At 41.8% G+C, this 121,103-nt stretch overlaps 2 protein-coding genes across 6 annotated transcripts; both read right to left on the minus strand.

The window, feature by feature from the left end:
• Positions 1–16,987: 16,987 nt before the first annotated feature.
• On the minus strand, positions 16,988–58,631 carry LOC147897848 (pre-mRNA-splicing factor of RES complex protein). Of its 3 annotated transcripts, none has more exons than XM_087380470.1 (12): positions 58,342–58,631; positions 57,644–57,848; positions 57,401–57,538; positions 56,710–56,802; positions 56,430–56,570; positions 55,859–56,312; positions 55,272–55,336; positions 35,625–35,686; positions 28,844–28,947; positions 17,978–18,050; positions 17,640–17,820; positions 16,988–17,522 (listed from the first exon to the last, which is right to left on the minus strand). In XM_087380470.1, exons 2-12 carry the CDS (start codon positions 57,828–57,830, stop codon positions 17,437–17,439), a joined length of 1,584 nt encoding a protein of 527 aa, XP_087236596.1. In that variant the 5' UTR covers positions 57,831–57,848; positions 58,342–58,631; the 3' UTR covers positions 16,988–17,436. The 3 variants fall into 3 exon arrangements, with proteins under 3 accessions (XP_087236596.1, XP_087236595.1, XP_087236597.1); XM_087380469.1 differs by lacking the exon at positions 58,342–58,631 and adding an exon at positions 57,993–58,075; XM_087380471.1 differs by lacking the exon at positions 58,342–58,631 and having other exon boundaries at positions 57,378–57,538; positions 57,644–57,783.
• A 21,460-nt stretch (positions 58,632–80,091) lies between these two features.
• LOC147897849 (ammonium transporter 3 member 2-like) lies at positions 80,092–83,135 on the minus strand. 3 transcript variants are annotated; one of them, XM_087380195.1, is made up of 5 exons: positions 82,881–83,135; positions 82,629–82,661; positions 81,656–82,439; positions 81,243–81,528; positions 80,092–81,031 (listed from the first exon to the last, which is right to left on the minus strand). In XM_087380195.1, exons 3-5 carry the CDS (start codon positions 82,316–82,318, stop codon positions 80,496–80,498), a joined length of 1,485 nt encoding a protein of 494 aa, XP_087236321.1. In that variant the 5' UTR covers positions 82,319–82,439; positions 82,629–82,661; positions 82,881–83,135; the 3' UTR covers positions 80,092–80,495. The 3 variants fall into 3 exon arrangements, with proteins under 3 accessions (XP_087236321.1, XP_087236324.1, XP_087236323.1); XM_087380198.1 differs by lacking the exon at positions 82,629–82,661 and having other exon boundaries at positions 81,656–82,408; XM_087380197.1 differs by lacking the exon at positions 82,629–82,661 and having other exon boundaries at positions 81,656–82,420.
• Between the last annotated feature and the right edge of the window lie 37,968 nt (positions 83,136–121,103).

The following is a 121,103-nucleotide window of genomic DNA, read 5'->3' on the forward strand; positions in this document are numbered from 1 at the left end:
CAAAGATGAGATTGATTTTGATCAACCATGTATTTCTTGGATTTAGTATTCCCAATGATGCAAGCCTCGTAAAGACCCTCATGAAAATATCATGATAACAATAGATGATGTAGATTCAGAGATAGCTTGTGTTGCTCACAAGTGTGCTTTCTCCAAATATGGATGTGGTGGTCATCCATACAGAGGTGGCAATTCTTATCATCTCAAATATCTTGAGAAACATTGTTGTTATTGACAAAATATGAAGAGGGGAAGGGTTAGGGCATCTAACCCTTTCCTTTATAGCACTCTATTGGGTTAGTGCTATGCACATATGATCACATGATGTTGAGCATGAACTCTCAACACCTTCCCTCCAGATCAACATCATGAAGTAGGCCTTCTCTCAAGATGATGATTCTGGGGAATTGAAGAAGGAATGAACATTACATTCCCTCACACCCCTTTAATGGAAATGTCCTTCCTTTGTGTCAAACCAAGAGCTAGCCAGTGTTTTTCAAAAATCTCTTTACTGAGTGGTTTGGTAAAGATGTCTGCAACATTCTCTTTGCTATCACAATGCTGCAGTGTGATGTCACCAAGTAACACTCTTTCTTTGATGAAGTGCTCTCTGATATCAATGTCCTTTGTCCTAGAGTGGTATATTGGATTCTTGGACAATGCTTGAGCTGATTGATTATCACAGTATATTGTTGTTGGCTTTGACTCATCAAAGGAATCTATTTCTGACAATAGTCTGCTAAGCCATATAGCCTCACATGCACTTGTAGTGAGTGCTCTATATTCTACTTCAATCAAATACAAAGAAACAATTGGTTGTTTGTTTAACAACCATGATATAGCACCTTGACCAAGGAAGAATGCATATTCCTATGTGGATCTCCTGGTCTCATGATCTCTAGCATAGTCACTATCACAGTATAAATGCAACCGTGGATGACTTCCTCTATATTCTATCCCAATCTATCTTGTACCTCTGATGTATCTCAAGACTCTTTTGGCTACATTCCAATGAGACTTTTTTGGATTTTCCATAAACTGTGCAAGTGAACTTACTACATAACAAATATCTAGTTGTGTGATAGTCAAATATATAAGAGATTCGAGGAGCTGCCTATAGTATCTTTCATTGACTGCAAGCGTTTCTAAATCTTTAGTAAGTTTCAAACTCGGTTCCATGGGAGTGGCTGCAATCTTACAATCTGCCATATGAAACTTCTTCACGAGACTGTCAACATATTTGAGCTAACTCATAAAAGTGCTATCTGCAAAACTCAATACCAAGACAATAGTGCTTAAGTCCACGATCTTTCATGTCAAACTCTGCCAGATAAGTCTTGTTTTAGCTTTCTGATGAAGCTATCCTTGCTTCCTGTCACAATCAAATCATCTACATACAAAAGTGCAATAGTAATGTCTGCCCCTTGAACTTTGTAGTAGAGAGTATGATCTGCATTGGACTTCATGTATCCCAGATCAGCAAAATACTTGTCGATTCTGCTGTACCAACTTTTGGGTACTTGCTTTAAGCTATAGAGACTCTTCTTGAGATGGCAAACCTTATTCTCTTTTGTTGGTTCAACATAACCTATTGGTTGTTGCATGTAGACTTCCTCGTCTAGATAAGCATTGAGAAATGCATTCTTGACATCGAGCTGGTACACATTCCATCTCTACTGAGTGTCGCTAGTGATATCAAGAACCATATGGAATCCATCTTTGCTACCGAAGCACAAGTCTCATCATAGTCTTGACCATATTGCTATGCAAATCCTTTTGCAACTAGTCTGGCTTTGTATCTTTGAATACTTCCATCTGGATTGTTCATTCACTTTGTATACCCATTTGTTTGCTATGGCCTTCTTTCTTGGTGGAAGGTTGCATAATTCCCAAGTATTATTATTATACAAAGCATCCATTTCTTCATTCATAGCAGTTTGCCATTCTGGCTTGTCTACTGCATCTTCGAAGTACATTGGCTCTTCTATAGCCATGATGGTAGTCATAAGAGCATAGTTGGTGGTTTCAATGTGAATTTCTTTGCCTTTCTGAGCATATGTCAATTTGGTTGGAGATCTCTTTCCCTAGTAGACCATTTGAGTTGATGTGGCTCTGCTTGGGGTGTTTCTAGCAATTCTTGCTCTCCTTCATCAACCTTTTCTATAGATGACTTTGAAATCAATGCGTCTATCTCCTCTGTGTTTGAGGTTTTCCATTCAGATTCCTCATCAAAGATTACATCTCTAGAGATAATGAACTTGCAGTTGATGGGATCTTACAACATGTATGCTTTGCTTTCTTCACTGTAGCCAACCATGATGCATTTGCACTGTCAACCTGAGATCCACGTTCTCACTCTCACTTTCCACTCAGGTGCCCTAATGCCTACATTGTTTAATGGTGAGCTTTCCTCTCAGTCGCATAATGGCGCAATCTAGTCTAAGGACGTATATAAGACTACCGGTTTCTAAGCTCAACTGATAGAGGACCTCACTCCAGAGCAGGATGAGGACCCTTTGATAGGACTAAAGGACCCTAAGTCCCAACCTCACATGCCTCCACAATCCATTGAACTTGGACATGAGGACCCTCATCTAGCCCCTCAAACTACTGAGCCTGGACCTAAGGATCGTGAGTCCCTTCCCCATCCATTTATTGAGCTTGGACCTGAGAATCCTTTAACTACATTAGAGCCTCCTAGTTGAGTTGAGGCACATTGTACTCTTGGAAGTTTGTAATGCATAATGACGTTTAATGAAATTCATCTATATACAAGACTCTAGTTTGTAATCCATAGAGCAAGAGAGAAAGAGATATATATATATATATATATACTTGACTCATGAATATAGATGTATCTATTACAAACTTTTAATGACAAACTGTTACAATACCAAAGAAACTGATTCTCCATTGTTGTTTGTAAATGATAAAAAATATAGTTACAATGCTAGTTATGGCTATAATTTTAGAGCCAAAACTATTGTAGAACTTCTCTGATTCCAACGATATGAGCCTAGAAAGGTTCAACTACTAGAGCAAAGGTGAAATCAAAACATGGAAGAGAAGGTGGTGGACAAGGAAAAGGCATAATAGAAGCTCCTTGGTCAACCTTCTTCATAGGATCATCCTAGGCATTGGATGCCAACTCTTCATAGCATCCACCATCCCCTGAGTGGCACTAATTGTCTAATAATCATCAGTTTGTTTGACATTATAATGTATAATTTTTATCTGTTGCCTCACAATTGTATACTATGTAAATAATCATTTCGTACCTATCATCATGAACTTTGAATTATTTCAATAATTCCATTTGGGATATCTCTACATAGAATTCTCCTTTCCATTCGCTGCAATACTTATCAACATGTAGTGTTAATCAATGATTTATTCAAGAATAAATAAAAAACATTGAGTCATATTCAACTCTTTGTTTACCTTCTTGTTATTCATAATGAATGAGAATCTTTTTGCAGCACTACCCTCTGTCTCCACTTGAATGTCTTGGCATAATTAAGCAAGTGTGCAGCATTGTCTGAGTAATATAATTCCCAATAAATTTTCATTCTCGTTCATGGTGATATCCACTGCTTCATTCTCAGGACCAAAAGAGTTCAAAAATCTTGATCCATTGGAACCAATTGGTTCCCAATCATTCTACTACATTTAGAGTAAAATGCTAATATGAAATTTTGAGTGGCAATCATGTACTTAAGTTTAATGGAGTTGTGCACAACCTCACAGTATACTTGGTTGTATGTTATCATGCCCCAACCATAATCCAAGAAGTCAAGAATTCTTTCAGCACCATTTGCATTATAAGTGAGCATTGTCTTGCAAATCTTGATAGAAATTTTATTGAATAGATCTACAAAGATTGTTATTGGCATGCAAATAGTTATTTTGTTGATTCTACTAGCAATCCCTAGCCATAAGGATTATTGTACTTCTAAAAATAGCCTAGCTCTATATGATTCTATTACAACACCATGAGGAATTGGCCAATCAATGGTATTTCATGCTGGGAGAGCTAGTTTCTTCAGCACACCATGTGTGTTGGCTTTATCCAATAGTTGGTAAAAATGATCATAGAAAAAGACTCCTGATTGAGCTAATTGTGTTGTTGATCTACCTTGATATTGCAACTCTCCTATGGACCCATGTCACACATCCATGAATCCTAAAATGCATTTGGTAGGCTGCCACTGCTCATAAGATGAAGGATAGATGATCATATCTCAAGCTCTATAAGGCAGAATCTTGAGCTTCATGTACCAAAATGGAGAGAACAATGAGCTCTACAAAGAAGAGCCAAAGAGCTAAATAAGTTGCTTTAAAAGGAGAGCTTATGCCTTGATGGAACAAGGGCTTACACTCTCTCACAAAAACTCTCCCATACCAAGAATGGATCTTGCAGATCTCTCGCTTAGAGATGGAGGGTGCCTCGCACAAGGAGAGCTTAGTGCCTTGGCAAGAAGCAAGGGGGAGAGAGAGACAAACAGACAGACAGACAAACAGGCAGAGAGGAGTGCACACCATATAATGACCTATACACTACGTTGTCATGAACATAATCCTGAATATATACATGAGAACCCTTAGGGCGAGCATTATGGTTTGCCCATAATGCCCTTAAGGTGAGCTTAAGGTATGGTGCAATTTACACCATCCTCAAGACGAGTGAGATTCCTGCAAGAATATAGCATGTTCATGTGATAGAGCCCATTGATGTAGAACACCATCAGATACACACTAACCATAGAGATGCCCACTAATCAGAGTGAATTTCCAAGCTTTCAAGGCTAATTGCTCGTGTTTGTCTCTTGGCATATAGTTCGACAATGTTCCTTGGGACAAAGAGTCCATCAAGTCAGCATACTCACTTTCATAGTAATCAACTGCAAAGAGATTGGCATCTAGAAGCTTAGCGACAACCCCTTGAGTTTCTTCTGGTATAGGCAGCCTCAATAAGCAATCGGCTCCCACATGCATTTTACCAGGCTTATGAATGATTTTAAAATTGAACTCCTGAGTTGTCCTTGAATAACAGTCTTATTGATCAAATAAAGCAAAGCTTGATGATGATCCACATAGAAAATAAATGGATTTCCAAGCAAACAATGACGCAATTTCTTAACACACTAAAGAGCATTCCAAGAACTTCATGTTGAGTAGTGCTATTATTAGATTTTGTTGGTATTAACAACCGACTAGCATAATTGGATAATCCAATCCTCCATCTAGTTGTGCCAATATAATCCCTAGTGCATACCAAGAGGCATCAACATGCACATGAAAAATGACATCCAAGTAAGGTTGCCTCAAAATGGGTCTAGTTGTAGCCCGACTTTTCAAGTCATGAAATACAATAGACAATTGGGTAGTCCATTCAAACTTGCCATCCTTCTTAGTTAATTCATGTAGTGGAGCTACAATCTTGGAATTTCTTTTATAAAAATTAATGAAGCCCACAAAAGGACGTAATTGAGTCAAATTTCCCAAGTTCTGGCATTTGTTGAATGGCATAAATTTTACCTAGCTATGCAAGCAAGCAGTGTGCTCTCTAGCAACTGTGCCCTCTCTCCTCATCTCCACTCTTCTCCTCTTCCCTCTTCATATTTTGTTAGTGGCTTGGAGTCTGTACTGTGGACTCCTGGGGGGTGTTTTGAGTACTCATCATGTATGTGTATAACTCCTGAGGATTGGGAGGGTGCCCCAAAATGTTATATAATTGCTATAATATGGCATCTCGAAGATCAGGCGAGGCTCCTGAAGAGCTTTCTGGCCACATGATGAACTACAGAAAAGAAGAGAAGAAGATTTCCATCATGCATTCCCTCTTTCCATCATGCATTCCCTCTTTCCATCATGTATGCATTCCCTCTTTCCATCATGCATGCCCTCTTTCCATCATGCATGCAATCCCGTGATTTCCTTCATGCATGCCCTCTTTCCATCATGCATGCAATCCCATGATTTCCATCATGCATTCCCTCTTTCTTTATCCTGCCCTCATGCTGCGGTCCAATTTCCCTCATGCAATCACTTATTTCCATCATTCATGCAATCCCTTATTTCCTCACAAATGCTTAGGCATTGAAAATTTGACTTAAACATGCATGCAAGGGAAAGGAGAAAGGAAAGATAAGGGAGGATTGGAGAATGAAAGGAGGAGGGAGAACAGAAGGAGAAAGGGAAATGGATTAAGGAAAAGGGAGAACGGAAAGGGAAAGGGAAGGAGAAGGGGAAGGGGATTTCCATCATGCATGCCCTCTTTCTTTATCCCACCCTCATGCTACAGTCCAATTTCCCACATGCAATTACTTATTTCCATGATTCATGCAATCCCTTATTTCCTCTCACGAATGCTTATGGCATTGAAAATGTGCAAAGCCCAAGCAGAGATGCTAGCACATTTAGGAATTAGCACCATTGTTGCCATATATAACTCTATCTGGCATCTTCAAAGGAAGAATGAGGATCTTCATGATAAAGACAAAGCATTGGACTTGGAGTGACATAAATTAGAAGAGTCACTCTGTAAGCTAGCTAAAACTAAAAAAGGCTTGGAAAGATCTATATACAATCAAGCTCAATGAGCCATAGAGAAGGAACGAGAGAAGCCAGAAGAACAAGTGCAAAATATGAAATAAACACGTTGGGATCGAAGGATAGGAAAAGAAGGTACTTACATAACATGGATGAATGGTGGTGCTAGAAAGAGGAGAGTTTGGCAGGCTACAAGGTTGGCTATCAAATGTTCCAATGAAATTACACTCTTTTGTGCTAGATTGTTTGTGACTAATTTTTTCTTGTGTTCTTCTTTAGGAACTTACATGGAAGATGTGATGTGAAGAACGGAAGAGGATGATATTGACTATTCATATGCTCTAGCTAGTTTATTGAAGTGAAGCAATGTCATTGGGATACTAAGGGACCCAAGACACAAGTGCCTACGTGTGCAAGTTGTTGAAGAGGTGTTGAAGGACTTCAAGCATATTGTGGATGCAAAGTTGTACTTGCAGCTTGTGATATTACTAGTGTAAGTCGTGAAGCTTATGCATCTATTTTCAAAATTTTCAAGTCTTCTATTTTGGGAAAGTATAAGAAGTCTACAGTGCCCCTACCCACACCTTGGTCTATGAGACGTGCATGGCGAGAAACAAACCAACATGCAAGAGAAATGCTTGGAGGGTACCATTGTGTAAGGGGCACAATGACTTGGAAGAGTCAAAAGAAAACTAGCTTACAAACCTTTGAGATGAATGCTTTCAACAATGTCTACTTAGATGTTGAGAAACTGCAACAAGCAATGGTCAAATTCTATGGCATGAGAGAAGATAGTAAGAGAAAATCCATTATAGCATTGCACTTTACTTAGTTCATCTCCTATATCATGTTTATCCTAATGATTTCTCTCTTTTGTTGTATGGATTGCAATGGAAAGCTCACATTTGTCATCAAAATGGATGAAGCTAAATTGGTGAAAGAACACAAGTTCAAGAGAGTGAGCATCTGCATTATAAATAAAGCCTTAGCTTTTGTTCAAGGGAACAAGGAAGTAGACCAAGATTTATCAGTGCAATTAGAGAAAGATATATGGTGGCTTGCAGCATTTGAGACTCCGAAAGAGTGCCATGAGACATTGAAGTGGGTCGAGATAGAATAGGAATTCCATCGACGATCCAAAGACAAGAGGAAGGGCAAACACTGACAGTTGATGGCCATGGAACATTTTGAGTTGAATGGTATCTTGCTGGTGATTTGAAAACCCTCAAATGCTTGCATGGTTGTGATACAGGGGCAAATGCAATGAACATCTGCCTTTATTGCATGTGTTCGCAATGTAAGCAAAAGGCTGGCTTACAATGGGATAATGGCATTCTATCTTGCAGCCAAATGCAAGCTCCCAATCGCGATAAGAAGGATCCAAAGTGGGATCCCATCTTGCCCATCCCACTAGAGAGAGTACACATATGTACTTTACATGTAGAACTACACGTACTTGATAAGTTGTTGTATTTGCATCTTGTTTTTGCTTGGAATTTATTTTCGCAAGAAGTATCTGCATGGTGCATTGCAAAAGCTGAGAAGTTGCTATCAGAGATGGGATTCCATGGAGTACTTGTCAAACTTAAGGAGGATAAGAAATTGTCTAGGGCAACACAGAATCTTCCTGCAAAAGTGTCCATGGGTGGAGGGAAGGCAAGCAGATTTCTATCGAACCACAACCTCGACAAAGGCAAACATACATTGCCTTAAAGCAGTTTGGGTTGGGAATACTGGAAAGCATTGTGTGAATGCACGACCAATAAGGCTTCTCATCCTCAAGTAGCAACTTTGAGAGCTAAAGTATGGACAAAGGTAGATGCATTGATAAAATTGCTTCGCTAGGTTCAAACCGATGAGATATATTATGAAAGGTTCAGGATGGCTGTGAAAGCATTTATGCAATTAATGGTGGTGAAAGCATGGGGAGAGTGGCACATTATGCATTACATGGTAATCTTGGCACCATCATAATATTTGGCACTTACTTTATACAAAAATTTTGTTGCTAAAATGATGCTCATCATGTTTGTAGCATATACTTTATTAGGACCATGGTTTGTACAAAATTGGGGCCCTTTGTCCATTTGGAATACACAAGGCATGGATAAGTCGCACTATAGAGCCAAGGCAGCCTACTTCAAGAACTCAAGGCATGGTTGTGGTGTCACTCATAGCAATGCATTGCATGAGATGTTCGACTGGGTTTTTAGATGTTTGCTAGGTAGGACTTTGAAGTCTGAAAAGGCAAAGGCATCAGAACTTGCAAAAGCAGTTCAAATTGTATCAAAGAATAGAAGGCATAGTGCTTGGAGAGCATCCATAGGGAGTCGAGGAGTCACACATTGGTTGCAAGCTAGAGTGAGAGAAGGGAGTAGATGGGTCCAACTAGCAACAGAAGCTATGGTATAATTGTATACATTTATGAAATGAATATATTTCTTATTTTTACCACAATTTGTATACTCACTTTTGAAGATCTTGCTTATTTTGACCACAATTTGTGTACTCACTCTTGGAGTCCAAGGTCTGTGTGAGGTAACGAGGTTGGGGAAGTTGTGGACAAGGTGAGGAGGGGGAAGAGAAGGGAGGGGCACCAGGTGGGGCGGGGCAAGGGGGGGGGAGTGGTAGCAAGGGCGGGGGGAGGGGTGCGATGGTGGGATGGGGGGTATGGGGGAGGGCGACGAGTGTGGGCAAGGCAAGTAGGGGGGAGGGCAATGGGAGGGAGGGCGATGAGGGTGGGGGGGTTTTGGAGATATAGGGCGGGGGGGCAGGGGGCACGATGAAACCCTAAACGTAATTAAAAGGGGTGTAAAAAGATGATGGGCCTATATAAAACGTTTTTAAAAACCCTAACTCTCATTATTCAATGGGACAAGTGAAGAACACAGCTAGATTCATAGGACATTGCCTCCACTCTTCCTCCTCGAGCTCCACGACCTTCATGGCATCTGTGCACATGAACCTATTCGGGTCTGGTGGTGCCTCATTAAACTCTCGTGAGCCCTCCCCCAACTCTCGTGAGCCCTCCCCCAACTTTCATGATCCCTCCCCCGACTCTCATGAGCCCTCCCTTGACTCTCGTGAGCCTTCTCCTCTGCAGTCTTATGAGCCCTCCCCCAAGCCCTGTGAGCCCACTCCCCAATCTCATGAGCCTTCTCCTCCTCCCAAGTCCCATGAGCCCACTCCCCAGCATCGTGAGCCCACTCCCAAGTCCCCCAAGGGCATGATCCTTCCCCTCAACATGAGCATGAGCCTTCTCCCAAGTCCCAAGAGCATGAGCCTTCCCCTCAGGCTTCCCCTTCACCTTCCCCTCAACCTTCCCCTTAGCCTTCCCCTCAACCTTCCCCTCCCCATGAGAGGACTCCCCTGATTGAGCAAAATGTGTTTGAGAACCTCCCTAATATCGAGAGGCTTCCAAATAGGGGTCAACACACTACAAGAAAGAGCACGATCTTCCCTCTCACGATGATAGAGCCCATTATGGACATGGTACATGTGCCCGTAAATAGGATAAAGCACATGTCGAGGAAGCCCCATCCCAAAAAAGGATAAAGCTCAAGACATCCGCAAGAGGGGGATTCAGAGGAGGATCAGCACAGAGAAGAGCAACACAAGAAGTTCAAGGCAAATAAGAGGTCGTGGAACCATGTTTGGGTACCTGTACAACCTCCACCACAAGAGTCAGGAAGCCATACAGAGCAAAGCCCCCTTTATATATATCAAAACCCAAAAAATTAAAACTAATCATAAAATCCCCAAATTTTTTGAAAAACATTTACCATGAACTGAAAGGAGAAAACATCAAAAGAAAAAACATTTGAATTTAATTGTCCATCATCTTTTGAAACAAGAACTAGGATTTGACAAAAAATTAAATGTTGCACTAGTCAAACACATTGTTAACAATCTTCAAAGTTGTAGGAGGAATGAAATTGGCACTATGCATGCACTTCTCCACACGGCAGCTGATCTTACCACCATTTAAGGTAAAGTAGAAGGACTCTGGCATGCTATCCTCCATGACCAATAGATGTTCTCGCACATCCCTTAGATTCCATTGCGATGTGATATTCACATTCTTGACATCTCCCTCTTCAACATCAATAGACAAACTTACCCCCGTATTGTCTTCATCTCATTAGAGTCTAGGGGAAGCCACCGGCCATTTGTTTTCTTCTAGCGCCTGTACTGAAAAGCTAAATACAACATTTGGCATGACAAATGGTATCCAATAACCACATTGTCTTTACATGCATGACATTGAAACACATCACCCGTTTGGTCATCTAACCTGGTTCCCCAATTCATCCCAAGTAAATCTTCAAGAGCATGTTCATCTACACACTTGCAGGACCACATAGTTTTTGTCTTATGCATATGTATATTCTGAAACAAAGAAGCAAAAATGTGTAGAGGCATAAACCAAGATAACCTTGCCCATTTGGATCCAAATGTAAACTTCATGGCCATGCCCACATCCTTTGCAATCTTGTCCTTGTACGATTGCAATGTCCTCGAATCCACATTGTTGCAATCCATGTCTTGAAGTTGTGGTGGTGCAATGGTTTGCAAATGGCCATAGCTTGATGTTACAGTATACCAATACACATTGTTCATTTGCAAGGATTCCAACTTCTCCCCTACATCATTTGCTTACCTAAATCCTCATGAATCGCAATGACCTTGCCTATCAAACATGGGTTAAGGGGGGGGGATGGTTTGGGTGGTCCCTAATGTAAGGAAGAAACCAATAGGGGCTCTCTGCATGCCTTCCCACCCTCCACCCAACATACTATTGCCCCACACCTTCTAGCACACTCATTGGTACACCTCAAATCCCTCTCTAATCCCTTGAAGTTAGGAAACATTAATGGAGGTCCTTTTGAGACCCCGTTTCTCCCCTTATGTGAATGGCTATGAACTCAGTCAGATAATCCCAGAAAGTTTCTACCATAAAGTTTTGAAATGTTGATGGTCATTTCTCAATCCAAAAGCCATAACCCGAGTTGCATAAGCACCCCACTTGATGATGAATGCAATCTTACATTGATCTTTTGGCACTGCAACAATGATTTGATTATAGCCAGCGTAACCATCCATGAATGAATACATTTCATGTCCTCCAACCTGATCTAAGATCCCATCTATCAATGGTATTGGAAATGGGTCAAGAATAGCTTGAGCATTCAACTTTTGATAATCCACACATACTCAGAGTTTATCATTCTTATTTGGCATTCCCACAATGGGAAGCCAATCACGGCAATCAATAGCATAAATGAACCCTCCTCAAAGAAGTTGATCCAATTTAGCTTTTACCTACTTGGCATAATTCTATATCCTTGTTGCCGGATTGGTTTGCCATTTGGTACCAAAGGAATTCTATGTTGACATAACTCAAGCGGGATTTCCCAAAGATCATTGTAATTCCAAGCAAAAACATATTTATACCTAGTGAAAAGTTCTTTAACCACCTGAAGTTGCTTGGAAGAAAGATTAGCACTTACTACAACAATTGTAGGCTTGTCATCCGTGCTAAGATTGAGTTCTTATGCCGGCTCTAGAACTTCTTGTGCCTGCGTCCGTCAGGGTCTTGGTATATTCTCCACTCTCTAAGTTTCCATTTGATATGGAGGGTCCACACTTGAGGTGGTAGCGAATAAATTTGGGAGGAAAGAGTTCTCCATGAGATGTCTGGTGGGTGTAAGCACCTCACCCAGCAAAGCCAACTCTCAAAACAAAGCAAAAATAAGTTCCAAGTCGTGTCATAGTGGTTGGTGTCTCTGCGAGTTCTCTTTCCCCTTCAATATCTTCAGTAAAGTTGCATGGTAATAGACCTTTCTATTTTACAATTTGCTTGGTCTTCATTTTTTGCTTGATATCAGCTCCTACTTGAAAGATAAAGGCTCATTGCCGATAGGACGGATTTGCAACTCCATCAAGCGTGATTCCACATATTCAAAAAACGGGTCTACAACTTCTAAATCCTTAGGTCGGTAACAGCTCGGTATCCTTAAGGGATTAGTGGAAATGCACACTTCCTTACCTTCAATTTCGATCATCATTTCCTCTGATCCCCAATCATGCAGCACCTTAGCAATCTTGATCCAAGGCCGTCCCAACAAAATAGGATAGGCATTTGCTCATGGCAATCACAATGAGACTAACAGTGTAGTGAATGCCTCCTACAAAGATAACGTTGATATGCCATTTGCACTCGCAAAGGAGATGGCTTGAAAGTATTAAACTTCGATCGTTTTGCAATGTCTTCAGAAATGATACACTCCTAAACCACCATCCACCATCACACCTATGTTCCTTAACTTTGACAGTTAATGACTGGTACTTCTTCATCCACTACAAGTTTATCAATGACAGGAATGGTAACCAAGGAATCTTCATCCACTAGAGGTGTATCAATGAAAGGAATGATAACCAAGGAATCTACATCCTTCGGTTGTTCTTCAGGCTCCTTCATTCATTGTGCGAAAAATTCATGGCAATATGAAGCTATTCACATCAGTTCAGCAAAGTAAGACTTATCTTCATGCTCTTGAATATTTCCCATGCTTAGGCTAGCTCTGCACTAGAGATTAATGGAGTACTCGATTTCTGGTCCAAATTTTGCTCTTTGGACTTGAAGACTCACTCGATTCAGTTATCGAAAGGGGTTAGAGCTACTCAGATGGCATCTCACCTGTCGATGCATTGCTCTTCAATTCTCTAGCAATTTTAGAAAGTATCTCCTTTTGTGCCTTCCAATTCATATCTTTGGCTGAAAAATCACTATCTGTAGAGGTTGCAACCCAACTCTTTGACCTACTGATCACTTGGGCCTCCACCATGTCTAGTATTTCAACCACGACTGCTCGGCAATCTAGACCCACTTCCTTCCGTTCCATATTAGTTTTGAGGAATTTCAGATGTTCATCCCAAATTGGACATTGAGAACGCAGATGATACTCTCCACAATAGAAACATCGAACTTTTGAAGAATATGTATTCTTCTCCTTGCCTTTGTCTTTATTTAGCTCGGTGTCAGTTGTCACCTAGTTGGCAAATACTTGACGATTTTCTTCATTGAACCAACAATCACATTCACCATGTTCAAGTGTTGCAATATTTGTTTTTGCAATCATCCTTAATGAGTCCACTCCTAGAACACTTGTGCCATTTCTCATTGCTTTGCCTGGCTTTCCACCTCCACGAATGTCCAATTCATTCAAAGTTCAATGCCTTCTTCAGCTCGGTTATCCTTCTTTGCGGGTACTTCTTCAGTGTCACTGTTTGCATATTTCTTGTTTGTCTTTCCCTTAAGGCCTTTACCCTTTTCCAAAGCTACAGCTTAGTCAAGAAATTCATCATATGTCATAGCCGGATTTACTATTTCTAGCTTGCACAAGTCCACTTGGGTGCACCGCATAATCAGTCAGGCTCTCATGGACTTGTCATCTGGCATTGTAGTCAACTTATTGATAAGAGCCCGCATCCGAAAAACAAAGTCTTGGACAGACTCGCCCTTCTTTTGTTTGAGTTTGCTAAGCTTGGTGCAAACATCTTCCTCATTGTTCCTTTCTGAACGAATGCAAGAATGCCTCACACACAACATACCAATTGAGAGAATACCTAGTTGAAAATTGGTTAAACCATATCTGTGCACTTTTAGCCATTGTACATGGGAAATAGTATTCTTCATCTATTGTGGCACCATTTATGACAAACCCACAAGAAACTTTGTAGATGACTATACGGATCTTCATCATCGATGCCTTTAAAATTTTAGGATTTCACCTCAATATTCTGCATAGCCTTGGATTTTCATGTTCGCTCCACGGGATCTTCCACTTGGTCAGCTCCATAAACTGGGTAGGCATGACATCCACTCGGAAGAGCAGAATCTCCAGATCTCCATCTATCAACATGGATATTGCTCTGAGAGGTAACCTCTCATGACCACCTTCATGTGTATGAGGTCATCAATGGCGGCTGATTCTGAGTTAATCCATAGGAAGAACTTGAGCCCTTAGATGTGTTGAAGGTCGAATAAGTGGTATGCCTTTCGACCAAGTAGGCCTTCTACCCATAGGAAGAGGAACTCAGGAGAGCTACCTTAGATGCTCTATGTTCCCTCCTTCCGGTGCTCGATGGCATCTATCTCCATCAGAAGCACGCCTTTCTTCAGTTATGTTGGTTCTCAACAATGTGCAGTAGGCTGGTTTTCCTCGATCATGTCTTTCTCGACGGCATCCTTCCGGAGGAGCAACCAAGTATCAAAGAAGCCTTTCTCTTCTTTCATTTTATCATAATCCTCATGCTCATGTTGATGAGCAATAAAGGAAATGGCTAACCAATCAATGTGCAGTAGGCTGGTTTTCCTTGATCATGTCTTTCTCGACGGCATCCTTCCGGAGGAGCAACCAAGTATCAAAGAAGCCTTTCTCTTCTTTCATTTTATCATAATCCTCATGCTCATGTTGACGATCAATAAAGGAAATGGCTAACCAGTAAAGGTCCAAATTCTCTGTAGAGAAGAGTGCTTGTACTTGCCATGATGGACCCTCACCTACCGATCTTCTGGAATGCCATAGCCCATTATCAATGGCTCATCCTTCTGACTCTGCATAACAATCAACTTCCACCCCTGGGGGGTAGCGAGACTGAGTCTCTCCTTGTGCTCTGCACTCTTGTTCGACAATTGCTGCTTCTACCTGCCTCCTTCAGGATCCCAATTCTAGCTCTGAGATTGCACTAGCTCTCATGGTTGGATGTAGCCAAATTCCTTTCACTCTAGAATCCCTCGCGCCTGACCACATATTTGTTTTCTTTCTGAGCATGTATCAAACATTGACTAAGTCCTGAATTAGCCAACTGGCTAATTGGATGCTCTCTGTAGTCCACTCTGGTCTTCAAGCATGTCACCAAACGATGACACTCATCTGTGGTCACTTGGAGGTATTTCTTGTAGTAGCCCACTACACCCAACAACTACTTCAATTTGTCGCTGGTCAACATGAATCTCTCTCAATGACTATGCACTCAATCCTAATCTTGATAAACTCATTCCACTCAATTCCTGTAACGAATAGCACGTCAATACACAAATTCAATTGACCCTTCCCCAATACGATCGCCAAATGTTGACGGTCTGATTTGCTCACTTCCCGTTGGTTAGCTTATGGGTGCTTGGTGCCAAGAGTTCCTGAACACTTAACCCAATCCGTGCGTTGCTCAAATGAAAATGCTCACTCTTGCAATCCTTAGTGCGCTATGCATGCGAAAGTGCTCGGGTGTAATGAAAACGAATGTCAATAGAAATAACTTAGAAGTCGAGGTTGCTAATGAAAGAAAAATCGTATGATGATGGGGAAGTGAGCGTGTAACAAGTAAACAGACAACAAAGAACAAAATAGACAAGTTGGAAGCAAACCACACTTGAATTAAAAGAACAATTTCTTTATAATAATGAAGCTGCCTCGGCTTGAATTGAGCACTCAGTTATGCAAACTCCTATCCTATCTAGCTAAGCCACAGAGAGGTCATGAACATAAATGTCACTCGCATGTCTTCTTTGTTACTCGCACCTTTTCTCTGTCACTCGCACTCAATTATGCAAGCTAAGCCAAAGAGATGTCATGAACTAATAAATGTGACTCGCACCTCTTCTCTGCTATGTAGACTAACTGTAAACCCGACTTTTATTACACACGCTCGTGGTTCGTTGGATGGCTGCTCCCCATTGGTCTACTGCCCTTATCTTCAAGATGAATACTCCTCGGACTCATGGTCACCACCTTAGTTGCTATTGTCGCTCCCCGCTCAGGAAGTTGGCCAATGATGTACTCGACTGTTCACCAATCATGGGCACCACTTGCTCTCGTGCTTGTGTTAGTACGTTCACACATTAGTACGTTCACCTGTGTTTGCCTGACCCAAGAGCCAACAAAGCAAAGCAAATTATACAAACTACTTCACGAATGTACTTAGCCACCAATGTCCTTATGAGCAGCAAATTCTTAAGGAAAAGATGCATGTCCTCACAAAAGAAGACCCAAGGTGTGTGGACACACCTTGAGAAAAAGTTGGGGGTAATCTATGCGAACTACCTGAATGAAGAGACATCACAAGCCCAGAATGAACAAAACGAAGGCCAAGTAGCAAACAACAAGAAGCAAAGGACAAAGAACCAAGTTAGGCCAAGTGTAGAGCAAAGCCAAAAGCAACTCTTTTGCCCACATGAACATAGTCTTCCCCTTCCGAATCCAAGGTAGTCATTGCTACAACATGCCAAGGCAAGTCAACAAGGATCGTCAGTGCCAAAGATTTGCCACCACATCAAGAGTGTTAGAAGATTTCAATGCTTGCTTGATGACGCCTACCCTTGTAATAGGTAGGTGCAAATGCAAGTAAGTTGTATCCACCATATATATGAAGTGAATGGGTTTTTAAACTTCAAGAAAAACTGCTGCTGTCAGGTTCTTGTCAGTCACAAGTCAGTTCATCATTTCCCACCCCAAATCCCACTTTCAGCTAATCAAATGAGATTTTTATCTATTTTTAATTCTCATTCAGTATCGTTATAAACAGGGCTTCTCATTCCTCCATGACAGTCAACATCCTTATCCTCGCCCCACATTTACAGGAGAGATCATCCCGCATGATCCCAATGGCACCATAAACCTCCTCAGATGCATATCCAAAACATAGCAGGACTAGGTTAGGATGAAGAGTACATTTTTTATGGTGCATTGGATATAATCCAAACTCAGACAATGGTCAGGCAATTCATCATGTTGCCATGTCAGGAATTTGAAACAGATGCAGGTTAGCTAACCTTATCTCAACTTCAAGAAAAGAAGCAGCTCAGTATCTTTTGCATTTGCTCTACATATCTGCCACAGACCAGAGATAAGCCTCTAGCTCACTAGCCTTTTTCTCATTCTGCCTCTTGTAAATGTCCCTCTCAAAACCTGGAATAAAAATGACCCCAATCAATCAAACATTCTCCTAGGATGGGGACTCACATCATTCAAAAAACTTGCGAGGCGAGTGTTAGAATCTTAAGAAGAAAAGTAAGAAACAAGTACCAGTGCTGCGATCCACACCATCCCAATGACGACCAGGTTTGATGCCATAGCGGTTTGGAGGGGGGGTAATGCCACGCTTTAGCCAGCTATGCTTAGGAATGTCCTGAGGGACAATAAATCCTGAATCCTTCATCTCTGTTCTCAGCCCCAGATCTTCCAAAACAAGCTCACTAGTTTTCTTCTGTATGAACACCACATGAAGACGCTGTCAAAGAGCAAAATTCTACTTCCCAAACTTGCCCCTTACAGATCTACTGGATTAATTCATATCCAAGTCTGTACATAATTTTGAAAAGCTCATGCACTGGATGCTCCATAAAAAAACTTCACAAACTCACCTTTACCAGGTGAGGCATAGGATCGCCCCATCTCAGCCTTTCTTTGAGATGTTTGTCTAGATCTGGATCATCCCTGCACATCCAAGGCTGTGTCAGTTAGGGACCATGGCAAGAAAAACCAAAAAAGCTTTGAGAGGGTGGGGGGGGGTCGTGGGGGTAGCATTGTTTAGGATCTGACTTCAAAGAGTTTGCATGAAGCATGGAGCTAGGCAATGCTTCACACCTTCATGCAGTCCACAATATATATAAATGCAAAGAGGAAGCGAGCAGTACTCATTGATACGGCAAAGAGCATGGCACTTGAGAGTATCCCTTTCTAGGACATTAAAGAGAAAATAAAGCTTGTTGATAAAGCTACAGATAGTCTTTTTTGTTACTATTAACAGCAACACACTATTTGACTTGGAGAAGAGAGAAAACAATTATTACCGAAGGTGTTATGGAAAGAAAATCTTGTATCACTGAGTTGAGAAAACCCTGCACTGTTATATCTCTAGGGATTTCTTCAAGAGCTTGAGTAGCAGCAAAAGTTGAGTGATTTTCTTCAGCTTAGATAGTAAACTAAACACTAGAGTGCACTGTGGAGGAGGAAAAAGCTAGTGCATGCAAGCTAGACCCCCAGGGTTAGAAATGTATCACTGCCCTCTTAGGTAAAGGAAGGGCAAGGCGACTGGTTTTAGGGAGGAATCAGTGATTGGGACATTGTCCTATGAACTTATCTGGAGAAGAGTTGGATAGGGAAGGAAAATATGCAATGAGTGTGGACGCATGAGGAAGAACCTGTGGTTCTTCATATGCTGGCACAGTCAAGCATCGATACACCTCTAACATCTCCGAGCCATCAAATGAGGAGACATGTTTTTTCCCCACAGAGAAAAAAATACTTTTTATTAATGCTTGCAAAACCAACCATACAAATGAGTAATCTGTGAAGAACCAGCCTTCTCAAGAATCCAAATGTGTGCAATGCATGCAGAATTTGAATGCCAATTGGCCCTCCAATGGGGAAGAGCGCCCTCGTGAGAGTACTTGTTTCTATTTTCGACCTACATGCAAGGTATGTGTAGGATGGCAGATGAATGCAATGTGAATGAAGAATGCAATTGGGGGGACCCCGTTAGGACACCCCGTTCCCTGTCCAAAGACCCCAAAAATCAGAGAAAGCCCTTGCCCTCAGAGGCTCTATGTTTTAGAGATTGCGTTCCTGAAAGATTAGCCCTTCCTCCTACGATGTAGAAACATGATGTCGGACAGACTTGCGCCGCAGATTGCTCCCCCAATGTAGAAACAGGATGACGGCCAGACTTGTGTTGCAGATTGCCACTTTATTTCAAATCTTCAACTCCGCCTAGAGTATTATTATCAACAAAGGGTATGCCAAGCTAATCGCATAGAGATGCTACTTTGTGCACTTAAAAGGCATTTAGAAAAAGACTGTTAAAGACCTAGGATATTGCCAAAGTAGCAATGTTGTATCAAATGCATCTTAAAGGCAACTCCATGTGAGTATTTACACTCATTTTTGTATGGATGTGTGGGATAACCCCACCACTTAAGTTCATATGCAATGCACTTCAGTGTGAAATTAATAATTAGGACTGGGTACATTAATGAGACATGTGCTCTAATAGTACTTGTCTTCTAGTTGTAAGGAACAAATCATGCATAGTGTAAAGTACTTATTTGGCTTCTTTTATTAGAAGACTATCCCTTCCTCCACAAGTTTCAAATTTTCATGAATGGATAGATGTCAATGTGAGTAAAGAGTGAGTGAGAGAGAGCAAGAGAGAGTGAGAGCTGGAAGCTTGGAAGCTGAAAGCTTAGTTGCAATAGAAGAATGTAAGAGTACTTCACACTGAAGGAAAAGATAAGGTTTTGTCCTAGTGACAAAACCTTAGTAGTCACTAACCATAGTTAGTGAACTAACTGCGGTTAGGGGGAAAAAACTCTTAAAGAGGGAAAAGTGCCCCTAACTAGCTTATTATATTACATTGGTCACTGCTGAATTATATCTATAATTCTAACACCTCCCTGCAGTGCCAATGTCATGTACAAGGCTGATCAATCACCAAACGGATATAAGTTCAGGGCACTGCGAAATGCCTCAAACTTTTCACGTGGTAGTGCTTTGGTGAAAATATCTGCAACGTTGTCATGTGTGGACACAAAGATCATACTGATCTCTCCTGCATGCAACTTCTCTCTGACGTAGTGATAGTGAACCTCGATGTGTTTCGTGCGAGCATGAAACACTGGATTCTTTGCCACTGCAATGGCACTCTGACTATCAGTAAGAATTGGAGAGGGACCCTCCAAAGACAGATGAAGATCAGCAAATAGACGTCGCAGCCAGACACATTCAACTGTTGCTGTGAAAGCTGCCCTGTACTCAGCTTCACATGATGAGGTAGCCACTCTAGATTGTTTCTTGCTCAGCCATGAAATACAAGATTTACCCAAAAAGAAACAATTGCCACTAGTGGACTGCCTAGTGTCATAATCACCAGCCCAATCTGAATCACTGTAGGCATGCATCTGCAAGTCACCTCCCCTGGGAAATAGTAAGCCAAAAGACTTTGTGCCCTGCAAATAACGGAAGATGCGCTTAACTGCCTGCCAATGCATAGTTTTTGGGCTGTGCATGTACCTTCTCACCTGAGATACTGCAAACTGAATATCAAGTCTAGTCTTGCAGAGATATACGAGGCATCCAACAGCCTGACTGTAAAGTGTGGCATCAACTGATTCTCCTGCATCATGCATTGTGAGTTTCAGCCCCGGCTCCATAGGAGTGGCTATGGGCTTACACTCTTGCATGTTAAATCTGTCCAAGAGTTTCTGAACATACTTGGACTGAGACATAACAGTGCCACGTCTCTCATGAGAGAACTGGATCCCCAAGTAAAAGTGAAGCAGCCCCAGATCTGACATGTCAAAGTTGGTCTGCAAATCAGCTTTGAAATCTGCAATTTTTGCTTCATTGGACCCTGTGAGCAGTAAGTCATCGACATAAAGAAGGATGACTAATATTTCCCCCCCATCCATCTTGATGTAGAGGGTGCTCTCAGTAGGACTATTGTGCAACCCCTTGCTGGTCAAAAAGGCATGTATCTTGGCATACCATGCACGAGGGGCCTGTTTCAGCTCATATAAAGCTTTGTTGAGCTTGCATACTTGAAGTGCATTTGCTGTAATTTCAAAGCCCGGAGGTGGTTTGACATACACCTCTTCCAGCAAGTCCCCATTTAAGAAGGCTGTTTTGATGTCCAACTGATGAACATTCCACTCAAAATGTGCAGCCATTGCAATTACTGATCTGGCTTCCGTTTGACTTTGAATACCCATCGTGTGCCAATGGCATGTTTACCCTGTGGCAAGTCCACAACATCCCAAGTCTGATTTTTTGCAATGGACTGCAACTCATCGTGCATGGCATTCATCCAATGCACATTATCCTTTGCCTCTTCAAATGTGGCAGGCTCCTCCTCATCAAGGAGAGTACCTGCATATGCTGATTCCACTGAATTAGCACCTTCCATGTGCCTTGCTGCACTGCGAGTCCTGCCAGATAACGGAGCATCAAGTTTACTCTCCCTGAGAGTCTGTAACTTAGGACTGTTTTTGCTGCATGTATGTCTGCAATTTCTTGCTGCACCACCTGTTCCACTGCCTGTGGAGGGGGCAAGACATCCTGTGGCGGAACTGAAGCATCTGGAGGTTGCTGTAAATTCTGATTTGGATCAGAAAAATCAGCAGGGGAACCCAAAGCAATGGGTAGCAACCCCTCAAAGACATCCTCTGAAGACGAAGGCATTTGAAATTCAGCCCGAGTGTGAGCTGAATTTTCAGAAAATATCACATCTCTAGTTACTATGATTTTGCGTGTAGCAGGATTGTAGAGACGGTACCCCTTGCTTTCTGCACTGTATCCAACAAATATGCATTTGATGGCTTTATCTGACAATTTGTGCCTTAATTCAACTGGCACATGTGCATAAGCAAGGCATCCAAAGACTCGGAAGTGATCCACTGAAGGCTTCTTGTCATTCCAGACCTCAAAATGAGTTTTTGTTTTTAAAGCCTTAGTGGGAGCCCTGTTCAAAATGTAGTTGGCACACATCAAACCCTCTAGCCAGAATTTATGAGGCATGTGTTTGCTTTTCAGCATACATCTATCCATCTCCATGAGGGTTCTATTTTTCCTCTCAGCTTTGCCATTTTGCTGAGGGGTCAGCCTGACTGTGAGCTGATGCACAATACCCTTGCCTTTGAGAAAAGCATCAAATTCTGCAAACAGGTATTCCCCACCTCTATCCGTGCGCAATGTCTGTATCTTGAGTCCGGTTTCATTTTCAACCATGGCTGAGAAGTGTTTAAACACCGTGAACACTTCAAATTTCTTTTTCAGCCCATAAACCCAAGTAAAATTGGAGTAGTCATCAATAAATGTAACGAAGTAGAGATGACCACCCAACAATGGAGTCCTCATGGGACCACAGACATCACTGTGTATAAGCTGCAATTTGCGGACAGCTTTAACTGAACCATCCTTCTTGAAGGGGAATCTATGCATCTTACCTAAAATGCACCCTTCACAGGCATGTGGAGGAGGTATCTCAAGAGGTGGCAATGCATCAACCATTGAAAACTTCTGAAGTGTCATCAAGCTGTTGTAATGCATGTGGCCATATCTGGCATGCCATAATTCTGCATTTTGCATGGCAGCTGTAGAGGTAGAAACTGCAAGAGCATGTGCTGCTCTTTTCTCAAAAATATCAAGCTGAAAAAGCCCACGCAGCAAAGTACCAGATAACCTTAAGGCATAGTCAGCTTCCTGTCTCGGACAGCACATTTGTCATCCTCAAAGATGACCTGAAATCCCCCTCTGTTAAGAGTGGACACTGAAAGGAGATTTTTGGTTATGCCAGGCACATATAAGACATCTGAAAGTCTGAAAATTGAGCCATCAATGGCAGTGAGCTCAACCTCTCCTGTGCCACGTACTGAATATGATGAGTTGTTGGCACAAGTGACTTTCTTACCAACGGGAGGTGGATGCAAGGAAGTAAAAAGACACTTCCTAGAAGTGATGTGCTTGGATGCACCGCTGTCAAAATACCATGTGTTCAATGTTTCATTAACACTGAAAGCAGATGCATCTGTAGAAGAGTCATAGCTGCAACTGCTCTGGAGTAGTGACTGTAGCTGCACCAACAACTTGTCCCGCAGCTGCACCCTGTGCACGACCTCTTCCACCTCCTTACTGAGGAGGGGTAGCAGGTGCAATATTTGCTGGTCGGATCTCATCCCCATTGACATAATCCCATAAATTTCGAGAAATCAGAATATTACGTACCATGAAACTCAAGAGGGAGTAGTTGGTACCATCCAACTTATCTTCTTGTGAAAGACCACCGAACTGGAACTCATTCTGATTTTGATGGGCCATATCTGAGAAAAAGATTGAAGCAGATACAAAGCTGAATTCCCTTACTGGGAATGAAATGCATAACTCCCAAAAAACACAGCCAAGCACGGGCTATAAATGCAACTTAGATTTCTGTACTTGCACTGTCAGAAATCTGTCCAAGCATCAAAAACTCTCCAAAATCTGCCAAAAGTGCTTCAAACACTCCAAGAAAGGCAGTATGAACTGAATACTCCAAAAAATGCTCTCCCAACACAAAAGCCCCAATTTGTGGCTTGAAATTGCAACCAGAAAGGGGCAAAATTACTAAAAGCCCCAAATCTGCAATTTTTGAACAAAAGCCCCAAATTTCAGACTAGATCTGCAGATCTGTCTGTAAAAGCCCCAAATTTTAGACAAAATCTGCAATTTTTGCTCCAGATGTAGCTCCGAAACTACACAATGATTGTAATGTCTGCAAGATACAAAATGCCCCAAATGTACTCCCAGAATATTGAGCCAAACAATGGCTATCTGCAAAATTTTCCTGCCATAGAGCACCTGCTAGTTCTCTTGTACGAAACCAAGGAGCTACCTGCTGTACGGAAGCAGATTGAGTACGGAATCGCTGTACTGAAAACAGTACAAAAGTGCCGTACAGTTGGTACGGCACTGTACGGATTGTACGGCAAGCAGGTACGACGGCAGGTGTACGTGCAGGTACGGAAGTGACGACGCTGTATGGCGAATCTGTACGGGGCTGTACGGCGAATCTGTACGGCGCTGTACGGGAGCTGTACGGCGAATCTGTACGGGCTGTACGGCGACTGTACGCGAGTTGTACGAAGGCTGTACGGATGCAGTACGTCGGGATTCCGTACAGTCGTACGGACTGTACGGACGAGTTGAAGCAGGTGGTAGCTTGAGGCAAAGGGCTGGAACTGAAGGGAGCAGGGAGCTCGAAGCTCTTGAACCTGCTCTGATACCAAATGTGAGTAAAGAGTGAGTGAGAGAGAGCAAGAGAGAGTGAGAGCTGGAAGCTTGGAAGATGGAAGCTTGGAAGCTGAAAGCTTAGTTGCAATAGAAGAATGTAAGAGTACTTCACACTGAAGGAAAAGAAAAGGTTTTGTCCTAGTGACAAAACCTTAGTAGTCACTAACCATAGTTAGTGAACTAACTACGGTTAGGGGGAAAAAACTCTTAAAGAGGGAAAAGTGCCCCTAACTAGCTTATTATATTACATTGGTCACTGCTGAATTATATCTATAATTCTTAGAAAACTCTCAATAGCTGATTTAATTTCTTGCAATTTGGAACAACTCATAGGAGCCAATTGTATGGGACAAGGAATAAGCTTGATGGTGTTGAAAGAACCTTTAAAATGAAGTTATTAAACATAAAAAATTAGATAGTTCAAGTAGGGTGGCCTTATCAAACATGATATGGATTTTTAATACTCTACATGATCACTTTGCTCATGTGTCTACTATATTCAAAGCAACAGTGGGCATACGATCTTTGTGCTATTTTGGATTGTCGAAAAAACCACCAAAATAAGAAGTGCTTTGATTTGAATAGTTTGAGGTTTTCTTTTAGTTCTATAAGATAACAATTGCTCTTGAGGGATGTGCAGATCAAGAGCTATCTCCAGTAATTTTGGAACTATGTGAGGTCAAGTGTTTGGGAAGGATTTGTCTTGACAAACATGTAGGATGGTTGGAGGACCCCATAAAATAACTTGTAGAGAATGGCCATATGATAACTTAAAGTAGCTTATAGAGAATAGACATAAGATAACTTGGAGGACCCCGCCAACAGTGCCTTGTCGTCTTTGTCGTGGTTGTAGAGCTTCTCCCTAGCTTCTTCCTATAGCAGTATGGACCCAACTCCTCAAAATTCAGAGGTTTGGTCCTCTATTCTGCTGCCACAGCCATAACAAAGCTTTTGAAACTCTGAGGTAGCCTCCTCCGTACCATCAAGGCCAAATGGCACGAGTCCACCTTCTGACCAACTGATGCCAATTGATCCCTCACCACCTTGACCTTCGTCAAGTGGCCATGTACCAAATCTCCTTCATCCATATCAAGGTTGTAGAGCTGATGCTGAAGAAGCAAGATCCAAGATGCGTTATCTGTCTCGTACAAATTCTTTAGAGTGGTCCACGCCTCTACTGACGTGTCGGCCATCTGGATGTGAGGAAGCACAGAGTCTACCATAGTCCCTATGATCAATGCCAGGGCATAGGCATCTTTGTCTTCCAACGCTTCGAGCTCCTCTCCGTCTACTGCCGTGAGTATCTTACCCTATCTGTCCACCATATCCTTTGGCTTCGCCTCCACTCCCGTTGTCAATTTCCACAGCTTTCGAGCCACTAAATGACTCCGGATCTTCACCTTCCAGATCGAGTAATTTGACCCATCCAATTTCCCAGACTCTCCAAAGTTAGGGATAGTGAAAGAAAGAAATCTAGAGGAGGGGGAGGAAGGGAGAGCACAGGCTGAAGAGGATGAAGAGATCGACATCTCTGTTGCTAAACCACACAGCAAAGTCGAACAAACTCAATCTTCAGTAGACCCAAACTCTGAACGCACCTGATTGAACCTAAGTCACCCTCCTCGCAAGGGCATTGTCCTCCAGCCGTGGAAGTCAATTCCCAAGAGCTTCTGAATCAAGGTCGTCCTTATTGCAAGGTCCCTCCATTCAGGCTCCCACAACTGTAAGCCTCCTACTTGGGCTCTGATACCATGTTAGAAATCGACCAACAGAGGGTACGCACAACGGAAGACTAATAGAATAGCCCAGGAGCTCACACACTATGGTGTTGGATGTGGAATCACGAGCTTCTTTAACTTATGTGCATAACATAGATGTGCAGACTTATCAATAGACAATGTACCAACCAGATATAGAAGACACCAAAATAATATATTTCCGTCCAAAGCTATGGACACAATACAAAAGAGAGAGATCCAGATTCCCACCAATGGTGCGGTCCACTGATCTTACCACAAGGTACTTCTCCTATCTACCGGCTATCTCTAGACTCGAGCCCGCGTGCTCCACCTCGAGCCAGATTTTGGTGGCGTTCCATTCGTGTTCCAAAAAGCCCCAGATTGGTTAACTGCTGTGAGTCACATGCAAAAATGAAGAACTGTGCCTGTGAAGGGATAGTGCATGTGTGTGAGGTGGCACCTGTGTGCACATGCAAGGTGTGCCTGCAAAGTGATATTTGTGCTTGCAGGGGGTCAGTGTGCCACATGGCACTGATGAGGTGGCAGCTGACTGGATTTGGTGAGGTGGTAAGCTGGTGATGTGTCACTGGTGATGTGGCATGTGCCACATGGATGCTGACATGCTAGATCAGATGATGTGGCAATCGATTGCCACATGACTAACCTATGGTCCAGTTGACCTAACCACAGTCAGAACTTATCTGCCATGTGGCAAAAGCAACTCCTAGTCTCATCTGCCTCCTGGATGTAGACTTGAGGGTGTGAGTATAGCTGCTCCTGCTGCTCCTCTGATGGCTGATCTGTTGGATGAGTAATGAGGCCCAGAGCCTCTCGTTTTATAGGCCCAATGCCTGCTGCAAAAACCGACCAGGGGAGGGGCAAAATAGCCGACTCAGTCAGCCCCTCCCTGGCCGGCTTGTCTGCCACAAAATGCCCCTTTTGGGACTCTCTTTTCCAGGGTAGCCCTCTTTTCAAGGCAGGATCCCAGCCCCTTCTGTCTGCCTATATAAGGCTTGGTTGGCTGGCTCCAACCAGCCCAACCTGCCCCTCCAAGATGGCCGACACTTCTGCTGGTACACTCGCCATTAATGCACCTCCTTGCAGGACCCATTGCAGGTCATGAACCTGCCCACATTCTCTGCCATGTGTGTTGCCATCAATACGCCTATGATCCTGCTGGATCTGCCCTCTGCCAGGCTCTCCTTAGCCACGTGTGCAGCTTCGTACTGGTCCCTACTGCTGCTGAGGTCAGCCGCCCTGTCCACACAGCCCTTCTTGCTGGTTTCCTTGTACAGGCATGTCCTCTCCATCTATGGACAGCCACATGGCATTGCTGTACCATTTCTCCCCACCATGGTGGCCCTGATCTGCCAAGTACTTCCTCTCTCTGTGGGCATACCTTGCCCTAGGTCTCGCTCCCCCATGCTCTCCTCATTTGGGGGCTTACAGATGGGGAGGTGACCTTTCCAACAATCTCCTCAACCAATTTCACATTATCAGATCACAATTCTACAATGCATCAAAATCGTACTTGCAAGTCTTCACCTCTTGCTTTCCTTGCCAGCCTACTGACTAAACGAATCACGGCCAAACAATTATTTGCCTCCCCTACTCTGCAATGCATCACCCAATCTCACCTTAGTCAGCGTTAATTAAACGCAAATATTCAGTAACAAAATTGCCCAACAAAAACTTGAGCTCTGATGGGTTCCTCTAGTAGAAGGTATTCTATTCAGCCGATGCTAACGTGCTTCCACTGTCTCACCTATGGCTCTAATACCAAATGATAAAGACTCAAACGATTTCTACAAAAAAATAGGAGAATCATGGGTGATTTGCAGTATTTTTGCTCACAGCCATTCTCTGCAGCACACATGCGATTCTTGATTTTCCATACGTTTCGATTCCAGTGTTATTTCTGCATAGTCCCCAATTCCCCTCAGTACATTGTATGTTCTGACCTTCACATAATTTTAGTAGGTGGGTATACTTTCTGAAGAGGAAGTCTGAGGCATTTGGCAAATTCAAAGAATGGCTAGCAATGGTGGAAAAATGAAACTAGAAAGAAGCTAATACAGGGGACAAAAATTTTGTCAAAGCATTCAATCAGTTCTGCATCTGAAAGGGGGATCAAGCGTCAGCTTACTACAGCTCTTACTGCATCCCAGAATGGGCTAGTATATTGCAGTGTATCTACGACATTCCATCCTGACAGAGATCAGGATGACACACAACAAAGGAAAACTCCAAAAAGGCCAAGAAAGCTCAACTTATCCAGACAATAACAATCAGAGAGATGTTGGTGGTCAGGCATTTCTGTAGATGGATAACATGTGCAATCTCATTACCTAGAAAAGTTTCTAATTAAATCAATGATTTTTGTGGGTCATTTGCTACTGGAGGGACAACGCAGCACAATTCGCAGTTTGGTTTTGGGTGTTTCTACTAGTCATTTTAAGTCCGGGTGCAACAACATTAAAGAAATACCCCGCCATTCACACCTGACTTTCTCAATGATGAAAGGAAAAAAGGATTCACATCGTCACACCGATCAACTTCACATAACAATAACAAAATATTCATACAATGTCAATGACTGAGTGCAGGTTCAACATCAAATCAATCTGACAAAGAAGAGCAGAACACATACATACAACTTTAGATGCCAAAATAACTATACGTGCTCGCCCAAACAGTAGAGAGAGAAAATACTAGCATACATTGTACCTGGTTCTTGCAAAGGGTTTCAACTTCTCCAATTCTAGTTCAGCCTGCTTGTCCTCAGCTTGTTTCTTTTGAGCTAGTCCTTTGCCCCATTCCAAAGGTTTCTCCTGTAAAAGACAGTGAAATGCAGTCCAAAGACCTTCAAGAGATTGGATTCTATCAGACCTTAGTATAATCATGTCAAGCAAGTCTCTGTGCAACCTATTTTTAAAGCAATGATCTAGAGCCCTGTCAGTCTATCTACCAATATTCAAGTTAAATATCAAAAAAACCCCAAAAGAATGTATCATAACAGCAATTGCATGTGCACCTTTCCATCAATGACAAGATTATATGTAAACACTCCTGTCAATAATAGAGTCTGTATAATAAAAGAATTATCATGAAGCATGTTTCCTTAAACTGAAAGCGACTCATGCATGTTTGAAGCCTTTTATTACCTTCACACCCATAAAACTGGCTGACTATACACCTTTGGCAGCAGCATCCAAGGGTTCAGCTGATGATAGCTGAAAATTCTTTCCTTGCTTGAAATGGCTGCAAAGGGAAATTCGCTCTCTCATTGGGTTTGTATGCTAAAGGCTACTATTTTGCTTCCTAGATGTCATCAATAATTAAGGAGCAAAACTGGTTTTAATTGTGTCCAATAGAATTATTGTCCTCTCTTCTAACTATTTCAAAGATCCTACGAGGCTATAAATGTAGGTAATTGTCAAAAATAGGAACGTGTTGGAGGTGATACCCCAGAATGGAACGTTCTCGAAAACAAGGGAGTAAAGGAAAACAGCATTGACACGGTCATGTACATGCAAGTATTAGACTCAAAAATCATACAGAGACAAAACCTCATGTACATGTATGGAACTGGATGATATATTCAAATGAACTTAGGACATGGTCTGTTGAGACATTAAATAGTTTATGTAGCGGATCTAGAATGAAAATCCAGCTGTTCGTATTCATGGACCATGTAGCAAAGGCAATGACTATACAAAAATTATCCTTTCTTATGGTAAGTAATACGCTTCAAATCATAGATGTGAAGTGAAAGTGGAAGGTTGCACCTGTAAATGCTGAAGTTGTGACCAGGAAACAAGCCATGTGGCTGTTTTTTATGTGCCAGATTTTTGGCATATTGCCGTGTTTTGTGAGCTTGCCTAAACATTTCTTTGTGTTCTGCTTGAAGGAAACATGTTTTATCCTTGAAGATGTTCCCAGTAGTCTGCAAATCTGTTAGATGATAGAGTCAAAAAGTACTGGAGAGCACCTACAAGAAGTGGCAAGACGAGCCTTATTATCCAGCAAGTTGCAATGCTCTAACTTAGAGATGTTGGATCCTATTCGAACATGATCTCAAATCTGGCTAGCAATATACTATTGCTCTTTCTTCGCAGCAAATGCAACAATATGTGAAGCATTCACAGGTGACTTCCTGATCTTGGCATAGCAAAGGAGTATGCAGACCCCTCTTGGTTGTGACCCGCAATCATGCATTGCATTGGCCAAGCATCAAAGTATAAATTTTTCCATCCAATGGAGGCATTTCTTCGGTATACAAAGATAACTTGTTTCTTCAGAGGGAGATTGATGATGCAAGCTCAAATAATCAGATCATACTTTACAACCATTTGCATTATAGGAGAGATGTTGGGTTATGCCACCATGGATTGGATAATGCCCTCATACCTTGAAATTGTTAGAAATATTATTCATATTCTAAAGCACTAACCAATGCTATGTAAGGCACTTTTTTCCTTTATTAAGGTTTTTCCTCCTAACCTCAGTTAGAGGTTGAGTTTGTGGGTGAGTTACTCATCACACGTGTCTTGACCTTGGTTAGGGTCCATCCTAGCTTGTATGTCATTTTTGTTATTGCAATGTCAGTTCAGCTCCATTCTCTTGTAGGTCATCCCATGGGTACCCCATTGGTGTCTTCTATTCCTTGGTATGCGCCTTGTAGGCCTAGATATAGGCGATTAGGACATATGGTACACTTAGTACATGTACCAATTAGTATACTTAGTACTACTAGGACACCCTATCCTAGGGTTTTGTTATATTGGGTGTACTTTATACTTTTCATTCATTCTTGCAATACATTACAGCAGTACAGTTTGCTTCTTTGCTTCCACCTCCATTGCTTCATTGCTTGCCCTAGTCTATCATGGTATCAGAGCAAGTGAGGGTCACACCCCTCAACCATTTCCAGCCACCCTGAGCTCTCGAAGAGATCCTGCAACTAGAACAGACTGCATACCACACAAAGAAGAAAAGCACCCAGAGGCAAGTTTATCTGCAAGGAACTATTAGGCAATTGATGACAAGAGAGGAGGTATCCTCAAGTTTTGTAGCTGTATCAAGAAGATTTTCAGTTGAGGACAACCGATTAGAAGACAAGGGGATGTCACCAATTGGTATTTCTTGCAAGAAATAAGAGGATTCTTTATCAGATTGACTACGGTCAAAGAAAGTTGACTTTGGTTCACTAGAATAAGTGTTACACTTTTTACTTTTGCTTTGCAAAAGTAAAAGAGAACTGTGGGGATGCCCACAAGAGACTAGGATTAGTCCAAGAAATAGGAATGCATGCATTTCGCTAACCTCTAATGGGTTAAGGTGTTGGAACTTGTTTGTGCAATGTATAGGACCTAAGAGAGTGCAAAAAGGACCTAAGAGTGGGGAGAAAAGCACAAAAAAGCACGTCCCACAAGGCCTAAAAGCATGGACAAGGGGCCGCCTCTTTAAAAGGAGGGCCCACGAGATTAAAAAGGCGCCAAAAGCACCAGATTTTAAAAACAAGCCTAAAAATCTTGGCTTTATGTAAAAGTAGCTTTTAGAAAGCAGGCCCTAGATTTTTGCGAGGCCTAGTCTATAAAAGAAAGGCCCCATGCCTCCCGGAATCATTCAAGAGTTGTACTCAGCTTCATGCTCCAATTATACAATGCATTTTCTATTGCAATAAAGACCTTCGGGAGGGGGTCCTAGCCCTTATTTTTGGGCCCTAGTGTGTGTTCTCTGTTTTTTCTCCCGCCCTCTCTTAATTTATTTTGTTTCCCGTAACAAATCTGCTGCTACTCATCGTCAGACGAAGCTATCAGATGTTTTTCCCTTATATCTTTGAAATTCGAAATCTATATTAGTGATTATCTTATGTGAATTGAGGATCCACGCTGCGTTTCTACCAGTTTTCTTCGATTTTAGGGTTTCAAGGATGATTACCATTTCATTTTAGGGTTTCTCGTCCAGTTTCACATCAAGCTATCAAAGATATCTGATACATCAACTGTGGGCTGTTTTTTGCAATCCAGCAAAGGCATGGATGATGACTCATCAAAAACAACATCTCTACTAACCAAAACTTTTCTTGTGCAGCGCTGGTAGCACCTGTAGCCCCTGCTTTCTGAGCTGTACCCAATAAAAATGCATTTAATAGCTTTGTCATCCAACTCTGTCCATGTCTGTGAAGGCACATGTGCATATGCCAAGCAACCAAAAGTCCTCATGTGAGAAATCTTGGGCTTATGGCATATCCAAGCCTCATAAGGTGTGATGGTTTTCAATGCCTCAATTGGGCATCTATTCAAAATATGATTTGCACACATTACCGCATCCAACCACAATTTGTTAGGCAAGTGCTTCCCTTTGAGCATACACCTGGCCATCTCCATGACTGATCTATTTTTCCTTTCAACCACGGGATTCTACCAAGGAGTGTAAGGCACAATGCATTGATGATGTATGCCTATACCCAGATGAATCCAGAAACATTCCTAAACTCATCCTCTACAGGGACTAGCTACTATGACATCCCCACTGGCGTCATCAATGCCCAACAATGAGTATAAGACCATAGTATAAAAATATGCTCTCACACATACAATCCACACACCAACACATACTTGAGCATCCATTTATACAAAGTCTTCGTACTATGTTTCTGTCGGCACTCTGGAGGTGAAGGGCAGACTCAGCCATGCTGAAGGCTAGTACTAAATGATGATGTATGCCACATGAGGCCAAATAATCAGCAAATTTTTTTAACATGTATTCACACCTCCTGTCTGTATTTATGTTGGTAATTTTCAGTCCACTTTCATTCTCTACCAAGGCAAAGAAATGTCGGAAACATGCGAAAACTTCAGATTTGGATTTCAAAGCAAAAATCCAAGTGTATCTGGTAAAGTCATCAATGAAAGTAACAAAATAGTAGCATCCTAGCTACAACCCGCATGGGACCACAAACATCACTGTGAATCAAATACAACTTGCGAGATGCACCAACTCTCCCATCCTTGGGAAATGCAAAACGGTGCATGTAAACATGCTTCACAGACATGCTTTGAAGGCATACTCATCTTACGAAGATCAACAACCATATCTTCTTTATGCAACTTTACCAAAGATCCGAAGTTGACGTGTCCAAACCTCTCATGCTATTTGCCATGGTAGAAGCATCAACAACATAAGTATCTACATCTACAAGCCCAGCATCATCCAAGCATTTGTCATATGCATCAAGTCTGTAAAGCCCTCTAAGCAATGTGCCAGTCAACACCATGGTAAAGACACGTGTAACATCATAGACTTCACACCTAACACCATCAAAAAGAACCTGCCATCCAAAAGTAGCTATGGCTAAAATGGATGAGGTTTTTGCGGATGCCTGGTACATATAGTACACTGTCTAGAGTGACTAGACCACCAGATACTGAAGTAATGGCAACTTGCCCAATGCCTTTTACTGAATAGGATGCATTATTTGCACATGTAATAGTTCCCCCCTTTTGGTACATCTGCAAGTGAGCTCAATAACTTCTGGCAGAAAGTGATGTGCTTACTAGCACCACTGAAGAAGCATCAGAAACTGTCATGCAAGCATCATGAATAGAAGGATTGTCCTAACAAGCAAAAGAAAATCCCAATGCTGATCATGTGCAAAATTGGTTACGTCTTGCCTTGTCATCTGCTTCTCAGTAGCTGCCACATAGCACTCTTGGGTTAATCCCACATACACAGTTGTAAATTTACCACAGCTGGCCCAAATACAAAGACATAGCTGCTCATTTGTACTCACACATTCATCATTGATCATTGACAATCATTTATATGATTGAACAGCTGAGTGCTTGCTCACGCTGAATACAAAATGGAATCCTATCCTTGTGCAGCCCCTCAAGATCTGTGGTAGGTCCAAACATGACCTTACACTCTTCTTCAACCCTTTAAGGTACTTCTGTATCCTGCGTTGCTTCCCTAGCCTAGTCTTCCATTGCTCTTGCACATTTCCCTACTCAGTTTCTGGTCATTTACTGTTCTTAAGTTAGGGACTTCTTAAGTTAGGGAGGTCAGGGCATCTTGAAAATGGACAGATTAGATACAGAGCCAGAACTAGGGCTAGTTCTGGGAATATTCCGTGGTTCATAGCTTTTGAAGGATATTCCTTGAACCAAGCATATACACCCAGACCAGCTCCAACTCAAGGAAATTAGCAACGATCACTTGGGGTTCTGATGGAGGAGGTAATCCCGATCATAATGATGCAAAAACATTTCAAATCTGATAGCATCCAATTTTTTACCTGTTTCCTAGCTGACATGTGGCAGCTAAAGATTGGGACAAATTTCCATGACACAAATTTGCACAGAGGTGGGTCATATAAGCTTATAAACACAGGCTCCAAACTCCAAATGAAATAGAGATGTATTCCCCACAATTTCCCATGACATTAATGCTCTAATACCAATGAAACAGAACTTGCTCTAACTTTGGCCAACTTTGATTTAGACGAGATAGGCATTCTTGGACTAGACCATCTCAATCCCAAGAGCTGAAATGAGTAACTCAGACAGGGAGTACTTGCCTTGGCTAGAGCATTTCCATTTATTAGCAGAGAGTACATTGCTGAACTGAACAGGGAGTACTTTTGAGAGTTGGGGGAGAGTAAAGGAAATTGCCACGTGGCATCTCCTAAAAAGCCTAGAGTACACAGTACTAGCTACAAAGCCATTGAACAGCCACTAAAACTAACCCCTTTGTTCTAAGCTAAATGTACTCTTACTTGTAAAAAGGTGAGACATCCTATAAAACTGAGCTACTCCCTCCATATTTACCCATGTAGAAAAGGTTGCCACTAAGAGTTATTATTTGCAAAGAGCTAACTTTGCCTTGGCTCACATGTTCAACCAAACCCAGACATCTGCAACAAACACAAACAAAAAGGAGCAAAACTTTCTATAATCTCAAGTCAATTTAAAGGGCTGACATCCACTCCAACCTCATACAATAATTCCATCACATACAAATTTGGATACATTGCATTGTGGTATGTTGCACGAGCATGCCACAAGAATACAATGATTTCTTTACGTCTGCAGAGTGCAGAAAATAGCATTGTGCTTCTTGATTGTAAGAAGGGCCTCACCCTTCTTACTATAGATGATGAGGGAAGCATTTCTTAACATGAAAAATAGTCAAGCCATTTGACCTGCCATACAAGTGGCTGAGAGTACCATCTCAATCAGCATGCCTTAAAAAAATAGCATTCTTTTGATGATATGCTTTCGCAGGTTACCTTGTATATTTAAGTGTAGAACTTGCTTCAGCATTCTACCATTATACATAATGTACTCATAAAAAAGCTCCTTCAGGATACGCAAGTCAAATGTATTGATGCTGAAATGTCAAGTGGGACACCTCTAAGTGCTAGAACAAACGAAGACTCAAAAACAGCCTTCTGTTGCATCCATCAGAAAAAACATAATTCAACACAAATATCTTGACCCACCTTTGGAAGCTTATCACCTTGCTGCAGCTTCAACAGCTCACCCAAGTTTTCCAGCCGTTTTCCTGAACAATAGAAAGGGTATTAGGAAACAAAAACTGGGGAACACATTTTTCGCACTTATCACCCCAAGCACGACGACGCAACTATCAAAGGCAAAAAATTCTGGTAATCTCAACTAGGTGACTTGCTTAAACTTAGATTACAAACATACCAAATGAATACAACCAGCCCCCCACCCCCCCACCCCTTCTCTCTCTCTCTCTCTCTCTCTCTCTCTCTCTCTATGGCCCAACAACAGCAGGAACTAAGCAACCTTGCTCTCCAGTGCCAAGAGCTTGAATACAAGAATGCAAACATTGAACAAAAGAATGCAAATCTTGAACAGACTGTGACTATGCAGCAAGCTAAAATAGATCAGCTACAACAGACACTAGAAGAATTCCAAGGGACACAATGCATGCAAGGATCTATCAAACAGCCCACTAGTTGGGCAGATGCAGTGAAAACTGGGAATACCACTGCCAGTGAAACTGTAATAGAGGTTTCTAAGAAGCATAGGCAAGCTGAGGGAGATCTGGACGAAAAAGAAATTCTTGACAGAGAAAGAAGGGCACAGAACATTGTACTAAAGGGTATACCCGAGCAAGAAGACGAGTCACCACTGTCCTTGGCAAGGAAAGTAACAGATTTTTTTACTGAACATTTTGCGATGCAACAGTTTTTGGGGCACACAGAGTTGGAAAAAAAAAGGAAGACAAAGATTACCATCGGTTTATCATTTGCACGATGTTGGATGCTAGGAAAAGAGCAATCATCCTAGACAGCAGTAGGATATACCTAAGAGGGACCTCTTTTTTTGTCACTGAGGATAGGACACCTAAACAACAGGTAGAGAGACGCAAATTTTATGAAGCACGTACAAAGGAGCAAGAGGTAGAGGAAGCTAAGACTCTCTAGGGACACGCAGCCCATGGGACCCAAACAATGCTTAAAATAATGTTCTGGAACTGTAGGGGTTTCCCATGGCATAAAGGCTCTGGTCTCAATGATGTGTTAGATGATGCAGAGATAGTTTTTTTTGCAGAAACATGGGAAAGAGACGTGCAAAGATTACCAGCAGTTCAAGGATACATGGTACATTCACTATGGCAAACACGAGCAGGCACTCGTGGGCAAGGAGGGATTGCATGCATGTACAAGGAATGTTTACAAGACATTGTTAGTTTATGCAAGGATGATCCTTATAAAAGATACATGTGGATAAAGATAGAGATGAAGCCAATGCCATTATACATTGTGGGATGCTACATCCCACATCGGGAATCCCCATACTATCCACAATATGGTAAAGATGCCTCAGACCCATTTGGAGATCTATGCTCAGATGTGGCCCACTTCAGCTCCAAGGGACGAGTAATAATAATGGGAGACATAAATGCACGAATTGGAAATGCCCAAATTCAGTCATTGACAGGACATGAATACAATAAAGAGGAAGAGATTGAAATAGACACTAGTTGGCATCGATGCTCTCAAGATAAGGAGACTAATGCACATGGGGAAGCACTTATGAGTCTGATCAATGGCCTTCAAATGATTGTGTTAAATGGAACATCCTTATTTCCACGTACAAAGGTCCCAACCTGTTTCCCAGCTAGTGGAGGACAAAGTGTGGTGGACTATGTTCTAGTTTCCACAGATGCAATACATCTAGTAGCATGTTACAAGATAGGCTCAAAAATGCCTGAATCGGATCATACCCCTCTCTACATCGAGATGCACATACCCCATTTGGCAGAAGTTAAACAGCCACAGCAGAAAACTGGTCCCTCCGCATGGACACAGACAAAAGGGAATATTATGAAGAGGCTGTAGATACATTGCTCAAGAACACATGCATGCTAGATTGGAATAGAATGAGGGAAGCATTATTCCCTACTGCACAAACAGTTTTGGGGCAGAGAAAAAATAACAGAACATGTACAAAAGGGCTACCATGTAATCGGTGGTTCGATAAAGAATGTAAGAGCACCAGACTGAAGATAAAACATATGCCAAATGGGAGTGAACGTAGAGAAGCTGAAAGGCTCTTTCATGCCCTTAACCGGAGGAAGAGAAGGAAATACTTGGTGGATAAAGAATGGGAAGATGCCATAGAGTTTGCAAAGAACCCGAAAGGCACTTGGAGGAAAACAAAGGGAAGAAAAAAGGATGTTCTGGGAGATTTTACAGCAGAGGAAATGCTTCAATATGTGAAGCAATTATACATGCACCCAAATGCCCCACCTATGGTTGTTGAGAGGTTCTTCTACAACGGTCCAGACATTTTCACTATAGATGCTGTAAATGAAGGTCTTTAAAAAATGGCCAATGGGAAAGCACCAGACACTCTACATTTTCATACTGAGATGATCAAGTGGACAAAGGATTATACAAGAGGGTGCTTAGCCCACTTGCTTAATGATGCAATTAAACATGGTTTCCCACCAGACTGGCAAGATAATTGGATAAAACCCATCTTTAAAGGGGGAGATTGCAGTCAGCTCACCAATTACAGGACTATCATGGTAGGATCCATTATGGCAAAGCTCTTCAGCACAATTATCGAAAATGAGCTGAGTCTATGGGCCAAGCTGAATAGAAAAAGAGCCATTGGACAGGCAGGCTTCAGGAAGAACCACAGTACAGCTGATCATTTGATTACTTTGAGGGTACTAATGGAAGAAAGCAGGCTAAGAGGACAGCCCCTTTTTTGCTGCTTTCTTGATTTTACAAAAGCATTTGACACTGTCCCCAGGAACCATTTGTGGGAAAGATTGGTGCATTTAGAAGTGCCTGATCATCTGAGAATGGCAATCTTCAAAATGTATGAGAAAGTAGCATGCCAACTAAAAGGGAATAATGGGCTGTCAGCCACATTTTATAGTAACATGGGAGTCAAACAAGGCTGCCCATTATCCCCAACATTGTTTGGTCTATGCATAGACAAGCTGGAAGAGTTAATTTATATGATGCTACAGGGAGAGCAGCCAACGAGTCCCCAAATATGTGGATATACCATTCTACTATTGCTTTATGCAAATGATGTGGTCTTCTTCTCTTACACAGCAGAGAATATGCAGCGGATGATGCACACCCTCCATAAATTTTGCATGGAGAGTGGTCTAACAGTTAATGTCAATAAGACCAAAATGATGGTAATAAAGACAATACAGCCAGCCAACATCCCAAGCATTATGTATGATAAGAAGGAAATCGAGAGGGTGCAAACTTTCAAATACTTGGGGATAGATGTACCATCTAACCATAGATGGGGAGATTGTGTTCAGAGGAGGATTGATGCAGGATGGGGTAAGTACTACCGCTTTGAAAATGACTGCAGAAACAATGACACCACGAGATGGGATATTAGGCGTGTGCTATTTGATGCGTATGTCATTCAAACAGTGCTTTACGGTGTGGAGGGATGGGGAGGCAGCATTTCAGCATCAAAATGGAATGACATTGAGAAATTGCAGAAGTCATTTCTCAAAAGGCATTTAGGAATTAAGTCCACCACACCATACTCAATCATGCTTCTTGAAACTGGTTGCAGACCCATTGAGCTGAGAGCACTGGAAAGAGTCTTCAAATATATAAAGAGGATTCAAGATATGCAAGCACATAGGCTACCAAAGAGAGCATGGGAGGCAAGCAAGAGACCTCAAAAAACAAACAAGAGCAAGATGCTATCATCTGGATGGGGGTATGACATTAAAGGCTGGTTCCAAAGATGGGAAGTTGCTTCTTACCTAGATGCAATGCCAAGGGAAGAGGAGAAAAGGACATTTTCTACAGCCCTTTCAGAAGCACTACACAGTAAATGGCAATCAACGAAGAAAAGGACCAAATATGAATATTATTGTAAGAATATCAACCCCAACTATTGGACCACATACTCTCAGAAAGAGAACAAAGCACACAAATATATATGCACACCTATCTCTCTCAGGGCAAGAAGAAGCATCGCAATCATCCGAACTCGATCACACTCCCTAGAAGTGGAGAAAAAAGCATGGGAAGGAGTATCAAGGGAACAAACTATGCAACTTAGATGAAGTGGAAAATGAGGCACATGTTCTTTTGACATGTCCGCGATATGAGCATCTAAGAGAAGATTTCAGCAATGTCACGCAGCATCACAATAGTTTGGAGAGCTTGCTTTCCCATCCTCACCTCGCAGCCTTGGGCAATTATATTACCAAGGTCCTTGCATACCGTGACCAATGTATTACACAGGTAGAAACATGCTAGCTGTCCACTCCACCCTTCTTCAAAGAAGGAGACTTTTTGTAACATTCCATTGGGTCCCATGGGTCGATTTCAGGCCCCCAGAGGACGATAATAATAGTTTCTTTCTTTCTTTCTTTCTCTCTCTCTCTCTCTCTCTCTCTCTCTCTCTCTCTCTCTCTCTCTCTGGCTCAAGTTTCTTTCAGTCTCATCGACCCATCGGTCTTCCGAAGACTTTTGATAATCTCTCTCTCTCTCTCTCTCTCTCTCTCTCTCTCTCTCAAAGGAGATGGCTGGCATGCATGTTGGAGATATCATAGCCAAAGAGTGTGTTGGTGTGAAGTGTTGGTGTGTAGTACTAGGTGATCTAGTACGACTCTATGTGTGTGAGTGCCACGTGTCATCATGGGACTTATCCCATATGCCCTAGGTGCTAGTGTGTGAGTGAGTAGCCTATATAAGGCTTGTACTTCACTTGTCTTGATATACTTGATGAATGAATGAAAGCCTACTACATGTCTTCATTTGAGCATTATTTCCTCACACCCTAACTCTCTCTCTCTCTCTCTCTCTCTCTCCACACCATGTTTCTAACATGGTATCAGAACCACCTTCCATAGCTGCCGCGTCACCCTTGCTCTAACCCTAATTCGTCACTCTTGCCCTAACCCTAGTTCTGCTCAGCCGCCTCTCCTATGCAGCCTGCTCATTTCCGTCTCTATCTGCCTCCTTCTCCATAGCTTGCTGCCTCCATAACTGCCTCCAATAGTGTCATTCCCGGCTATTTCGAGTGCCTTTTATCTATTGTCGGTACCCTGGTCTACAAGCGCCTGCAGGTGTGGTTCCCTGAAGCCGTTTTGAAGCTATTCATTGGGTTCCTAGGCTGCTGCAGCAGAGCCGACCACCTGCGAGCATTTTTGGCAGCACTTCAAGGCCTTTGAAGGCAATTTTGACCCGCTTCTGCACTGCTGCTGCATAGCTGCCTTCAACAGAGCTGTTTCGGAGGTTTTCGACGCCAAGAACAGCTCTCTAGGGCTGCTGCTGTGTAATCGTCCACTTGACAGCTTTCTCTGAAGCATTTCAAGTCATCTGAAGGCATTTTCGAGCAGTTTCTTGGCACATTTTCGAGCAGTTTCTTGGCTTCCAGATCACCTACAACAGCCGTTTCTTATTGTGGTGGCCTGCTACAGCATTTGGAGCTGTTCTAGAGAGCTGACTAATACATTTTGGACCTGCTGTTGCGCTTTGGTACACCTACACACCTGCTGCAGCATCTCGGTGTACTTTGGAGTGCCTTGCTGAGCCGCTTTGCAGATTTCGAGACCCGCCTTTGTATTTGGAGCACCTACAGCCACCTATATCTGCCCACTTGCACACGTGGAGTCTACTATTGCATTTTGGGAGTTCTAGACCAGCCACCATACTTGCTCATTCTTCATCTGGTGCTGCAAATTTGTTACCTCAGTTTGCTACTCTGGAGCCTTGTCCTCGTGGTGAAAATTCATCAGCACCACTTGCATCTAGGGATGAGCAGTATGACAAAGCATTGGCATACCTTGGTGTGAGGTTGGTCAACAAATTGCTTCATCATCTTGACCTCACTACTTCAGCCAAGGAGAACCTGGACAAGCTCAAGAATATATACGCCACATCTAATGGACCTGAGGAGCAAGCTTTATCTACTATGTTACATGATCTATACCTCTATGAGGTGGTAGATGATGCTTAGTTCTATGTGTGTTTGTGTTGAGTGAAATAAAGGTTCTCAACCTTGAGTTGTCCCTCTAAATTGAATGTATTTGGAGTCAATAAGAGGTACTCTGCCCTAGGTTGTCCCCCAAAAATAAATGTATTGTCTTCTACTTTGGTTGATGCTATTGACCACCCAATTCAGAGTAAGGGGGGACGACGAGTGATGGTTTGCCCTTGCCGGTCGCAAGCTGACTGAGAAGTCACTATCACACGGGAGGTGTTGGATAGTTGGACTTGCTCTTTGCAGTATTGTGGTGGAGGGGGGATCGGTCTACTCTTTGCGTGTTGGGTCTCACTCTCTTTGCTATGAAGAAGGGTGTTGGAGGTATCATAGCCAAAGAGTGTGTTGGTGTGAAGTATTGATGTGTAGTACTAGGTGATCTAGTACGAGTCTATGTGTGTGAGTCATGTGTGAGTGCCACGTGTCATCATGGGACTTTATCCCATATGCCCTAGGTGCTAGTGTGTGAGTGAGTAGCCTATATAAGGCATATACTTCACTTGTTATGATATACTTGATGAATGAATGAAAGCCTTCTTCATGTCTTCATTTGAGCATTATATTTCCTCACACCCTAACTCTCTCTCTCTCCCTCTCTCTCCCTTCACCATGTTTCTAAACCCCATGCAAGGGAAGCATGCTGGATTTTCACAACAGATCACTAAAGGAAGCTTTGATCACCAACATGGGTGTCAACCTCTCCTTTGAGGCAGCTTGGAGATTGATAACATTGATGCACCGACAAAGCCAATAGTAGTGATATTCCAGACAACAGCAAATAGGTCCACCTTCATGAGCATGAGGGCCATACTAAGGGCACCGTGACATATTTAGATGATGATCTCACGCTCCTGACACAAGAGCATTGGAGGAAAGAGATGGTCCGCAACAAGAGAAAAAGGGAAGTAGACTGCCTATAGAGGTGGCATAGTAATTATTCCAGAGAAAGTAGAAAGGGGAGAGAGATATTGACAGCACACGACCGTGTCGGGCCTAGAACGAGGGTGGCGGTGTGGAGCTGCAATGGTACCCTTTGATTGGGGACCCAAGGTGTTTCTCAAAAACTTCACTAATCGAGATGCGGTCTTCTATGCTGAGACACATGAGAGTCCAAAGAGAGGGCTACCCATAGTGGGAGTTCGCACACAATAAGGAGATGAGCAGAGACACTAGTGTTGGAATCGGAGTCCTAGTGTGTGTGGTCCTAGAGTCCTAGAGTCTTGAGGTCACTTGTGCCACCTCATGTGGTAGATGTGATTCCTCACCTAGATTATAGGATCTAGATTCTCGTGTGTGACCTCATCTATGAGGTGTCTGTAAGGCTTGCCCAGCCTATAAAAGAGGCTATGTACTTGCTGTGATTATCGATCTATCAACATCAGCTTATGCCTCAACTCTTGTCTTCAATCATGTGATCAAGTCTCTCACCCTCTCCTCATTTCCATCAAATGGTATCAGAGCGGGTCTTCCCTGACTGAGCCTTACCTCTCGCAATGAAGCGTCCTGCTCATCCTTCACCACTCTTCCGCTTGCCCATCCGTCGTCGTCACTCTACTGCGACAAACTGAACTCCTTCATCTGCGCCACTCTGCTCGTCGTCTGCGCCACTCTGCTTGTCGTCTATGCCACTCTGCTCGTCATCTACTGCACCTCTCTACCCACGCAGTTGCTCCTGCTGCACATGCTTCTCCTGTTGCCCACGCAGCTCGCCATTCTGCCCGAACACCTGCTGCTCCGTGGTGAACCCGACGTGAACACCTGCTGCTCTGACTTCTGCCCGAACCTGCTACTCCCACGCAACTGGTTGCCCACGTAGCTAGACCTGCGACGGCGCCAGCCATGGAGCTGACTTGACGACTGACGATCTGAGGGCTGTGGCCATCAACTCGCACAACAGATCTGAGTTGTTGCTCTACGCTGTTGATCTTCTTCGTTCGCCTCTCCACATGAGCTCCATTGACCAGCAAACAGTCCGTCTGAGATATTTTGTTTTTGAAGATTTTTGCCTCATTTTTGGGTGAATTTGTTGGGGCTTTTATGGTCTGAAGCTCCCCTAGTGTTGCTAGAACACTATGCTCTAGGAAATTTTGAAAAGCCCCAATTTTTTGCAAACCCTAATTTTTGCAGTAACCCTAACCCTAAAATTTAGGGCTTTTCTGTTCTGTGTCTTCCTTTGGCATATTTGAAGCTTCTACCATGTAAAATTTGGGCCCTTTTTGAAATCTGAGTAACATTGTAAGGGATTTAGACACTGGCTGTAATAACAGCTAAGACCTTCCCACCAATGGATAGCATAAAAAACTCCTTGCTCATCGAGAAATTCTCAGGGAGCAATTTCCCAACTTGGCAGACAAAACTCCGGCTTCTTCTTATGCGAGAAGGGATATGGAATATCACCAATGGCAAGGAGCCAAAACCCCAAAGTGATGATGCTAGAATCAGTTGGTGGCAAAACCAAAATGATAAAGCAATGGCTATCATTGGCCTAGCTTTAGCTGACAACCTTATCCACCATGTGGATTTTGATAAGACAGCAAACGACGTTTGGGAAAAGTTAGAGAATTTGTTTGGAAATAAGATCAATAATTCCAAAGTATTTCTCAAACAAAAACTCTTCAAGCTCAAGATGAAGGAAACCGAAACCCTCAATGAACACTTGAGCAATCTTGGGTCAATTCTCCAACAATTATCTGCCATCCAAGCCATTGTTGAAGATGATGACCAAGTTGCTGTACTTCTCTCCAGTATTGAAGACATTTCCAAATACAATGAGATCCTTGCTGTCCTAAGAGTCAGCCGCAATATGAGCTTTAAGGATATGGTAGCTCATCTCATTGATGAGGACCGTAGGCTTACAGAGAAAGGAGAATCTTCCTTCGAATCTGGCAAAGCATTCTTTCTCAAGAATAAGCCCAAGAAGAATGGAAAACCTCTTAAATGTAATTACTGTCAGAAACTTGGCCATCCAGAGGATCGTTGCTTCAAGAAAATGGCAAAGGTACAAGCCAAAGAACATGCCAATCTGGTTGCGGAGCAGAGCGAGGATGAAGACGATGAAGCTACACCTTCTGGACCTGAGGAACAAGCTTGCACTGCTGCTATTTCTCGTCTATCCCTCCATGAGGTGATAGATGAAGAGTAGGCTTTCTAGAGTCATGTGTGTTAGGTACTCTGCCTTGGGTAGTCCCCCTAAAATGATGTAATAATTTGTCATTTTGCGTGCCTTGTCCTATAAAAGGCCATTTCGGTTCGACGTCATCGGATTGAGTCCTGTTCGTTGGATGTGGTACCACACCTTCCTTTTACAGCTGTACATGCCTCTGTGGATACTTCTTGGGAGATTCTAGCGACCATAGCAGCCTGGCATATCTGGAGAGCCAGATGCACAGAGGCTATGGAGGGTACTCAGGTTCATCCCTCGCACACATTGGCTAGTATCTGGACAGACATCGTACATACTTTGATGGCCGTATGGACGGGTATGCAGGGGGGCTCCCGTGCAGCCTCAGCTAGGAGGGCTTCTTTCTTCAGGGAATGGAAGGATTCTCCTTTCTTCTCTGAAACTACTACAGGATTGAGATGGCACTTTCAGCCTCAGCCTTGGTTGTTTTCCACCTCACTCTGAGGGATTTTTTATTTATCCTCATGATTTCATGATGTATTCCGCTTTGAGCTTGCTCTCGTGGGTTTTTTTCTTACTTAATAGAAGTCTTTTTCTTGGGAAAAAAAAAAGGCTCCACTTACTTCCATGTACCCAGTTAGGAGACAAGGGGGGTTGTTATTGTTGGGGTAAAGGCATTATGGCCACCCCAGTACAGTTAGTACACTTAAGTACAGTTAGTACTTTTATTGCTTAGTACTTTTATTGCTAAGTACACTAAGTACGGTGTACTTAGTGTTGTAACCTTATCCATTGATATAAAAGGTTGACTGTGTGCTTGGGGAGGTACACACATACTTCATTATCCCCACACTCTCGTGTCTACTGTGTGTGTCAGTGTGCTCTCTCTTTCTCTCTCACTCCCACGTCTCAACTGGTATCAGAGCTTGAGCTTGCACATCTCCCTCCCACTCGTCCTCTCAGCTGCAGCACGTTTTCTATTTGCAACACTTGCCCAAACGTGGGTCTCAGCATTTGTCCAGCAGCAGCAGCGATTTGAGGACTAGCAGCAGCAGCATTGTGTTGTGGAGCTCGCCAGCAGCAGCGTCTTCAAGCAGTAGCCTAAGCTACTGCATTTCGCCGCCAGCAGCAGCGAGCTGCTGCTTCAGCAGGGCCGGCAGCAGCCAACGTTGCCAGCGCCAGCAGCCAACGTTGCCAGCGCCAGCAGGCAGCGAAGCCAGCCAGCGCCACCAGCGTCACCCACAAGCGACGCCAGCAGCGACGGTGCCAACAAATGCCGCCAGCGTCGCCCAACCAGGCGACGCCAGCTAGCAGCGCCGCCAGGTCGCCAGCCAGGCGACGCCTGCAGTAGCCCGCCATCAGCTCGCCACGCAGGCGAGCAACCCGCCAGCAGCCCGCTAGGCCTACGAGCTCCCGCCAGGAGCTCGCCAATTGCTCCGGCAGCGATACAGGCACAGGTGCCCGTTGGGGGGTACCAGATCTGGTTTCAGTTGCTATTGCAGCAAAATCAGTCGCCCCCCCTCCCTCAGATTTCTTACGGTACACTCCGTCTTCCTATAGCACTCATGTACTTGCAGGTACAGGTGCAATCTTCGAGCTCATTGTGAGCATTACTGGTCAAATGCAAGTACAGTAAGCGGATATACAGTCTATGCCTACTGTGTGAGGAAATCCTCAACATTGGATTGCAGAATCAAGGGGCTTTTGTAGCCAGTGCCAAGTATTGGCTTGTATACGCACGCATTGCGTTTATCCTCCTGTTTGGAGTTGCAGGATTCGTATGCATTTGTTGACCTACGGGACAGTGGAAGATGCATTGAGCACTACATTGTAGACTTGAGCACTGAATGTGCCAGTCAAATTGGGGGTTTTGCAATTGGATGCATATCAGTGCTGGGGGAAGCAATTAAATGCCTTACAGTGGTCAGTGAAGCGGTAAATGCACTCAAATTCCGAGAATTTTGCCTCCAGTCAAGGGGCTTTTGCCTAAATCCTACTCTAAACTGTGTTATACAGTTTTAGTGGTATCTGGAAGCTTGAAGTTGACAGGTTTGAACAGTCAAACAGTCATTTACTGATTCTGTACTTTCTGGTACAGTCAGGTACTGTTCTGTGTCAACTGTGGGGCTGATTACAGTCACTGTACAGAAGTACAGAGTGCAAAATACACTGCTGTTTTTCACTGTAATTGCAGGGCAGATGCTGTTTTAATATCAGAGTACTGCTGATTGTACAACAGTGCATTTGATTATGCAAACAGAGTTGCTGTTCGGAAACTGCAGCAAGCAGTAAACAGTTATAATTCTCTGTTTAAGTGGGAGAAACAGTTGCAGGTGCAGTTCCTGTTGTTCCGCTGCAGGAATTAAATTTTTGAGCACAGTTCAAGTGCCTGTGTGCACTTGGTTTGCAGGGAGTCAGGCACCCAAGTGTGGGTTATATTTCTTGCTGATTGTAATGGCTTCATCCTCGGAGTCCTCTCTTCTTAATATTAAGAAGTTGCAGGGTGCTGCTAACTACCCCATGTGGAAAAAGATGGTCCTGAATGTGCTAATCCTCAGGCAGTTTCATGCTCCTATTGTACACAAAGGTGTGAAGCCCACTGGCATATCTGATGATGCTTGGGCACTGGCCGATCTGTCGGCAAAGTCCATAATTGAATTGTCACTCATTGAAAGTGTTGTTTGGAATGTGGTCGGTGAAACTACAGCCTGGGGTGTGTGGAAAAAGCTACATGACACATATGAGCAGCAAAGTGCAGCCACAAAGATATATTGGTTGCGCAAGTTCTTCAATCTGAAGATGAAGGAAGGGACCTCCATGGATGCACATCTCAATGAGTTTAATTCAATTGTTACTCAGCTTGCGAATCAGAAGTACGTGGTGGATGAGGAAACCAAGGGTATGGCACTCTTGATCTCTCTTCCTGAGAGTTGGGATACGTTCACCACAGCTGTGACAAATGCAAACACTTTCATAAGTTTTGCAAATATCACAGGGCTGATTTTGCAAGAAGAGCAGAAGCTGAAAGCTCAAGATGCAGTAAAGCCTAACAATGCCTTGAATGCAAGGGGGAGAAGTCAGCAAAGAGGCAAATCCCAGGAAAGGAAAGGGGAAAAGGCAGGAGCAAGTCCCGCTCCAACAAAGATGTTGAGTGCTACTACTGTGGCAAAAAGGGACATACCAAAAAGCAGTGCTTTAAACTGAAAAATGATAAGAGAGACAAGGCCAAGGACACTGATGCGTCAGATGCAAAGGCAATTGTACCAGTAAGCAAGGGCAAGAGCAGTGTGAAGATTGAAGAGCTTCATTCTACACACGGTTAAGACAATGAGGGAGAGGTTCTATTTCTCTCTACTTTGGATGCTCATGCTCTCCATGCAGGCGGTTTTGCAGACATGCACTCTTGGATCATTGACTCAGGTGCCTCATTCCATGTTACACCTTACAGAGAGTTGTTTGTCAGGTATGCAGGAGGCAGTAATGGAGTCGTGTTTCTAGGGGATAATCATGCATGCAGTATTGTCGGTGTTGGAGATGTCAGGCTTGTATTTGCTGATGGTACTCAGCTTATGCTTCACAATGTCAGGCATGTACCCGAAGTCAAGAAAAATTTGATTTCTACTGGCATGTTGGATGACGAAGGTTTTGTGACCAGCTTTGGTCATGGTTTCTGGAAGGTCACCAAAGGTGCCCTGGTTGTTGCCAGAGGTCCTAAGGTTGACACGATGTATACCCTTCATGCTAAAGTATGTAATCATACTGATATTCATGCCACCGAGCTGCCGAATATTTCTATGTGGCATAGCCGGTTGGGACATATGAGCATAAGTGGAATGGGGCAATTGGCTCGCCTTGGCTACTTACCGTCTTTGAAATTTTCTGATTTAAAGTTTTGTGAGCACTGCATATATGGTAGACAATTACAGTGTCCTCATAAGAGGAGATTAGGACATAAAGATGCTCAACTTGAGCTTGTGCATACAGATGTGTGTGAGATGCCTAGTCCTTCACTTGGAGGTGCACGGTACTTTGTCACATTTATAGATGATTCCACACGGAAGGTGTGGGTGTATCCTCTTCGATTGAAGAGTGATGTCTTTCCAGTGTTCCAGAAATGGCTTGCTTTGGTTGAGAACCAAACAGGCAGAACACTGAAGGCTTTGCGGTCAGATAACGGTGGGGAGTATATATCTAATGCATTCAATGCATTTTGTGATGCTAGAGGTATTAAAAGGGAACTCCCTGCTCCTTACAGTCCACCGCAGAATGGCACTGTAGAGCGTATGAACAGAACCATACAGGAAAAGGTCTGCTCTATGATGTCACATGCTGCTTTATCTTATGGATTTTGGGCTGAGGCTGTAAAAACAGCAGTACACCTCATCAATAGGTCACCAAATAAGAGACTGGATGGCAGAGTGCCAGAGGAGCTTTGGACAGGAAAACCTCCTTCCTATAAGCACTTGAGGGTCTTTGGCTGCACTGCGTACGTGCACATACGCAGAGAAGATCGCAGCAAGCTTGATCCTAAGTCTCTGAAATGCATTTTTCTTGGATATGGTGACAGTGGTGAGATGGGTTACCGCCTATGGGATCCTGTGAATAAGAAGCTTATACGCAGCAATGATGTCTTATTTGATGAGTCATGTATGTTTAAGGCAGTAGATAAGCCTTCTGATGCTTCACAGGTTGACATTGATGACTCGGGACATCCTATACAATTCAGGCAGGCTGCAAATCAGCCACAACAGCAGCGTAATCAGCCAATGCATGATGCTGCAGCAGGTCCAAATGGACAGCCCACAGTGGCAGAAGATGTCCTACAGGATATACCACCTTTGGAAGATCTCCCAGACATAATTCTGCAGCCTGATCTACTGGAACAGCCACCGTTTTAGGTGAACAGCAGGCTGGACAGCAAGACCAATGGGTCCGAAGGTCCACTCGACAAACGAGGCAGCCAGACAGATTTGTTCCAGGGGCAGATTTTATTATGCTTACAGACTGTGGAGAACCTTCCTGTTACAAGGAAGCCGTGCAAATGCATGATAAAAGGCTATGGGAACTAGCCATGAAGTCCGAAATGGACAGTCTCCATAAAAATGGTACTTGGGAATTGGTGCAGTTGCCTAAGGGCATGAAAGTACTGCCATGCAAGTGGGTGTATAGATTGAAAGTCACACTTGGAGCTAAGCCAAGGTATAAAGCCAGGTTGGTTGCCAAGGGCTTTAAGCAGGAGTATGGTGTCGACTTTGATGAGATCTTTTCTCCAGTGGTTAAGATGACCACACTCAGGACTGTACTTGCTTTGGTTGCATGTGAGGATTTGGAATTATGCCAACTGGATGTGAAGACAGCTTTTCTTCACGGTGATCTTCATGAGGAGATCTACATGCAGCAGCCAGAGGGATATGCAGTCAAGGGCAAGGAGTCACTTGTATGCAAGCTTAAGAAGAGCCTTTATGGGCTGAAACAGGCACTTGTTTAACATGCCACTTGTCTAAAATCTAGACTAAATCCTATTACATGCCACTAAGGGCCATTCTGGAGTCTTCAAAGCTCTCGGTCACACGAACCGCCTCCTGGATGCTTGTCAGGCTCCCATTACGCTTAGGAAAAATAATCCTTCCTAGTACCTGCAACAATTAATTAAAGCGCACCACCATGGTACCCATTAATTGTTAGCGCTTTGCATGCAAATAACACACTGTGGACTAATCCTAGTCACGGTGGGCATCCCCACTGAACACATGTGCACATCTAACAAATATATATATATATATATATATATATATATATTCTCTGGTTGACCGGAGTCAACACTCTTGATTATAATTAAAGAGCTTTGACCAAGGGTCAAGGCGCCTTAATTATAGCCAAGTCTCTCCAACCGAAGTTGGCACATCTTGGTTAACCGGGGTTAACCCTCTTGGCGCATGCCAAGTCTTGTTGACCGAAGTCAACACTCTCTGACCGTAGTCAGCTCTGTAGTTCTCTGGTTAACGGCAATTAACCCTCTTGGTAATAAACCAAGTCTCCTTGACCGAAGTCAGGTTTACTTGACTAGAGTCAAGTATCTTTGACCGTAGTCAATCCTTTGACCATTAAAATAACTCTTTGACCATAATTAACACATATAAAACTCTTTAATTATGATCAAATAAATGGTCAACTGTACTTTGACTTAGGATATTTACATTGTGGTGACATCCCCTCGGCTTCTATTCAGTTGACCTCAACTGAAAAGCTTCCTTGTAAACATCCAAAAGCTATGGATGATCGGATAACATGTCTTCGTCCATCCACTTGGCATCTAATGCCGTATAATTTTTGAATTTTACAAGATATCTGTAAAACTCCTTACCCTGAGGGCCTTTACGTACAGTATGGTACACAATTTGCTATGGCTGAAGGACTTCCTCCAGCTCATCCACTTCTGGTGGATCTTCTGTTACTGGTTCTGTAGGCTCTGGTCCTTGGAATTTCTTTAGAAGACTCACATGGAATGCATTGTGAATCCTCCAATGCTCTGGCAATGCTAATCTGTATGCAACCTTATTTATTCTTTCTGTAACCCTGAAAGGGCCATAGTATCTGGGAGATAACTTTGCATACACTTTCTGTTTGCCTTTAAAATTGCGGAGCCTAGCTTTTTCAAACTTCAAAAGTACCCAATCCCCTTCCTTGAGATCTAACTGTCTCCTATGCTTATCTGCATCTCTTTTATGTTTCTCTTGAGACCTTTCAATTGCTGTCCGGACTTGGCTGTAAGCTGTCTGGAGGTCTCTCACAAACTGATCAGCTGCAAATATTTCATCTTTGGTCCTCAATATAGGTGGCAAAATCACCTTCCCATATATGACCTCAAAAGGAGCTTTCCCTGTAGAGCTATGTACTGTATTATTGTAAGCAAACTCTACTAACGGTAGGTACTTTTCCCAGTCTGAACTTTGGTCACCCACGTAGCATTTCAGCATATCCAAAATTGTAGAATTTGCTACTTCACTTTGACCATCTGTCTGGGGATGGAAAGAAGAAGAAAAATTCAGATTCGTCCCCATGTTATCAAATAAAGCTCTCCAGAATAGACTGGTCATTCTGGGATCTCGATCACTAACAATGGACTTAGGCATACCATGATGTTTAAAAATTTGTACCATGTAAAGCTTATCCATATGATCTGCCTTTATGGTTTTGCGAACCGGAATGAAATGAGCTTGCTTGCTGAATCTATCTATGATAGTCCAAATCCCATCATTCCCTGACTTTGATCTCGGCAAATCAAAAATAAAGTCCATTGTAATACTTTCCCATGGTGCCTGAGGCACGGGGAGAGGCATAAGTAGGCCAAGTGCCTTCCGTCTATCATACTTCATTTTCTGACACGTAAGGCATTCAGTAACAAACTGATGTATATCTTTCCGCATTCCTGGCCAAAAGAAATACCTCTCTAGTGCTAGAGTTGTTGCTGTAATTCCTCTATGTCCAGCATAGGGAGGTGCATGGCATTCCCCCAAAATCTTTTTCCTCATCTCCTGGGTGATGCATAGGCAATCATCTTTCATTAAATACCCATCTTTCAGGGAATAGTGATTGGTGGATTGCCCCTCTTGTATTTGCTGTAAAATTTCACCAAAATCTGAATCATGAGCATATTGCTCCCTCATGTCTTCCAAGTCCTGATGATAAGCAATAGTCACATTATTGACCTGGGGTCTTCGGGACAAGGCATCTGCCACTCTTTTCCGAATTCCTGGAGTATGGACAATCTGAAAATGATACATTGACAGCATGTTTGCCCATTTCATATGCTTCTCGGAAAGCTTGGTCTGAGTCAAAAAGTATCTCAGACTTTGGTGATCTGTTTTGACAGTAAAATCTGCACCCAAAAGATAGTGTTTCCATGTATGGATGGCATGAATTACAGCCAATAACTCTTTCTCATAGATTCCTAAATATCTTTCCGCATCCCGAAGTCGCCTGCTTTCATAGGCTACTACATGACCATTCTGATGCAATGCAGCCCCAACACATTCTCCACAAGCATCGCAATCCACATCAAAAGACTGATAAAGATCCGGAACTACCAAAATAGGCTCTGTAGTCAACTTCTCCTTGAGTATATTGAATGCTTTCTTCTGTAATAATCCCCATGTGAAGGCTGCATTTTTCTTAGTAAGGTCATGTAATGGAGCTGCGATATCAGCAAAATGTCTGATAAACCTTCTGTAGTAAGAACACAGGCCTAAGAAGCTTCGAACTTCATGCACAGTTTTCAGCTCTGGCCATTCCTGAATGGCACGGATCTTCGCTGGATCCATTTGTATCCCATTCTTGGATATTATATGCCCCAGATAGTGGATTTCTTCCAAGAAGAACTCACTTTTCTTGCTGTTTGCATAGAGCTGATGATTTCTCAGCTCTTGAAACACTATAGCAAGATGTTCTCTGTGCTCTTCCTCTGTCTTAGAAAAAACTAAGATATCATCAAAGAAAGTACCCGTAAAATGCATGTACTTCCGGAAGATGCGATCCATCATTCTATTGAATGTGGCTGGAGCATTTGTCAACCCAAAAGGCATCACTAAGTATTCATACAACCCGAATGTAGTGCGAAATGCTATCTTGTGCACATCTTGAGGCTGTATCCTCACTTGGTGATAGCCACTCTTTAAATCTATCCTGCTGAAAACTGAAGCTCCATTCAACTGATCCAGCACATCATCAATGCGCGGAATAGGGAATCTATTCTTGATGGTCATTTTGTTCAATGCACGATAATCGACGCACATACGGAATGAACCATCTTTCTTCTGTACTAACAGTACAGGGGAACAAAAAGGAGATGAGTTGGGCTGAATTAACCCTTTGGACAGCAAATCCTGTACTTGAGCCATAATCTCCTCTCTCTGAGTCGCACTGACTCTATAAGGTGGTCTGTTTGATGGCTCACTACCAGGCATTAACTCTATCTGATGATCTTCTGGTCTCTCTGGGGGTAACTCCCCTGGCAAAGCATCAGAAAAGCAATCTTTAAAGTTTACAAGAAACTGAAACTTATCTTTGTCTGCATCATTCATTTCAGCATGCATATCATTCTCTTTTTCTTTTACAAAAACCATGTACGCAGAAATTGCAGACTTTATTGCTTTACCACATGAAACATCAGATACAATGGGGATAGTATCTCCTTTATTCCTGGCAATTAAACGCTGATTTTTCCCCCTATGCACAAACTCCAGCACTCTTTCAGGAAGAGTCAACTTCACTGCCTTGCGGTGAAACCAAGGCATCCCCAAAACTACATCATAATGTTTCAGTGGAGAAATGAAGAAGTCTTCCTGATCCACATAACTCTGAACATGAAGACGGAGCTTCCCTATCAAGGGAGTAACTGGCACAGGATTCCCACAAAACATTTGATCTGCATCCAAAGCCCTGCCTAACTCCTCCGTCTTTATTCCCAGCCTCAGGGCTAGATCCTCTGATATGAAATTATCAGTAGCCCCTGGATCAAATAAAATTAGCGCTTGATGGTCTCTAACTTTGCCCCATGATAGCAGCAATTCTCGTTCTTCTGGGTTCAAAGCATGACCCAATATATCAGGAATTCCCCCCGCCATTGGCTTTTGCGGTCCTCGTGGCTTCTCTACCTCTTTTCCCTTCGAAGTTGAAGGCTTTTCTGGGCACTGGGCAGCCACATGCCCCTCTTTACCGCACCTGAAGCATTTCCCATCTCTACGGAATTCCGCTATCTGTTCAGGGGTGAATAGAGATTTGCCCTTATAAGTTCTTGAAAACTGAGTACCCCTCAAGTTGAAGGGATTGAAGATGCACTTGGTGGCATGACTGGAAAAATGGCCATAGGGGTTTGAAAAGGCTAGGATTTGCTGTGGCTCCTCTTTCTAGGTTTACACACCACTAACTGAGCTATCACTCCGGTCTCACCTTATGAGCTTGTGTATGCACTAAAGCCATAGCCTTGGCTGAGTTTAAGGAATTTTTGTTAAAGTTTGAACGCAGCCTTGCATGGAACCTCTTGAGCAAATGGAGCTCTAGGTACTATAACTACGTCAACAATTGGAGGAAACCAAAATGACTGCCAGTTGACCAATGGAGACGGCACAAGAAAAGAGGAAGGAAAATTTTGACTTAAAGATGAAAAGCTAATGAGGATGCCTGGGGAACACAAGAAAGTTTATTTAGCCTTGCACTCGGATGCTTAGAAAGACAAGGACCTTGACAAAAGTTTCTACCTTGGTGAAAATGACCATCTGAGGTTTGAAAAACTCTAGACCAAGGAGAGCTGTAGCTTTATGCCAGCTTGATGGGAAGAAGATGAGCTGGCTCTATAATGTGTGTACATATTCTAGATTTTGTTTTACTGTCATTGGCCATCGTAGAATTTTGCATACGATGGCCCATTTATACTTGTTTCTTTATCATTGCATGGGTGGAATCCATATATGCGTTTATGTCACAGAAACAGAAGAAGCAATGCTACCATGCTTATCTCGATAGACCGTAGCTGCACCACGTCCACTAATGGATACGTCCAGCTCAGAATACCTTCAAAATGCCAACAGGACGATTAGTAATGCACACATTCGAGAACAATGAAAATGAGATATATATATATATATATATAGAGAGAGAGAGAGAGAGAGAGAGGACCTAAACATGGTAAATGTGACTGTTTCAAGCTGATAATGTTCCAGAATATCTGTCTATTATAAAAATTTACGCTTCTTCATCTCATGAAATGGCATTGACATTTTCATATCTAGTATATCTTAAAGCAGTGCATTTGACCCTGCAACGAAAGCCTACAGATGAATGTAATACCATTCAATTTGTAAATAGAATGATACTATAGAAAAACAGTAGCGAATTTGATGTCTTTGTAGCTTTGAGTATGTATCACAATTACCCTTTTCTAAAACAATCGGTTAAGCACTTGTCGCCAATATGCATAGTACCTCAACAGAATAGATTCATCATGTGGTACTATTAGAAACCTTTCACTACGGTTCAAAAGGTTGATCACTCATTCAAATAGGCATTTAGCACTCTGTAAGATAGGAAGCGTACCTTGCACCATCTTCTTGTTTCTTCTTCCCAATCTCTTCAACAAGCTGCCTCCTAGACTGTAGCCCTGTAGTCGTTCCATCTGCCATTTTCTCACCCTTTCTTGGAACATTTTGAGGAGACACATCTGCGATTGCATGGCGCTTCTTCTGCCGTGGAGGAAGGGAGTCAGGAGTCTTCTGCCTACCTCTCCTTGGGGGAGAAAGATCGGGACTCTTCTGTCTACCTTTCCTTAAAGGAGACAGGTCCTGTCTGCCTTTCCTTGGAGGAGACATGTCACGAGTCTTTGGCCTACCTTTCCTTGGGGGAGAAAGGTCCGGACTCTCCTGTCTAGCTTTTCTTGCAGGAGATACGTCAGGACTCTGCCGTCTACGTTTCCTTGGTGGAGACAGGTCACTGATTGCCTGCCTGCCTTTCCTTGGAGGAGACAAATCTGCATCGTCATGCTGGCTCATTCCTGAATATGCAAGTAAGTATCATCACGCTAAATCTTGTGGGAGACATATCTGCAGGCTTATGATGATTGTGTTCTTCCATAGAAGCCTATCATAGAAAGCAACGTAAGATAACGTACCATGGTGATTCTTTCTGAGTGGTGACAAGTCTGGACTGTCATGCTGAAGCTTTCTCACAGGGAATGAATCGGGTGTGTTGTAGCCACTCTTGCTTGCAAGAGTCCGTCCATTGGGTGAATTTGTTTTTCTTGCTGGCGATCCTAATATCAAATCCATAAGATTGTTACAATGCATCCCAGAAAATAGCATATCCAAAGAAAACAACTCTTTTCAATCGCATGAATGTCTGAATGCACAGCAATATTTTGCAAACAGAAAATAACTGCCGCTCAGTCATACTTTCAGAAGGTGAGTGAGGTGAATCATGCCGATTATTCCTAGGAGAAGGGGTCCCTGACCCAGTCCCATCCATAATCTCAGGAGAGCCTAAACCTGTCAAAAAAATGAATATGACATTATATTCAGCCGAAAGTAGGAAAATTTTGTTTTAAAGCGACAACACAGAGCTTTTACATACAAATACTTGTTAAGTTAAAGCTGCACCCACAGAATGTATTTCCCCTACTTTGTCTAGACAATAGGAGTTTTGTGCTCAGTCCAAGACTAAGGATCGAGCTTAAATGGCTAAGCTTGGAGAGGAGAATCTTAAAAGGGCTGACGTCCAACTACATCACTGGGAAAAAGATCTTTAAAAAGTGGCAGATCTTTTAAAAGAAGAGCAAGAAAGTGTCAGGCCTTAGGAAAAGATGAGGCCAGGCCTTGAAGTAGGTGACTACAAAAAGGGGAAACCTCATCTCTCTGTTTGTACAAATTTGACGGAGCTCACTACTAGAATTAATACGTATTCTCTTTTTCCATGAAACATTAAAGCATCAGTAATGCAGGCAAACGGCCAGGCGGCATAACTAACTCTTCTGAAACATGCAGCTAATCGAAACCAAGGAACACTAAAAACTCCAAGTAAAACCTAGCGTTCCAAAAGCTACCAACACAAACACGGCGCTGACCAGTAAAGGAATTCAAAAAGTACGTTGCTTCGACGAGTCGCTTATTGTAACCCATCCACTGCCGTCACCGGCCACCGAGAGGTAAGGACGATGCATTTTCAGATTTTCCATCCTTTGCATCCTTTTGACTTCAACGTCCTTGATGACGAGGGGAGCCTCATCTTCATTGTGAAATACAGCAAAGAGTCAAAACCATGATACTGCTACATCCAAACCCAAATGCTGAGAAAGACACACCATAAGATGGGCGAGAAAGAAACGATCACCTAAATCCTCTTCATCAGTTAATTCATTCTTAATTGGTTTTTGCCAGGAGGGATCATCATCCACAATGGTGACAGCAGCACCGAAACCGGGATTCTTGGAACCAGAAGCCTTGTTCTTTTTCTTCTTCTTTGGCTTATCAGAACCGCTGGTGTATCGCTTCAGATACTCTTGACGAGAAGAAGCCATGACTTGTATGCTTCAGGTCTGAGGATAGAGAAGCAACCGGAGAGAGTAAAAGAGAAACCCAAATCTCATATACTTCTTAAATTCATAATCTTCGTGACACTAATGCTCTCACAATGATTCATACACCCAATTCCTACATAGAAAAGCCCAAATCTCACATACCTCAACCCGAGAGTAAAAGAGAAACCCCAATCTCACATACTTCTTAACTTCATAACCTTCGTGACACTAATGCTCTCACAATCATTCATACGCCCAATTTCCTACATAGAAATTTCGGAAGCCCAAATCTCACATACTTAAATTCATAACCTTCGTGACACTAATGCTCTCAATAGGGGCCCCTAAGATTCCTCGAATTTAAAATTGGTTGATTAGTGTGGGTGGGAGAGTTAGAGCCACTCGGAGTGGCCGAATTAATCTAAGGTACCAAAGATATCACTCGAAGCTTCTGGATGTGGGAAGCCTCTCAAAGCCTCTATCACCAAGTGTGGTCTCGACGGTGACTCACATGTCGTGGGGATCTTGAAGGAATCTCGATGGAGCCTCCAATCCAAGCTACTCCTTGTGAGAGCAATGTAAGGCACGAGCCGTTCGCATATGTCACTTAAGCGGCTCCCGGATTGTTGCAATGTGTTTCCACGAGAGAAAGAGGAAAGGGGGAAAAGGGAGAAGAGAGGGGAGAAGGGGAAGGTAAGAGAAGAGTGAAGGGGGATGGAGTGGCAAACACAAAGGCACTACAAACGAAACAAGAGAACACCCAAAGACACTCTTGGAAGAGAAGAGGGAGCTTGTATTCCAAACTTGTGCATACAATAATGAAGACCAAAGTCAACCGTTTGGCCTTTTATACAAGTCACCTTTTGAAGGGAGGGCCAACCCTAATCTCTTTATACCACTCTCTCTTCTCATTATTTTACCATCCTCTTGGGCCCATCTAGCTCCAAGACACAATCCTGGCTCTACGGACTTGCCACTGTCCATTAAATCACATCACTTAACCAACGGTGGCATATTGTTAACCAATCTATTAACATGTCCCCCTTCCTGATCTCGATCTAGTCCTTTGGATCGTGCAACATGGATGGTTGTTGGAGTGTTGTCCATGAAGATAATGCAAAGTAGTCTTTCATGTGCACTGGGCTGAATCTTCTTTTGGTCCATTGCAGCAGAGGGATGTAGTGGCTCCTTGTTATGGAATGCTTGCTGGAAGTAATATGGATGAGTGATTCTTTTGGAACTAGCACCTCAAGGTTTGTGTGAGCTGAGTTGAGTACTTGTGACCATTCAAAGAAGGAATGAGAAAAAGGAAAAGAAAAATCTAAGGGGTAAGTTATTAGGAAGAAGGTGTTAGTAGGGATTGATGTAAGATCTTAGTGGTGTTAGTGTTACCAGAGTAAGTAAAGTGCATTCTCATGCTCCTCTTAAGTCCCATATTTTATTTAAGTGGGACTTCTAATGGATTCTCATTAGACTATATCTTTGTCATGCCATGTTTGAACATCCAAAGTTGTGCATGACATTTTGTCTTGCTTCTCTGCATTGAAGTTCCTTTAAAAGCCATTTCATTGAGGGCTTTGCTTGGAAGTATTTGAGCCAATAAGGTTGTGGCACGATCTGGAGCTTTATTTGACTGAGTCATCAAATCGAGAGGAGTCTGATAATACACCATACAAACCCCAAAAATGAAAACTATGGTTGAAGAGGTTTATAGAAGGGGGATTCTAGGAAAGACTTCTAAGCTAGAACTGAAAGAAAAGAAAAATAAAGAAAAGAGGATGAGTAGAAGTTAGATAGTTAATGGTGATGTTAGTAAAAGAATGTGAAAAAAGCTTTGAGGGTCACAAGAAACTCATCCAAACCCATATTGGTGTAATCACCTTCACCCTGGAGTTGAATGCATCCTCGAGAGCTGCTTGTGTAGAACTACTTGTCATTCCATGTGTGAACTCAAATTCAAGACCCTGATGACTTAGACATAAGTCAGTGCCATGTTCTGGCTCTACTGAAGGGGTATGTTGTTGATGCTGATTGGTCTATCGACTTTCCGTAGTGTTTGTATCTTATCTTCTTGACCAAGGGGCCATTAGGCAGATGTACTTGTGATTTGCCGAGTGTGCCTGCTGAAAACCTAAAGAGGACTGATCGCCTATTTTCACCTAGGACTTCCACATGTGACATATTGACCAATTGTGACCCAGACCTAGCAAGAACATCGTTTGATAGACCAACAGAGGAATATGAATTGTATAGCTATTTGGGACCTCATGTAAGTATGATAATCACTTGAAAGGAGAGTCACTAAGGCATCACTGGAGATATTTCTTAGTGAGCAGTTGTCATCCTATTGACAACAACGTTGCTTGAAGTCCTTTGAGATCCTTGATTGCAGCATTAGGTTCTTGTGGAGCTACTCCATTTTTAGGAGCAGGTTCTTGTGGATCTACTATTGGCATGTTTCTTATTGTTGGTGTTGCATCATTGAGCATTGCGATCTCTGATACTCATCGTAATAAATTGATATATGTCTATGTATCAAATGTGAGTAGGATTGCAATATCTCAGAGACCTTTTGCTTTTGTTTAGCCCAAGTTTCAGTTGAGAAAGTTGCCAGGAATGAAGATAATTCATTGTTCACATTGGAAGGTTCTTGTGGGACTTCCGTTGTGATGGGCATTACTTGTGTGGCTGATTCTTGCGTAGCTTCCCTGATGATAGATGCCAAATTTCTCAGTAAGGAAGGTTCTTGTGTGGCTCCCAATGTGGATTTAGCTTTTGTCTTGGCAGGTTCTTGTGTTATTGTCTCTTTTTTCAAGACAGGTTCTTGTGTTGCTACCAATTGCCTTGAAGATGATGCAATAAATTGACATGCCTTTTGATAGACTTGTGGTTAAGCAGGTTCTTGTGTTACTGTCTCCCTTTTTGAGACAGATTCTTGTGTAACTACTCGAGAGAAGGTAGATGAATTCCTTTGCGTATGATCCTCCTACATTGGTGCTTTTCCCTTGTCCTTGCAAGTAGGTTCTCAATGTTCTTGGCATCTTTGTAGAGTAGGTGTTTGTGTGACTACTATTGGTACATCTGCACTTATTGATGCTTTTGTATTGATAGATTTGGGGCTCCGCTCCTGCTTTTGCGATGGTGCTGGTGTACACTTAGGCCTAGGGCAAGTATGAATGGGCTGTTGATTGCTCTGGCAAGGCTTGGGTACCCATATATAAGAGTTGCCAAGGTAATATCCCTGGGCCTCGAGTAGTCTTGTGGGAAACCATTGGTAAAGTACCTTCCTTGTTGGATGGCATCCTCTTATTCTTTTATGTTGAGGTTTGTTGTTTACATGAGAGGGTGGCTAGCGATGGTGAGGCTTGATGTTTAGAGGAGGGGGTGGCTTTATATATTGAGGTTTCTTTGGAATCCAAAAATATGATTCACCCTCAAAGTATCCTTGAGCCTTCAATAGATCCTTTCGAACCCATATTTGCTTAGTTGCCTTTTGTCTTCATCTTCTTCCTTGGTGGCATCCTTGTCAAGGTGGGGAGGTGGAAGTAGTTGTTGATGTTGATCCGTGGCTAGCAATTGGTGCATCTTAATGGGATGATTCATCACCAAATAACCCTTTGTAAGTGTCTTGAAGGCATACCTGGTCAAGATGCTTTAATGTCTCCCAGGAGATGAGGTTGTGGCCTGCTCGCCCATCTATCATGGCCTGTATTCGGCATGTTGCACCTGTTGATGTTAGTTCTACCCAAAGTTGAGATGGAGTCATATCCATCTCGTTAGGATCAAGGGAATTGTCAATTCCTAATTCAATTTGATTAGGTAGTACCACTCTTATGGTGTAAAAAGGTGTAATGGAGTTAGGTCTTCATCATCAAGGTCTGAGTGCCCTCAGTAGTTGGTAGATCTATTACCGCTAGTGTATGCATCCAATCAAGTGAGTCTTCTAGTTTTGGTAAAGGAGCACACCAAGGTTCATCAAGACTCTTCTCATTGTCCTCTTTCTCATATTTTTTAACCAGCTTACTGGCACAGACCTATAGGTGGTATCTAATTCAGCTGCTGCAAATAGATTTCTAGACCTAGTGTGAGCCTTCCATGTTTGGAGATCAACCCTCACGACTTGTCGATCTTTCCTTAGTTAAATTGAGTGCTCCTATGGGATGAGCCGTGCCTCCATCAGCTAATTTAACTACCAAGGAAGTACTCTCTCTTTTGGGACTCCCCCACTTTTCCCAGCATTGTTTCGTGATGATGCTAACACCTGCTCCTCTGTCTAAGATTGCCATAGCTTTCTTATCATGAAAGGAGATGGGTAACATTGCATTCGTGTCATCACTCTCAAAATATTGGCCCAATTCTGCGGCCTTTGTTGATACATTGGTTGAGGAATCACCCTAGGATAATGACATTGGGATGTATCATGATTTCCCCAACGAACACAATGGGCACAATAGAGTTTTGGCCTAGCTCTAAGACAAGGGCATTCCTTATGAGATGATTTCACCCCACACCATAGTTTATCTCTTTGTGGAAATAAATGGGGGTTGCTAGGAGCATCTTTTGGTGCTTCTATCTTCCATTGTTGGCTCAACTTCTTTATAGATCTATGGCCAACTCTTCCGTGTTAAGCACCTTGGGCATAATGCTTACATCCCTAGTTGCTTCTGAGGTTGAAGCCTGTGCTATTTGGGACATATCAGAGGAAGCTAAGGATTTATCTTGTTGGGTCTTCTCCCTCATGTTATCCGCTAAGCATATCGATGTCTTGCTACATAGCTCAAACGATGTGGTATTTATAGCAAACAAATGATCATGCAGCTTAGCATCTCATAGCCCTATGAGGAAGCGTGACAGAAGTTGCACACTCATCCTCTCATGGGGTTCACATCTCGAGTTTAGATGTTTAATCCTAGTGATATAGTCACTTAAGGACTCAGTGTCCTTCTGTTTCACCTCATAAAGCTGGTTAAGCGGGCTCCACTTGGGACCACTGGGGGGAAACCCCACAAAGAAGGATTTATGCAATGTGTCCCAATTTATTTTCTCCTCAAGGTTTGAGGCTCTGAACCATTGTCTAGCCTTGCCATTAAGACTCAAGCTAAAAGCATTAACCTTGTTTAGATCCCCGATATCACTAAAGGTCTCATAGATTTGTTCAAATCTCTCAACATGGGAGACTGGGGCTCCTTCTTCTACAAACTTGGTGATTAGCTTGGAGATGTGATAGGCTTGCTTCTTGAGGGGTTGGTATCCCTTCCTAGAAACATTGGTGGTAGAGCGGTGGCCCCCCTTCCTAGTGCTTGCACTAGGATTCTTATAGCTTCGTTTGAAAGGACCGTTTGTGATATAGGAGGAGGTTGTGGAATGGTGGGCCCCGTCCCATACATTGGTAGTCCTAATGAAGGGTTCCATGGATTTGATGACATGAGGTTTGGATGGGAGGATCCATGCCCACTAGTATGCATTTGCATTGTGATTTGGGTCAGGTTGGGCCTAATAGGTTGGACTAGAGGTCCTCTAGGGAGTGGTATGTTCCTTGCAGGCATAGGCTTATAAGGGGCACTTAATGGGTGGGGAATATCTCCCATGTTTTGTTGCCAAGGAGGCATCATAGGGGATTCTAAGGTGGAGATTCCTAACTGTAAGCCTTCAAGGTTACTCCTCTGCCCTCTTTGCTCTAGCATTTGGGACCCTTGTGAGAATGTGGGTCCAACTCCATCCCCATAGCACTGTCTATCATTAAAGAATTGGTATGATGGGGGTTGATTGCCATTAGGTATCGTGGGACTTGGCTCCCTGAGTATTGCTTCTGACATCATTGGTTGGGCCGAGATTTGAGCCTATGACATTGTCCTAGTCTGTCTAGCAAATGGGTTTAGCCACTCTACTAGGTCTGTCAATCCAAACCTTCCCATGATATTGGAAAAGGTTTCCCTTAATGTAGCTACTGCTGTAGATGGGGTAGGAGAGTGGAGATCAGTGGTAATGGAGTTCAGAGCCACTGAGGCTCTAACATTAGAGGGTTCACCCATGTCTCTATCTTGACTCAGAGACTATTCCAAGGTGGATAATTCACCTAGCTGTGGTTCTTGCAAGGAATGAGAACCACTTTTGCACTTGCTAACCTTGAGGATGCCAAGCTAGGTATGGAGGTCGACAAGATAGTATTCAAGGCACTGCTGTCTTTAGGCTTAGAATGAGCTTGTAGAACTCTTCTTGATCTCAAGATCATGTGTTCATTGGCATAGTGGAGGCCTCAATTCTAGGTTGAGTTTGCCTCGACGCAGGGTCAAGGGGCAGCTTGTGGCTTATTTCAATGCAATTTGCATGCAAATTTCATCATTTCCTCATGCTAGAGGTCCCAATTTTCATGTGATTTTTCCTATTTCTGTGTTCCCTGAGCTATCCCTATGACTATGGGGATAGGGCTATGGTAATGACCCGTGGGGATAGAGCTATGTTAATGACCGACAGGATAGTGTTAAAGCAATGAGTCAACACCTCTTTGACTGACTGGATAGGGCTATGGCGACAACCCATGGGGATAGGGCTATGGTGACGACTTGTGGGGATAGCAAGTCGGTGGGATAGGGCTATGGCGATGACCCATGGGGATAGGGCTATGGCAACGACCCATGGGGATAGAGCTAAGGCAACGACCGGTGGAATAGCCTTATGGCATTGGGTCAACGCATGTTTGACCGACGGGATAGAGTTAAGGCAACGATCGACGGGATAGATGACTGATAGTAATTAATTAAGGCTATGGGCTAGGTACTAACATGTGTCAGCTCATGGGGATAGGGCTAAGCTGATGGGTCAATGCAAGTTTGATCGACGGGATAGTGCTAAGGCGATGCGTCAATGCAAGTTTGATCGACGGGATAGAGCTATTGCGAATGATGGGTCAATGCAAGTTTGATCGGTGGGATAGCAACAACCCATGGGGATAGGAATGCACAGTTTCACAGACTGGTTTTTTATGATTCTTCATGATTTGGAAGTTTCTGTTCATGTTTTTTTGTGATGGGGGATGCTAAACTACCTAATCTACCTACCAAATGCAAAAAAGAAGAAAGAAAAACAATATTTGGTTGAAAAATGAGATTTCTTGAAGAGGTGACTATCAACACTCAAAACCCCTTCCATTTTCAGCTTGATTCCTCATTCTTGTTTTTTTTTGTGAGTTTTGACGCCAAACACTCCTTTGCAATCTTTCAAACTATCTTCCTACCAACTCAAAACACTTAAAAACATACATAACAAGCTTCACATGATCAAAAAAGATTTCCAACTGATAGCTGCTTCTTTTTTCCATCCAAACACAAACTTTTTCACTCTTTCCTATCCTTCAACTCCACTATCAAAGTTCCAAGTTAAGCTTGAAATAATGAACAATGGGTAGATGACGAGAGAAAGCAAGTGCAATGCAAAAGCATACCTTGAACTCCTCGACAGTGGTGCCAAAAATGTGTGGTCTCGACGGGGGCTCACGTGTCATGGGGATCTTGAAGGAATGCTGATGGAGCCTCCACTCCAAGCTATTCCTTGTGAGAGAAATGTAAGGCATGAGCCGTCCACATGTGTCACTCAAGCAACTCCTAGATTGTTGCAATGTGTTTCCATGAGAGAAAGAGGGAAGGGGGAGAAGGGAGAAGAGAGGGGAGAAGGGAGGGAGAAGGGGAAGGGAAGAGGAGAGTGAAGGGGGATGGAGTGGCAAACACAAAGGCACTACAAAGGAAACAAGAGAACACCCAAAGACACTCTTGGAAGAGAAGAGGGAGCTTGTATTCCAAACTTGTGCATACAACAATGAAGACCAAACTCAACCATTTGGCCTTTTATACAAGTCACCTTTTGAAGGAAGGGCCAACCCTAATCTTTTTATACCACTGTCTCTTCTCATTATTTTACCATCCTATTGGGCCCATCTAGCTCCAAGACACAATCATGGCTCTACGAACTTGCCACTGTCCATCAAATCACATCACTTAACTAGCAGTGGCATATTGTTAACCAATCTGTTAACACACCGCGGTCTTCTTATATCTTTCCCTCTGCCTCTTCAGGCTCTCAAAATACAGCAATCAGAAGATCCGCCCATGGGTAGATGGCTAATTGGAGAGAGGAGATTGGGGTTCTCTTTACTTTGATCTCGTCTAATTTTTTGATCTCTTATGTGAATGATGCATTGCTACAGGATGAGAGATATTGATTGGGACAACAACAGACTGACTGATGAGGGGGAGGACAGCAAGCAATGGCGGACTGATTTGAATTGCAAGCAAAGGTGGATCCATGATATGTAGGCACAAAGCAATGAGGATTGATCTATGGTATGTACCATGTAGGACCTGAGTGCGACCATGCTCTCTCAGAGTAGGTTTTCCCACTCGACAAGAACTACGATGAAAAGGCCCAAATTTGTAACAGAAGATGAATTTTGATGCGGAGACTAAGGCAATATTTCTCTTACATTCCTTGCCATCCTCATGGGATACCTTCTGTATAGCTGTCAGTAACTTTGCACCTGGTGGAGTACTGAAATTTGATGATGTTGTGGGTAGCTTGTTGGCCGAGGACATTAGACGAAAGTCTATGGACAGCAACAAGCAGGATGCAGCCTTAAATGTGCAAAGGGGTAGATCACAGTTCAAGGGGAAGTCCCAAGAAAGAGGGAAGTCTCGTAGCAAATCCAGGGCACAGAACATTGAGTGTTACCACTGTGGCAAGACGGGCCATATGAAAAAGGATTGCTACAAGGAGCAAAAGGATAAGAAAAAGAATGCAAATTGGGGTGCAAATCAAAAGGAAGAGAGTCCAAGGGAGGACAAAGGAAAAGTGAAGATCGAGGAGATCAATGCAGTCACACATGATAGTGACAATGACGTTCTCTTCATGTCTAGTTTATCTGCAGAGTTGCTTACCACTTCAGATGATGCATATTCCCAGGATTGGATTTTGGATTCTGGTGCTTCATTCCATGTTACTCCCCATAGGGAATGGTTCTCCACTTATGATAGTGGAAAGACAGGTTGTGTGCATCTTGGAAATGACTATGCATGTGACATAGTGGGAGTAGGTGACATAAAGTTTTCTTTTGCAAATGGGTCTGCATTTATTTTGAAACATGTAAGACATGTGCCTAAGTTGACCAAGAGTCTTATTTCAGTGGGTCAGCTAGATGATGCTAGTTTTCACACCACTTTTGGCTTTCAGAGTTGGAAAATTAGAAGGCCTCTATGCTTTTGGCCAGGGGTGACAAGTGTGGGACTTTGTATCCCTTACATGTATCAGGGGTATTTGATCATGTTGTTGCAATAACCGAGCAGCCAAGCACTTCTTTGTGGCATTGCAGGTTGGGGCACATGAGCCAGAATGGAATGAAACTCTTATGCCATTTGGGTTATGTACTGCATTTGAGTTTCTCTGATTTTGAATTTTGTGAGCACTGTCTCTATGGGAAGCAAACTAAATCAGCCCATAAAAGAAGGGGAAAGAAAGAGTTTGAAAAGCTTAATTTGGTGCATTCAGGCGTATGTGGTCCCATGCCTACACGGTCATTAGGCGGGGCTGAATAATATGTGACATTCATTGATGATGCGACTAGGAAAGTGTGGGCTTATGCTATAGCTCGGAAGAGTGATGTGTTCCAGGTATTCAAAAATGGCTGGCCTTGGTTGAGAATCAGTCAGGTAGAATGCTTAAATGCCTACGAACTGACAATGGTGGATAGTATCTCTCTCAGGACTTTCAGCATTTTTGTGATACACGTGGGATTAAGAGGGAGCTCACATCCCCTCATACTCCAGAGCAAAATCCAGTTGCAGAAAAGATGAACCGTACCATTCAAGAAAGGTTGCAATGCATGCTTTCCAATGCAAGTCTTTCTGGTGGTTTTTGGGCTAAGGCAATGAAGACTGCAGTGCATGTGATCAATAGATCACCTAGTAAGAGTTTGGATGGTGGTATTCCTGAAGAGGCATGGAGTGGCAAGAAGCCCTCTTACTCTCATTTGCGTATATTTGGGTGTGAGGCATATGCACATGTGCCAAAAGAGCTTCGAAAGAAGCTAGATCCTAAGTCTAGGAAATGCATCTTTTTGGGTTATAGTGAAAGTGGAGAGATGGGCTATCGTCTCTGGGATCCAGAAGCAAAGAAGATCATACGCAGCCATGATGTAGTCTTCAATGAGAAGAAGTCAATGAGAAGAAGATGCATAAGGCACCCATGAGGGATGTGGAAATGAGGAGAATCACTTTCCAGGATGTGAATCTACCTGCATATGTTGATAGACAGCAAGCTGTCCATGCACCAAATGTGCAAGAAATGGTACCACCAAGTACTCCCACAGGTATACAATCAAGGGTAGATGATGGATCATCTATTGGTGGAAATGATGAGCCGAATGTGGCTGATATGCAGGTGGGACAGCAAGCTGAAATGCCCTTGAGAAGATCATCTAAAGTGTCTAGATTTCCTAATAGGTTTGTTCCAGGGGTAGACTATGTGATGCTTACTGATTGCAGGGAGGCTTCTTGCTACAGAGAGACTATGATGCACGAGGATCAACGCAAGTGGGAGTATGCTATCCAATCAGAGATGAGTTCACTTATGAAGAATAAGACTTGGGACTTGGTTTCTTTGCCACATGGAAAGAAAGCATTGCCATGTAAATGGGTCTGCAAAATGGTCACAGGTGATGATGTGCCTAGGTACAAGGCCCGTTTGGTCGCTAAAGGGTTCAAGCAAGAGAAGGGTGTGGACTTTGATGAGATATTCTCTCCGGTTGTGAAGATGACCACACTTAGATGCATGCTTGGACTAGTGGCATCAGAGGATATGGAGCTTATGCAGATAAATGTCAAGACAGCTTTCTTGCATGGGGATTTGCATGAGGAAATTTACATGGTGTAGCCGGAAGGCTTTGAAGAAAAGGGCAAAGAGCATTTAGTTTTCAAGCTGAAGAAGAGTCTCTATGGTCTTAAGCAAGCGCCTAGTGAATGGTATCAGAAGTTTGATGCTTTCATTCGGTCCCAGGGTTTTAGAAGGAGTGAAATTGGCCACTGCCTCTACACTAAAAGGGCTAAGGATGATAGCCTGATAATCTTGGCACTATATGTGGATGATATGCTATTGGCTAGCAAGAATACTTATGAGCTAGATGCATTAAAGGCCAAGTTGCATGAGGCCTTTGATATGAAGGATTTGGGATTTGCAGGTCATATTCTTGGTATGTGCATCACGCATGATCGGAGTAGGAAACTCCTTGGGCTTTCACAAAAAGAGTATGTTACAAAAGTATTGCAGCATTTCAATATGGAGGGGGGGAAGGCAGTGAGTACTCCATTGCCTCCATATGTGAAACTGAGTCATACAGATAGTCCCAAATCAGATGAGGAAAGCGCCATGATGGCCAAGGTTCCTTATGCATCAGCAGTTGGGAGTCTTATGTATGCTATGATAGCTACTAGACCAGACATTGCATTTACAGTGGGAGTTGTTAGCCGATATATGGCTAATCTAGGAAAGAGGCATTGGGAGGCAGTTAAGTGCATCATGAGGTACATGAAGGGTACCAAGGAGATGTGCATCTGCTTTGGTAGAGGAGACATGCATGCACTTGGGTACACAGATTCAAACTATGCAGGGCATGTGGATAGTAGGAATCCACTTCTGGTTATGTGTTCACCTTTGCAGGTGGTGCAGTGTCGTGGATGTCTCGCGCACAGAAGTGCGTTGCTTTGTCTACCACAGAGGCTGAGTATGTTGCAGCCACAGAGGGTTGCAAGGAGAATAGTGGGAGATTTGGGGATTCATACAGGTGTACCGACATTGCATAGTGATTCCATGAGTGCTATTCAACTAGCACGGAATCCGGTCTTTCATGCAAAGACCAAACACATTGAGGTCAGGTACCATTTCATCAGGGAGGTACTTGAGGACAAGTGCATAGAGCTTGTCAAGGTTCATACAGATGATAACCCTGTAGATATGCTGACGAAGAGTCGACCTAGTCAGCGGTTTGAGTATTGTCGTGTATTGATGGGCATTGGATAGTATGCTCACTGGTTGTTCTCCCTTAAAGGCACATTGTGCTTTAAGTGGGAGGTTGTGGGGGTTAAAGGTCACTGTGCCTTTACCCCGGTTATGTACAATACTCAAACACATATATAAATGAATGAAAAAGAAGATTAGGGTGGTTCTGCACCCACCAAAACTTGTGTGGCTCTTTGTTTCTCTCTCTCCCTCTTCCGTTCTTGCTTTCGTTGAGAGCACTCTCACTGTGGTGTGGCCGAGAGCCAAAATCTGGCCAGATTTTAACCAAGAAAGGCTAACAAGTGGTCATTCTCGACCATCAAGGGAGATGCGACGGCAAAACGAACATGACACATGGCCCCAAATTTTTCAAGGGGCACCGTATTTTTTGTTGTGTTTTAATGGACTTTGATCCGATGACTGAGATTCAATCTCAATCGATACATGATCTTGAATACGTGAAGTCATAGTGGTTAAAAGAGAATCCATCAACCAGGGAGATATAAGAAGAACAATAGACTCCGAGAATGGCTGGGGAGGCCCAAGAGTTCAACCGTATGAAGCAAGGCACAAAAAAGAGGAGGTGGTTTGCAAGAAAAAGCTAAGTAGTAACTGGAAGTGGAGAAAAGGACAATTATCACCATAATCTTAAATAGAGACAACAATCACAACTGTGTAAAAAGTAAAAAGATTTAGTGATCATGGATGAGTAGTCAGGACTCCTGAGACTTTGAGAAGGAGAATCTGCTTCATAAATTAGTCTAGTTACCATGGTGCAAGGAGAAGCCAAACACAGATTGTTAAGTGATGGATGCCATAGCAAGTATACCTAGTAACCATAGTGATCATCATCCCTTTAACACACACAGGGTGAAATTTGGGGGGCCTGTTGCAAGGATTAGAGAGTTGAGAAGGATGAGAAGGAAAGTTCCTCTCCGGGAAAGTCCTATATAGGAAAGATACTAACCATACTCTCCCACTAATCAGGTCAAAGAATCCTAACTATACCACTAACCTAAGATCTGATCCTAGTCCCCCACTAACCCGATCAACTTGACTGACTACTCACAAACCCCCCACTTTCCCAACCCACCTCCCAAAAAATCCACTCCTTCCCTAAGACCCTTTGTAGGGCCAAAAAGGTGGAAAATCCACTAAGGCCCCACTATTTTCAGGTAGGTTAATGATTTACATATTCATAATTTTCATTAGTCAAATACTTGGGGGTATATAACAAAAAATCACTGAAAAAATGAGAGCTAGTAGTAGATGACCTTGATATAAAGATGTAGGCTAAACTTGAACAAATGTTTTGTAAGAGTACTTTTAGATATACAAAACAATTATGTAGCTATGCAAGATTAGAAATAGCTATGGATTGCAAGCTCTTATGTACTCTACTTTTTGCACTACTGGTCACATTTGATCTTGTTGGATTCACAAGGAAGCTACAACCAACATCGTCCCAAATTGCAATGCAAACAGTGTCCACCGTCTCTTTAATAAGACTTGAGTGGACTTGTTTTATGAACCACTTGCATCCAATTACTTTTTTCATTTTTGCCTATGAGCCAATGTGAGTAGACCCATTTGATGTTTTGGAATTTGAATTTTCAACCAAGTTAGGTTAAGCTTTCCAGCCCTAGTTAGCAAACCTTTTTTTTTGCACTACCGAAGCCACATTCTCGTCAAATAGGAACAATAAGTACATGCAACCCTAAACAATGCACAATAAGATGGAGGAGGTGGGGAGATGCGGCATGGACATAAATGCTAACAGTGAAGAGGGGGTTGATTAAAAGAGGTTCCTATTTCATGACAACTCACAACCATAGCAACATTTGAATCCATATGTAAAGAACAAAAATTGAATCCGTAGCACCCTAACACAACATTTGAATCCTCATGTAAACAACAAATGAAATAAATATTGAAACCATAATGTTTTAAACCAATTTTTCATAACCATCACAATGAAAGCATATTAGCTTAACAAAATAATTGACAGACCTTAACAACACTATGTAAATCCACAAGATACAAATGTACATAATGAATACAATCCATTAAAAAGAAGAAGAAGATCCACGCACAAAAAAGTACATCTGTGCCAACCTAGCAAAATAAAATACATATAACACAATACATGTCTATAAAATATGTGGATGTACAGCTGTGCTAACCCCAATAGTCTAGGTTGAGCATATACAAAATAGATGTCTACAAAAATAAATACATATAATAGAGCTAACCCAGCTACTTTGGGTTAGCATATACAAAATAAATGTCTACAAAAATAAATACATATAACAAAGCTAACCCAACTACTCTTGGTTTAACTACTTTGAATCTGCCTCCTTAATGGTCAATTGAGGTCTCTGGGCTATTGCCCTCCATCTCTCTCCACCTGCCACTCAATTAGCTATCGTGGCATGCTATGATATCCACCATGCACTAAAAGGTGGCTTTGTACCGCTAAACACGCATAATGCATCCTCCATCTACATCTGATGTGCCTCTTGCAATGATAATAGTCAGCTCTAACTTGTGTCTCGAACTCTACACGAGTTGATGTATCAGCATCCATTATGTTTTGCTACTAATCCACTACCTATGTACTACTTGCATGCCTATTGCCTCCTCATGGCTCTCTCTCAAAACACGAGCCAACACACTATCATCAAAGTCCTGGTCTCTCCACGGAATAGGAGTTGGCTCCTCAATGCCCTCAGGAATGTCAAAATAGCCCTCCTCCCATGACCCTCTCAATATCCTCACACGTTGTGTGAGAAATGGGCCTTTGAGTCACATGGTCCATCTCAATATCTCTAGGATACAACGAGTCCATACCCAAAGCCTAATATGTGACAAAGCGGACAGGGGCTATGCAACAAGGGGATCTAGACCTAATAGTCTTAATGCATGTACAATGCAATCCACCAAAAGGCCGCTGCACACTAGAATAATCCACCCTATGTCCCAATACAAACTTGGCATACAAATGCATACCAAAGTATAATGGGATCTAATTATTATTAGGCATTCTTACATTGTTAGCAACCATATATCGACTATAGATATGTGCTACTACCAATGGGTGAGAACACCTACATATTGTCAGGGGTCTCCCCCTCGCTGGTCTAATGCCGTGCCTATCTAAGAAGATATCTTAGACTAGGATAGCATCCCTAATAGCAGGCAACCTCTTGAACTCAATGTATGAAAGGCTATGGGATATAAGATCAATGAGATGAGTGCGTGTCCAATCCTCTAAGTTTAGCGTACTACTTAGAGTATGTAATGATGCAAGCGTGGACTCTAGGTCTGAAACAAGATGGAGAAAAATAGGGATATCATAAACCCTGCCACAAATACTCAAAATATCCCCCTCAATAGATGATAGAACACATAAAAGGCACACCAAACTATCCATGGCAAAGGGGGTCATGAACAATGGATGAATATAAAAAGATATAGTCAAAATGCTAGAAGGGGATGCCACAACAAAATGCTAAAAGGGGATGCCAGAACAAAATGCTAGTGTGGAGGCTAATGCCAAAGGAAGCTGGGAAATGCTAAAGGAAGCAAATAAATGCTCAAGTAAGCAAAGAAATGCTAAGGATGCAAAAGACACCAAAAGCAAATGCAAGGCAAAGGATTACTTTTAGTAGGAAAGGGTCCAAACTTGAGGAGAACTTTGTGGCAAAGGGTCCAAACTTGAGGAGAACTTTGAGGAAAAGGGTCCAAGAAAGGAGGGTGAGAGCTTGTTGACTAAGCTTGAGGAGGGAAGGGAGGAGCCAAGGAATTGTGCAAATGTAGCCCACTGAATTGAAAAGAGAGGCTTTGTAGGAAAGAGGCAATGCCTATGATGCTCATGGCATATGGGATAGCTACTAAAAGCCACGATCATGGTACACATGACGTGTCATATATACCTCGATCGTGGTACATATGACATGCATGCTTTGAGATACCTCAATCGAGGTACAAATGGCACGCATGCATTGTCATGCAAATACCTTGATTGAGGTATTTGATACCTCGATCAAGGTATTTTCATGGCCATGCATGCATACCATGTGTTGTGCTAAGCACACAAACTATATAGCCACATCACTAGCCACCTGGAGTGAACCTCAATCGCAGTATTGGAGGACACCTTGGCAAAAGGCCCTACCAACTTAGTTGCCATTTTGATTGTCATGTCACGTCCTATTACCTCGATTGACGTATGACTTGCCACCTTGGATGCCATGTCACATTGCCATGATGCTCCATCGAGGTCACAGTCTACATACCTTGATCGAGGTATTTGTATACTAATGTGTCCATGCGAGAAATACCTTGATCGAGTATTGCTCTTGCCAAATCTCCAATGCATGGCGTTTGGCACAAATTGGTTGGGTGAATTACCTCGATCAAGGTATTTCTACCTGCTGCGTGACATTGCAAGCCTTTGAATTTCTGGAGGACCTTGGTGTCACACTTGGACCAAAGTGGCCAAAAGGTAGACACCCTTACCTTGCAACCACCCTATTTTACACAAGAAGACCTTGCAATTGTTGATCGAGATGGATAGTCTTTAGTGGAAAAGTGGTACCACACAACTTGTAAAAGCTTAGTTTGGTGGGCATGATCAACTCTTTGTAGCTGCATTGAAGAGGTAAGAAAAGGTGAGTGTGTAGAGCAACAGGTGTAAAATACAACTTGAATACAAATATTAAAACACTTGCTATGGAGCGGCGAGAAAGATATGTGATGCAACTGCTATTCAAAACAACCTCCATTGGCAAAAGATAATGCAATTATAGAGAAGCATGGCTTGTGGAGTAATGTGGGAAGTATGTGAATGCGAAGAGAGCTAGAGAGGCTATTGAGGCAAAGGGGAGGGACATAGGCGAGGTGAGGGAAGATGCAAAGTGGACGGTGGAGGTGGTGGTCGAGAAGGAAGAGGGGAGAAGCTAGCAATGGAAGCTGCAAGGGGAAGCTAGCATGGGTGCAAGTTGTTTGCCATAAGCTTCCACACTATTTCATAACCAAACAACTTGCTAAAATGGATTTCATAAGATTTAGATTAGTTTGTGCTACAATGAATTTTCTAAGATTTAGGATTTCTACCACTAACCATACTCCCCCACTAACTAGGTCAAACATTCCTAACTACAACATTAACCTAAGACCTTACCCTAGTCCCAAACTAACTGGTCAACTTGACCAACTACTCACAAACACCCCACTATCCCAACCCACCTCCCCAAAATCCACGCCTTCCCTAAGACCCTTAAGGCCCTGCCTTTCAGAGGGTCATTATAAGTCTAAGTGTAAACTAGCTCGATAAATATTTCCAAGGGCTTGTAAAAGGGAATAATAGGTGTAAATTGGAAGAAAAGAAGAACAAGAAAAGCAAGTCAAGGTGAAGGAATATGGGAAAAAATAGATGAGCGATTGTGAGGGTGAAGGGATACAGAGAAAGGTAGATGAGTGAAAGAGAGGAGAGGAAGAGGTGAATAGGTGTATGTGTGTGGTGGATGGACCTTTAACTAAAAGTGGGGACATGCCTATTTTGGCAAGAGTAATATAAAGTTGGTGTCATACAAGAGACAAAGAGAGCCTCCATCTTTAGAGAGGAATGCCTAACAAATGACAAAAGCATTTAGGATCTCCACAAGAGGACAAACAAAAGACAGGAACATTTAGGACCTCCACAAGCAAACAAAAACCTTAAGCCCTAAACAAATTAGAAGCCCTTAAAATACAACTAACCCACACACTTAAGCCTCATACTAACCACAATTTGCATGGTCAATTTGACCAAATGAACTAACTTCAAAACTATGGACCTAATAGCAACTCACTAACAAAGACATCCCTTAGGACTCTTGTATGGCCAACAAGAGTGCATGTATGCACAAAAACATTAGCTTTGGCTTATGAGGCTTTTGAGTCTCTAGACATCAACAATCCATTTCAAAGAAATACCTAAAAATTCCTTGAGCTCTGTAGTTGCAATGACACAATATTATTTGTAAGATCATGCACTGTAGACATTAATATTGCATTTGAAAGAAATGCCAAAGTTGAGCTTCGTAGTTGTAACGACATAATCTCATTTGTAAGTTCATGCACTTCAAAAAATGAACATTTTAATGCACAAGAAACCAAGAAACTCAAATTTTCCCTTCAATGAGGCCTAGAAAAATGGTTTGAACTAAGTATTCTTTGAACTAGTAAACTCAACGCTATAGTTTGTCTTATGCCAATACTGTTTGAGAATTATGCACAAGAAAGATGTTAAGGTAGAGTTGAATATTAATGGGTTTCTACCATGGTTGTCTTAGAATAACTTTTGCACCACAAATTAGTCAACCCCACAAGGAAAAGGGCATGGAATAGCCAAGGAAGAAGGCATGGATTTGCAAAGAAAAAAGGACCCATGGCTACTCAGTGCTCTTAAAGAGCGCGAAATGCCACATATTCTTTGCAAGGAAAGAAAGTGCTTTAGATGCAGAAAAGTGATGTGGTTGCCTAATGCACTGGACCAATCATCCAGAAGGGAGCAGAGAACACCATGAGACCAATCTTAGTTAATGATCAGAAGTTACTAAAAGCCAACAGAAGTGGAAGAGATGGAGGGTAATCTCCAAAGAAAAGAAAGGACTCGAGGCTGGATTACCACAGGTACCTTGTCAAGTCCAAATACGATTTGGCACTTCATGCCAAGTTGGTAGATACGAAATTCTTCTCAATATATCCGCAAGTTTTATAGTTGTACCAAGAATGTGATTATAGTGAGCATGTGTTTAATGTTGTATGATACTATGTAATTTGGCTTGGAGTTGTAATCTACATTTAGTTCTGGTGATTGTAGCAAGCATGTGTTTAGCGAGCATGTGTTTTTTTCATGGGAGCATCCACGTAGTTGAAAAAACTCAAGGTTTCTTCAAAGCGGGTAGCCTCTACTTAACCCAATTTGTAGCTTAAGAGTTGATGGGCACCACTTTGATGTTGTGAATGATGTATTGCTTCTTAATGCACGAGAATAATATATTGCTCCTCAATGTGCCACAAGAATAAAATATTTCATTAGGCTAGTCATTATTCACATTGTTGCACACATTGATTCAATGCATGCAAAAAGATGAAATTTCTTGTAGCTATGTCCAAGCAAAGTTTCTTATTGAGGCCTCCCTCAAATGCATTCACAACACACACCCATTGCCTATGTACTAGGTATGTGTTGTCGATTGTTAATTTATATTTTCCCTCAGCTTTGGGATTTAGAAAAATCTCCCCTAGCTTGTTGCTATAGAAGTTTAAGTGCCCCATAGCCTCTTAGAAAACTTATAGGAAAAAGCACTTGTTTAAATACTTGCATGGGTTAGATTTTATTGCTTGTGCTTGGACCAGATGTGCCTTTAACTTTACCCTAAACAATGGTAGGTAGCATTTATACGAGAGTAACAGCATTGAAGGCACCATTAGCAAAGCACGAATGTAAAAAAAAAAAGACAATAACGTAATAGGCCAAACAAGTAGAGTGTTGTCAGACTATGGTCCTTTAAATGGAAAATAAAACCCCCTTATCATCAAATCCCTTGTCCATTCTTGATATTCATTCATTCATTGATGGCTCCCTATATTTCACATCCTTGGCATGCATTTAATAATTCATTCATTGCTACTATGTTAAAATGGAACTTGGATCCAATCGTTTAATGACATTTTCCTAAATGGAAAAAAAGAATGAAAAAAAAAATGAACATGAGACATGACGCAGGGTCCATCAACACCCGACCCTCCCTACAAATGTCAAGGATAGTGTTTTATTATTGCCTTGGTGATGTGCAAAGATTTTCACCTTTTGAAAATTAAAGCCCAATGAATACATGAATAAGACTATGCTCACAAGATCTCATAACTCATCCTTGGTTGCAACCTAAATAATATTGTGTCATGGACTACAACCATATGATCTGTCATCCTTTGATCTTGCATCCAATTTGGTTGTCTCTACTACTAATTATGAATCTTACCTCACATCAAGAACATGCATCAAAAGAGACAAATGTTGTAAGAATTCAGATTGAAGCAACATCACTAATATTAGAGTCCAATAGTATTGCAAAGAAGTCTTGCGAATAGATAGGACACTAGCATATTACCTGAATATCAGTCGTCATTGTATTTGTATTGCAATTTGAGAAATCAATATCTTGCACGTACTAGTCACATAGGTTTCTTTGACTTTTTATGCGCATGAAAAAATACATTCAAGATAGAAGGTAAAAACCTACTATTTGTAAGTTTGCCAGATATCTTTTCTAGTTTTGAGGCAACACACCCTTTTGGCACAGTAGTTTTTTTGATAGTATATAGTTTTACCAAATAGCTTTTTTAGCAGAATAGTTTTTTTGGTAGAACAACTTGTTTAGTAGAACAACCTTTTTTGTGTGTAGAATAGTTTTTTTCCCTCTTTTCTCTTCTATCCAATAGATAACAAATCTTTTCACTGGCAAGCATAAGTAGGCATAAAGTTCATTCTGTAGGCATAAAGCCCGTTTGGCAGGCAAAAAGCCCTTTTTTGATGGAATAGCTTTTTTGACAGTATATAGTTTTACAAAATAGCTTTTTCGAGAATTGGTAGAACACATGAAGAAACATCTCCAAGGCGACCGAACAAGATCTCAAGCAATACAACAATGCTTACTCCTAGGTCTTACAGCAAGCCATTATATTGTCACCCATGTCCAAGAGAATTTCTAGTTCCTTACAATGAAATTGGTTCTCAAATACAAATGTATTCCATTACATTGGGACTTTGTGCCAAGTGGGAACAATTCCTAAATTTTTTAGAACCTTGCATCCAAATGTTTCATTGGATAGTCTTCTTGTGGCTTTTGAAATGAGAAAGCTTCCTTGATTGTAGATCTACTGAGGTGGATTTCGATAGGATTTTGATTATGCATGACTGTGCCATACTTTACCTTCTCCAACTTCGTGCTTTGATATGAGAGAATGAATAGAATTACATATTCTGTCATAGCAAGTGTTGGTAAGAAGGATTGTAGCTTTTCAAAAAATGTCCCTAGGCCCTTGTACTGCAAAACATTGTGTGCATCAGTTGATATGTTGTATGTTCTAACATGTGGCCATACAAGCTGTATTGCTCTCTCTATTGTTGGGTCCTTGCTGGCTTGGGCATCAAGCTAATATGAGATTTCATCCTGTATAGCTGACAAGTCTGCATTCTGTTCCCTTATCTTCCCAGTCTCCAACTCTTGTTACATCTCTCCTTGGCATGGTGCATCAAGTTTCGCATCACTGTCACCTTCCAAAATTACCATCCATGGTCTCTTTGGGGTTAATGGTTGGTTTTATGATTCTAGAGCTTTTCCTTCTTTAGATCAGTGATTTGGGGAGGGCTGTTGATATTAGGTTTGGGCCGTTTGGCATTATGTTGCTTTGCCGATGGTGTGGTAGGTTTTTCCCCCATCTTGTCACATTGTCTTTAGCCTAGTATTTCATGCATGAATTAGCTTTCAATTTGGCAATACCATGTGCCAATAGTGTCATGTGAGAAGAGTACCATGTGCCATCAGTGCATGTTTCTTTTATGACTGCGTGAAACAATTCACTGTCTTGTGTGGATATGAAAGCAAGTGTTTCTTGTGGCTTTCATTTGTGCAATTTATTCGTGGTGCTCGAAAGGAGTGATTGCTCTATGCATGACTAGTGAGGTAGGACTTTTTCTTATATGCTTAAGTTTCTAAGGAGTTCATAGGGTAGCTAGGACTCAATCATCACTTCTGATACCTAGGTTGAGATCGATTCAATCTACCTATATGTTGCAAAAATTTTACATATGCTAGTAAGTGCTCATGATATAATCTAGTGTTAACTAGGAGAGGTTTGAATTGGACTCCCTCCAAAGTTTTTGCAACACAGCTCCAATTGAACTAATCTTCTTGACTCTATAAGGTCCTTGACCTAGATATTTAAGCTCTCTCACTTTACAAGATGTGCATATCTATTATCTGGTATTGTATACTCGTGCTTCCTCTCAAGCCAATTCGTCCATTGTTTATTAGAGAAACAATATTGATTAATCCTGGCACACTTCCAACAGTCTAGCAAGCACAAGAAGACATGTGACAAATCTAGACTTACAAAATTATCGTAGCTACTACTGGTTGCACATATGGAAATTGTTCAATATCATTCAACAAAAGTATTAGCACCACAAGGCACCCATTTAATCATGGGATCCTTTACCGTTACCATCTCATCCATAGTCTTATAGTTTGACGCATTATCTATTACTAATGCAATAATATTCTCACTACTACCAATTCTGCAAATTGCTCTTTCATATATTTTAAAAATATATGATGTAGTTTCTTCTTTTAGAGAGGTGTCAATAGTCTCCAAGAACATTATGGCACTACCCAAGAGATGACAAGGATGAGGTGAAGATGAATAGCTTTCCATGGTGGCACTCTATGAGAGAGAGAGAGAGAGAGATGGCACATATGTGGGTGATGTTTGCACAAAGTGGCACTAATACACAAGAGATGAGGTGGCAATAAGAGATGAGGTGGAGCTACCAAAGCGATGAGGTGGAGATGACTAGGTTTCCACAGTGGCACTAATGTCAGGAGACTTTGCAATCTTGTGTTGGGTGTCGTCAAGGCCATAATACAAGCCGTGCTTTGACTCATCATACTTCTCGCCATCGCCCCAAAGAGCATAAGCTTCCTCTCCATGCACTGCATCGTCGCCTACAAGCAGCTCTTCATCCGGCATCCTCAATGGTACCACCAGCTTTATCGCTAAACAGATTATGCTTGTCACCACCACATTCCATCCCACCACAAACATTGCTCCCACTAGCTGCTTCCCAAATTGTGGTTTCCCTTGCCCCCCGTAAAATGAGCCCCGAGAATTCGTTACTGGTAGGAAGTAGCTGCATAGCGTCGGCTCCGCCAGTAGCCCCGTCAGTAACCCCCCCAATATGCCTGCCACCGCGTGCGTGTGGAACACCCCCAGTGTGTCGTCCACATGCTGAAAAATCCTCGTCCTCTTGTGCACGATCATCATGGTGAACCAGGGGATGCTACCTGAGAGAATACCCATGATTATAGCTGCCCATCCTTGCACTAGACCTGCCAACAGACGATAGATATACGTCAAGACTCAAGACTTTGCCCTTCAGCGCTCACAGTACAGGTAGCACCTCTTCATCTGTAGAGTTAAAGCTAGTTCCTTAATGAAAGTCCGCCCGAAGTCCCGTTCCCTGCCTAGGTAGAGTTCGAGCTTCCATGATTAAGGCCAATCGACAACAACAAAAACCATTTCAAAAAACGTTAGCTTCACCTGCAGCTGGAGTGATGCACACCAAACCAGTTATCATGCCCTGAACAGCTCCGATCACCGATGGTTTGCCAAATACGAAGACATCCAGGGTCGTCCACACCAAAAGACTAGTTGCAGCACAAATGTTCGTGTTCAGAACGGCTATAGACGAGTCAATATTAGCAGCATACGGATCCCCCCCGTTGAAACCGGCCCAACCCAACCATAGAAGGCCTGCTCCAGCGAGCGTGAGGAGAACATTATTCGGAGGAAATCTTTCACGATCCTTTTTCAGTCGTGGCCCAACCTAACGCACACAAATTTCAGGTTAAGTCAGGAGAAAGTCTGACAAGAGTAGTAGTTTACATCACAAACCACATCAAGAACTATGCGCGTCAGTAGCGGGAAGAAGCATAAATTTTCTCAAATCTCACCCAGTAAGCCGCAGTAAACCCAGCTATGCCGGATGATAAGTGAATAACATAACCTCCTGAGTAGTCCATGACACCCCAGTGAAACAGAAAGCCTCCTCCCCACAAGCTGAAAGCTCCCACCGTGTAAGAGAAAGTGAGCCAAAGAGGCACAAACAACATCCAGGCTTTTATGTTCATCCTTCCCAGCAGCGAGCCGGCAATCAAGATGAGAGTGATAGCAGCAAATACAAACTGGAAATACACCATCGTAGCCATGGGATAGAAGGGAGTAGCCATTGGGGTCTCTATCGTTCCCTTATTCGGACCGTGCTTGTAATAATGGGCAGTCGCTGGAAGATAAGCTCGGTTAACAAGGTAGTCTTGGGAAAGTGCTGGTCCTGCTTTACCCCACAGTGGCAATAGCTTCTCCCCGAATGCCATTTTATAAGCCCAAACCACCCAGCAGAGTAAGACTGCTGCAAAAGCATAGAGCGCCATGAAAGCTGAATTTACTGCCCATTTTTTCTTCACAATGCTGCCATATAAGATGACAAGCCCTGGCACGCTCTGTATCCCCACAAGCGTAGCGGCAGTCATCTGCCAAGCATTGTCGCCCTTGTTGAGCCAATCCGGAAGACTGGTAATATTGTTTTGATAGGCTGAGGGAACAGTGATATTTGCCATGATAAACTGCAAGGCTTGTCGTCAGAAAGGGATTCTTCAGAGCTTCACCCGGATGTCGTTCACGTAAACATGTCCATCCAGGAGTTCAAGCTGTAGCCCCTACTGCACAAGCAATGAATCACTCTTGGGAAGAAAAGAACATGAGAGAGACTGCCAATTCTTTCTATCTGTAGAGGACATTATCAGATCACAGCAATTTCACATTCCTGGGACAAATTCCAGAATATCTTGGGTTACAGAGAAGATACTAAACAAGGGCTTTTCTAGGGTAAGGGAAAGCTTATCGATGAACAGGGCTACATCCCACAACCTACACCAAAGCGCCGTCGAAGCAAAGAAAGGTCTGCACGGCAGAGAGCACGAAGCATAGATAAAAACACAAAGCACGGATTCACAACAGCAGAGAGCAGGTAGAATGGATAAAAACAGCAGGACGACAAGAAGCCCTCGCTAACACAAAGCTACAGGGCGATCTACAGGCTGCCTTGAGGGAGAACTAAAGATCTAAGCAGGGGATCCATTGCTGGGAGGGTGCAAAAGCTAAAAGGCAAGGAAAGCATACCGGATATGATGGCAAAGAGCTGGGAGGCAAGAAGCTCCGAATTTGAGCAGCCAAAGGGGAAGAAAAGGAGGGGAGCGAGGGAAGGGAGGAGGAAGGTGGCAAACAAGAGGTGGGAAGAGGAGGGGAAGGGGGCTGGGAAGGACGGAGAGAGATGAGGAGATGTGAGGAAAGGGACGAATGTGGGTGATTTGTGTGATGGGCGAATTGCCAAAAAGTCAAGGGGGGAGAGGAGAGGAGAGGAGGGGAATAACAATTCCCGCGCGTTGGGGACCTGTGTGTAAAGGTGTACAGGACGAATGATATTTTAGCTCTAACAACAGACGTCGACTTCTTTTTTTGGCTTGCTCCCCATGCCACCCTCCAATCAGTCGATTTTTTAGCCCACTTGCTTCACAATTTCATCGCCCCTCCCCCTCCACCTTGTGCTGCTTGCAGCGTGCGCCTCGCCCGTTCGTACGCCAATTTTTGTATCAAGGTCCTTCTTTTTGACAGGGCTCACCCCCCTCTTAATATATTCTGCATTTATATTAAAACAAGGTAAATTATGGTAAATCATTCATAAGGCCTTCCCAAAATCTAGAATACCAAAAAAGAAGACGAAGTGGATTTGCACCTCGGAAAAGAGGGTGGACAAATGATGAATTGAAAGCGAGAGAGAGAGAGAGAGAGAGAGAGAGAGAGAGAGAAAGAGAGGTTGGATTTGCAGCTCGGAAAAGAGGTTGGAGATATGATGAATTGAAAGAAAGTGTGTGTGTGTGTGTGTGTCTGTGAGAGAGAGAGAGAGAGAGAGAGAGGGGGGGGGGGGGGAGAGAGAGAGAGAGAGAGAGAGTGGCTAAAAATATGGAGGATTTGTAGAAAAGAAAGTAGTAAATTGTACACACCCATCCCGTGGCTTTACGTCGATGTGGCTTCAAAATGCATAACGGAAGGATAACAAAAGGGCTATTTTTGCTAAGCCTAGCATATCAAAGTGCACAATCAGACAACAATGGGCATGCAACATATAACCAATGGAGAGATATTGTCTTGCCATCGCCCTACATTACGAGTCTGCATCTCTATCTGATCATGTGCTGATAACTCCGGCCCCTAAGTTTGATAGCATCTAATAGACAACATTGTTAAAGGAATGCCCAATCCCTCTCTCTCTCTCTCTCTCTCTCTCTCTCTCATGTGCTTTCCTCCTCTCCTTATCTCACCTTTCAGAGCCATTCATAATCATAGTCTATGCGCATGAGATGAAGTACACTTGAGATGGCTTAAGAGCCACTCATAATCATAGTCTGCACACTTGAGATGACATGAGTACACTTGAGATAACATGACTCTATAGCCATTCATAGTATACACAATCGCTATGACGTGAGGCAACTCAAGAGGATTTGCTGATTTGTAACTTACATATTATAACCTACTTTGTAACCTACATATTGTACTTCAAACAAAGTTGGTTTGAAAAGAAACATATGTATGTTGGAGGCACCCAAGTTTACTCCTCTTGTGCACAACAAAATGCAAACATGTGTATCAAGGGTGGTTCCTCCCAACTTGGAGTTTTATCTTTAGATAAACAAAGAACTATGTGCATAAATGTATATATCATGAACTTAAGGTTTGGTTTAGCAATATGGGGATGTTGTTAAATAAATGGTTTAAGACTTGGTTGCCAAGGTTATGCTAGACAACCCAAAGTGCACTACTCTTGTGCACAACAAAATGCAAATAGGAGTATCAAGGGTGGGTTCCTCCCAAGTTGGAGTTGTAGTATGAGGCACATGAAGAAGACCCACCATCTAGGTGAAATGTGACATGATCTCAAATGAATTGCTCACAAAAGTCTTACTTGGTTGTCGAGGTTCTTGATGAAGGGATACAACTGACTAGATATTCTCAAGATTTCCTATATGCATACATGTGCCCATGATATTTGTTGTGGTCATTGCCAAAGGGCAAGTGGTGGCCAATTGTGAGGACCTAATGGCCATGTAGGTCAAGTTCATACCAGTTGACATTTGGTAACATGCCATGTACATGGTATCTAGCATCTACGAGGTGACTCTAAATCCATGCATAGGTTGTGGTTTTTTGAGATATACGAGCTAGCAACAATGACAGCCCACTTAAGCCCATGCTCTATTTAAAATTTGTGACAATTGATAGAAGGTAGTAGGGTTTAATCAATATTTGAGGGCTCTGTGTGTGTGTGTGTCTCTCTCTCTCTCTCTCTCTCTCTCTCTCTCTCTCTCTCTCTCTCCCACCCCCCCAACCCCCCCGAAGCTCCAATGAGATATCACTCCATTTCCACACTACCATATTGGGATTAAAATGTTTGAAATTCTCTCTCTCTCTCTAAAATGCTCCCCCCCCCCCCCCCAAGCTCCAATGAGATCTCACTCCATTTCCACACTACCATATTGAGATTAAAACTTTGAAATTCAAAGACTTATAAGGACCATTCACTTTGGGTTTGCAATACATAAATACAGTCCACACCCTTAGGATGGGGTAGGGCCAATCTAGCAAATTCTTTTTCTTTGTTACCCAAATCTTGTATTTCAAATGGAAGGTGTTTTGAGAAAAACATGGCTTGCACTCATGTTGGAGTCCCCCAAATGCACTCCTCTTGTGCACAACAAAATTCAATATGAGTATCAAGAGTGGACTTTTCCCAATTTGAAGTTGTTATAGACAACTAACATGGGCTATAAAGAAACTAGCTATCCGCGTAGGATGTGAAATGTAACCTTGAACAAATCGTTTGATAAAAGTGTTTAGAGAGACTGAGAAATGTTTAATTTGCATTGATGTGAATCAATGCTTGGTTGAGAATTATGGGTTTGTTGTTGATTGAATAAATGGTCAAAAGGCTTAGTTGTTGAGATACTTGATGATTGAGTACATATTCCCGACACTTACTATATGCATACATAGGCCCATAATTTTTAGGCAAGTGGTAGCCAATTGTGAAATGAAGGATCACATAAAGGACCTAATGGTTGTGTGGGTTAAGTGTATAACAATAAGGTCACTTTTGCAAGATACCTCTCTCTCTCTCTCTCTCTCTCTCTCTCTCTCTCTTGTGCGCACCACTTTGAGATAAAAACATTTGAAATTCAAAGGGTTATAAGAGCCTTTCAGTTTGGGTTTGCAATCCATAAACATAGTCCACACACTTGAGATGGGGTGAGGTAACTCCAGAGCCTTCTTCTACTTTGTTACCCAGATAATGTATTTCAAACGGAAGGTGTATTGATTAAAAATGACTTACACTCATGCTAGATTCACTCTTCTTATGAAAATATAAGTATCAAGGGTGGGTTTTGGCAAAATATGAAGAGGGGAGAGGAGAAGAGTGGAGATGAGGAGAGAGGGCACAGCTAGAGAGCATTTGTGGTGACTAACTGTACTAACTGTATACTAGATTTAGTTGAAAATGTAGAATATAAACAAACCCATTTAGGGTTCAGGTTAAGGCATCTAACCCTTTCCTTATAGCACTCTATATGTGTTAATGCTATGCACATGTAATCACATGATGTTGAGCATGGTCTCTCAACACCTTCCCTCAAGATCAACATCATGAAGTAGGCCTTTCCTCAAGATGATAATTCTGGGGAATCGAAGAAGGACTGAGCATTACATTCCATCACACCCCTTTAATGGGAATGTCCTTCCTCTGTGTCAAACCAAGAGCTTGTCGGTGTTTCTTGAAAAGCTCTTTAATGAGTGGTTTGGTAAAGATGTCTGCAACATTTTCTTTTCTATCACAATGCTGTAGTGTGATGTCACCAAGTAACACTCTTTCTCTGATGAATTACTCTCTGACATCAATGTGCTTTGTCCTGGAGTGATATATTGGATTCTTGGCCAACGCTTGAGCTGATTGATTATCACAGTATATTGTTGTTGGCTTTGATTCATCAAAGTAATCTATTTCTGACAATAGTCTTCTGAGTCAGATAGCCTCACATGCACCTATAGTAGTGAGTGCCCTATATTATGCTTCAGTCGAAGACAAAGAAAGAGTTGGCAGTTTATTTGACAACCATGATATATCACCTTGACCAAGGAAAAATGCATATCCCTGTGTTGATCTCCTGGTCTCATGATCTCCGGCATAGTCACTGTCACAGTATCCATGAAACTATGGATGACTTCCTCTGTATTTTATCCCTAACTGTCTTGTACCTCTGATGTATCTCAAGACTCTTTTGGCTGCATTTCAATGAGACTATTTTGGATTTGCCATAAACTGTGCTAGTGAACTTATAGCATAACAAATATATGGCCATGTGATAGTTAGATATATCGTAGTATTTGTTACTGATTGATTGTAGGCTTTTCTAAATCTTTTGTAAGTTTCAAACTCTGTTCCATGGGAGTGGCTGCAATCTTGCAATCTACCACATGAAACTTCTTCAGAAGACTGTCAATATATTTCAACTGACTCCTCATGAAGGTGCTGTCTAAATCTCTGCAAAACTCAATTCCAAGACAATAGTGCATAAGTCCAAGATCTTTCATGTCGAACTTTGCAGATAAGTCTTATTTTAGCTTTTTGATGAAGCTATCCTTGCTTGCGTTCACAATCAGATCATCTACGTACAAAAGTGCAATAGTAATGTCTTCCCCTTGAACTTTGTAGTAGAGAGTATGATCTGCATTGGACTTCGTGTATCCCAGATCAGAAAAATACTTGTCGATTTTACTGTACCAACTTGTGGGTGCTTGCTTTAAGCCGTAGAGACTTTTCTTGAGATGGTGAACCTGATTCTCCTTTCTTGGTTCAACATAACCTCCATCTGCTGAGTGTCGCTACTAGTGATATCAAGAATTGTATGGAATCCATCTTTCCTACTGGAGCATAAGTCTCATCATAATCTTAACAATATTGCTGTGCAAATCCTTTTGCAACTAGTCTTGCTTTGTATCTTTGAATGCTTCCATCTGGATTGTACTTCACTTTGTATACCCATTCATTTGCTATGGCCTTTCCTAGTGGAAGGTCACATAATTCCCAAGTATTATTCTTGTACAAAGCATCAATTTCTTCATTCATAGCAGTTTGCCATTTTGGCTTTTCTACTGCATCTTCGAAGTGCATTGGCTTTTCTGTAGCCATAATGGTAGTCATAAGAGCATACTTGGTAGTTTCAACTTGAATTGCTTTACCTTTTTGAGCATATGTCAATCTGGCTGGTGGTCTACTTTCCCTAGTAGACCGTCAGAGTTGTTGTGGTTCATCAAGGGTTTTTATGGCAATTCTTGCTCTTCTTCATCAACCTTTTCTGTGGATGACTATGAAATTGATGCGTCTATCTCCTGTGTATTTGAGGTTTTTCATTCTGATTCCGCATCAAATATTACATCTCTGGAGATAATGATCTTGCGATTGATGGGATCATACAACTAGTATGCTTTTCTTTCTTCACTGTAGCCAACCATCATGCATTTACATGACTTCGCATCCAATTTCCTGCGATGGTCATCATGTATGTGGGCATATGCTATGCAACCAAATATGCGGAGATGCCCAATGCGTGGTTTATGTCCAGTGAATGCTTCATAAGGTGTCATACCCTGTATCGGTTCGGTTGGAAGCCGATTAAGCAAGTAATTTGTAGTGGCTATTGCTTCTTCCCACCAATACTGATTTGGAAGATGCTTCTCACTAAGCATTGCTCTAGCACTGTCTACTAAAGTACCATTCTTCCTTTCAGCTCTGGCATTCTGTTGAGGAGTATCTGCACAAGTGAATTGTCTTCGAATGTCGTGACTTTTGCAAAAGTTCATGAATGCTAAAGACATGTATTCACCTCCTCTGTCTAATCTAATGACTTTGATCTTTCTACCTGTCTGGTTTTCTACCATGGCTTTGAATTCTTGAAATCTAGAAAACACTTCAGATTTCTCTTTCACAAAGTAGACTCAACAATATCTGATGTAGTCATAGATGAAAGTCAAGTAGCAAAGTGAACCATTGATGCTGCGGGTCTGGGCATAACCCCATACATCTGTGAATCAAATCAAGGATACCTCTTGCTAAAGAGGTGCTTCTGCCGAAATGGTGCACTTTTGTTTGTTGAAGTAGCATGCTTCGCAAACTTTTCCAAGAAATTGTAGCTTAGGAATCCCAATTGCCATATTCTGATTTCTGAGATCTATCAAGCTCTTGAAATTTACATGTCCATATCCCTTGTGCCATTTTACGGATAGTGGCTTCTGTTGCGGTTGAGCTGACTTGGCATGCAAATCTGGTACTATAGCTAGCATTCTGAACAATTGTCCTTCCTTGACTCCTTTTCCTACTATAGTTAAAATCCTTTGGATTTGTCTCTGATAATGCATTCATCTCCATCGAAGGTGACTCGGTAGTTGTGTTCCGTCATTTGACCTACTGACAAGAGGTTCTTGTTGAGCTTCTAAACATAGAGTACATCTTTCACCAATACTTCCGTACCAGGGAAATTTTTCATAGGGATAATGCCTGTCCCTTGAACTAGATTCAGTGTATTATCTACCACGTAGATGACATTCTTCTGACCTTCTAATGGTTTCATCTCTATGAACCATTCTTGATGCTTTGTCATATCAGATGATGCACTGCTGTCAATGTACCAAGGATCCTGATCTGCTTGGTCGACTTGATAGCTAAAGTCCTCTTTTGAATTACAATCAGTGTCTAAATACATTTTGTATCAGTCTTCTGTATTTCCGTGTTTGCAAGGAACATATTCCCATGTTCATTTGCATAATTACTATGACTAGAATGTCCACCATGATGATTTTCTCTTCCTCAGGAATTTCCTCGATTGTTGTTGGATTGACCGCCTTGGTTGTATTGCTTTTTGTGGCAATCTCTTTCATAGTGTCCAAACTTATGACTGTGGTTGCACTGGATGTTTGACACGTTGGTGGATCCATTTCCTCATCCTTGGAATCTTCATCAATTGGAATGATTTCCTCTTTGCTGATTCTGATGTTGCTGAGGATGATGCTGATGCTGATTCTGACTTTGATGCTAATTTTGTTGCCAATAATGACCACTTCACTGGAATGATCTACCTTTGCCTCTGCCTCTGCTTCTATTTGTAGCCGAATGCTTGATCACTGGAATGACCTTTGCGAGCATGAATGGCTTGAGTCTTGAGTTCTTCACCAAGTAAGACTGACTGAAGTTCTTCCAGTGTCAAAATTTGACGTTGAATGGCAATACTCTGGACTAGATTCTCTTAACCCTCTACGAGTCCATTCAGGATGTCTTGAACCATTTATGCGGGATTCATAGTCTCTCTTACTGCGAGTTGATTGTTGTAATCTTTAATCTTGAGTACGTAAGCATGACCGGTTTCACTGCTGTTGTGAAAACTCTACTTGATTTGCTTTCTCAGTGTGAGAATCTTGGAAGTGTTCTTGGACTCATAGAGAGCTACGAACATATCCCATGCTTCTTTTGATGTCTTGATGGTGTTAAGATGTCCTAGCATGACATTTTGCACATTCTGCTTGATCAGCTGATATGCGTACTTGTATTTCTTGTCCCATTTTGCCTGTGCTTGGGCAATGGTAGGATCTACTACAGGTGCGAAAACTATTTTTGTAGCTAGAGATCCCACTGTAGATCCTGTTGCTGGTGTTGTGACAATATGTGGAGTAGAGCTACTGCTGGTTGGATCATCCAATGATCTAGGTGTAGATCCATCGACATACTCTCATTTGTCTTGAAGTATAAGAATGGTTTCCATTTGGTATTTCCATGTGCCATAATTGGAGTTGTCTAGCTTAACAGATGCCTCTAGATTGAGGTTGCTAGTCGTAGACATGGAGCAAGTAATGTACTCAAAGTGTCTATGAAATCACTATCTGTATCACTTGCGAAACACTAACTATAGAGCAAGTGAAATCTGAGCTGTCTGTGAAGGTAGAACTACAATATATAATCCAATCGGAATTACAAGGCTTGTGGCAAATGATGCTGAAAATAGCCAAGAAGCTTTACAAGGCTCAAAACGATGTGCACAATGCCGAAAAATAGCCGAATAGGCTTTACAATGATGGCACGTGTGTGAAATCAAATCATGTGCTATTTGCCGACTGATCAATCAGTCAATGCCTTGAACACTCTCAAGTCTACTCAGGGTCTGCTCACTGAATTGATGAACGTCAAGTTTCAGGTACTATGATGATGTGAAACCGCATGTGAGCGAAGGGACTGTAGGAACTAATCGAGAATTTTGGGAATGGCTAAGATTGGCAACTTGGAGAAATTCAAATCATCTGCTCTATGGTGATCTAGTCTACTCTGATCTAGATCTAGACCAACCATCGATCGAAGAAAAGAACAGCAAATAATTTCTTTTTCTTTGGTTCTTTTTATGTGCTAGGTCATATGCATCGATGTAGAGGCTGATGTGTGTGTAGGAAGTGGATTTGTGAGTGGCGGCGAGGCTCAAAAGTGAGTGATACATGCGCCAAAATATGTGTGTGATGTGACAATCATGTAGAGTACAAAAAATTGAGCGATTTTTCTTTTTGGAGCGCCCTCAAATTCTTCTTGGATCAAGAGATACAACTTGATCAAGGTGGAGGGACAAAAGGAGTGCAAATGTGCTCAATGATGATGTGGCAGTTAAGGGTCACATGTAGGGGTGTGCCTCTGGGGCACTGTGTGATGAGGTGGCATAGGTGGTCACATACAGTGTGTGCACAGTGTGCCTGATAGGGGATTGTGCCTGCACTGGTGCAAGATGACGTAGACTTGTTGATGTGGATGATGACATGGTAATGATGATGTCAGCTTAGTGACATGGTAGGATGAGTTGGCTGATGATGTGGTATCTGATGAGCTATCTGATGATGTGGCAAGATAGGGTCTCCCTGTGCTAATGTGGTATGTGGGAGATAAGGTACTGATGTGGCAATGTGCAGGATGCTACTGACATGGCACCTTTGGATGGGCTGCTGATGTGGTAGCTTTGACAACATGCCACATGGCACTATGTGAAGGGTGAGCACTTAATCGCATATGTATATCTTCACACATATAGGTAGCATCAACCAATTTCAACGTAGGGCTCAGAAGTGATGCCTGATTCCTAGCTGCCCTATGAAATCCCAGCAAAAAACACATATAGTGAGTCCCTACTTAGTTATTAGGTCATGTGCACTCACACGCTTTTGCTTAGCCACATAGTCAATTGCATGAATAATGGTGCCACACACTTTCATTCCACACTCTCAAAGCATGTGCTAAAATAATCTCTCTCACACTATGCACACACAACTATCATACGTGCATACCAACTAATCTAATTATCAATGGTACACCATATCAAAATAGATGCAGGTTCAAAAACGATGCCGACACTAAAGAGGATGCGAAGAAAGAGCCCGAGTTCATAGCCATCTACCTCCTCTCAACCAAGGCAACCACAGGCATTACGGTGGTTCAGAGCGATAGCTCTGATGAGGATTTCGTGCATGACATGGAGACACAAGATGTATAAATTTCACCCCAATCCCACTAGCCTACACAACCATTGACAGGGCACAATCCTTGGAGCTTGTGTGGCCACCTACATCGACTTATGCACTTTCCAACACAACACAAGCTTTCTTAGAGCAAAGGGGTCTTGCTTGTTTGTTTGAGTGCCTAAAATCTTTGGAGAATAGTCCTACACTGGTCATGTACATCAGGGAATTTCTCCACTCCTACCACTCCAACGATGAATAGGTTGGCGAGTATGGCACCACCATCATTGTAAATCAAAGCCAACTCAATATCATACTCGATAGTACAGTGATTCATAAGGCCTTCTCACTCCCAACTCAAGGTGCAAAATATCCCACAAGGCCTGCTGATGCTAAATTTCTTGAAATGCATTCTCTCGTTGCCAAGGGCACCAACCTCCATAGGGACGGGATATTACTTCATGCCATCATTAACCCTCGACTCAAAGAAGTCGTAACATTCCTATCAATAATCTTGGGAGTCAAGTGTGGCAAGAATTGATCCCTCCCACTCTACACATTTGTTTTGCTGAGTAGGTAGCAAAAGCAAGACTGGATTTAGCATTTGGTCATCTTCTTCACAAATGGATGGTTCATCTCGCCAAAAATGTAAGATTTAACACATTGGCTGTAATCATCAGTAAGGAGAAAAAAGAAAAAGAAATGACTCTACCCCAGTTGCCAAAATATTTTGAGGATTTGGACATCCCCTTATCACCAGCATGGGAGTTCTCTCTCTCTCTCTCTCTCTCTCTCTCTCTCTCTCTCTCTCTCTCTCTCTCTCTCTCTCTCTCTCTCTCTCTCTCTCTCTCTGTCTCCCCTACTGCAAGAGATCCCACAGATCCATATCCGCTGCTGCTTGTAATGAGGCTCAGTCACCTCCTCTGGAATTGTGCTAGCTGAACCCGCCAGAAGATTTTGATGCAGGTAACTTTCCGTAATGCCCTCCACATTGATGGTGAAAATTGGAACTAATTCTAGATTTGCTTTGAGAAACGCTTCCTCCTCATCATCCTCTAGTCCGTCTACCATGTTCACTGTCTTGGCCAGCATGGGTCGTACTGCATCCACCAAAGGTGCCGCCACTCCCATTGTGACCCGCACTTCTTGCCTCTCCGCACAGAGATGACGTTTTGCTCCCAATTTTGCTTGACCTTTGCTTGCTGCAACTAGGGCCTGCCCAAAAGGACGCTATACTCTGGTGTCGTGAATTCCATGTTGAGCACCACGAATGAGACCACGAACGAGATGCCCGCCACCTCCAAAACAACAGCCCTTAAGATTTTGAGTGGTCAAACTTGGTGTTGATAAGCCATGCAGACTAATAATGGCATCGCTTTCTAGGATATCCATCCCATTTCTTGGCAGGTCTTCAATGTGATGATGTTGACCCCCGAACCTCCATCTACCAGCACCTGAGCAAAAGTCCGCCCTTGTGCTTTTGCAGATATCACCGAAATTCTCATGTCCATCAGAGGGACCTCCAGTATTGGATAGAAATCAGCATGGCATAGATCCACCTCTTCTGGCTCTGCTGACTCCGAGTGAAGGGAGTGCAACAATTGCTGGTGGAATCCAAGAACCAAGTTGAGTAATCTTCCCAATGAGATCTCAAAAGGTTTGTTTGTTCATAATGATGTACATTAGCATTCCATATTTTCTAAAGATTGCCTTGCAGCTCACCAGTGTTTGTAGTGGATACATTGTCTTGCATCTTGTCTTGTTTGAAGATGACTTTCTGCGGCATGCTTCAAGCATACGTAAAGCAAGGCTAGGAAAAGACACATCCCTAGAGTATACGTTAAAACATTTAAATTTCCACAAGTTGCAATATTCCACAAGAAGTACTCAAAGGACAATGTAGAATTCCCCTTGTTTGTAATAAAAACACTATCTAGGTATCTTGGGGGATATCCCATATGGTGGAATGGCCAAGGTCCTGGACTATACTCTTTTAGAAGAAAATATTACGTAGCATACATAGCATACGGCTTGATGTGCAAGATTAAAAATCCCAAAATGCTATATGATTATGGCAAAATATAGCTTTTGACATTCAAATAATCAATAGCTTGGGATATCCCATATGGTGGAATGAAGATAAGATAATTCATTTAGAGAAGCAGTTTGCTCTTAAAACTTTTGGCCAAGGTCCTGGACTATACTCTTTTAGAAGAAAATATATCTTGGCATACACAGCATATGGCTTGATGTGCAAGATTAAGGATCCCAAAATGCTATATGATTAAGGCAAAATATAGCTTTTGACATTCAAACAGTCAATTGCTTCTCCAATGCCAAAATTGTAGGATGTTGGAGAGCCTTCAGAAGTTGCAGAGCCTTCTTGAAAAAAGGAAAGGCTATGTATGTGATGCATGGATGGTAGTTTCCTTTTAATTTCATTAAGAAATGAAGCTTTTATATTGGTGTCAAAAGTTTGAATGCATTGATAAAAATAAAGGTTTGAAACATTTACCAAGATTTGAAATTTTTATGAGAAAAATTTATAATTTTTTATAAAATTGTAGTATGTTCTATCAAAATTATGAATTGAAAAAAATAAGATCAATAAACTTTTGCTAGGATTTGTATTAATATATAAGTATAGATTTGGTAAAACATCCTTGATGTGATGTGCTTGAGGAGTAGTATTTTGTTTCACATGATATCACTCCATGTATTTGTGATTCTTTCTATAACTTCCATGTATGGACTTCATTGCTCGAATATTATCTTTACATATATGCTAAGTAGAAAGATTCAAATTTGTGATTCAAAATATACAAGAAAATCGAATGAGTGATTCCATAGGCAGAATAAATCGGGCAAAAAAATGCTAACACACCACTTTTTTTCATAAATCAACGCATCATCCAAACTTGTTCATACAAACAATTTTATTTGTATGAATAATTCTTCATATGAATACTTTTATATGTATGAATAATCTATATTAGTATGAATATGTTTTTTATTCTTCTATTTGAGCTCGCAATACACCAATTTTGTGTATCCCATGCTTGGTTCTCTAACTGAGCAGAAGAGATCAAAGAAGGAAAAGTAAAGAAGGAAGACCCTATGAGGTTACAAAAGCAATCTGGAAGGTTAGAATCAAAATGGATTTGTTTTTGTATGTGGGAGTAAAAGCATCTCTTTGTTGAGTGCCTAAGATCTCTTTTATGAGTTGTGTTTATGGGTTTGTTTGCTTGTTAGGAGCCTCAACTCTCTTGTGTTAATTGTGATTGTGGGTTTTCTTGTTTGAATTGTAATTGTGGGTTTATCTCTTTGTTGTTTTGGTTTTTTTACTTGGCAAGAGTGTCTAGAGTTTCCTTTGAAAATGGAACTTATAAATCTTACATTAATTAAACTTGTTCATTCCTTGTTTGAATTAATTAACAATTTTAACATTCTTACACTTTCTTTGAAAGAATATTTAGTTTTCTTTTAATTTAATGTAAATGATTTACATTCACCTATGCTTACACTTTATTTTTAAAGAATAATTTATATTCATTCAAAATAATGTGAATGAATGATTTGCACTTATATTCATTCATTCTTACACTTTCTTTTGAAAGAACATACATATTCTTTCAGAGAATGTGAATAAATGATTTGATTCTTACACTTTATTTTGAATGAATATTGAATATTCTTTCAATAGAATGTGAATGAATGGTTTGCATTTACATTTAGTCATTTTTACACTTTCTTTTGAACGAATATTAAATATTCTTTTAATAGAATGTGAATGAATGATTTGTAATTTACATTCACTCATTTTTACACTTTCTTGAAAAGAATACTTTATAATCTTTCAAAGAATCTAAATGAATGATTTGCATTTACATTCACTCATTCTTACACTTTCTTTTGAATAAATATTTTATAATATTTCAATAGAATTCACTCATTCTTACACTTTCTTTTGAAAGAACATGTGAATGAATGATCCTGGGGTGCCAAATCAATATATAATATGTTAGTACCCTCGTCGAAAATCTAAGGTATGGGGGGGACAAGGTCCATATATAATATGTATGGATTTCATTAAAAATTTTCAAATATTCAAGGGAAAAATATGAAAATTTTATGTCCCCCCACCCTCAAAATATAAGGTATATACCTTGAAAAATATGCAAGATTTTAAGATATGTACATATTTTTCATAATATGTGAGGCCCAAGGGAGGGGGTCTTTTTAATAAGGGCAGTAAAACAAAAAATACACTAAATTATAAAAAACCCATCTCATTTCAAAATAATGCAACTTTTTCATGTGTTACCAAAATTTCAAGGTGTTAAGACATATTTGAAGCTCTTTTAGTGTAGAACACAACCATGTTAATTTGAATAATTTCCACTTATGGCATATTGTTAAATTCATCTCATACTCAAGGTTTTGATGGGTTTTCTTACTAAAGGGAGTTGGTAGCCTAGGTGAATGATTTGCATTTACACACACTTATTCTTACACTTTCTTTTGAATGAATATTGAATATTCTTGATAGAGAATGTGAATGAATAATTTATAATTTACATTCACTTGTTTCTACACTTTCTTTTAGAAGAATACTTTATATTCTTTTACAAGAATGTGAATGAATGATTTGAATTTACAATCACTTATTCTTGCACTTTCTTTTCAGTGAATATTTTATATTCTTTTCAGAGAATGTGAATGAATGGGTGAAAGATAAACATTGTTGAGACATTGTTGTACTTGTCATTGAATGGATGTATATACAATCTTGTATTTTTGAAAGTGTGTTTCGATGTATATTTATTGGATTTTAATGAAATATTCATTGTATCATGCTCCTTTGCATATGCAAGTAATGATTTACGTGCCATTTTTGTTTTTAAGTAATATTTTATTTGTTGTTTATGGGTCAACATTTGCTTGGGTGTAGCCAATCATGAAACTATTTTCGGGGCCATTCTGGGGCCGTGACGCAACATGCTCCTGGGTAAGATTTTGAATTTGAGACAGCGGACCCGTACACTCGCTAAAAATTTTCTTGACATCATGATACCACATTGGCATAATAAGAGATGCAATCTATCATTTTGAACACTGTAGATCTTGACACACTGCATATTTGCCCTCCTTCATATGACACAGTCTCTGGCTTGACTACATCATGCATCTCTGCACTACATCTCTCGCCTGACCAGCTATTGTCACGTAGCCTTTTGCCACAACTTTGCCACCTGTGAACGGGTAGCGCGCCCATGCATATAATAAAAATTCAAGATCGGCTTGGAGTGACGACCGCACTGGTTCTTGGGATAATAATGAGACACAATCTACCATTCTGAACACCATAGAGCTCAACACACAGTAGTTTTGCCTTGCTTTGCATAGCACAGACAGTCTCTGGCTTGACCTCGTGTCATAACCCAGGCTTTTTCTGTAGCTTTGCCACCCTGTCAATGGGTAGTAGCACGCCCATGCAGATCATGAAAATTCAAGGTTTTCTTGGAGTAACCATCGCGTTGGCTCTTGGAATTATGGAGTTACCTATTTTTACTTATTATAGAAAGGAGATCTATGATGACCACCATGCTGGCAAATAGAAGGAGATCTATGACAACCACCATGCTGGTTCGAGCCTTAGACAATGGAGAGGCTGTGAGAATCCTTAGCCCTTTGTCAACATCCCCATGGAATCCATAGAGCACAACCATATAGAGGCCAAAGGTGTGCATGCCACTCAAGGTTGTAACATGCAGATGTGGGGGGAATCGATCAAGGAAACGAAGACATTTCACAAGAGCGATCAAAAATTGAACAAAAGAGATTACATTTATAAAAACTCAGTAATTGCTGAGAACCTTAGAGGCCAAAAGGTTACATCCAGCAAGCCAAAACATTACTGAGAGCCTTAAAGGCCAAGAGAATACTTCCATCCATTGTTGAGTGGTTATGAGCCTCATTGAGCAAGAGGATATTTATACAAACTCATATTACTGATTGTTGATGGTGGCAAGAGGATATTGGTACAACTCAGTATTGCCACCAGGCTAGCTTGCTACATTTAAATTTTTTGGAGAGCCCATGGAGGAGATGTTGGAGAGGCCAAATACCATGGACATTGCACAAATATAGGATTCAGAATATGCCCCCCCCCAAAGAAGACAAGAGTACTCTACTATGAAAATCCATAGACCTTCGTCAACATCTCTAGGGAATCCATAGAGCACATCCATATAGAGGCCAGAGGTATGCATGCCATTCAAGGTGGTGACATGCAGATGTGGGGGGAATTGATTGGGGGAATGAAGAGATTCCACGAGAGTGAGCATTTCAAATCCTAACGAGTGCAACACAACGACCTTATACGAGAAGCCAAAAGAAATTGGGACCACATTGCATCAATGACGGCGATAGTAGTAATAGGCATGAACAAAAGAGTGGGTGAGTAGTGGACCGGATGAGCAGGGGAGCAGATGAGTGATGAGAGTTGGAGGAGGAAGCATGGAGAAAAGTAGAGCAAGGGTCGAAGAGAGATGGACGAGGGTGCATGGAGCAAAGTAGCAGTGCAAGGGCAAATGAGAGAGTCATAGTCAAATGCCAAATGCCAAATGCCAGATGCCACAGATCTTATATATTACAAAGTTTGAGCCACCATGGTGACTTGAGGCCCAGTGTGCTATCCAAATAATCATGATCCATCTTAAATCACTGCCTTAATTAATCAAAATCTGAGGAGGGTACCATCCAAATAATCATGAGCCATTTTAAAGCAAAGTAGCTAAATGCCAAATGCCACGAACCTTATATAAGTCAAAGTTTGAGCCACTGGACATCATCTTCTTCTTCTCCCTTTCACTTGGAGGCTCAGTGTGCCATCCAGATAAACACGAGACATTTTAAATCACAACATTAATTAATCAAAATTCGAGGATGGTGCCATCCAAATTTAATCATGAGCCATTTTAATTGCAAGCCACCGCGATGGCTGGTAATCTATTGCCATCCCGATGGAATCTTAGGCGCCACCACTGATGGCAATGGCAATTAATTACAACATGGTAGGTAATCATGAAGCATATACCATCATCTTGGTAATTAATTATTGGTAATTAACTATGGTAATTAATTGCACCCTACTTACCTTACAAGCATGGTGATTGGTAATTAACTACACTGTACTGATCATGTAAGCCCACTGGTGGTAACTAGAAGGTGAGTAATTGCAAGCCACTATGGTGGCTGGTAATTAACTACCATCCCGGTCGAATATTAGCCGCCACCACAGATGTTGTTGGTAATCTTAGATAAGAGAGCCGCCACCGATGGAAGGTGGCAGTTAATTACCACAAACATAAATCATGAAGCCTAATCACCTCTAATCACTCATTACCATGCACTCTATTGAGCAGTACAAGCCAAGTCAGTGTTAATTAACAGCACTCTACGAATCATGCAAGCCTAGTGGTGGTAACTGGCCCGATGGTGGTAATTGGCAAGTGATAATTGTGGGCCATTGTAGTCACTAGTAATTAACTGCCAGCTAGGTGGAATCTTAGTTGCCACCATAGATGTGATGGTAATCTTAGATGCCACCTTGGTGGAATCTTAGCTGCCACCACCGATAGCGGCCGCAGGTGGAAATAATTACCACATACATAAATCATGAAGCCTAATCACTCATTACCATGCAAGGTAGTACTACCACCTTGAAGTAATCAAAATTCATCCCAACCAATGCATTAGCTATCACCTTGACAGTTCCATTCCTTCACTGTTTTGTCTGATATCCATCTCAACTGTTTCTTTCTCCCTTGCAATTGAGCTAAAAACTTAAGCCTCCACTATTCCATTCCCTCCACTATTTCATCTTCTATCCCTCTCGACCATTTCTTTCTCCCTTGCACTCTCTCCCATCCCTCTCGATCGTTTCTTTCTCCCTTACACTCTCTCCTATCCCTCTCAACTATTTTTTTCTCCTTGCACTCTTCCTACAACTTCTATCCCCTCTTACAATGGATCCCCCTGAGCTCTAAAACATGTTTGCATAGTTTGAAATCTCCTCACATAATCTTTCCTCCCCCTCTACATAGTTTGGGAGCTATTCACCCAATCTTTTCTCCCCCTTTGTAGCACACTGTGAGAGCCTCTCCTCCTTTGATCTTGAAATCGTGACATATGGGAGCTCTTGACTCGCTCTTCAAAAGCCCAATCTAGATAGTCTCAACAACATCACCAGGTTGGTATATGAGGTGAACATGAAGGAGGGACAAATAGTCTATCAAGGTCAGAAGATTACCATCACTAAAAGCATGATTGAAAATGTGCTAGGCATTCCTGGAGGCAATTTGCAAGTACACTTCTTGGAGAAGTAGTGGAAGAGACATGATATTCTAGATGCATACCCCAATGCTTAGATTAGTAAAGATGCTGAAGTCAAGCTTTATAGCTTGCCAACAAACCTCCAAGATGTGATATAGAAGACAATGCACTTCTTTCCTGATATGAGAGGAACCATGAAATTTTGGCAAGTTCAAGCAGTAGTAAAGCAATGAAATGGATGTGATGTATCTTTCTCAAGGGTGATCTCCAAGAGTGTGATAACCAATTCAAAGAATCGCATGCATTGCAAATCTAAAGGGTCAGCTCACTCTACTTGAGTTGCAATGTACCTGATGACATCTACCCTCAAAGGGATTTGTGAGCAATACAATAAGAAGATGTCTCAAAAGGTGACTAATGCAGTAAAGGCAGCACTACATGAGAAAATTCTCAAGGAGGGTGAAAAATCCAAAGTATAGGAGATAGAAGCAAGGGCCTTCCAGGCACAAGAGAAAGTTAAGGCCACTACAAAATTAGTCAACATGGAAAGGCATAGAAGAGAAGAAGGAGAGAAGCGCATCAAGGAGCTCCAAGATAGGCTTAAAAATCTCAAAATGGATTGGGACATCATGGAGAAGGAGCTAGCAATGATGCAAAAGCACCTTGAAGATCAGAGAGCCAAAAAGGAGGCTCTTTACAAAGGACTGTACAACATATAGAACACATTGAACATTGCAAAAGACCAAATGATGGAGGAACTAAAAAGAAAGAATGCAGAAACCAGAGTGGTGATACAAGAGTTGTGAGGGAGCTTCAAGGCTAGGAAGGATGGGGCACAGAGCATCCATGGTGGAGAAGACAATGAGGCAGCTCTCTAGGCCAGGAAGGATGTAGAGAGTAGCCATGTCAGACCAAGTTGTAGCAGCCATAGTGGAACTTGTTATGTAGAACCACTTTTGCAATTTTGGAAAGTTAAGCACAAGACCTTGCAACAAGATTATGATAAGCTTGTGCATGAGCTTGCAGTGTCTTTTGAAAGTTTTGAAAAGTAGTCCATCGTCATATGAGATTCCGAAACTATATTGCAAGTGTTAAAAATGGCCCATCTTGATTATATTGATCAATTTAAGCAACTTCAAGAGCGCTAAGGGAATCAGATGAAGCTGTTGCATGGAGTGAGAAAACAGTTGAGGAGCTGAAGGAGAACATCTGCACTCTTAGGATGAGGGAGGAAGGAATCAAGAAGCAATTTCTTCATGTACAAAGTCAGACTATGGTATTGACGGCTACAATAGCTAAATCAGATCCCTATCATGTTTGCAACAAGGTCCAAATGCATGGTCTGCCATACCCCCATTATAGATGATTGCATGATCCAATGGCCTATGTGGTGTGCATGTTTTTTGCTTTGGGGTGTCTGTGCATGCAAGCTCAGTACGTAGAGTATGTAATAATGTGTAATCTCAACAGTGACTAATGTGTCATGGGGATCTTGAAGGAATATCATCAAAGCCTCCACTCCAAACTACTCCTTGTGAGAGCAATGCAAAGCATGAGCCACCCGCATGTGTCACTCAAGCGGCTCTCGGATTGTTGCAATGTGTTTCCATGAGAGAAAGAGCGAAGGGGGAGAAGGGAGAAGGAGGGGAGAAGAGAGGGAGAAGGAGGAGGGAAGGAGAGAGTGAAGGGGGAGTGCTTGGAGTGGTGAATTTGGGCTTGGAAGTCAAGATGGGCCATCGACTACTATTGAAGTGGCATTGAGCATAGAGAATAGCTTCTTGCATCTTTTTTTCATGGCATTTCTGGGCGGGTGGTAGGTGTGGCGGAGTAGCTTTGTGGCATGACTCTGCTATCACTATGATTAGGACTTTGTGTTGTTTGGGTTTGGACTTCCTTCCTTAGGGTTGGGACTAGGAGTGCTGGAGGTTGTTGGGGCCTTGGAATTGCCTTAATTTAAAACTTCCTTGCCTCTAGCGGGTGGTGGTACTATGGGGGGAGTGGGATGAAGTTCACAAAGCAAAATTACTGCAGTCCTCCCCCCATTTGTGAGAGATGTTGTTCTAGCCCTCCAGTCAATTTGGTAGCTCATGGCATAGCACTAGGTCCTTCCCAATATTATATGTTTGTCAGTCGCCTCTATGGGGAGAACATAAAAATGAATCTCTTATTCCTGGCAAACAACCATTACTTTCAAATCCACATACCCTAATGTGCTTAAGAGTTGACTGTTGATGGCATAGACTGAAGCCATAGTAAGGTTCAAGGGTACCTGTAGCTTTTCCCATACTTTGTAGGAGAGAAGTTATGGATTCGCTCCCGGATTAGTGCTTGAATGTGTAAGCTATGACCCTGCAATTGGACATTCAACATAGCTGGTTCTATCGTTAGTTCATCAATTAGTCATGGATGTTCAAGTGTTGCCTTAATCAAGGCCATTTTCTTATGTTGTTTGATTTTGGCATTACATGCCTTGGCTTCTTCAATGGCCTGATCATCCGGACCACCTCGGCCTTAAACTCCTTTTTCCTATGGATGGCTTGGAGGGCCTGCAGGGTAAGGGGGCCATAGTATCTTTTCAATTTACTCCCATTGATGTAGCCATCCATTTCTACTCCATCCAAGGTAGCTATTTTGCATGCCCTTTGTGGAGTAATCTCCACCACGCAATAGGGGCCCATGCCCCTGTATTTAAGCTTACATTTGGTGTTGCACATGCTATAGAGGAGGGTGATATCTCCTTCCTCTCGGTCCTTGTTTTTGAGGTTACAGTTGAGCCATTTCTTGCCTCATGCCTTCTCCACCTAGAGGTAGTAGGCTGCATGTAATCTTGTCTTGTCTAGCCGTTCGATCGATTAAGTGCTCTGCCAAGGCATTTTTGGTGAGCCTTTCCTTTACGATAATGTGAAGGCTGAGCACTACATATTCCATTGGCATAACTACTTCCACCCCAAAGGCTAGCTTGAAAAGTGTGTAGTTCGTGGTGGCCACTTTATAAGATGTTTGGTAGGCCCACAAGGCTATGACGATGAGCTTGTGCTCCCAGTCGGTACAACTGGCTTCAACATTGCAAGTTATAATCTTGTAGAACATTTTATTTGAGCTCTCATCCAAGCTGTTTGCCCTGGGGTAGTATGGCATCAACTTTCTATGTATAATCACATGAATTTGCTGGGCAGGATTTCTATAGTTTCATTGAGGAAATGAGTTTTTTGGTCACTTACTAATTACTGTGCGATGAATTGCTTGTATAAAAACCTAGCAGTGGATTGTGCATCAGCTTTTCTTGTGGCTCTCCCTTCCACCCATTTGGTGAAATAACTTGTGGCAAAGTAAATGTATCTGGCCCTTGTTCCTTTAACTGCTGGGCTTATTGGTACAACAAAATCTATGACCCATTTCTCAAAGAGTTGGTCGGTTAATACTCCTGTTAGGGGCATCATGACTACTTTATGTGGGATTTGCATGCATTGGAGGGGGTCGCATCGCTTGATAAACTCAACTGCATCCTTGAAGAGAGTTGGCCACCAAATACCAGCCTGCAGCACTTACGTGCTATAATGTCGGTGTGGCAAAGTGACCGCCTGCTATCCCGAAGTGTGCTGCTTCGAGCGCGTTAATGTATTCATGCTTACACATGCATCTATGCATGATGCCATCCTTGCCCAAGCAGTATAGCTGGCCTATAATTAGCAGATATGGTGCTGCGTCCTTGATGAGTTTGCAAGCTCTGTCCCTCTTGAGGACTTTGTCAATTGCATCCTTTATGAGTTTGCGGGCTTTGTCCCTCTTGAGGACTTTGTCCAAAGGCAACCCATTAGCTGAGTAGTGGCTGATTTTGGTTGCCCATTTTAGGAATGATGTCAATGAGGAATAGGGGAGCATTCGAGAGATCATCCTTGACTTCCATCGAAGCTTCTCCACTAGGGATCCTAGAGAGGTGGTCGGCTAGGACGTGGGTCTTTCCCTTATGCACTGCAACTATGGAGTCAAACTCCAGAAGGACTAGTATCCATGTGATGCATCCTGTCATTCAGGGCTTGTTAACCAAATACAATAATGCTTGATGATCCATAAAAAAGATGAATTTGTTGGCTAACACAAGTAATACCTGAACTTTTTAATTGCATAGACCATGGTTAGGCCTTCCCTCTCTATTATCATATAATTGACCTAGGTATCCTTTAATTATCGACTAGCTAAGTCACAAGATAGTCCAAGTTATACTCCCTGGTTGGGATAACACACACCCGATAGTAAAATTGGAGGCATCTATGAATGTGGAATATTAGATTCCATTCCAGGGCCCATAATACTAATGTTGTGGCCAGAGCTAGCTTGAGGGTTTCAAAGGATTTTTGACATCCACTCAAAGACTACTAACAACTTGTATGATGGCTGGGCTATGTTTGCATAAAATAGAATGAACCTTTGATAGTAGCCCATATGGCCTATAAATCGATGCACACCCTTGGAATTTGTGGGGGGAGGTAATTCTAGAATGAGCTTGATCTTGTTGTAATCCGTGGAGATACCATTCTTGGACACTATGTGGCCGAGAATCATGCCATGTTTGACCCAAAATTAACACTTGAGGGGAATATACGATACAACTTGCACCTTTCCAAGACCAGTTTCAGGTATCTCAGGTGATCATCCCATGTTGAGTTCACACACAGGTCATCCAAGAAGACTTCCATGAAGTCCCTGAGGTACTCCTTGAAGACAGTGATCATCGGTCGTTGGAAGGTGTGGGCACATTGGTGAGCCCAAATATCATTACTTTGGCTACATACACAGCCTACTCGCTTGCAAAGGGGATTTTATGTTGATCTTGCGGGGCGATGGACACCTAATTGTATCATAAGAATCCATCTAGGAAGCTATATGCTACCTTTCTGGCTACTCTTTCTAGAACATGTTTCGTGAATGGCAGGGGATAGTAATCGCACCTAGTGGCAGCATTGACTTTTCTAGATCAACACATACTCAAATCTTTTCATTCTTCTTTAGGACTATCACGATGGGTGACAACTAGTCTGTATGCTCTATCTCATAGATGAATCCCACAACTTGAAGCAATGAGAAATGGGTAAATGATGAGAGAAGCCAAGTGCAATGCAAAAGCATAACTTGAACTCATGTGTCATGGGGATCTTGAAGGACAGTGACTCACAACAGTGTATTCTTGTGTCATGGGGATCTTAAAGGAATGCCATCAGAGCCTCCACTCCAAGCTACTCCTTGTGAGAGAAATACAAAGCACAAGCCATCCACATGTGTCACTCAAGCTGCTCTCGGATTGCTACAATGTGTTTCCATGAGAGAAAGAGGGAAGGGGGAGAAGGGAGGAGAGAGAGGAGAAGGGAGGGAGAAGGAGGAGGGAAGGAGAGAGTGAAGGGGGATGGAGTGGCAAACACAAAGGCACTACAAGGGAAACAAAACAACACCCAAAGACACTCTTGAAAGAGAAGAGGGAGCTTGTATTCCAAACTTGTGCATACAACAAAGGAGACCAAAGTCAACCATTTGGCCTTTTATACAAGTCACCTTGTGAAGGGAGGGCTAACCCTTTTCCTTTTGAAGGAAGGGGTAACCCTTTTCATTTTGGCACTCTCCCTCTCTTTAAATTTACAAGGATCTTGGGCCTGTATGGTGCCAAGGCATCTTCTCTATCCTTTCCTTCCCTCTTTCGATTGCATCTCTATTGTTACACTTCTCTGTGTGTAAAAACTAGCACTTGTGTTATTAATTTAACCATATAATAGAATTTGGGACAATCCTGGACTTAGGAGATGCTCCTACCAAGATCCCAAATAGCTCTTGTGTTACCCTTGCTAATCTGGAAAGTTTCGGTGTCTGCCTTTGTCCTAAGCCATTTGAGGCTCAAAACCGAGATGGCGAGGTCGATTTTGACCCATTTGTGGCTCAAACCCATATGGCCCGTAACTTTTCTCCATGGCTGTGGCTGCCATTAAAGTAAATCATAAAGCCTTATCACCTCTAATCCCTCATTACCATGAATTATGTGGTTGTGGCTATTAACAAATGTGCCACTACCCAGGTCATGGAGAGATCAAATGTGCCTGCTTGCTTCAGGTATCTATAGCAAGAAAGTAGATGTTGCAGCTCAATTTGCCATTTGGGCAAAAAATGCAAAAGGCAAGGAGCTTGAATTGAAGAAGGCCACTGACTACAAAGAAAAGGAGCCTAAACTAAGGAACCAACCCCCTTTAGGAAAGGAACAAGAGGGCCAAGCTTGCAACTAGGGAGCTCAAAGCAAGGAAAGAGGAGGCAACACGAAGGGAGGGGCTATGCGCTTGAAGGGAGGTTCCAACCCCCTTAAAGAAAGGAGCAAGGAGGGCTGAGCCTACAATCAGGAAGCTCAAAAAGGCAACTTACTCAAAGCAATGTGGAACTAGCCCCTTCAAGAAAGGAGCAAGGAGGGCCAAGCCTGCAATTAGGGAGAAGGCGACTTGCTCAAAGCAATGTGGAACTAGCCCCCTCAAGGAAAGGAGTCTTTAAGATGTAATCTATGCAATTTGTATGTAATCTATTTAATTATCAATGTTCTTCAAAGTTTACTTGGGCAATGTATCTATTTTAGAAAAGCACTTTGCAATAATTCTATTTGTTTTAGTATAGCACTAATTGGTTGTAGCTCTCGGAGGTTGGTTGCACACTAGGATATTAACTGCCACTAGTGTGGTGGTTTGCATCTATTATTACAAGATGAATGGCATACATTTCATTCATTTAGGATTTGTGGTTACCAGCTTGGTGGCTGAAATCTGACAATAGATAAAGAGAACCAGCCTAAAGGGGAGTGTTTTAGTGTAGCACTTTGCAACAATTTTAGGATAGCATGGCGGTAGTGCAAGATAAGTGGTTACCAACACGGTGGTTGGTTGCACAGTAGGATATTAAATACCACTAGCTTGGTGGTTTGCTTCTATTATTACAAGATAAATAGCATACAATTAATTAGTTTAGGATTTGTGGATTAGCGTGGATTTACTAAAACAAGCATGGTGGTTGTTTGGGATATACTAAAATCAAGCATGGGATTTATAGTTTGGAATTTACAAAAACAATCATAAAAACAAGCATGGTGGTTATTTTGGAATTTACTAAAAGATGCATAGTCTCAAATACACTTCCATTTTCTAGAATAAGTGGAATATTATTTCCTTGCAATGAGACTATATTTTCTTAGTACTATCTTAGTTGTCCTCGTCCACCACTCCAAGACAATCCAAGATGTGTTCATGCGTGTCTAAATCCAATTTGAAGACACTCTTTTCCTTCTTTCATTATCGCATAGGTTGCATCTAAAACTTAATAGCTCTTACTAGATAAGAGTACACAAATGTTTGAGGACTCTTCTGTAACATAATTGTGGCCTCTCTTGGATGTTTTTTTTGTATAAAAAATCTACAACTAGTACATCCCTTTTCTCACAGTAGGTTGTTCCCGAGGATACTTAAATGCTTCCTCAATCTTGTGCTTAGATTTTGTGCATTGCAGTACAAAGTATGGGTCATATTCCTCGTTCTCCCTAGAGGCAGTGACAATTGCAATATTATCCCCCTCTTCTAGACAGTGAGTACAGTACACCAGGTCGACCTCTCCATCCATGATGAGATCGCATACAAAGTGATATTGAATCTCAACGTGTTTTGTGCGAGCGTGGTACACAGGGTTCTTGGCAATTGCCATGCAACTCTGATTGTCACATGATAACTGTGTAGGCTTGTTTTGCACTGTACTCATGTCCCCTAAAATCCTCCTCAACCACACTGCCTCACAAGAAGCAAAACATGCTGCCTCGGTAGAAGAAAGAGCAACTGTAGGTTGCTTCTTGGTGACCCATGACACAGCTCCAGATCCAAGTGAGAAACAGTAACCTATGACTGATCTCCTACTGTCCACGTCTCCTGCCCAATCCGAGTCACATAATCTGATCAAGATGTTGCCCTTGGTATAGGTGATGCCATAATCAAGTGTGCCTTTGATGTATTTCAGCACCTGCATCCTTGCCCTCCAATGGTTCTCCCAGGGAAAACCTGCTTAGTACACCAGTTGCAAAGCTGATGTTCGGCCGTGTGTTTTACAAGTAAATTAAATTGCCCACAAGCCTTCTGTACTTCACTTCGTCCACCAGTGGTGATGAATCCTCATTTGAGAGCTTCATGTCAACCTCCATAGGGGTGCCAACTATCTTGCACTCAGCCATGCTAAATGCCTTCAGTATCTCTCCAGCATACTTCAGCTGTGAGATGAAGATCTATTTTGGCTCTTGCCAAACTTCAATCCCCAAATAGAAATGCAACTGCTTTGTATGCGAGATCTTTTCTTCATGGTTCCTTGTTATGACAAGGTCGTCCACATAAAGGACCACGATCATACACCTGCCTCCTTCTCAGATATACAAATTTGCATCAAATGGGCTCCTTCTGAACCCGGTTTGCAGAAAGTAGGCATCAATCTGCTTGTACCACGCTCATGGGGCCTGTTTCAGCTCGTAAAGTGCCTTCTTTAGTTTACAGACTTAACCTTCTGAACCGGGGATCACAAAACCTAGTGGTTGTTCCACGTATACCTCCTCGTTGAGATCTCCATTCAGAAAGGTAGATTTTACATCCATTTGAAACACGGGCCAACTTTCTTGTGCTGCTAAAGCCAAAACACTGCGAATTGTGGTTAGTCGAGCTATGGGAGCAAAAGTATCCTGATAATCAAAACCATGTACATGTGCAAAACCTTTTGCCACGAGCTGAGCCTTGTACTTATCCAACGTGCCGTCGGACTTATACTTGGTCTTGTACACCCACTTGGTGTCGATTACCTTGCATTTTGGTGGTCGATCCACAACGTCCCAAGTGTTGTTCTTCATTATGGAGCCGTACTTTGACTGCATAGCCTTCAACCACCTATCATCACCCTGTGCCTCTTCAAGACACTTGGGTTCTTCAGCACGGATCACCTCTATCATCAAAGCGTAGTTGACCAAGTGTTCCTACGCCCTTCTTTGCTCCTCTAATCTCTTGGACCAGCAGTGTTCGGATAGTTCCTCCTCAATGGCTGGAGGTTCTTTGCTGTCTAAATGCTGCTTTACCCACTTCGGGAATGGCCATTGCCATTGTGGTTCTATAGGCTCATCTTCCTCTTCTTTATCTTGAATCCTCCCAAGCACCATTGGGGGAGTTCGGTCTATTGTTGGTGGTTGTACTGGATGGATATCCTGGTCCTAGTTGTCTGGGAAGGAAGCATCCTCCTCCAATTGATGCGGCTGTTTTGAGAAGACCACATCGCGACTTACTATTACCTTCTTGGTAACAGGATTATAGAGATGGTAACCCTTCGCCTCTTCACTGTAGCCCAAGAAAATACACTTCCGGCTCTTCGGTTCCCATTTGGTCCTGTTAGCATCAAGGACATGCACAAAACAGTCACATCCAAAAACTTTGAAATGTGCAGCTGAAGGTTTCTTACCAAAAAAGGCCTGCAGTGGAGTCATCCCATTCACAGCCTTCGTGTAGCTACGATTCAGAATGTAAACTACCGTGTTACATGCTTCAGCCAGAAAGTCTTTGGCAAATCTTTCCCTTTCATCATACTCCTACCCATTTTGCAGATGACGCGCATCTTGCACTTTGCTACTCCATTTTGCTACATGCCATTCTTTGAACTTACTAAAAGCCTCATCTTTAGTCTTCATCCTCAAAGTTGAGGGGTGGATTTCTATTCTGCGTATTCAGCGCCCTAACAAGACCGTCGTACTTTGGTGGGAGAATCTGTATGCACCTTTGTGCTAGATTCTTGCTAGTGATGGTGATGCCAATCGCAGTCATCTGATTGCGCAGATTCTTCACCCTGGTGATGAACTTCTTTGCCGTTTCAAACTCAGACAGTTTCTCGTTCGTGAGTTGACTCTCCAGATTCTGAATCCGTCTCTGATTCATGGTCTCGTATTGATTTTTCAAGACCGCCGTCCATGGCTCCTCTGCTGTGGTAACATGTTGAATTAACGCCATGACAGAATCACTTACACTGCAGACAATAGAACACAGTGCATCTGCATTTCTTCAGAATCTGATCTGCCATTGGTACTATCTGTTGTCCTGCATTGGCTGGATCCGGTCTCGCAACCGGCTTCACGTCCACCCTAGTAGCAGTATCCCAAAGGTCGTATGTGCTTAGGATGGTCTTCATCTTGAACTTCCAGAGTGGATAGTTAGTGCCATCCAACTTTTTGCTTTCGTCGAATGGTGGGATTCGCAGTCTTGCGGGCTGGGCCATCTCTCACAATTTGCTCGCAAACAGAAACACACTACCAAATCTTCTTGCTAGAGCCCAAGCTCTGATACCATGTAAGAAAACAATACGACGTCTGTGCTCAACAGATAACAGGATCTCGTATGCAAGAGAGAAAAGCAGATAGTATGGAGAATCAAAAATTTGATTACTGTAAAACTCCCAGCTGTGCACTCCTATGTGAGAAGCTTCGATGGCATGTTGGAAACAATAGAGGAAGGAGGCTGGATGCTAAGGAATCAGGGTTGCTGTAGCCAATGATAAATATGGGCTTCATGGGCTTGCTCTTATATAGCCACCAGTCATAGTCGATTAGACCCAATTGGGAGACCGCGACCCAGTCAACCCAAAACGGTCGACTGGAGGTTGGTCCCGAAATAGGCCACCAACCACACGATAGAACCATGGCACAGAATAGAGCAACTAACCTACGATCTCGGTTCGGCCCAGAGCCATCTAGGATCTCATCTGGGGCTCCAAACGGGCCCCACAACTCGAGAGTGGGTTGCCTCGGGAAATGCTCCGTCCACCCTCAGTGCGGTCAGTCATGGGATGACTTCCCACACTTGCATGTCGCCTAGTTGACAGTGTGCCAACTCTATCTAAAGCCATCCAGCCATCAAGCCACACATGGCCCCCATCTAGTGTCCAAACCAGGACCTACCAGATAACTGAGCTACTCAAGTGCCTTCTCCTCATATGGGGGGCTTACAAGTAGAGTTAGCTGGTTCCCACATAGTTACACGAGAGTGGAGCATTGATATCTTACAATAGCACAACAGATTCGGTCACAAAATGCCTCTATCAGGATGTGTTTATGCTGTTTGGCTGTCCGATCGAGCTGGTCAATGTGCCAGGGGTACTCACTTCATAAACAAGGTCATTAAGCAGATGAATTCCTTTTACATGGTGATTCACAAGAAGTCATCTCCCTATTACCCCACTAGCCAATGGATTGGCTGAATTCACAAATCATACATTCAAGTAGATCATCTCACTATTGCTGGTTAATGAGCACCACACAGATTGGGAAAAAAAGTTGTTGGCTACACTGTGGGCCTACCGCACGTCATTCAAGGTGGCAACTAGGCTGACTCCTTTCAAGCTAGCATTCAAGATTGAGGCAATCACGCCGATCGAGCATGTGGTTCCAAGCTTGTGCATTGCGGTGGAGGATAGGCTTCTTCTGCAAAAGTCTATGGTGTTTTGTCTAGATGTGCTAGATCAATTGGATGAGATATATATCAAAAGCTATTATCTTACCATGGAGGTTCAAGCAAGGCAAAAGAGAAGGGTGTATTTGGCTTTGAAAAAGAAGCTATTCAAGCGTGGGAAATTGTTGTTGTTGTTCAACATTCGCTTAGGGCGAGAACCAATACATAAACTTACCCCTGTATTATCATCGTTGTTAGAGTCAAGGGGGAGCCAATTGCCACCTATTTTCTTCTAGCGCCTATATTGGAAAGTGAAATATAACATTTGGCGGGAGATGTGGTACTTGACAACCATATTGTCCTTACATACATGGCATTGAAACAAATCACCCTTTTGTTCACCTGACCTGCTTCCCCAATTCACCCCAAGCAATTCCTCAAGGGCATTCTCATGTAGGCACTTGCATGACCACATGATTTTTGTTCTGTGCATCTAGATATTCTAAAAACAAGAAGCAAAAATGTGTAGAGGCATAAACAAAGACAACCTTACCCATTTAGACCCAAATGTAAACTTCATGGCCATGCCCACATCCTTTGCAATCTTTTCCTTGTATGATTGCAGTGTTCCACCATGCTGCAATCCATGTCTTCAAGTTGTGGTGTTGTAATGCATTGAAGATGGCCATAGACTAATGCCGTCCTTGGAGTAATGTACTTGGCATTATACCAATAAATATTTCTCTATTTCAAAGGAGAGGACTTCTCTCTAGCATGCATTTGCCTTCCTAAATCCTCATGAATGGCAGTAACTTACCTAAGAAGCACTCGACTGGTTCCCACTCCTCAAAGTCTGAAGGAAATACATCTGCTATGCACAAGTGTTATTTCAAAATATAGGATCGATGCGTTCCACACAAAAATGTCATTGGTATGTCTAGGAGCTCTGGAAATATCAAAGACCCGCACTCCTCTCCATAAGATCTGTAACTCCTCTATCAAAGGTGCCATGTACATGGCCTCAAACTCGGACATCACGTGTACATGTGATGTAGTGCCCCTAAAAATAGAATCCATCATGTCAACCATACCCTCATCATCATCTGGCACATCCAAGAGACTATACTCCTTCTCAAAGTGTGAAGGTATACACACACCCTCGCCACCCTCTCCTCATCTTGTCTTAAGGTTTCGTGTAAATTTCCACTTCATCTTTGTGAATTTTGGTGTATAATTTTGTCAAAGTAAGACTTATATAATTTCCAATAAAATTTTCTTTTGTTGATGAAACTCTCTCAATAGATTAAATGAAACTCTCTCAATAGATTAAATCCTTCATTTGGTCTTGATGTGCTCCTTTGAATGAAATTTCCATAATAGAAAGTCGGAATAATGAAATTCCATTAAGCCCATTGCTTCAATATGGATGAACATTTCTTGTTTCTATTTATGTCTACATTTCAATAATCTTAAATTCCATTTCAAAAAGAAATTATGTTAATAATTTGATTTGTTGATGATGAGTTACTATTATGAGAAACTCAATATGATGCTTTCACAAAAATAGAGCATGTTACCTTTGGTTGACATTGAAATTAGCTCAAAAAATAGTTAAATGGTCACTGGTGATAAAAGGAGCTTGAAGAGTAATGCTTTTGAATTTCTTAAAGAAATTCAAAACTTTCTTATATGTCTCTTAGAAACTTATTTCTTGATGGTGTGAACCTTGGCCTTGATGGTACTTTAAACAAGGCCTTTATCAGATATGTGGATCATAAGCTCTATAGGCATTTGAATTTTACAAAGATTGCTGTAGCGGCTTCCATGTGGAGTAAATCCCATATATACAAAGAAATTTTGTTAAAATCAAAGGATCTTCTTATGATATGATGTCACTCCACAATTATTTACAACCCTTTCTTTTGTGCACAAAGCTTCTAGACTTTTGGTCCACCTATTGAGTGGTGTTGCCATGGATTTTTGTGTGTTGCTACCACCCTAGCTCATAATAGGCTCTTTAACAGCCTTGAACATCTATTATCATCTCCAAATACACCTTTTTCATACCTTTCATGATCTCATGACTATATAAGTTATAGACTAAGCTAAGATAATGGAAACTTGATGAGCTAGATAGTGTTTTAACAAGATAATGAAATAAACTAAAAATATGGCAGAGTTATGGATGGCCTTGAGTGGCCCTTTTCTCAATAAAGACAACTAGTTTCTTTCAAACTCACTAGGTAACAAATTTCTACAATGGAAATAGTTAGACTAAAACTTTCTTAGCATAGCAAACCTAGATAGAAATGGAATCTAGGGACCATAGTATATTGTAGGACCTCGAATAGTCTCTCATACGACATGTTGGAGTTAATGGAGATGATGATGGAGTCTATGTACATGCATTGAACAAATCATCTCCATGATAGAGGCATCACTTTTTAAAGGCCTCAAGGGTGATCCCCTTTTCTATAGAGTATTGTCCATCAATTTAACTAGAGGATACATGCACTCTTCCTCTTTTACTCAACCTTTCCTTTTTCATCTTTATCCATGAGCCATTCATTTCTTATATTGGTGGTCACTCATATTCTCTGGTGCTGTCTTCAAGCTATCTCATCTTTTATTTTGAATGTCTACCCATTCTTCTAAATCCTTTTCATTGTTCCATTCTACCACTCTAGTGTAAGAGTTCCTCACTACGTCATGATCTGATTCATTCTTTGTTTTATGCATTAATGATCTTTACACCCACTACAATTTCACTCTTATTCCAAAAACTCATGGAGTTCTACCTTGACATTCTTCCCAACATGTAAAATATGTAAACATATGAGAGACGAGGAAAAAAAGTGTAAGCATACAAAGTATCTTATCCAAGTTATGACATTAATGACCACTTGACTTCCTTGGGCCATGAGGTCAAATGTGAAAGGCTAGTGTAGATTGCATAATAAAATTATCATACACTAATAAAATTCATAAGTACACATTTGAACCATTTGAAAGTTATACAAAGAAACATGTATACAACGTCTATTTCTTAGCAAGACTGATAATAGTCTATTTCAGTCTAGTTCTAGGCAAGATGCTCAAGCTCTTAATTTAATCTCATCTATTGATGAGTTTTTCTCTTGTGCATGCCTACATTGCATGGTAGTGCAAGAAGCTAGAAATAGAGGTGAATCTTTATTTTGTTATAAGAGCAGCACTTTGGATATTGTAAGCCCAAGGTAAATGTTTAAGGGATGTTCAAGTTTTAAGAGCTATTTTGTAATATTAGTATTATAAGTTGAAAGAGAGATTCGCATAATCACAAACCTTATTTACAGGATTTATGTGCACGAAAATCGTTCCGATGCAATGATTGATGCAATCACATATGTGCACATTTTGATGAAAATTATCTAAAAATTAACATCCTGCCATTTGTAGAAGCTATTTGAGCATCTTTACCATATGCAAGAGTATTATATTAACACTGCATTTTTTATTGTCAAACATAATGCTTTCTAGAGATTAGATGTTTGTTTATGTCAAAATTTTGACCAGTAGCACACACACTCATGTTGCATGGAGAGGCTTAGACAATTTCATCAAATGCAAAGACGCTCAAAATGGGGCCTCAAAAAGTCCCATCATATATGGCTCCATGGACCACAATGAATTTACCATTTCTATGCAAGATAAAACCTAGTTGCTACCATGTGTAGAGTGGTACACAGTTGTTTGACAGCTAGTGTACAAGAAAGGAGCAGGTGTGCAACCCAACACACCTCTTCATGACAAATTTCGAGCTATTCCTAAAATTAACCTACAATCATGCTATGATACCATGTCAAATCAACACCAAAATGAGACACATGGTGGCATAGAGAGCATAGATAGTTTATCATAGGCAACCACAAATCCACTCAAAACTGGGCCCCAAAAGATGAAGATGATGAAAGGACATCCCATCATGTAGGGACTTCACAAATTGTTTACCATTTGTATGTGTGATTAAACGCACGCATTGCCATGTGTAGATTGTGACTAGCGTGCAAGCAAGGATTTGGCATGCAACCCAAGATTTGAAGGTTTACAAGGCTTTGAAACTCATTGATCTCTTAGTTTTCTTTTTCCAAGATTTATCAAGGGGATATGTATTTGCAATAGAAGCCAAGGTGTCAAATAATTGACCCCTTTAAGTGTCTACATAGGCCTACCCAATGGCCTCAAAGGCCTCTCATAAGCCATCCTCTCAATCTTTTAGCCCTCTTTTGGTTTTTTCCTTTGACTCTCTCTTTTGCCTCACTTAATAATAGTTTTTCAAGAGAAAGGGATTAAATGATGGTATCTACAGCTTGCATTGTTACTTTGATGGTGATATTTAACTTAGTAGTTGGAAACTTTAACTTGAAAAGATAAGGTGCCTTAGGTTTAGTGAGCCTAACAACCGATACAAAGTGTGTTTATCAATAGAGCTTTGCTCACTGCAGACTTTCAGGCTCTAAATATTTATCTATCCCAGAAATGTGTTTTTTGGTGTTTTCCTCTCAATAAGGATAATTTGTAGATTGAAAGTTATCTCTACAAGCCTCAAAACATCATGTGCCTTTCACAATGTTGTAACTCTCATGATTGGAAGATGCTTTGGAGGGTCGTTGATAGCAGATTGGAGGATGTACTTATTCATCATAAACTATGTTTCTCCCTTTGGAATGTCTTGTGCTACTAGGCATGAAGTGAATCCTATCTCGATTATTTTGGTCATGCCAATATGCAATTCAAGTTGTTGTAGTTGATCAAAAGCCCTCCGTTTAATCATATGCCAACTATTTTTCTCAATGTTCAACCTAACACCCTTGGTACCATGTGGTTTGCTAAAGATTTTGAACAAAAAATTTGGGATTAGATTTCCAAATATCTCACCTTGAATTTAACATGCCAAGAGCCTTTTAAGAAAATGTAATAAGTCCATGGATCCAGAGTACTCACACTGTGTAGTATTTGAACCAATTAAAAGATCAGCACTGATCTAAGAGAAAAAGTTTTGACTATTTATGTCTTGAATTATTTATGTCTAATCAAGAGAAGAATGACCATATAGCTACTATTTTTTCAACAAGAAAGTCAATTGGTAATGAGGGTAATGACATAATCAATAGAACTAAGGAGGGCCTTCACATGTATCATTTAATGAGAGAAGTGACAAGGTCGCAAGGTATGCGTTACTTGAGCTAGCTTTGAAATTTAAGGCTTGAGCCACTGGTTCCTCTTTGGCCTACTATGACAAAGCATGTTCTTCTAGGCTTCATCTTTCTATACTTTTTTTCTTTTGTTCTTAATACAAGCCAACTTCTATTTTGACTAGTAATGAGGGTAGTGACATAATCAATAGACCTAAGGAGGGTCTTCACGTGTATCATTTAGTGAGAGAAGTGACAAGGTCACAAGATATGCCTTACTTGAGCTAGCTTTGAAACTTAAGGCTTGAGCCACAGTTTCCTTTTTTGCCTACTATGACAAAGCATGTTTTGCTAGGCTTCACCCTTCTATACTTGTTTTCTTTTTTTCTTAATATAAGCCAACGTCTACTTTGATTTTATATTATTTTTAACATGCACTTTTATTTATATCCCCCTAAGGAGAAGGGAGATGGGGAATAAAGACTTGCTTGCATTTTCTACTCTTTTGTGGGGAATAAAACTAGCAGTGCATGACTAGACTTACTTGCACTATGTTTACTTTTGGCTCCAGTGTGTTGCTACTACGAAATTATTCTAAATCTAACCTTTTATATCCCTTTTCTATTATGGAGCATGTAATTAAAACTCCTTTATTTGATAGCGATTGCATATTTTTGCATTCATTTATTGATTGAATTGAGTGCCTTATGGTTTATTTTGTTATAGAGTACATAATCTCTAATTTGGAGTATAATATCAATTCTTTTTTTTTTAAAGGAAGTAAGGAAAAGAATTAGAGATGATACTTCCATCGGGCTTGATCCTCCCTATAAATATTAGATGCATTGCTTTAATTATTTAGCATTTTTTGGAAACTAAAGCCCAATAAATACATAAATAAGGGATTGCTCACATAATCTTGTGAGTTCTCTGTTCGATAACATGGGAGCAATCATCATGGTGACCTTTGAGATGTTATGAGATGAGCTATGATCACATGAATGATGGTGCTATCTTATATCGATTGTGCATTCACCATGGTCATTTCTTTGGATTCTCTAGCTCTCACTCACCATCAAGAACATGCATTAAAAGAGAGAGGGTTGGTTAAGTATAATAATAAGTTTAAGTTTGAATGCATTGTAAAAATAGAACTCTACATATTCAATTGACGATTAGGGAGCTCCTACCCTTTCAAAGCAACCGAAAATAATAAAATAATTAAATTTTAGAAAGTGGAAAAAATAAAAACATTGTAATATGAGAAAGTTATAAAATAAAAAGAAAATACATACATGACGTACAAGGAGAGGCAATACACTTGCTCTCCGTTTATTTACAATATGAGAAAGCATGCCCCTCTCTTGCCAACTTGGTTTTAGTTCTACTTTCAACTCTACTTCTAGCTCTATTTTTGCTCAACATTGAGTTCTGCTTTAATTGAGTTTAGATCTTTAAAATCTACTATAGTGGTTTGATCATATGCTCATTTTGACAGTGATTATGTTTTTAACTCTATTTTTGCTCAGCTTTCAATTCTACTTTAATGAGTTCATATCTTTAAAATTTACCTATAGTGGTTTACTCGTATGCTTGTGTTGTTGACAGTGATTATGTTTGAATGAATACCTACAGAGAAAAGGAACCACTTTTTTAGTAAATCAGCTCAATTATTGATGACGGTAAAGACTACAACATAAATCATGCATTCAAAATAGGTAATCGTTATTTGTGAAGAGGAGAAAGACTACAACATAAATTATTTACTAAAACATATGTAATCGTTATTTGGGATTTTATTCATTTTAGATAGATCATTAGTACATGCAAAGTGTATGATCGGAATTATTGGGGATGAAGAGGTGGATTCTGAGTGGAAATTGACCCACCATACATTTGAAACGTGTCAATTTACTAATACATTATACCTGTACTGAACCTCAGATGTGATGAAACTTGTAGTGAGATTTACTTCCACAAACCTAGGGTGCTTCTATAGGATAATTCTCTTGAATATCCACTTGTAGGAAATATATTCCGTTCTTGTATAGAAGACTAGTATCGAGAGCCCCATTGACTTCCATTAATAACCCATTCCTTGAATAAATCAATTCAAAGCAATGAGCAAGGTTGTAGAGACCCAACCCTAGAAAACGATATCCAATAAGTATCTTGATAGTTTATACGAGGCTTTATGCTTCTCGACCTCCTGAATGACCTCTTCTCTTTGGTCTGAGTCCACTGCTTTTGCCTTCCAACCCCAAATGCATGACATGCACTCCGTTTCCTCCTTGAGTGATCAACGGGTTTCCTCTTCAAGCTTTCTACATTCGACTTGGTTTATTGGTTCTTTCTTCCTTTTGATGTCCTCTTTTGATTCTTTACTTGATTCCTAAATTTCAAATGTCTCCACAGTGTGCATTTGAATATGGTTTGGTATGTCAAATACAATCTTCTCTTGCTATATGTCATATCCGACGACAGTGGGCAAGTAGTTGTATTGACTCAAGAGTATGCTTTATTTGAATTTCATAAGTTCAGCATATAACTACATGTTCTGATTTTAGAAAATTGAATTTGCACATACCAATTTAAGACTTATGGTACATAGTACTTTGCATTCCACATGTAGCACTTTGCATTATACACATAGTACTTTTCATTTAGCACATAACCACATACTTTTGTGAGGGAGAGTTTGCACACTTTCTCTCCAAAAATCATAAGACCAAGGAGTGCTTCCTTTCTTAGGGTTTATTTCAATTTGCATTTAGTACAAAGCAATTTGAATTTTGCATTAGTAATTAGAATTGGGCACATAGCAATTTGCATTTGGCTTATAGTACTTTGCATTTAACACATAACCATACATTTGTGTGGGAGAAGAGTTGGCACATTTTCTCTCCAAAAATTATAAGACCAAGGAACATGCCCTTCCTTGGGTTCTGTTTCATTTAGCCAAAGCAATTTGAATTTTACACATAGCAATTTGAATTTGGCACATAGCAATTTGAATTTAGCACATGGCACCTTTGCATTTGGCTTATAGTACTTTGCATTTAGCACATAACCACACAATTGTGTGAGGAGAGTTGGCACACTTCCTCTCCAAAAATTATAAGACCAAGGAACATGCCCTTCCTTGGGTTTCATATAGATTTACATTTAGCACATAGCAATTTGCATAGAATTTGGCACAGAGAACTTTGCAGTTGACAATTAGCAGAGAGAATTTTACATTTACATTCAATAAATATTACTTTGCATTTGTAGTATACACAATTGGCTAGTCTAGATAATTAAAAGAAAAACTAGTATGAAAGAAAACTTTACCTTTGAGCAATCGAGAATGATGGGAAGATAAGGATCACAATTTAATTGTCAGCATAGCAAAGAACAATTAGTGAGAACTAATGGCTCCTCAACCTTGTGGTCCCTTCGTGTAATGTTGCTGCTCTTGAGCTGCATTTTACATGTCCTTCACCTGATTCGCTTACTCATAAATGGCTTACAATGTTTTCTAGATGCCTTTTAGTTGACAGCCACCCACTCTTCATGACATAGGTTTATTAGAAATCAGAATTCAGGTTGTGCAAGAAAATCAGTGCTGTTACTCCATTTCTTAATCATCTGCAAGGAAAGCTTGCAATTCATTCCGCTGCTTCGAGTTGCTCTAGAGGTTGGTAAACAAAACCGTGCGAGGAATTGTATTCAATACATTTGAACAGGCGAAGTGAGGGACCTACATTCTCTTGAACTACATGAGGCACTAA

The sequence above is a fragment of the Dipteris shenzhenensis genome, chromosome 10, assembly GCF_047967505.1.
Source record: "Dipteris shenzhenensis isolate YYH24624 ecotype China chromosome 10, Dip_SZ_1.0, whole genome shotgun sequence".
In the NCBI taxonomy this organism is placed as follows: Eukaryota; Viridiplantae; Streptophyta; class Polypodiopsida; order Gleicheniales; family Dipteridaceae; genus Dipteris; species Dipteris shenzhenensis.

Excerpts from the sequence above, each read along its gene's own strand:
- LOC147897849 (XM_087380198.1), bottom strand. The coding sequence starts at position 82,318 with ATGGCAAATATCACTGTTCCCTCAGCCTATCAAAACAATATTACCAGT. Across the intron at positions 81,529-81,655 it reads GGTTTACTGCGGCTTACTGG|GTTGGGCCACGACTGAAAAA; the intron begins GTGAGATTTGAG and ends TGTGTGCGTTAG. Across the intron at positions 81,032-81,242 it reads GTGCATCACTCCAGCTGCAG|GTCTAGTGCAAGGATGGGCA; the intron begins GTGAAGCTAACG and ends GTCTGTTGGCAG.
- LOC147897848 (XM_087380470.1), bottom strand. The coding sequence starts at position 57,830 with ATGGCTTCTTCTCGTCAAGAGTATCTGAAGCGATACACCAGCGGTTCT. Across the intron at positions 56,803-57,400 it reads AAGCGACTCGTCGAAGCAAC|GTTTAGGCTCTCCTGAGATT; the intron begins GTACTTTTTGAA and ends TTTTTTTGACAG. Across the intron at positions 55,337-55,858 it reads AAACAAGAAGATGGTGCAAG|GTATTCTGAGCTGGACGTAT; the intron begins GTACGCTTCCTA and ends GGCATTTTGAAG.